Source organism: Bos taurus, chromosome X, assembly GCF_002263795.3.
Source record: "Bos taurus isolate L1 Dominette 01449 registration number 42190680 breed Hereford chromosome X, ARS-UCD2.0, whole genome shotgun sequence".
Taxonomy (NCBI): domain Eukaryota; kingdom Metazoa; phylum Chordata; class Mammalia; order Artiodactyla; family Bovidae; genus Bos; species Bos taurus.
This window is the reverse complement of record NC_037357.1, coordinates 66,852,565-66,971,147: the sequence shown is the minus strand read 5'-3', so window position 1 is coordinate 66,971,147 and position 118,583 is coordinate 66,852,565. Positions and strand designations below refer to the sequence as shown.

The 118,583-nt window shown below is 36.6% G+C and overlaps 1 protein-coding gene across 2 annotated transcripts; it reads right to left on the bottom strand.

Annotated features, from left to right (window-relative positions):
- Positions 1-2,473: 2,473 nt before the first annotated feature.
- On the bottom strand, positions 2,474-102,879 carry POF1B (POF1B actin binding protein). 2 transcript variants are annotated; one of them, XM_059883700.1, is made up of 18 exons: positions 102,772-102,879; positions 102,325-102,648; positions 72,349-72,423; positions 70,513-70,536; positions 69,892-69,972; positions 56,495-56,596; positions 51,163-51,345; positions 35,227-35,357; positions 27,621-27,648; positions 26,107-26,181; positions 18,754-18,846; positions 17,805-17,918; positions 16,813-16,965; positions 16,133-16,252; positions 14,645-14,773; positions 13,753-13,835; positions 6,053-6,167; positions 2,474-4,334 (listed from the first exon to the last, which is right to left on the bottom strand). In XM_059883700.1, exons 2-18 carry the CDS (start codon positions 102,607-102,609, stop codon positions 4,329-4,331), a joined length of 1,797 nt encoding a protein of 598 aa, XP_059739683.1. In that variant the 5' UTR covers positions 102,610-102,648; positions 102,772-102,879; the 3' UTR covers positions 2,474-4,328. The 2 variants fall into 2 exon arrangements, with proteins under 2 accessions (XP_059739683.1, XP_024844316.1); XM_024988548.2 differs by lacking the exon at positions 70,513-70,536.
- Positions 102,880-118,583: the final 15,704 nt, after the last annotated feature.

Genomic DNA, 118,583 nt, shown 5'->3' with positions numbered 1-118,583 from the left:
TACAAACAAAAGATTGCCTTTAAAAATGCAGATTTTACCCGGACATGCCTATTTTATATGACCAAAAAAAAAAAAAGTCAAGTACCTTCACAAGAAGGAGGAATCATTTTGGAATTACTAAAAGAATAGGCACTTTTCTAGAACAGTTCAGGGTCATTACATGGAAATGGATTTGTCTGATTGTCACTTCCAAGTAGCCTATACCATGATAGAGAGGAAAATATTAAGAATTATTCAGGTAGCTCACGCAAAGAGTTGACTCATTGGAAAAAGACTCTAATGCTGGGAGGGATTGGGGGCAGGAGGCGAAGGGGACGACAGAGGATGAGATGGCTGGATGGCATCACTGACTCGATGGACGTGAGTCTGAGTAAACTCAGGGGGTTGGTGATAGACAGGGAGGCCTGGCGTGCTGCGATTCATGGGGTCACAAAGAGTCAGACACAACTGAGCTACTAATCTGATCTGATTCAGGTAGAGCTCTCAAATTCAATTAATGTCTCATACAGGAAAACCAGCAGTTTGAACCGTGACCTTCCCTTTAAGATATCTATGACATAACTTTTATTGCAGAAAACTTTCGACCATATACAATATAATGAACCCCTTTATAGCCATAGGCATTACCCAACTTAAGCAATCATTACTTACATGGTCAATTTTGATTGATTTTTTACTTTTCCTTACTCCTGCTTTAACTCACCTATACCTCATTGGTTTATTTTTATTCCCTATTGTTTTACTGGCTTATTTTGAAGTAAATCCCAGGCATAGTTTTAAGAATTTTTGAAGGAAGATATCACACAGTTCTTAAATACGCTTACTTCCAGAAAAAGAAGACATCTCACATGAAGGCAGGGGAACTAAACAATCTTCTTGGCCAGCTCTTTCTAGTTACCTTTATTGTGAGAACTGGCTAGAACTGGAATTCTGTCAAATAAAACTTTTAGGACTCATAAGATTTCATTTAGAGAAAATGCAGAACTAGATTAGAACCCTAGAATATCACAAGATAATTCCACCCTGTCTTACCAAAAGAATTAGCTTGTAAATTTGATACTGGTTAACAAAGTTCTCTTAGAACCTTGGAACCTCTTAGATAGGAACTGCCTATTGTTATTAGCGATCTAGAGGCCCTATAGAAGAACTTCTAGATTTTGTAGGGTCAAGGCTCTAGGACTAGGTATCTCAAAAATGTTTTCACCTGATTTGTTCCAGTTGCTAGGCCTCTCTCTTTGAGCATTACCCAAGTAACTATTCCAAAGGGAAACCTCCATTTTAAAATTTGGACCAGTTGGCAGTATTGGAACTATTTAACCCATAATGTAACTCCCAGCCACCCAGTCTAGATCCCAGCCTACCCATCATAACATAGCTGGCACATCAGACCCCTTTAGGAAACTACTTCAAAAAATTTATATATTGTCCCATTTTAAGAAATTGGTCTGATTTATTATATTTTGGCACACTTAGGGAAGGAGTATTCAATACTGATTCTGTTAGCAAACCAGCTATTAAAGTAATATGTTATAAAGTCTATCCCTTGACATAAAGAATGTCTGGAACATAAACTTTAATAACAAAAAAATGGGAAGGAAGCCAAACATAAAGACCCGGGACTTAATATTTCATATACAAGAGACTGATCCAAGACTACCAAGACTGCCTGGCTATCATGTAGTTATGTCATATTACTATTCCAGTGTTGTTCTGTAGGCTTAAAAGTGGTATGTCTTGTTTTGTCACTAAAGATTAATGGTTTTATAATACAGATGTGGTGGTTTATTTTGTTATTTATTTTTTAAATATATTTTATTTATCCTAAGATGGATAAAAAAGTACTTTTGCATTTTTTTACTGGACAAAAAAGTACTGTGGAAATCCAGTAAATTTAGTAATGGTGTCTGGTGGGGGAGAGACCTTGCAGGGAAGTCTTTTCACAGCTTATTATTTACTTTCATGGGTACTATGCCTGCACAATGTTATCTTTGTGGATTATAGTAATGAGAAAGAAGTGAGAATGACTTTGTTAAAGTGATCTAACTTGAGTGGTAGCATGCAATTTTTTGAGCTTTTATTTTGTCCCTTTTGTACTGTTTCTGTAGACAAAGTATTACAGTTAAAGTTAGCACCATTACAAAAATAGGAAGAATGTTTTATGGCATCTAGTTATGAACTTACTGAATTATGAAATTTAGAGGACTAGGTTCGTAAGCGAAGAAATTTCTCATTTTAAACAGAAAACTGCATCATTGAGAGGTCCAACTATGTTAAAGTGTTGTCTCTAGTAATCTACATCAGAGTTTTCTATTGTGGTGCTTGTTAGCCTAACATAAACATTCATGTGAATAGTAACTTTCTGACCAAAATGTACAGGTAAGCTAAACATCCATACTGCATGTTTCCTACTAGGACTTCCACAAAAACCATATAGATACATATTTTATTTATACATTTAAATTAACTTTGCATGTCATTGCACAGTCTCCCATTTTATTCAACATCTAAAGTAAAATATGCTGGAACAAAATTTAGATAAACAAGCATTCCTCACCTGACAATATCTGCAGTTTTCAGAGATAAGCTGTGTGAAACTTAGGAAAACAATCACATGTTTCTATTGAACTTAATCAAAAATTAGAAAAGAAATACATACATATAACTGTGTTAAGTATAATAATCACCTTGTTATAACCCCCCATTCTCTCGCTATGCATGGATCAAGTGAGCCCAAATTTGGGGCACTGTTATTTTTATATGAGTAGTTTAGGAAAATCACATTTATTCTAATTTTAAAAGTTATTGTAGCACTTTTCTATCAGGCTACTAAAAACTTACATAATGTATAATGGGGAGATAACAAGGCATAATTTTGTTACAGTTACATATATGAGTAGTTAGCAGAGGAGAAATTTCTGTTGTTCCTATACTAAGGGAATAAAGATAAGGACTATATAGCTCATTCTGTTACAAAACACTAATAAGATTAGAATTGTACCAACCCACATTACAGAGCTTAACATTTTAGTCAGAATATTAGGAAAATAAGGCTTTTTGCTTCGTATCAAGACTAACTTGAATATTTATATAAATATTAAAAACATTTTTCTCTTCATTTGTGGTTTGATTCAGTATAGTTCCTCATATGTTCCTATCTTAACAGTTTCTTAGTATAATGGATAATTATTAGAATATAATTATAAAGAATGACAGAATTATATATAGATATTTGCAAAGACATTTCAGTGCAAAACCTCATTCACATATAAATCCAAATTTATTTGTTACCTGAATCTATACTTTGTCAAATACAAACATTTTAATTTTTGCTAATTCTTAACTTTAACCAAAGGGGTTGAAATTTTAAAAGTTCATTCATATCTACTAATATATTTAGAAAATACTTTAGTTCACTTTATAAGATCATTAGAACCCAGTTAATCAACCAACTTCAAAGTACATTAAATATTTTATGATAAGATTTCTTTCTCCCAAGTAGAATACAGATATCAAGTGTTTCACTTTTACACAGTATTTCAATGTTGTTTTGTCTGCCACTATTTTTAAAAAAAGACCACCTTCCTTCCACTCTCTACTGCAATATAGTGTTATTTGTTTTTAAGAAAGTGGGTGTGCTCATTTGGGGCTGATATGCTTCAAAAGACAGATTTGCCAAGCCACTGACAAGTACTTAGACCCATAATACCATAATGTACAATCTAGTAGACTTATGTATTTTTTAAAATATTATCCCACTCCCCTAATAAATGAAATTAACCACCACCTTTGATTTAGTTTTATCTCAAAGAAGTATAAATGTAACTCCTTTGTACATGTAATAAATTATCTATTTTAATCACAAGGTTTAATATGAGAAAAACAAATATATTCTGTATATACCATGCACTAAACTGTTTCTTTTAATTCAATAATATTGCTTTTTGTTGTTGTCATTAAAAAATAGTATTTGCTCCTTCAGCTAAACTGCATTCTAATATCATAGGAAAACTTCTAGTGAGATAACTTGTAAAATCTCTACCCCAAAAAAATTAACTCTGTCTAGGAAGCACCCTATTGAAAAAGAGTGGATTAAGTCCTGCAGTTTGTAATTGAGTTTTAAAAATTAGTATGTTGCTATATTGAATACAAAAATGTGATAGAAAGGATTCAGGCCTTATAAATGGCTGGAGAAACTGTCATCTGTATAACTAATTAATTCCATTAGACTTGCAGGGTTATAGCATGGCTTAAATATTGATTGGCTTTTGTTATGAAAAAGTAAAATACTAATGAAGACACAAAAAAATTCCTTTGAGCTGGAGATTCATTCATGGCTAGAAAAGAAAAAAAATAATTTAGAACTGGCTTATAATTAAGACATTATAATTATATGAACAAAGTTATAAAAACTATGTACATTGATATGAATAATACCAAAGGAAATACATGGCACTGTTTGGCACTTTTTTATATGTATAGTCAATGACACAATGATTTATCTGACTTTAGTCAAGGTATAGTTTTCAAATGACTTTAAGCACAGAGGAGGAAGATTTAAGTAGATTTACTCCTTGGTGTCATATTTAGAGGTTAAATATATCCAAAAGTCTCTGTTGATAAATACACATCTATCATCTGTAAACTTAAATATATTTTGAACTTGCTAATAGTATCTAGTACCTTCAAATATCAAATTTGATGTTCATTGCCATATGCTATTAATGAAGGGAAATGTAACTACTATTATTCTGTAGACCTTTATTTGGCAGGTCCTCACATCCCAGGGACGGGGGAGCCTGGTGGGCTGCTGTCTGTGGGGTCCGCACAGAGTCAGACACGACTGATGCGACTTAGCAGCAGCAGCATATCTATGCCACCTCTGGGGAATAATAGTAATAAGTAATTCTCAATAATTAATGACCTAAGAAATACATTATATTAAAATATATTTCAAAGTTCAAATTATTTTTATTTTAGGGTTACTGAATGTTGGTTGCTTCCACTGATGATATATAATCATATATACATGATTAATGATTTGACCATAGTTAGAGAAGGGCTTCAGAGTTAACAGCTTTTTGAATTTTTTTTAGTTTATTCAAATATTTGAGCTTGTTCAACCAAAAGATAATTGTTCAAAGTGAGTTAACAGGTGTTTAATTTTATTAATTATATCTGCAGTAATTTATTAATTATACACCTCCAGTATTTTATTAACTATAAATCTACATTTAAAATTTTCCTCAAAAGGTTCTACAGAATAGTTGATTGACATATATTTATCTGTTGCTAATCATGATATACTTAGGCATTTTAAGACTTTTATTGAAATACAATAAACTTAGAAGTAGTACACATATAGGTGTACAACTAAATGAATTTTCCTAAACTCAACACATATATGCAACCATTAGTCAGATCAAGAAAGAGCATATTATTATTACCCCAGTAGTCCTCCTTATTGGAGAAGGCAGTGGCCGCCCACTCCAGTACTCTTGCCTGGAAAATCCCATGGACAGAGGAGCCTGGTGGGCTGCAGTCCATGGGGTCGCAAAGAGTTGGACACGACTGAGCGACTTTACTTTCACTTTTCCCTTTCATGCATTGGAGAAGGAAATGGCAACCCACTCCAGTGTTCTTGCCTGGAGAATCCCAGGGATGGCGGAGCCTGGTGGGCTGCCGTCTGTGGGGTCGCACAGAGTCGGACACGACTGAAGTGACTTAGCAGCAGCAGTCCTCCTTATGTTTCCTTCCAATTGGGTGCCAACCCTCAAAGAAAACCAACCACTTCCTGACTTTTAAAACCATAGATTAGTCTTACCTGCTTTCAGTACTTAAGATTTTAACATAAGAAAAAGGCTGTCGTAGTGTTAAAAATCAGATTCTATATAGTTTTACAATGTCCTACAATGTGCAGGGCAGTCACCCACATCAAATTATCCAGCCCCAAATATTAATAGTGCTGAGGCTGAGAAACTCTGCTAACCAAATGCAATGGCCTTAGGATTTTTTCTCAGTAATTATATACTCTAGAAATGTCCCATGAACTTACACAAGTCCATTTGTCTTCTGTTTTCTCAATCACAATAGTTTTTGTATCACTACCTGGCGGTATATATTCATAGTCATCATACAAGAGGCCTAGGATTGGATACTGTGTCCTATACCTATATAGAAAAACAAAAGTTAGTTTATAGGCTGGACAAGAAAATAATTTCATTACTTTTTAGTCATTCCTACTTTGTCTTTCCTTATTTAATTTGGCTCTGAATGACTTTTAACTTTTTCTAAAAAGAAAATCTCCTCTTAGTGTACACAGATTTACTACTATTATTTTCAAGAGAATAAGAGGGAAGTATTTCTGCTTCTGGCAATGATGGACCACTGGCAGCACAAGACAATGATCCCAAAGAAGGGAAACAAATGGCATAAGCCCTACAAGAGCCTACCACACTGCCTGGAGTGAGAATTTGTAGAACAGAATACCAGACAGGAGAGAGCTATACAGTTGGAGAGAGGTGAAGGGATCTGTAGAGCATTCCCCTACAAGTCTTTGGGTGAGTACTGATCAGTATAGGCATGTGAAAAAGCTACTGAGGCTGGGGTAAGAACCACTGAAAAGGAACAGTCTTAAAATATTTGGCAAAACTAATACAATTATGTAAAGTTTAAAAATAAAATTAGAAAAAAAAAAAAAAATCCTGGAGTTCACCTGGTGAAGGGAACTCCAGTCTGTGTTCCAGTAACCAGAGTGAAAAGACTTCCTAATACTTGAGGGCATCAGGCAAATACTACAAAAAACTACTACTGCCTTAGTAGTGGGATGACCTGGTCCTAGACTGCAAGTTGTTCTAAGAGTTTAAAAACAAAACTTGAAATTATTACACTGTTTCCAAATAACCTAACCTCATCTCAGAACAAACCTCCTAAATTCTTAGTGTTATAAAAAATATCCAGAACTCAAATATGTAAAATCAAAATATATGGCATTCAATATGAAATCAGTAGGTATGGAATGAAGCAGGAATATATGAATAATGATGAAGAAAAAAGTGAATTAGAAACAAACCAAGAAATGACAAATAAGCAAGGTTTCATCTACTAGAAATATAAAGAAATATATAAAGTGTATAATTAGTAAGTTGGAGGAAAGCATGAACACAGTGAGAAAGATTGAAAATACAATGATCTACATCAGATTTATAAAGATGAAATTAATGTTGTGTGGGATTAACAACAGATTAGGCACAGAAGAAAATCCTACTAAATTTGAAGACATCAGGACAAATTATCCAAAATCAAACACAAGAGAAAAAAAAAAAGACTGAAAAAGATATACAGAGTATGAGTTAGCCATGTAAAATATCAGGTGCCCTCATATATGCATAATTGAAGGATTACAGGATATAGGATTATATATCCTGGATTATAGGATTAGCAGGAGAAAAAAATAGTTGAAGAAATAACGATATAATTCTTTCCAAATTTGATAGAAACTAAACACAGAGATCCAAGAAGCTCAATGAAGAACAAGAAAAATAATGATGAAGAAAAACACATAGAGGCACATCATTATCAAATTGCTGAAAACCAGTGATAAAGTATCTCATAAACAGGAAAAAAAGCATTACTAAGAGAAATAATCATAAAATTAACATCAAACTTCATATTAGACATAATGAAAGTCAGAAGACAGTGGAATGACAGCTTTAAAGTACTGGAAGTACCAGTTACTATTCTACATACAGCAAAAATAACTTTGGATAATAAAGGCAAAATTACAACTGTTTTCAGACATAAAAAGCCAAGAAAAGTCTTCACCAGCAGAACAGTATGGTGAGAAATATTGAAGTATGGAAAATGATTATCAGATGGTAATTTTGAATCTAAGCAAAAGAATGAACAGCACTAGAAATGATACATATGTGAGTAAATTTAAAACATTGTTTTTCATGTTTTAATATTTTAAAAATAATTTTTACTATTTAGAGCAATATAATACTGTATATGAAGGTTTAAAATATATGTAAAAGTAAATATAGATAACAGAAATAGCAAAAAGATCATGGGAAAATGGAAGTATACTACCATAAAATTTCTATGCTACATGTGATGAGATACATTATTGAGGACAAACTGTGATAATATAAAAAAGAATACTTTAAAACTTACAGCAGTCATAAAAAAAGAAATATACCTAATAAACCAATAAAACAGATAAAATACAATAATGAAAATAACTTCAAGAATATCACTAAAATTGATATAGTTCTAACCAGATTGCTTAGCAAACAAAGAAAGCACACAATTTAAAGATATCAAGAAAGATATCACCTCATATCTGTCTTAAAATGGCTATTATCAAAAAGACAAGAAATAGCAGGTGTTGGCAAGGGTGTGGAAAAAAGGGAAACTTTTGCACTGTTGGTGGGAATGCAAACTGGTGCAACATGTGTATACTTGTGGTGGATTCATGTTGATATATAGCAAACCAATACAATATTGTAAAATTAAAAAATAAAAAAAAAAACAGTATTGAGGTTCCTCAAAAAATTAAAAATAGAACTATCATATGATCTAGCAATTTAACTTCTGGGTATTTAAAAGAAGGAAATCAAAACACTAAAAGGTATCTGCACTCTAATGTTCATTGTGACATTATTTACCAATAGTCAAGACATAAAATCAGTGTAAGTGTCCATCAATGTTAGAATGGATAAATAAAGTATTGAAGCAACCTAGATGTCCATCAGCAGATGAATGGATAAGAAAGCTATGGTACAAATACACAATGGAGTATTACTCAGCCATTAAAAAGAATACATTTGAATCAGTTCTAATGAGGTGGATGAAACTGGAGCCTATTATACAGAGTGAAGTAAGTCAGAAAGAAAACCACCAATACAGTATACTAACGCATATATATGGAATCTAGAAAGATGGTAACAATAACCCTGTATACGAGACAGCAAAAGAGACACTGATGTATAGAACAGTCTTTTGGACTCTGTGGGAGAGGGAGAGGGTGGGATGATTTGGGAGAATGGCATTTAAACATGTATAATATCATATATGAAACGAGTCACCAGTCCGGGTTTGATGCACGATACTGGATGCTTGGGGCTGGTGCACTGGGACAACCCAGAAGGATGGTACGGGGAGGGAGGAGGGAGGAGGATTCAGGATGGGGAACACATGTATACCTGTGGTGGATTCATTTTGATATATGGCAAAACCAATACAATATTGTAAAGTTAAAAAATAAAATTAAAAAATTAAAAAAATATGTATTGTATATTCAAGACACACAACATACACACACACTGGAATATCATTCGGCCAAAAAATAAAGGAAATCCTACCATTTACAACAGAATGGATTGACCTAGAGGGCATTATGCAAAATGAAATAAGGCAGACAGAGACAGACAGATACCATATTATCTCACTTGTACGTGGGATCTAAAAAAGAAAAACCTCATAGGTAAAGAGAACATATTGCTGGTTGCCCGAGGTGGAGGAGTGGGGGGTGGGCAAAATGGGTGAAAGTGGTCAAAAGGTACAAACTTCCAGTTACAAAATAAATACATTGGAATGTAATGACAGGTATGGTAACTATAGTTAATAAAACTGTATTGTGTATTTGAAAGTTGCTAAAAGATTAGATCTTTAAAAGTTCTTATCACAAAAAAATTTGTAACTATGGATGGTAATGGGTATTAACTAGACTTATTATGGTGATCACTTAGAAATATATACATAGTGAACCACTGTGTTGTATATCCAAAACTAAAATAATGTTATACGTTTATATCACAATTTTTAAAAATTTAAAGAGAAATCTTTTGTCTTGAAAACATAAAAAGGGGTATGATGACAAAAGAACAGTCACAGAAGACCTCAGATATCCCCAAAAAAGACTTAATAAAAACCCTCTGCATAATTGGGTAGGACTAAAAGAAAAAGAAGAAATCAGGATGAGGCCTGCACCGTTGGGAGGGAGCTGTGAAGGAAGAAAATTTCCCACACCTTGAGAAGTCTCCTCACCAGTGGAAAGATCATACTGGACAGAGGGAGACTTTTGGAGCCTAAGAGGGAGAGAGCAGCAACAGGTTTGTGGAAGGCAAAAGTAACCTATACAGAGGGTCAGCACTGCCAATCTATGTTCTCCAACTTGAGACACTCTTCTGTCAGTGAGAGGGGGGCTTGGGTGCTGAAGTTCAGATTTCAGAGCTCAATCTCAGGGAGAGGACCAGGGTTAGGTGTGGAAACTACACCTAACTAGGTTTAGGTGTACTAGGAAGAAGCCTGAGCCCACCAGAGAAAGAAGGCACCATTACTGGGAGGCACATGAGGAGAGGGGTGGGACCACCATAAGAGCTTCTTTGCCTGTGAGTGCTCCCAGGCACAGTACACTGCCTAGAGGAGGCCTGGGGACTGGCATGGGTCACCATCACCATCTTGGGCTCCAGAGGCAGACACTGGCCACCTCTTCCAGACCTGCAGGCAGATGCTGGAACTGCCCTGCTGTCCCAGGAGAGCATGGATAGCTCTTGCTACTAGGAAATCCATGAGTGAGTTCCAGGAGCTGTCCCATTGTCCTGGGAGCGTATAGGTAAACTTGCTTCTCTAGAAAATCCATCAGTGGGAGTCAGGACCTGCCTATGCTGTCCTAGGAGGACACAGATAGCTCCCCCTACTAGGAAATCTGCCCAAAGGGGCTGAAACCAGGGGATGTGTGACTAAGGAAGAAGTGGTGAAATCTCTCTTAGCAGCTGTGAAAACTTCAGTTACATCTCCACTGATAGCTTCCTAAATTCAGTGCATGTGAAACATCTGAAAGGACAAGTGTTCTTGTAGCTGGGAGGGGTCTAACTTAGCAGCTGTGGGCTTTGTGGGCATGTACATGTGAAGGTTGGGGCAGACCAGAATATGAGCTGTCTCTGTAGTTCCCATGGTGGGTCCAGGTGCATAGCTGATGCAGTCCTAGGACCTGACTTCAGTGGATCTGAGCCAATGGCCTGATGAAAACAATGCCTAAGAGTCACCAGGGCCAGTTGCTTGCATGCCCACAGTTAAGGTGGGACCAAGAACACCACCAACAATATTGTACTTTGTAAGCTCAGGCAAAAGGGGACACAACAGAGCACATTGACAGGTGAACACCTCCAGAGGAGGAATACTCAGTGGCTTCTCTCCCAGTGGGAGTGCTTCAATCCTATCTATCCTATACCACAGATCAGAAACACAGCTAAGAAACAGATCTGGGGGTCTCTACTCTGACAACTAGGGAAGAGACCCCACCCCTGACAGGGCAGTGACAACCAAATAGCAATATCTAGGACACGCAACATGTAGGGCAAGCTCTGATCACCCTATCAAGGGGATAATGGAACAAGCCTCTGGACCAACCTCACCCACAAGGAAGCAGACACCAGAAGCAAGAGGAACCATGATCATGCAGACTGTCGGAAGGAGACCATAAACAGTAAGTGACAAAATGAGATGACAAAGAAATATGTTACAGATGAAGAAGCAAGATAAACTTCTACAAAAACAACTAAATGAAGAGGAGACAAGCAATCTGTCTAAAATAGAATTTGGAGTAATAATGATAGTAAAGATGTCCCAAGATCTCGGAAAAAGAATGGGGGCAGAGATCAAGAAGATGCAAAAAATGTTTACCAAAGACCTAGAAGAACTAAAAAACAAATAAACATAGATGAACAAGACAAGAACTGAAATAAATACACTGGAAGGAAAAAATAGCAGAGTAACTGAGGTGTAAAAACAGATAAGTGACCTGGAAGACAGAATGGTGAAAATCTCTGCCACAAAGCAAAGAAAAAAGAATGAAAAGAAATTAGGACAGTCTCAGAGACATTTGGGACAACATTAAATGCAGTGACATTTGAATTAAAAGAGTTCTGGAAGAAAAAGAGAAAGGGCCTGAGAAAATATTGGAAGAGATTATAGTTGAAAACTTCCCTAACATGGGAAAGGACATAGTCACCCAAGCCCAGGAAGTGCAGAGTCACATATGGGATACACCCAAGGAAGAACACACCGAGACACATATTAATCAAACAAACAGAAATTAAATACAAAGAAAAAATATTCAAATAAACAAGGTGAAAGTAACAAACGACATATAAAGGAATCCCCATAAGGTTATCAGCAGATTTTTCAGCAGAAACTCTGCAGGCCAGAAGAGAGTGGCAGGATATATTTGTAATGAAAGGGGGAAAAAACCTACAACCAAGAATACTCTACCCAGAAAGGGTCTGATTCAGACCCAACAGAGAAATCAAAAGCTTCACAGACAAACAAAAGCTAAAAGAATTCAGCACCACCAAACCAGCTTTGCAACAAATGCTAAAGGAAACTTTCTAGGCAAGAAACACAAGAGAAGAGAACAAAAGAGGAAAGGAAGGGAGAAAAGACCTACAAAACAAACCCAAAACAATTTATAAAATATCAATAGGAACATAAAAGTTGATAATTACCTTAGATGTAAATGGATTAAATGCTCCAACCAAAAGACATAGACTGACTGAATGGATACAAAAACAAGACCCATGTATATACTGTCTACAAGAGACTCACCTCATACCTAGGGACACATACAGACTGAAAGTGAGGGAGTAGAAAAAAATGGTCCATGAAAATGGAAATCAAAAGAAAGCTGGAGTAGCAACATTCATATCAGACAAAATAGACTTTAAAATAAAGACTGTTACAAGAGACAAGGAAGAACACTACAAAATGATCAAGGGATCAATCCAAGAAGACATAACAATTGTATATATTTATGCACCCAATATAGGAGCAACTCAATATATAAGGCAAATGCTAACAGGTATAAAGTGGTGCAGCTGCTTTGGAAAAATTTAGGAGTTCTCCAAAAAGTTAAACAGAGTTACTATGTGCTCAGCAATTCTACTCCTAGGTATATACTTAAAAGAAATGAACACATATTTATACACAAATTTGAACACAGATATTTACAATAGCATTGTTCAAAACTGAAAACAGCCCAAATTTCCATCAATTGATGAATGGATAAATAAAATGGTATATACATCCATAAAATGGAATACTATTTAGTAACAAAAATCAATGAAATACTGACACATGCTAAACCACAGATGAATCTTGAAAACATGCAAAGAGAAAGATTTCGGTTTCCAAAGATTACATTTTGCATTATTCCATTTATATGAAATATCCAAAGTTGATTGTTGCTGAATGTATTCATAAAGAGTCACTTTCTATTTGATTTTGCAATGTAAGTTATGGTCATATTGATTACATAAGAAGAGATGCTGCCTAAGAATAATGATGTCTATGCAGGAAAGAACAGAGCCAAAAGATAAAGACAGATTTCTGAAGACATATTTTGATCACACAAATCCATTTGGACAACAAGCAATCCCAGTTAAGTGGATTAACCAATTCCCAGTTTAAGCTGCGTTTCTGGCATGTACAACTGAAAGAGTCCTGACTAATATGGTTGGTTAAACAATGAATTATTTGCTTTTTACTTTCATTGTATTTAATGCATTATAAATACAGTGAAAGTGTGCTGTTGAATTTTATCGTCTTTTTGTGAACATTCATTCCTCAGTAGAATTACTGGCCAGCAGAAAACATCAAATTCTGTCTAGGGGTGTATATATCAAGTAAACATGCTACAATTTGGATTATAACATAACCAAAATCATATCCAAATTTCATTAAAAATAACATTACTTTTTAGTTGTAATAGTTGTCCTTCCACCACTGGAGGGTTGGTTATGAGATGAATATATTTCTTGTCTTAACTTGGAGAGTTCCTTAGAAATAAAAGACAATATAACCATTTGAAAACAGTACAAACATGAGGTAAGAGGTATTTCTGATCATTTAACAAGGTTCTAAGAATAATTTTTCCCTTCCTTTTTAGCCTTGAGGTAAGAATATTCCAATCCTACTTGTTGAATTCCATATAATCTTGCTTCATGATACCTAATTAAGTTACATTATAAGTCTCTGCAAGAATCCACTAACTGGTATAGGATTTCTGTACTTAAGGGATAACATGAGATAGAATGGGCATGATTCTCAAGGTGAATATGTGAAAATTTCTGTGGCAAAAGATTAAAAAGTATAACTATAGCAGAAAAGCATTGAAACTGCAATATGGGAACAGATATTGTTTCCTAAAAGACAATCTATTACTGAACATTACTACAAGTACCATTTGTTCAATAACAGCAATATGATATTAACCACTATTTTGGATACTTTGTTCCTTCAGTACCTATTTTATAACAGAACTTGGGCTATATACTATACTCATAGAAAGGAATATAACAAAGTCCCTTACTGAAGAAACTCAGTCTTATTGGAAGTTTCATTGCTAATGAAGTAGAAAATCAACATTTTAAAAATATTAAAAGCATAATATTTTTTGCTTCAATTCTATCTTTCCTTTGAATTATTTCTCCTGAAATAGAGCCTTTTACTTCTTCATAGTCATTCACATTCTTCTTTATGAATAAATTAAGTCTTGGAAATATGTCTTTTCTTAGTTTGTGGAAATTATTTATCCCACATGGCTGAGTTGTATGGTTCCTCTCCACCTTGACCCCTTCTCTGTTACCTCTGACTGACGCTTTATAAGGGAATCTTTCTCTTCCAGCAAACTTGTCAGTTCATGAATCTTGAATTGAAAATCATTGCAGCTTCCTTCTCTTCTTGAAACATCTTTTTGGTACTGATTTAATTGAGTCTAAGGATTTAAAAAGAACTTAGAACTATTATAATTCTCATTTAACAAAATGGATAACTGAGTTCCAAAGAGGTTAAGTGGCAGAAAGTCATAAAGCTAGTTATGAAATGAAGAGTAAAATACCAATAGTTATAAACATTTGAAGTTTTATAAATGTTGAATACAAATTGAAATACCAATTAGGAATTTCTCACTTTTTAAAGTTGACTTTACTATTTAGGCTTAGGCATTATGTAAGTAAAAATCCTAGGCAACAGAATTAAAATAAAGCTAAGAAAACAGGTACTTTATATTCCTTCAAATACTAATTAAGGAAAAGTCAGTAACTAATATTATATCATGATTTGCACTTAACAACATATTCCTCCTGCATAACTTCTCTCAGTGCTCATAGCAGCCCTCTGAGATAAGTGTTATTATAAACCTTATTTACAAAACAGGTAAATGAGGTCCAGAGATGTTAAATCATACAAAGGAGCAACAGCTAGTAAGCAACACAGCTGCAACTCCATGACAGGTCTTCTGACTCCAAATCCTGTTCATTTCCTTCTTTACTGTATTATATATGCACAGATGACTGTTATGTTAAAGTGTTATTAGTAACATTCTGATGGAAAAGAAACCAGTGGACGAAATCTGCAAGAAAAGTTGATTTCCTTTTGAACAAATTCTATTTTGTTTCATTTTGATTTTTGGTAAAGACTATACATTATATTTGCAAAAAAAAAAACTATGTGGTCAATTTTTATATTAAAATATTTGAGTTATATAACTACAATTAGTAATTGTAATTACTATTGTAATTGTATCAGTAACTTAAGGGTTAGTCAATTTGACCTAGAATGACAAAATAAGGCAATGTACAATTATTCTCACAAATATCACTTTGATTTTGATGCCAATTACAGGTACATAATTCAACAGTTTTATCCTTGCACTTGACAAAGCTCTTGCTATGTATCACCCCTCAAAGTCAAAGAAAGATTTTTATGAATTCAAATGTGGCTTCACTGGACAATCTTGAAAGTTATTCTTGCCTGCATAGAGCAAACTTCAGGTAGGATCATAAAATGTTCCCTCTCCCCCATCACCAAATAAATTAATCAAAATTAAAAAACCAACAACCCCAACTTAACATTTTTTCTTTCCTAGAAAAGATGAAGCTAAATTAAAAAAAAAAAAAACAATTTAACAGTATTCTTTACACAATGATACGTATTTAACAAAAAGTTCTACAACATACTCCTATCAGTCTACCTTCAGTTGATTTTTGTTTGTAGCTTTAAACTTGAAAATAACATTATCTTATTAGAAAGTCTGTGCTGACCTGTACATTTATGCAGTGTAGGATCTACATACCCTTAGTTTGCAGATCTCTCTGTCTTTCTCCATTCTTAAGTTTTTTACCATTTCCATGTAATGGTTGCCAATCTCATCCATTTTAGCCTGCAGCATTGGGCCTGTGCAAGTCTCAGAAACCTACACAAGGCAAAATAATTTTCTGTAATTAGACTGTTATGAAGGAAATGCATATGATATTACAAAACATTGATAGATAAAAAACACATAATTAAACAAAACATTGAAACAATCAGATGGATTTTTTTGGAAGTTCATTATACAGCTGAAATGGCAGTGAGTTAAGACATAACTGCATGTGAAATCATGAGAAAGCAGTCTATGTGTTTTCTCGCATTGAATTGGATACACACACACACACACACACACACACACACACACACACACACACATATGGGCTTCCCAGGTGGCACTAGTAGTAAAGAACCCGCCTGCCAGTGCAGGCTAAAAGACACAGGTTCAATCCCTGGGTCAGGAGGATCCCTTGGAGGAGGGCATGGCAATCCACTTCAGTATTCTTGTCTGGAGAATCCCATGGACAGAGGAGCCTGGGGGACTATGGTCTATAGAGTCGCAAAGAGTCAGACATGACTGTAGCAACTTAGCACAGCACATAGATGTATATATAACCAATGGTATAATTAAGGCAATAGCACATGCTTAAAACAAAATTTGAATACCTGTATTCTCAGATTTTTATTCTCTTGCTCTAAATTACGCTTACAGTATTCCAACTCTTTTAGTCTATATTCTACGTCTGACAGCGTATGTCGAAGAGAGAGATTGTGTTCTTCCAATGCTTGGCATTTTGAGGTGGAGTCTTGACATCCTTGCTGTAAAGAATACATAATAAATAAGACAAATGGATTTTACTTTTTAGGAGAGAGTGCTTTTAGTTGATTAATTCAATGAAACAAAGCAAATATTTTTCCATGCCCAGTTTGCTTATATATTTATCCTTAAATGGTAAGTTAAGTCAGCTATGAAAGATATTACTCTCACTTACCTTCTTGAGTGAGAAGGAATCGAGATTAGATGAATTTTCAGTGTACCAATTTAGCAAACTCTTGCTACTCCTTGGCAATATGATAACCTACCTTCCAGTAGGTACCAAAATAACCCTATGCCTGATTATGTAACAATTGGAAACTCAATCAAAATGTGGGATTGTCACAGGAGCAAATTTTAGGAGTGGATCAGCCCTAGAGATTTACTATGATTTCCAAAGAATCATCTCTGCTCAGATATCTATAGAAAACTTTTAGAGTTCATTCATTCAATTACTCATTGCACAAACGTGTTAAGATCTACAAAAACCTTTTTAGCAATACACTAGTAGACCAAATGATTGAACTTAGATATTCAATATTTATACAGTTTTTGTCACCTAACAGCATAGAAAATTGTGAATTGTTTATACTTCATATCTAAAATACTTAAGAGAGATATATATTATATATATATATATATTAATATATATATATATATATATATATATTTTTTTTTTTCTGACAGGACTTCAGTAACTGGAAATACCCAAGGCCTCTCAATTCTCATATGAACAAATTATTTCATCATATTTTAATTGGATTATATCTCATAAATCCAGTGTGCTAACTGTGCATATGAAAAACTATCAATCTAATTTATTATCAATGAAAATGTCAATTACCTGCTGTTGGCGATTATCAGCTCTCACTGATGCCAAGAGTTCTTCATACTCTTTTATTTGAGTTTCTTTGAATGCCAAGTCTTTCTCAAGTCTTATCTTATCATTTTCCAGTGACTAGAACCAAAATTATTTGTTATGACTCAGAATTACAGAAACTTGTCAACAGTTACATAATACAAAGATCTGTTTTCATTGAAATGTTTAAATAAGCACTTATTTCATTTGCAGTTGTTTAATAAAATGGAATTCTAAAAGTTAATCAAAATATGGGATACAAAATGACTGAAACTTTAAAACCTGCATTGATAGACATTTTGATGAATTGATGAATCCTAAGTGCAATGAAGCAGAACCTTCTGATTATTTAACATTTTTTTCTTACATCCACAAAGACTCCTTGTTAATCCCAGCAGGTTGTGAATTTTCAAATTAAGAGTCTGAATGTATTCATCAGAACCCAAAAACAAAAAAACCCACTCCAAAGTCCTCAAGGAGTAATTCACTGTATGGAAAGTCTTCTGAATATAACTAGCTGATGTCATGAAAAACACCAATTAAAATAGAAATCAGAAAATGTTAGTTCTTGGAAGTTTTCAAGCATTCAAAAAAACTTCAAAGTATGCTTTATTATTACAGAAAAGGGGAAGTTCCCAATCAATGAGTCAGATTATTCTAATTTTACAAACTACTCCCTGGCTTTAAGCATTAAATTACCTTAGTGGTAAACTAAATAATAAGTGTGCACCCAAGTTTCTTTCATTTTCACACTGGACAGCTCTTTACTTCTCTCCTCCAACCCCAATTAACTGTTGCAAGAAAATAACTATATCTGGGTGAGCACAATATTATTGTATTACATTTTTAAAAGGCAGACTGAATGCTTTGATTTATATGTTAGGAAGCTAAGAACTAGAAAATCTTTGGAAAGAAAAATCAAAATAAATGTTACTGTCAAGTCATTCTGAAGATGTCCAAGCTCTTCCCGTATGTTGCTGAATGTGGACAGCACGAGTCGGAGAGATTTAGCAGACATATCCCTCATCTGGGGGAAGAAAACGATTGATGATTTATTTTTACTAGCATTTAAAACAGGCAATGTAAGTAATAGTAATCTAATTTTTCTGCTCTACAAGCAAACTTATTCACAACTTCATTTTTAATATGGCAATATTAGAATAGTGATGCAGGGCATTTGGTCAATAACATGCATAAGTAATCCAAGGAATATTCCTGAAGAGATCATAGCTATGTTATTTGAAAAGGGTCTCTTTTTTCCATGATGAAGTATCACCTTTTTCATGATAGAAATATATCAGCAAATTCTCAAATTTACTTTTTTTCTCTAAAGATTAAAAAAGATGAGACAGTCAATCTTCAAATAATAAGTTGCATCTCCCTAAGTGTGCTGCCAAATGAATTGATTTTGGCTGAGTTGAGAATAATATAATAAAAATTAAGTTTCAGCTTGAAATATAAAAATATCTCAAATTTTAAAGAGGGAGAAAAATCCTTTCACTAGGTTAAACTCATTTCTTCAGAGAAAAATGATTTTAAAACAGGCAACTTCTGTTTTTGAGTGGATGGAGCACAAATGCTTTTCTCTATTCTTTTTGCTAAGTATAACTGAAAGCCCTGGAATTTATGTATAAAACATACATAAAAAGACTCTGAAAGGTGAAAAAAAGAATGAAGTCTGGTTTAGAACATTGAGCTATGGAAAAATATAGAAGTGATTTCCTAGGCTTTCTTTTTGCTTCATTTATCAGAGCAATGTTGGGGAAATCAGTAACCCAAGAACACCAGAGATATGGACAAAAAAAGTCCCTAGGAAAGCCTGCTCTCTCTAGCCAAAGGACCATAAAAAGGGCAGCCTAGCAAGGCAGATAGCATTTAGATAATAACCACTCTACTTCAGCCAAACATCACAGAAAAAAAATGCAACTATATTCTACTCTACCCAAAGCATTAAAAGCCAAGAAGGGAAATTAGACTATCTCTCCTTCAGTCTCCCTGCTTAGTCACCTAATTGGAATTAGCGAATTCTTGGTGACTCAGACAGTAAAGCGTCTGCTTGCAATGTGGGAGACCTGGGTTCGATTCCTGGGTTGAGAAGATCCCCTGGAGAAGGAAATGGCAATCCACTCCAGCACTCTTGCCTGGAAAATCCCATGGACGGAGGAGCCTGATAGGCTACAGTCCATTGGAGTCGCAAAGAGTTGGACATGACTGAGCGACCTCACTTTCACTTTCAGTGAAGAGTCAAGACTCATCATTGTCCAACAGAAGTGAAGCTACTCACCTTACAGTGTCTGTAGAGGCCAAGAGGGGAACATTACCACAACACTCTTTCCCATCCAAACCAGGGTGTTATCAGTAGGAACCTACAATTCCTTATCCCTGCCCAGGAAGAACAATGAGATACTCCCCCAACCAATGTCAACAGAAGCAGAGTAGGGAACCTGGACTTTCATTCCCACCTGGCAGTAATAAGCAGTCGCCCCACTTCCTCTGTTTCTCAGTATCAGAGGAGGCCTGCTACAAAAGAAGATTTGATCAAAATAAGAAGTCATAACATAATCAAAATCTCCAGGTGTCAATAAAAAAATCACTTATTCTTAAAACAGGAAAATCTCAACTTGATAAAAAAGAGTTAATACATGCCAACATCAAAATACCAAAAATGTTAGAAATATCTGACAAGGATTTTAAAATAGCCATCTTAAAAATGTTTCAATAAGAATTTGCAAAGATTTATAACAAAAAATAGAAAGTCTCAGCAACACAACTGAAAATCTGAGAAAACAAATTAAGAGTAACTAAATGGAAATTTTAGAACCTAAAAGGGCAATAACTTAAATATATTAAAAAAAAAAAAAGCTCAATGGATGGACTAAAAAGCATAATGGAAAAGATACAGCAAAGAATAAGTGAACTTGAAGATAGAACAACAAAAAAATACTTAATTCTGAACATCAGAGAGAGAATAGATTAGAAGATTGAACAGAGCCTCAATGTCCAATGGGAGTATAACATATATCTAACATTTATGTCATCAGAATCCTAGAAGGGGAAAAGAAAGAAGGTGAAGCTGTAAAAGTATATGAAAAAATAATGGCTGAAAATGCCTCCAAATTAGCAAAAAACCAAACATACACATTCAAGAAGTTGAGAAAACCTCAAGCAGGATAAATCCAAAGAAATCCATTCCTGGACTTATCAGCCAAACTGGTTAAAACTGAAGATAAATTTTAAAATCTTAACAGCAGCAAAGAAACCTTAACTATTGGGAATAGCAATTCCAATGACAGTCGATTTCTCATGAGAAACCATAGAAGCCAGAATGTTTTTTAAGTGATGAAACAAGAGAATTGCCAACTAAAAATTCTGTATCCAGTGGAGGAAAAAAAAAAAAAAAAAAAAACCTTTAGGAATGAGGGGGAAATCACAGTTTTAGATGAAAAGAAAAATAATTTTTCACTAGCAGACCTATACTAAAAGAATGGTTGAAGGAAGTTTTCTGAAGAGAAAGGAAAAGATAGAAGGAATTTGGACCCTGGTGGCTCAGATGGCAAAGAATCCACCTGCAATGTGGGAGACCTGGGTTCGATCCCTGGCTTGGAAAGATCCCCTGGAGAAGGGATCAGCTACCTACTCCAGTATTGTGGCCTGGAGAATTCCATGGACTGAGGAACCTGGCAGGCTACACACAGTCCATGGGGTTGCAAAGAGTCAGACACGACTGAGTGACTTTCAATCACTTGGACTATCAAGAGGGAAGAAGTAACACAGTAAGCAAAAATATGGGTAAATACAGTAGGTTTTCCTTCCTTTTTTGCATTTTCAAAATTAAATTTGATGATTCAAGCCATAAAAATTATAATGTTTGACGTGGCTTTCAATGTACTTAGAGAAAATACTTTAAAAGTCATAAATATGGAGGCTAAAAGAAAGATGAAAGAAGAAAAACTTTATGTAGTTAACTGATACCAATAAAATGTTGCAAATTTGGAAAACTCAGCAGTGGCCACAGGACTGGAAAAGGTCAGTTTTCATTCCAATTCCAAAGAAAGACAATGCCAAAGAAAGCTCAAACTACCGCACAATTGCATTCATCTCACACGCTAGTAAAGTAATGCTCAAAATTCTCCAAGCCAGGCTTCAGCAATATGTGAACCGTGAACTTCCAGATGCTCAAGCTGGTTTTAGAAAAGGCAGAGGAACCAGAGATCAAATTGCCAACATCTGCTGGATCATCCAAAAAGCAAGAGAGTTCCAGAAAAACATCTACTTCTGCTTTGTTGACTGCCAAAACCTTTGACTGTGTGGATCACAAAAAACTGTGGAAAATTCTGAAAGAGATGGGAATACCAGACCACCTGATCTGCCTCTTGAGAAATCTGTATGCAGGTCAGGAAGCAACAGTTAGAACTGGACATGGAACGACAGACCGGTTCCAAATAGGAAAAGGAGTACGTCAAGGCTGTATATTGTAACACTGCTTATTTAACTTATATGCAGAGTACATTATGAGAAAAGCTGGGCTGGAAGAAGCACAAGCTGGAAACAAGATTGCCAGGAGAAATATCAATAACCTCAGATATACAGATGACACCACCCTTATTGCAGAAAGTGAAGAGGAACTAAAAAGCCTCTTGATGAAGGTGAAAGAGGAGAGTGAAAAAGTTGGCTTAAAACTCAACATTCAGAAAACGAAGATCATGGCATCTGGTCCCATCACTTCATGGGAAATAGATGGGAAAACAGTGGAAACAGTGGCAGACTTTTTTTTTTTTTGGCCCCAAAATCACTGCAGATGGTGACTGCAGCCATGAAATTAAAAGACGCTTACTCCTTGGAAGAAAAGTTATGACCAACTTGGATAGCATATTGAAAAGCAGAGACATTACTTTGCCAACAGTGGTCCATCTAGTCAAGGCTATGGTTTTTCCTGTGGTCATGTATGGATGTGAGAGTTGGACTGTGAAGAAAGCTGAGCACCGAAGAATTGATGTTTTTGAACTGTGGTGTTGGAGAAGACTCTTGAGAGTCCCTTAGACTGCAAGGAGATCCAACCAGTCCATTCTGAAGGAAATCAGCCCTGGGATTTCTTTGGAAGGAATGATGCTAAAGCTGAAACTCCAGTACTTTGACCACCTCATGCAAAGAGTTGACTCATTAGAAAAGACTCTGATGCTGGGAGGGATTGGGGGCAGGAGGAGAAGGGGACTACAGAGGATGAGATGGCTGGATGGCATCACTGACTTGATGGATGTGAGTCTGAGTGAACTCCGGTAGTTTGTGATGGACAGGGAGGCCTGGCGTGCTGTGATTCATGGGGTCACAAAGAGTCAGATACGACTGAGCAACTGAACTGAACTGAATACATGGGGATAAGTTATGGATATATAATATAGTGACCACTAAAAAAGTCATACAAAATGACACACTCAAAAGCACTAGAGATAAGTCAAAATGGAATTCTAAAATACACTTAAGTAATCTACATGAAAACAAGACAAAGAAAACAAAGAAACAAAAGACAGAATGAACAGAAAACACAATGGCAGGTCTAGCCCTAACATACCAATAATTACAACTTGATCTAAACACACCAGTTAAAAGATAGAGATTGACTTGACAGAGTGATAAAAAAAAAAAAAAAAACATAACCTATGTATTTTCTACAAGAAACTCATTTCAAAGATAATGAAATTTAAAATATATATATATATGATGAAAGTAAAAGATATATCATGCAAGCCTTAAAAGAAAGCAGGAGGAAAAAAAAAAAGAAAAGCAGGAGGGCTATATTGACATTAGATAAAAATGACTTTATAGACACAGATGTATAGAACAGTCTTTTGGACTCTGTGGGAGAAGGAGAGGGTGGGGAGATTTGGGAGAATGGCATTGAAACATGTATAATATCATATATAAAATGAGTTGCCAGTCCAGGTTTGATTCATGATACTGGACGCTTGGGGCTGGTGCACTGGGATGACCCAGAGGGATGGTACAGGGAGGGAGGAGGGAGGGGGGTTCAAGATGGGGAACACATGTATACCTGTGGTGGATTCATATTGACATATGGTAAAACCAATACAATATTGTAAAGTAATTAACCTCCAATTAAAATAAATAAATTTATACTTTAAAAAATAAAATAAAGAAAAGAAAAAAAAATGACTTTAGAGCAAAGAAAATTACCAGGGACACAGAGGGACATTACAGAATAAGAGTCAATCCACCAAGAAGATATAGCTTTCCTAAATGTCTATGCACCAAACAAAAGAGTTGCAAAACATATCAAACAAAAACTAATAGAATGGAAAGGAGAAACAGACAAATCCACAGCTACAACTAAACACTTTTACACTCCTTTCTCAGCAACTGATAGAACTACTTAACAGAAAATGAGCAAGAGAATATAACAATTCAACAATATCATCAACCAAAGGATGTAATCAGCATTTACAGAATACCTTATCCAATGACAGATACATGTTCCTTTCATGTTCCCATGGAACATATACCCAAAATAGACCGTATCCTTGACTATAAAACTAAACTTAACTGTTTCAAGAAAATTCATCTCATATCAAGTATATTTTCTTACCATTGTGGAATCAAACTAGAAATGAATAACGGAATGACAATAGGAAAATCTCTACACACTTGGAAACTAAACAATACACTTCTAAACATTAATAATCCACCATTCAAAACAGATAATAAAAGGAGATAAAAATACATAAAATTGAATGAAAATGAAAATACATATCATAACTTGTGGGGCACACTAAAGCTATGCTGCGAGGATATTTATAGCACTAAATGCTTACATTAGAAAATATAAAAGGTGTGAAATTAATCATTTAAATTCCCATATGAGGAAACTAGACAAAGAAAAGCAAAATAAACAAAAGCAAGCAAAGGAAGGAAATAATATAGATAAGAGGAAAAAATAAAAAAATCAATGGAAATGTAAATGGAAAGAATAGAGATCAATAAAACTAAAATATAGTTTTTTCAAAAAAATCAATGAAATTGATAAACCTCCAACAAAACTAACAACAAAAACAGAAGACACAAATCACTAGTGTCAGAAATTAAATAGGAGAGAAGAAAACAGACCCTGCAGATGTGAAAAGGATAGTCAGGAAATACTATGAATACACATAAAAATTTGACAATTTAGATGAAATGGACTACCTCCTTGAGAAAGATGGGCTATCACAACTCATCCAATATGAAACAGATCATTTGAATAGATCTGTAACTATTAAGGAATTGAATTTAGAATTTTTTAAACTAAAAAAATATACATGCATGCCATCCATGCCCAGATATTCTCACTGAAGGATTATACCAAATGTTTCAAGAATGATTAAAACCACTCCTTATACAGTTTCTTCCGGAAAATAGAAGAGACATTTCCCAATTCATTTCATGAAGCTAAATTATCCTGACACCAGAATCAAAGAGAATAGAAAGAAAACTACAGACTAATGTCTCTCAGGAACTTAGATGCAAACATTCTCAATTTTTCAAGGAAACAGGCCTTCATTACACTTTGGATGGACCTCGTGCCATCAGAAATAATATAAAGGCTATAGCCAAGATTCAGATTCTGCAGAGCATAAGTGTTCCCTATACCACTGTCTGTTTATAATACACACTTATATTTCACTTAAGTTGCACAGATAAGATGCCAGGTGCAATATGTGAATTATCAATAAAAGCTTGAGATCAAATAACAAACTTAGAAATTTGCCTCACTAGACAAAACTAGATTATCTTTAGAATCTCTTCTTGCAAACACATACACTCTTCTTTTTAGCTATATTCTTTAGCACCTATTTTGATCTATCTTGATCTGTCTCTCCCTTTCAGTGTAGGGGAATATATTGCTGCAGTGGTCTCTAACTTTCCACAATTCAGGAAAATCAATGAAATGACCTTTCCATCTGCCAGGGGTAGGGTAGGGAGGTGTAGAAAGTAGAATGGAGAAGAGGAGGGCGAAGTCTGTAAGTTAGAGTCAGTTTGTGCTACAGCAGCGAGGAGAGAATAAGGGCATTCTTTGGGAATAATATTTTGATAACAATTTCCTGAATGTTAGTCATTCAATACTAGTCTTTGATGGTCTGACCAAACTATAATTCAGCCCTTGTTTAATCAAAATGTAATCAACTGTTGTGAAACAGGATTTTTATTTAAACCTTTCTGTTATTAATTAAAGGAAACATCCTAAGCCAGCGCTTTTTTAGTTGTGAATTCACAGGCATTCTTCACTCCATCTCACCTGCAGAATATAGCGAATTTGCTGTTTTGTAAATTCTGACAATCCTTTTGGAATCAATGATTCAATGTCTTCTGACTGTAAGAAAAGAGAGGCTTATCCTTTAACAGATACACATTAGTGTTTTAATCTTAGGATCAGCAATCCACAGACTTTCATAGAGAGGGGCCTATTTTTAGAGACATCAAAAGATTATTTCACTTTTTAGGCAATAGTTCCTACAAACTTTAGTAGCCTTATCAGTTCTTACTTGTAAAAAATTGATGGTACTACAATCACCATGGAAAGAACTCTGCATTCCAGGGATTTTAGAGGAAAGTTTGGGGCAATCAATCAGATGTTCCATTTCTATTTTTTAAAAGAGTAACTTAAAAACAAAAGCGTAGTCACTTAAATCCCATTAACACTTTATTCCAGTGTATCTTTCAACAACTAGAAGTTTTGTTGGGTGGTATAACATTTTAGAGGTGGATTTTTTTAAATAAAAATTTGGGGAAATAAAAACAAAGGTTTATTGAGAATTTGCAAATTGCATGAATTTTGCATAATCTTTTGAAAGGTTATGATGTTGCCATAACAACACTAAGAAGCTTCAACAAATTTTAAGTGAGAAGCTAAATTGAAGTCAGTACTTCATAAAAGCAATTTAGGGCTACTGAATTATTATAACGGATGCAGTTTATCAATACACTGGAAATAAGGATGAAAATTAACACAAAAGAAGCCATTGTGCTTTTCATTACATTGAAATCAGTTCTTTCTCTATTTGATGACTTATTCCATTAAAAGTAATTATTAGCAAGATGTGTGTATATAATAGAATTGATATTTGAAAAAATTTACTTCAAGTCTCTGGCTATTTGGCAAGAGTAGCCAATAGTCAGAGAAAGGGATGGCACCCCACTCCAGTACTCCTGCCTGGAAAATCCCATGGACGGAGGAGCCTGGTAGGCTGCAGTCCCTGGGGTCACAAAGAGTCGGACATGACTGAGCGACTTCACTTTCACTTTTCAGTTTCATGCATTGGAGAATGAAGTGGCAACCCACTCCAGTCTGGTGGGCTGCGTCTATGGGGTCACACAGAGTCAGACATGACTGAAGCGACTTAGCAGCAGCAGCAGCAGCCAGCAACTTAAGTTAATATTTCGTTAAAAAAGTTTAGTTTTTTACTAAAATTAAAATTTAGTTACTGTAGATTTCAATTTTCTAAAACAGAGACTATGTAGTCAATGAATTTTTAAATGTTCTCATAAGGAAAGACAAATTAAATCATAAGGTGACAGCTGGTAAAACATTTTTTGTGTGTGAATGATTATTATTTTTAACAATTATCACTTTTACAGCCATTACAAAGATATAAATGGTATATCATTTCAAATGCAAAAGGATCATTGTATCTTTCACTAACCTATGTGTCGAGTCTAATAAAGATACCAAATTAAAACAATATTTTTAGTGCAAATACCAGAATCTGCTTTGTTATCAACTATATTTGATTTTCAACTCTTAGCACTTACCTCATCTATAGACTCAAAGTCCCGTTTGCTGCAAGAATTAATGAAAAACAGACAATCTTAGGAAAATATATACATTGATCATATATAAATGTTAATGTTCTAAATATTTTACCTTATTTTTTGATGTCATAATATATCCAAATGAGATTTATAATCCAAATGAAAAATTTTAAACTAACTAAAATGGCACTTCACAAAAATAAAGATAACTTTCATGGAATTAACTAATCTATTAAATATAAACAATAACAAACCAATAGAATATGCAGAATTAGTTAGTACCATCCATTAAACAAGTCTATTTGTGACTAGATGTAGAAGTCTTCAGTGTTTGGCAACAAATAACATCTGAGTGAACAATAACAGTAATAGTCAGTCATTCTCTATTTTCAACTCTTTTTCTCCTTGTATTGCTCCCTTTCAATGTTGATTTCAGCTTTTCCCTACAGTGTCTTTAAGCTATTCATACCATTTTAAGCAAAATCAAAACTTGCAAGACTACCTCTTTCAGTCTGTACTAGTGTGTGTGTGTGTGTGTGTGTGTGTGTATACGTGTGTATATATATATATATATATATATATATATACACACATATCAGTGACAAAGCTTAAAGGATATTCAAATGCTTATATAGGGACATAGGCTGGAAGAAGCACAAGCTGGAATCAAGATTGCTGGGAGAAATATGAATAACCTAGATATGCAGATGACACCACCCTTATGGCAGAAGGTGAGGAGGAACTAAAAAGCCTCTTGATGAAACTGAAAGTGGAGAGTGAAAAAGTTGGCTTAAAGCTCAACATTCAGAAAACGAAGATCATGGCATCTGGTCCCATCACTTCATGGGAAATAGATGGGGAAACAGTGGAAACGGTGTCAGACTTTATTTTGGGGGGCTGCAAAATCACTGCAGATGGTGACTGCAGCATGAAATTAAAAGACGCTTACTCCTTGGAAGGAAAGTTACGACCAACCTAGACAGCATATTGAAAAGCAAAGACATTACTTTGCCAACAAAGGTCCGTCTAGGCAAGGCTATGGTTTTTCCAGTGGTCATGTATGGATGTGAAAGTTGGACTGTGAAGAAAGCTGAGTGCCAAAGAATTGATGCTTTTGAACTGTGGTGTTGGAAAAGACTCTTGAGAGTCCTTTGGACTGCAAGGAGATCCAACCAGTCCATTCTGAAGGAGATCAGCCCTGGGATTTCTTTGGAAGGAATGATGCTAAAGCTGAAACTCCAGTACTTTGGCCACCTCATGCGAAGAGTTGACTCATTGGAAAAGACTCTGTTGCTGGGAGGAATTGGGAGCAGGAGGAGAAGGGACGACAGAGGATGAGATGGCTGGATGGCATCACTGACTCGATGGACGTGAGTCTGAGTGAACTCTGGGAGTTGGTGATGGACAGGGAGGCCTGGCGTGCTGCGTTTCATGGGGTCACAAGGAGTCGGACGTGACTGAGTGACTGAACTGAACTGCACTGAGCCTTAAGCAACGTGACCAAAATTTTAGTGAGATAATAGAATTTCCAGTATCAAAATGAGGGTTTGTCTATGAGTATTGGAAGGCTCTTTGTGGAACCATGTGAGGTAGACAAATGCTGCAAGATGATTATAAGTGGTTATACCAGTCTAGCACTGGCTTCTTGGGGAAATGTTGAAAGCTGGGAAAGATATAGTTCTAGCATTGTCAGTGGCAACAGACAAGACCTTATTCTTGCCTACTTGTTCCTTCTGCCCTTAGTGGAAATGTTGGACCCAAAATACATATGGTGAACATACTTCTCAAACAAACAAAAAAACAAGTACACACGTTCTGACAGCAAAACAAAATATTTTAAAGTAAGACAATCTTAGGAAATCATAGATACACAACTGCCATATTGTCAAGTACAATAAAAAAGTAATTTAGAGATATAAGCTAGTAATGTTAGCTCTTTACCTTCTATATAATTGTTTATGAGTATTCCTTACAAAGGTAAGTGGATCACTCACTGTGCAAAGCCTCTTGCATGCATTTATAAAAATACATAAGCTAATGTGGAGAATGAGAACTGAAGACTTCATTTCCCAAGGCATGACTGCCTATGTATGTATTGTACATATACAAAACTGTCTGTGTATATGTATGTGGTATTTCCTAGGTGGCCAAAATAGAAATTGTGGGGAGTCCCTAGTGAAAAAAATGAAATATCTTCTAATTTATTGTTGTTGTTGTGTTTTGTTAATCTCTCAGTCATGTCCGACTCTTTGCTACCCCATAGGCTGTAGCCTGTCCAGCTCCTCTGTCCATGGGATTCTCTAGGCAAGAATACTGGAGTGAGTAGCCATTCCCTTCTCCAAGGGGTATTCCCAAGTCAGGAATCAAACCCAGGTCTCCTGTATTATAGACAGATTCTTTACCATCTGAGCTCTCAGGGAAGCCCTTCTACTTTTTTTGTGTGTTACTAAAGCAGCTGCATGTGTATGGAAGATTAAACAAGTTAAAATATGAGTCATAATGCTAACTGGAATTATCACAGACCTTTTATGTTTAAAATTATAATTCCAATGCCAACTTAGTAAACACATCTCTAGTCACTTCTTACTACAAATAAGGAAACAAAACAAAGAAACAAAACAAGGAACAATCAACAGAAAATAATACTGAAATTTACAAATGTAACCAAAATGGTTTCATAAGATAACCTTTCTTTATCCTGACTCTCCAGCTTAACTCATTGCTGAATTGCAATTTAAAAAGAAGAAAAGTGGAGACCAAAGGGGTGGAAGAGAGAAAGAGAGAGAGTGGAAACAAAGAGAACAGAGCTGGGAAGTGGAAAGGTCAATGTGTATTACATTTCCATTCAGTACAAGATAACAGTGGCTAGAATTACAGTGGGCAGAAAATAAAAAAAAGTGGTGCTCATTGTATGGCATCTCATCTCCTAGGATGGAAGGAATCTAATAAGGAAAAAACAAAGAAAGGAGAGGAAGAGGATGAAAGGAGGGGAAGGAATGAACAGAAAGAAACTGACAACCTTCTGACAAGCAAACACTCTTAAGCCCCCAAATTTTATGAGATCGTCTCCACTCTGGAGTGTTTACTAATGTGGAGACACTAACTTTCTATTTTCTTTTTGATATTTTAGATACTCTAGAAATTAAGTTCAGCATTTTGAAATGTTTAATTACACATTTAGGTCACCCATGTATATTTATCAAAACCTTCAATGAGAGGAAGTTATTTCAAAACCCCAGATTATACTTTTAGCTGGAAGATCATTATAAAATATTTAACTTGCTTGCTTAGTTATTTTGTCTACTTCTAATTAGTATGAGACTAATAAATTTGGAATTTATTTATCTCTCATTCTATAAGCCTTTATTGAGTAGCAACTTTGTCAAGGCCATGACCTCTGAATGGGTTTTGGACAATCTAAACACAAATGTTAACTTGTCCTATCCTTCACAAAAACATAACTGATCTAATGCAAAATTTGAGCAGTGTAAAATTGGTCTAAATCCTGCAACCTTTTCAAATTTGATGACTCAAAAAGTTGATAATTTCTTTAAATTGTCTGCAATATATTTAACAATTTAGAGACACATAGCTAGTATAAAAGTGATTTGCCTAAGGTAAAAAGGTTCTCCCATATGTTCTAGTCCGAGTCACTTTTGTAGCCTTAGGTCAGTGATTCTCAAACCTGAGCATGTATTAGAAGCCTCTGGAGGGCTTGTTACTTGGCCTTACGCCAGAGTTTTTGATTCTGTAGGTCAATTTCCAAGTTGTCACATGATGCTCTTGTTGCTTCTAAGCACATGTCTTATATAAATCATTTATGGCTTATAACAAATCTATGAAATGAGTATCATTATTATTATAATCCCTATTTTATAGATGAAGAAACTGAAGTACAGAGAGGTTAAACAAGTTGCCTGATACTACACATCTAGTATGTAATAAAAGCTGGGACATGAACCCAGGATACGAACCCTAGATGTACAATCAGCGTACTTAAGAATGTCTCTATCTGCTGTTGATTTCACAATGTGATACTTTAAAAAAAATATTCACAGGGCATGATTAATACACAGAAGAGGAACACCTAACAGTGTTCCAAACAGTATCTAGGGAAGGCTTTACAGAAAAGCCTTTTATACTACTATACTAGTAGTATAAAAGCCTTTTATACTTTTATACTAGCTATGTGTCTCTAAATTGTTAAATATATTGCAGACAATTTAAACCAAACAGTATCTACGGAAGGCTTTGCAGAAAAGCCAAGTCATGGCTTATATGTATAAGAGTACTCAAAAATGTTTGAATCCATCTCAAGCACTTAGTAGCTATGTGATTTTAATAACTTATTCTCTTTGGGAATTCAATTTTAAACTTTCTGTGGTTACTGTGCAAACTAGATAATATTTAAAAAGCACTTAGTACAGTGTCTGGCACGACAATGAACACTCAATAGACTATTCAGAACCAGGGGAAAGCTTTTAAGGTAGTGACCTTATGCAAATGAATGAATGTGTGAAATAATTGTTTGGATAAAGGGAGAGGATATTTATTAGCATAAAACCTTGTTGAACCCAGCTAAAGATGGAAACAAATAATGACCCCAATTTAAATAAATAGCTGTGCTTGTCTCTAACTGTGCTCAACTGCATGGATGTAGCATAAAGAAACCATTTATTCATTCAACAAATATTTATTAAGTGCCACGGTAAACCAGTCATCACACTAAGCACCAAAGAAACAAGGGTAAATAAAACACCCCTCATGGGGTAGTGTCTGAATTCTAGGAGTAGTGGGCAATGAGTATTGAATGGAGGAAAAGAGAAAACAATAGATAAGGCAGAGAACTAGACTATCCAGAGTTGGAATTTTGCTAAGTGGGGGGACAATACAATAAAGAGGCAAGGCAGTTGAGGGTGAGGGTTAAGAGAACGGTTGCAATCATAAATACAAAAGCAAGAAAAGTTGGGGAGGAGAAAGCTAATAAAACAATATTGTAAGGTAATTAGCCTCCAATTAAAATAAATAAATTTATATTTTAGAAAGTTCTAATAAGTAGAAAGAAATGAGATAGAGAAGAGATTAAAGATTTCTAAGAAGTAGAAGAATCTAAAGTTGGTGAAGTCTGAACTAGAAAAATATTCTACTGACTTTCTTCTATCCTCCAGGCTTTTTGGAATTTATGAAGCTTTCCTAAGTTTTGCCTGACAGATGACCACGTATATGATGTGATTATGTAGTAAAGGCAACTTTTGGAGTATAGTTCATGAAATTCATTTCATGACAATATGCTCTCATCTACACATGAATAGTTGATAAACTGTTCATGTTTATATACCTAAATATGTATTATTGTATAATACCATGTTATAATATCAATTTATAAATAAATATTTGTATATTTATATAAAATTTTAAAATAATATGTAATATTTATAAGAATATATAATCCTAAATGTATATTAAACTCTTGTCTTCATATGTTGAACACACGTCAATGGAAGATAAACAGTAGTGTGTTAGCAATTGGATTGCATCTTATATCATCAGTGTAATATCTTAAAATGTCATAGTATGCCATGCATTATTTGAGCTCCCTGCCCAAGTGATAGCATTTGACATAAAAGTACATTAGAAAAGAAGGTCCACTTAATTCTCTTTTGACCCTAAAAGAGTTGGTATGATCTCTTCGATGATTTTCATAAAGTCCATTAACTCTTAAAATGAGATATTTTAATTAGATCCCATTTGTTTATTTTTGCTTTTATTTCCAATATTCTGGGAGGTGAGTCATAGAAGATCCTGCTGTGATTTATGTCGGAGAGTGTTTTGCCTATGTTCTCCTCTAATTAAAATTAAAAGCTTCTGCACAACAAAATAAACTATAAGCAAAGTGAAAAGACAGCTTTCAGAATGGGCTGAAAATAATAGTAAATGAAGCAACTGACAAATGACTAATCTCAAAAATATACAAGCAACTCCTGCAGCTCAATTCCAGAAAAATAAATGACCCAATCAAAAAATGGGCCAAAGAACTAAATGGACATTTCTCCAAAGAAGACATACAGATGGCTAACAAACACATGAAAAGATGCTCAACATCACTCATTATCAGAGAAATGCAAATCAAAACCACAATGAGGTACCATTTCACGTGAGTCAAAATGGCTGCTATCCAAAAGTCTGCAAGCTATAAATGCTGGAGAGGATGTGGAGAAAATGGAACCCTCTTACACTGTTGGTAGGAATGCAAACTAGTACAGCCACTGTGGAGAACAGTGTGGAGATTCCTTAAAAAACTGGAAATAGAACTGCCATACGACCCAGCAATCCCACTACTGGGCATACACACCAAGGAAACCAGAATTGAAAGAGACACATGTACCCCAATGTTCATTGCAGCACTGTTTATAATAGCCAGGACATGGAAGCAACCTAGATGTCCATCAGCAGATTAATAGATAAGAAAGCTGTGGTACATATTACTCAGCCATTAAAAAAAATACGTTTGAATCAGTTCTAATGAGGTGGATGAAACTGGAGCCGATTATACAGAGTGAAGTAAGCCAGAAAGGAAAACAGCAATGCAGTATACTAATGCATATATATGGAATATAGAAAGATGGTAATGATAACCTTGTATGCGAGACAGCAAAAGAGACACAGATGTATAGAACAGTCTTTTGGACTCTGTGGGAGAGAGCGAGGGTGGGATGATTTGGGAGAATGGCATTGAAACATGTATAATATCATATATGAAACGAGTCCCCAGTCCAGGTTCGATGCACGATACTGGATGCTTGGGGCTGGTACACTGGGATGACCCAGAGGGATGGTATGGGGAGGGAGGGGGGTTCACGATGGGGAATATGTGGCGGATTCATGTTGATATATGGCAAAACCAATACAATATTGTAAAGTAATTAACCTCCAATTAAAATAAATAAATTTATATTAAAAACAAACTTTTTCCCCACAAATAAAATAAAATAAAATAAAAAGCATATTAAGAATAAAAAAATAAATAAATAAAATGCAGTATTTCCTGATATCTGCTCATATAAAGAAAGCTGAGTGCCAAAGAATTGATGCTTTTGAACTGTGATGGTGGAGAAGCCTCTTGAGAGTCCTTTGGACTGCAAGGAGATCAACCAGTCAATCTTAAAGGACATCAGTCCTGAATGTTCATTGGAAGGACTGATGCTGAAGGTGAAACTCCAATACTTTAGCCACATGATGTAAAGAACTGACTCACTTGAAAAGGCCCTGATGCTGGGAAAGACTGAAAGCAGGAGGAGAAGGGGACGACAGAGGATGAGATGGTTAGATGGCATCACCAACTTGATGGGCATGAGTATGAGCAAGCTCTGGGAGTTGGTGATGGACAGGGAAGCCTGGCATGCTGCAGTTCATGGGGTCACAAAGAGTTGGACACGACTGAATGACTGAACTGCTCATATAATTATCTTGTTACACCATTAAATGTACTCAAGTTTTTCTGTGAACCTAAAGTTGCTTTAAAAAATAAAATCTATTAAAAAAATACCAGGGTACTGTAAAGTTTTTGAAAGCTACAACATAAAGGTAAATGATATCTTTATAGTACCTTCCTCCAATTCTCTGCAAATGTTCTAATAAACAGTGATATAGATCCGTATTTTTGCGGCTTAGATCAGCGAGCAATTCTCCAAAATATTTGGGGTCCAATTTTTCAGGGCTGTCATCCTGAATTATCACCTAAAGAAAACATCAGTTACTATTATAAACAATATTAAGTGTTTCTAAGTTCACAGATATTTTGATGTGAAATGAAAAAAGTGAAATAGCCTATTAATACAAGTAACATCACAAAGTCATCACATAAATGAAGCCACTAAAATTTCTTTGCAGCTGTCATATGCATTTTTCAATATGGGAGGAATTCAAAGAAAAAACAATGTTGTAATGGCATTTTCAGATTTTCAGTCAAGTCTAAGTGATCTAATGAATTCAATATGAGTAATTTACATGAAAATTCTTGAATATAGATGCTTAAATAAAAAGTAAAACAAGTAAATCAAAATCCCTGAATGGCTCATTATTATCACATGGCTTATTCATCTGTCCCCTGTTGGAAAAGAAAATGTGATTTATTTGAATTATACTGACTATAGATGAATTAATCTCATTTGGATTTGAATATGTCAATTAAAATCTATTTGATTACTAGCACAGCTAAAAGAGTAAATAAACTTTCTCAATTCAATGTGTTTTCATTATTTCTTATTGGATTCACTGCGTTTATTATTTGAGCTGAATATCTAGTCAACCTGACATGGGAAAAACTAGCTCACAGCTAAATGTAGAAAATTCACAGACCTCAGAGAGGTTTGAAATCCTAAACACAAATTATTATCAATAGGGTCATAGATAAGATTGTTTGGTTTTCTCAGCAACCTCTCCTACCCAAAGAAATAAACTTAAGAGTAAAGAATGAATCATACTTTCTGGTATATTCCACAGTATCCAGCACATTGCTGATTGAACACCCTATAGTTGTTCAGTAAATATCCTTGAAATGAAATAAGTCATCTACTTGGTTACGAGAGACCCAAATGCCAAATGATTCTCAAAATAATTTTTACAGGTTTCTATCTTAAAGTAGCTAGCTAAGAATGGCTAAAAAGGCCTAAAAGAGTATAAGCAGCATTTCCTCAAGAACATAATGGTGATCCCTTACAACCTGTTCCTAAATTCAGATGTCTAATCGCAGTAATGAAATTGAACTTGTAGTAAGAGTTGGAGACAGACTTTTGAGGTCTACCTAGATTTCCAAATTTTGGCAGTGAGCTCTCCTGTGACAGACCCCTCTAAGAAGTAAGGATCAAAGTTAGCCAAGTTTTTATTCTGAATAATTGTTAACTTTTGATTTCATGTTTTATTCATGCATTTCTCTCCTATGGACCTTATATATTCATCAAACTGGGAGTAGCCTAAAAACACAATTTCAAATATGATTTTAAAGATTTTAAAGTTAACTGGATAAAAGGAAAATTTAGCTGTCGTGTCAATGTCATTCCACTGACCCTCAGGTTATTTCATTGCTATAGCTAGCTAGTGAGATAACACCTTCCTGCCTTACCTTTCTGTGCCCCTCCCAAACCCGTTAACATTCCCAAGTAGAAAAGGGCATTTCTTTAGCCAAGAATATTCAAGTACTGAGCTCCTTGTTAAAATCTGCAAATTAATGTGATACACCTAGTATTTTGCCTATTTTTCTCTCTTAGCAGATTATAATGACCTAACAATGCTGCAAAAGCCTTGGAGCTTTTTTTTCCTTTCCATTTTAACTGATTTTATATTTCAAATTATCTTAAAGTATTTATTTCCTTTTTATTTTTACCCAAATATTCTCTTATCATTGCCTTGTATACTAGTAAACATGTTGGGTATAGAATTCTTTGCCCACATTAGTAATTAGTACCATTACTAAAATTTTTGCTCATATGATTTCAGTATGACACCCAAATAAAGAATCTCAGAGTCCAGGACACAGAATTACTACACAGAATTACCTCTCCAGAAGACCTTTGTGTTTGTGTTTTCAACAACTTGGGAATTACACTGTCCCTAACTGCATTGTTTTGGAGGTTAGTTGGGCTAGGTATTGAAACTGTCAAGAGTTTGATTTTCTTATTGTGAAACTGTGAAAAATATGACTCAAGTTCAGGTAACAAATTTTAATCAGCTTGAGAAAAAGTGAGAGCATTAAAATTGTAGAATGGTTCTTTTGACAAAACAGCTGTCAGGGTAGAAAAGCAGGAATCAAAATTTTACTCCTTTGTGTGTATATTCCTCCTTAGTTTTATACAGTACACAAATCATGATAACTTTTAAGTAATACAGTAAAAACCAAAACCCAGTTGGGTTCAAAAGTATGGAGGAGAAGATAGACAGAAGGCATATTCTCATTTGCTATTAAGCTTTTGATGGAACTATGCTCAATAAAATGAAATTGCCCAACCAAAAATTATGATGTACCAGGTAGCAATATTTTCATTACTAAATCACAGGTTGGTAGATGTTAGTTTTATTGGAACTGCTTGTTTTGCCATTTCCTTTAAAGTTGGCTCATAACCATGTTTTTGTTGACTTGAAAAAGCCAAGACGGAGAGCCTCCCAATGAAACAGGAATGTTTCCAGTCAGAATAATGGTAGCTCTAATGGATGCATGTTTTTTCTCTGGGACAATACTGAGTTGATAAGATACTTGAGATAAAAATATCTCACACCAACTCTTCTGCCTGAAGAATGAGAGCTATCTTGAATGTCGATCTGAGATAATAGCTTTAGATTTTCATATATTAAACAAGGAGGAATACAAACTGTGCTGAAGAATAGTTATTCCCAGATACACAAAATGTGATATTTCACAAAAAATACAAAAATTATTAAAGATTCTTTAGCATGCATCCATCAAATACCTTTAATCAGATCACAATTTGGCCATAATAATGAACAAGCCATCCAACTCCTTGTCTCTGATTGCTAGAAAAGCCTCTGATTAGAATTACTGCCGGCAAACCCAAGGCAAGGCAATAATGTTTAAGTGTGAAACCAGTGACAAATTAGTAGTCATTTTTCAGAAAACTGTAGAAAGGAAGTAGCTTGTAAAGGAAAACCATGGGCTTCATCTCACTACTGCCTTGGAAATTCTTGTCCTATTTCCAATCTGGGGTTTTATCTTTTATTTGTTGTCTATGAGATTCCAGGAGTGGAATTATTTTTCTAGCATTTACATTATATAAACTTTGATATTCAAAGATGATTCTTTTGACCAACCATATTTACAATATTAAGTGGTAGTAATCATAGAGTCCTACAGATAGTAGACACACAATAGTTGCATATTTCACCTGAATTATCTATATTTTCTTTCCTGGCCCCCTTCAAGCTTAGTGGCACACATTTTTGAGAATGCTGTTCAGGACTAGAGAGTATTTGTGATCAACGCACAAATAACACTGTAGTAGTAATATAGTAGCAGAGGGTATTCGCTTAATTAAATTTATCCCCACTAAGTACCTGGCTTAAATGTATGCATTTTTCATCTACTAAGAATGGTTCAGTTCAGTTCAGTCCGGTCCCTCAGTTGTGTCCGACTCTTTGCAACCCCATGGATCGCATGGACCCCATGGACAGGTATGCCAGGCCTCCCTGTCCATCACCAACTCCCGGAGTTTACTCAGACTCATGTCCATTGAGTCGGTGATGCCATCCAACCATCTCAACTTCTGTCGTCCTCTTCTCCTCCTGCCTTCAATCTTTCCCAGCATCAGGGTCTTTTCAAAGGAGTCAGTATTTTGCATCAGGTGGCCAAAGTATTGGAGTTTCAGCTTCAGCATCAGTCCTTTCAATGACTATTCATGACTGGTTTCCTTTAGGATGGACTGGTTGGATCTCCTTGCAGTCCAAGGGACTCTCAAGAGTCTTCTCCAACACCACAGTTCAAAAGCATCAATTCTTTGGTGCTCAGCTTTCTTCACAGTCCAACTCTCACATCCACACATGACTAAAGGAAAAACCATAGCCATGACTAGATGGACCTTTGTTGACAAAGTAATGTCTCTGCTTTTTAATATACTGTCTAGGTTGGTCATAACTTTCCTTCCAAGGAGTAAGCGTCTTTTAATTTCATGGCTGCAATCACCATCTGCAGTGATTTTGGAGCCCCCAAAAATAAAGTCTGTCACTGTTTCCACTGTTTCCCCATCTATTTGCCATGAAGTGATACGACCAGATGCCATGGTCTTAAGTTTTCTTAATGTTGAGTTTTAAGCCAACTTTTTCACTCTCCTCTTTCACTTTCAACAAGAGGCACTGGTCCAGCGCCTACCATCTTGCTGGGGCTTCTCTGCCCTTGGACATGGGGTATCTTCTCACAGTCACTCCCACACTAAGCAGAGGGCAGAACTATACCAGAAGTGGCCCCCATAGAGGGCATCCTCAGGCAGGGAAGGAATGGATATCTTTCCAACCTTGAAGTAGTGTGATGAGAAAAAGTAGACACCTCTCTCTACTAATGGCCCAGACGGGTCAAACTTCAGAGGCAGCATCCTGCACTTTGTTTTTAAGTGCAGGGAAGACAGGAAGAGTTGGTGTTCTGAGCAGAATCCCCGTGATTTGCCATAGAAAATGGTACAGACCAGACAGCACCAGTGCCAGACTTTCCATGCCATGTAGGGCCACCTAAGACAGACAGGTCATAGTGGAGAGTTCTGACAAAACGTGGTCCACTGGAGAAGGGAATGGCAAACCACTTCAGTATTCTTGCCTTGAGAACCCCATGAACAGTATGAAAAGGCAAAAAGATAAGACGCTGAAAGATGAACTCCCCAGGTCAGTAGATGCCCAATATGCTACTGGAGATCAGTGGAGAAATAACTCCAGAAAGAATGAAGAGATGGAACCAAAGCAAAAATGACACCCAGCTGTGGATGTGACTGATGATGGAAGTAAAGTCCAATGCTGTAAAGAGCAATATTGCATAACAACCTGGAATGTTAGGTTCATGAATCAAGGCAAATTGGAAGTGGTCAAACAGGAGATGGCAAGAGTGAACATTGACATTCTAGGAATCAGTGAACTAAAATGGACTGGAATGAATGAATTAACTCAGATGACCATTATATCTACTACTGTGGGCAAGAATCCTTTAGAAGAAATGGAGTAGCCATCATAGTCAACAAAAGAGTCTGAAATGCAGTACTTGGATGCAATCTCAAAAACAATAGAATGATCTCTGTTCATTTCCAAGGCAAACCATTCAATATCACAGTAATCCAAGTCTACGCTCCCACCACTAATGCCGAAGAAGTTTAAGTTGAACGGTCCTATGAATACCTACAAGACCTAGAACTAACACCCCAAAATATGTCAATTGGAATGCAAAAGTAGGAAATCAAGAAATACCTGGAGTAACAGGCAAATTTGGCCTTGGAGTACAGAATGAAGCAGGGAAAAGGCTAATAGAATTTTGCCAATTTTTACTAGTCATAGCAAACATCCTCTTCCAACAACACAAGAGAAGACTTTACACATGGACCAGATGGTCAATACTGAAATCAGATTGATTATATTCTTTGCAGCCAAAGATGGAGAAGCTCTATACAGTCAGCAAAAACAAGACCACGAGCTGACTGTGGCACAGACCATGAACTCTTTATTGCCCAATTCAGACTTAAATTAAAGAAAGTAGGGAAAACCACTAGACCATTCATGTATTTAAAATGGTTGCTTAGCAGATTCAAAAGCCCTTAAAATGCCATATTATATAAAAGGAATTATACATGATTGCCTAACCCTCTGAAAGGTCATTGACATGCTAACAAGGTCTTCTGTGCTTAGACCCTCTTGTGTAGTAACTTTTTGCTATGTGACAACAGAAAACATCACTATTAAGAAAAACTTACAATGTATATATTACTATCCTGCAAACCTTATAATGATATGGTGACACTTGTAGATAATTAAGATTACCACTTCATTAATTTTGCTTTGATTTGAGACATTTAATAGTTTTCAGACTGAAACTGTGAAGTGAAATTCATTTTATGTACCATGCCATATGGCTGACAAGGCAAAAAAGAAAACAGTAATTGTTCTCTTCCTATTTTGTAGCACAAGAAGAAATCCTAGCAGGAAAAAAAGTGTCAGGATTTTAGGTCCTGAAAATCCTTAGTGCTGTTTTAATGTCCACAGATATTTTAGTAAAGAAATGTTGCATTTATAGTACCTGGTACATAGAAGATTTTCAATAAATGTTGTCACTGAATTGAATGTACTATACAACAATCACAACTCTAAAATGAAGTCTTGACTCATAACAACAATCCTGTACTTGAAATAAAGATTTAATTTTCTATGAGTAACCCTAGGCAGCAAAGTGTTGCAATGAAAAAAGAATGGAAATTTGAGCCCAAAGTGGAGCTCCCATTTCCTAGTTGTAGGCTAAGTGTATGTATTGCTTAATGTCTCTGAACCTCAGTATTCTGAACTGTAAAATGTAGATAATTTACTACCTATTTTGTAAAGTTGCTGGAGGTATTGCTTTAGCGGGGATGAGTAAATTATTAAACTCTCATGTAAAAATCATCATAAAGATAATGTCTTTATTTAACCTAATACATATGGACAATTGGCTATTTGAATAATGATTATAAAAAAGGAGCAGGAGATGGTTATAAATTATTTGCATACTCTCAGCTACCAGAGAGTAGAGACTCAGTTTTAATATCTTTATTTAATTCCAGCTCCTACCATAGCAACTGAGCATAGTAGAGGCTCAGTAAACATTTGTTGCATGAGGAGGTTGTCATAAAATATGCCATTGGGGCTAAATATTAATTATAATAGATGGAAAAACACTAGTTGAAAGAGGTGCTTTAACAAAGCAACTAAAATTAACTTTACTGAAAGCCACTCAATGTTGTCCTTGCCCCTCTTTTGGTGTATATGTATAGGTTGGGTATTTTTTTCTTTTTTAATGAAATAAGATGATTCTTCCACTCCTAACCAATTAAAGTAGGTGGTCTGGATTGTCATTTTATAATGAATACCAGTGATTGAATTTGTAACAGCTTAATTATTTTGAATGGAAAATAAAATACATTTTCCTATGATACAAGTGACTACTGAAAATTTATTTAGCTATTTCTTGTGAACAATGAGAATTTTGTCACTAATCATGTTTTTCTTTTTTTCCCTCCCTGTGGTTTCCAGAAATCTCAGAGCCAAGTTTTTAGCCCACTTTTACTAATGGCATGGAACTCTGTGCCTGCATTTCTGTGTGCTCTTTTCTTTCTGGAGTTATTGTTCCTTTATATTTATACTGTTCCTGATATTTCTTTTTCTGATCTATTACAGCTTATTTGTTCTTTTAAGCCACTCTAAATACTTCTTGTATTGGAAGATACATATCCCAAAGAAATTAATTTTAAATGAATATGTATTTTTAATACATAACTTCTTGAAACCATCTTTTTTGCTACTTGTTCTCTTCTCCACCTCTCTTTCATTTCTTTATTCTGCCATTCCTTAGTATGTAATTTATTCAAAGAATGGAACCACTTCTTTATTATGTAAGCAGAGTCAGCGGAAAAACTCACTACACACATGACGTAGCTCTTTCAGTGTAATTTATCTTACATTCTAACTTTTTCCTTAACCCAAAGGCTAAAAGCTATACACACAAGACACAGGAAGTACTTAAAAGGTCTCAGTGGCATGATGCTTTCATTCATTCAGCCCACATTTATTGAGAACTTACTAAGTACTGTTTTAAGGTACACTTTTAAGTGCTACTGAAAAAAAGACATAAGACACTGTCTCCTCTCTCAAGGTCCTTATGGTCTTTTAGAAGAGCTAAGATATATGTCTAAATAACTTTGATATATATAATAGATTGACCAGTTGATAAGAGCTATAAAGCAGATCAAATGGTAAAAGAGTTATACAAAGGAAACACAACTTCAGCTATGTAAGAGTGATTTTATATAAGAAGAATCTTGATAACTGATTAGGTGTGAGGTGGCAAAGGAGAGGGAAAGTAAATTTTAAGTCTTGTAATTAGAGCACTGAAAATATCATTAATAGAGGGAATAAAATGAAAAGCTATATGTGGTTAATTGGAGATGACTGTGGGACAATCAAGTAGAGAGATCAATTAGTAAAAAATAATGGATTAGAGTGACTTCCCTGGTAGTCCAATGGTTAAGAATCTGCCTTGCAATGCAGGGGACACCAGTTTGATCCCTAATCAGAGAAGATCCCACATGCTTCGGGGCAACTAAGCCTGCAAGCCACAACTACTGAGTCCATGTGCCACAACTACTGAAGTTCACATGCTCTAGAGCCCGTGCTCCCCAACAGTAGAAACCACTACAATGAGAAATCTGCACACCACAACTAGAGTAACCCTCTCTTGCCACCACTAGAGAAAGCCCAAGCACAGCAATGAAGATCCAGCACAGCCAAAAACAAATAAATAAATGAATTATGGATTAGAGCTTAGCAGGGAAATGTTGAGAGTTGTCCATGTAAAGGTGATCATGTAAAAGTCATAGAAGTCAAGATTTTATACCATATAGTCAAGGGAGAAGAGATAGAGAAAGGAAAAGAAGGCCAAGGATGGGTTTCTGGGGAAGATCTGATGAAAGAAGAATGAAGTCTGAGAATTAGAAGCAGCAGTATAGTATAATGGAAAGAAAGAATATCAGGAATACAATGGATCAACAGAATCACTTATCATCAAACTGGAGTAAGATGAAAATGAAACCAAAAAAGAAAGTGAAATTTGCAACTTAGAGGTCAATAAAAGCAGTTTCAGGAGAAAGTTGAAACTAAAATCTGGTTTGCAAAGCATTCAGGAATGTGTGAGTAGTGAGGAAATGGTAGGCAGTGATTATGCCTTCCTGCTTCAGAGTGTTTGCAGATGAAGGGAACAAAGAGTGAGATCATAAATCAATAGATTGGTAGGGTTGCTAAGGGAGTCACCTTGAAGATGAAGTTAGATTCTTAATTCTTTATTTTTAGATTCTTAATTCTTAAAGATCCAAAGAATCAAAAGTTTGCTCCAAGTACAGAGAAATTTTTCAATGAAGTAGAGTACTCTTGCCTGGAAAATTCCATGGACGGAGGACCCTGGTAGGCTGCAGTCCACGGGGTCGTGAAGAGTTGGACATGACTGAGCGACTTCACTTTCATTTTTCACTTTCATGCATTGGAGAAGGAAATGGCAACCCACTCCAGTATTCTTGCCTGGAGAATCCTAGGGATGGCGGAGCCTGGTGGGCTGCCTTCTATCGGGTTGCACAAAGTTGGACGCGACTGAAGTGACTTAGCAGCAGCAGCAGCAGAGTGTTGAAGGAGTTCACATAGTAAACTCAAATTGTGGTACCTGGACCAAGTAAACTTTGGATAACCATTGAACTTGGAAATGCAAATTGTCAAGTCTCACCAATCTTTATTTAAACAGGCCTGCCAACTGATTCTGGTGCACAATAAAATCTTACTTCCACTGCCCATTCTCAGTAGAAGGCAAGGCCACCTGCAGAGAATAAGAGAATAGCAGTGGGACCTGGAGTACAAAGAGGGTGGGAAAAGTAAGGATTAGATACTGAGGACCGTGGTGGCAAAATAATTAGAATTAACTAAAAGGAGTTCCTAGCAACAGAAGGAGTCCAGCAAGATAGAGACAATATATATGAGATTAAATTAGCCTAGTTTGTGAACTTTAACACATGAAGCAGTCAAAATCTAGGGGCAAAGAAAGTGGACGGCAGTTTATCCAAAGTAAGGGATCAGTGAAGGTGAGGATTAATCAGAGAAGGCAACAACAATTTTAAGGTTTTCTAGCAAGAGCATTGTTGAATCAGCTGACAAGGGACACCAGCCTGGTTTGGAACTGAGAGTGAGAAAGCTTGCTAAGGGCAAGGTTCAATGGAAATTGGGGAGTAGGAGATGCAAGAAAGTGATGAGACATTCAGAATTCCAGATTAAACAGTTTCAAGTGATGAGGAGGTTTCAAGGAGTGGCCAAAGTCTATGAGAGTTGAAGATGTAGTAGAAATGAAGAAATTAACAGTGATGAAAAACCATGAGGGTAGAGCATAGGAAAGATCATATGGTGGTCTTTCATGGTGGTGAAGTTCTCACAGATGATTCCAGGGCAGGGGTTAGGCAAAAGTGGGAAGAAGCCTATAATCCTGCCAGTGAAACTGTTGAAGGATGGAAAGAGTGACTAGAAGATCAGTAGTAATGATAATATGAGCAATGAGGAGCGGTGTATATGGGTTGCAGGGTTTTAAAGAGAAGAAACGGTCAATCACTTAGTTGTATAAAATTGTACTGAGAAAAGAATCCAATAGATACATAGAAAACCAAACAAATGAAAAAACTTAGGGAATTATTAACACCAGCAAATAATAGTTGTACTAATAAAAATAGCAAAACAGTACACAAATTGGTTCAGCAGTGAATACTTTTTTCATAAGCAATAATAGAATAATATAAACATTGAATAATGATTTAGTCCCCCAAATGGTGATTTAACTATATTGAGATGATGAAAGGGATAGAAACAGGTAAATGGAGGGTTTATAGAACTAAATCCTTATGTATCAGAATTTCCAACAGATAATGTACAATATTTATGAATTAAAAAATAGCAGCATAGGTATATTCATACTACTTAGCTATATGAAGGTAAACACCAGAAGAAAAAAAGTTAAGGGTTGAAAATGGTTCTCTGGGGTCAGGCAGGCATGGAAAGAGTTGGGACAGGAAACTGCTGTTTGTTTTATGCCATTTAATACTATTTGAACTTTTAAGCTCTCTATATGCATTGCTTTGATTAAAAAAAAAAACAGTTTTAAGAGTAAAAAAAAAAAATTTGTTTGTCACAGAACAAGAGTTCAAAAGGGCACAAGAGCAAGAGGTAACAGGAGATAGACAAGGGTGGTGTTGGAGAAAAAAATGAGTCCAAAACAGACACCAGTTAAACTTGGGGACAGGATAGCAGTGAAGAGAATTTTACACAAAAGATGCTCATTTTCAATAATGAGATGAAGAAGGCAATAAAGATGGAGAAGGACTGGAGCCACATGTGACTGAGTGAGGGAACAGGCAGAACTGCTGAGTTTATTGAGCTAAGCAGCCCTAAGTTTCCATCATTAGTGAATGGCTTATGTTAAGTAAATATTGTAACAAGCTTCCTGGACACTTGGCAGAAACGGGAGAGAGAGTGGGATGAATTGAGAAAGTAGCATAAACATATATACACTACCATGTGTAAAACAGATAGCTGGTAAGAAGTTGCTGTTTCACACAGGAAGCCCAGCCAGGCAGTTCTGTGATGACCTAGAGGGGTGGGGTGGGGTGGGGTAGGGGAGGGAGGAGTCTCAAGAGGGAGGGGAATATAAGTATAATTATGGCAGAAACCAACACCACATTGTAAAGTAATTTTCCTCCAATTAAAAAATAAATTAAAAAGAAAGTACCTGACACTAAGATCTGTGCAGTCCTGATGTTGACAAAAATTAAATTTTTAAATGATAGAAGAAAGACATTAGAGGTTGGAGATTTTTTCTTTGGCAATAGCACTAAGTGAGCAGGACTCTTCCATTTACATCTTCCCATGACTCTAAAAATTTCCTTGGAAGTCTCAAGCCAAGTGCAAAAGAGTTGTGTGTACAATATATATAATTATTTGAGCCTTTCTTTAAGCACCACCTGTATGAAAACTTCTAAAACAAGTTCAACTGAGCTTTTTACTGTGGCTAACATATGTGGAATTATCTGTTCCTTGCTAATGGCAGGAAAATGATCACAGCACATTATTCTTAATGTCCTCGAGAAAGGAAATGTGATCAGTGATGTTCTGAATTTGAAACCAAAATGATAATGTTTCTAAGGAGAACCATGGAAAACATACAAAAATTAGTTTTATTTGAAATATTTTGAAGCCAGGTTTTTGGACACCTGATTTTTAAAAATATTTTAATGCTTCTTGGAAGATACTTTAAAGGTGATTTAGTCATGGAAAATAGATGGGGAAACAATGGAAACAGTGACAGACTTTATATTTTTGGGCTCCAAAATCACTGCAGATAGTGACTGCAGTCATGAAATTAAAAGACACTCGCTCCTTGGAAGAAAAGGTATGACCAACCTAGACAGTATATTACAAAGCAGAGACATTACTTTGCCAACAAAGGTCCTTTTAGTTAAAACTATGGCTTTTCCAGTAGTCATGTAAGGATGTGAGGTTTGGACTATAAAGAAAGCTGAGCACCAAAGAATTGATGCTTTTGAACTGCAGTGTTGAAGAAGACTCTTGAGAGTCCCTTGGACAGCCAGCCAGAGATCCAACCAATCCATCCTAAAGGAAATCAGTCCTGAATATTCATTCACTGGAAGGGCTGATGCTGAAGCTGAAACTCCAATACTTTGGCTACCTGATGCAAAAAACTGACTCACTTGAAAAGACCCTCATGCTGGGAAAGACTGAAGGTGGGAGGAGAAGGGGATGACAGAGGATGAGGTGGTTGAATGGCATCACCGACTCAATGGACATGAGTTTGAGTAAACTCTGGGAGTTGGTTATGGACAGGGAGGCCTGGCATGCTGCATTCCATGGGGTTGCAAAGAGTCAGACACAACTGAGAGACTGAACTGAACTGAAAACTATTACAATGGGAATCAATTTCCTATTGATGCTTTGAAGGATTTGGGGCCTCAGTATGAGGAGGGAAAGGTAAAGATTCAAACATTCATTTGAACATCTGCTATGTGCTTGGCACTGAGCTGGATACTTTACATATTTTATCTCATTTAATTCTATTGTAGATATACTGCACGTTAAGTGTGATTTTCCCTGTTTATAGATATGGAAACTGATGTTCAGCCCAGTTAAAGTCAATTACCTAGGATCACGCAGCTCAGCAGAATCAGGTTTTATAAACCCAAATAATTGTATTTAAAGTCTGTGTTCCTTGACCTCTGAATTGCAATTTAACTCTAAACACAAACTAAAAATGGGTCAACATTTAGTATAAGAAAAAAAGCCTAACTGACATCTGCTCTATTACTCTTCAAAGACTCTTCCACTCATGTGAAAGACTAACGTGTAAACACCAAAGACCTTAGGTGAGACAATTCATTTTCTGCCCTGCTTTGCCCATGGGATCTGCACAATCAGGTTACCCCATCCTCACTTTGACCAGAAATGGAGCCAATTCTATATTATCCACATAGGTGAAAATTACTAGCTTTGAGCTTCCTAGGGCTATTCTGTATATCATAGCATTACCATTGCTTTTGGATAAGATGCTTAATCCTATGATATTGTTCCCATCTCTGATAATTGTCCCTCACTTCAATCCTACTGTCATTATCTTAGCTTAAGTTTTACACTTTGTATGGTAAAAGATTATAATATCATAATTATCCTACAATTAAAATAAATAAATTAATTAAAAACAAAACAAAAACAAGTTTTATACTTTGCTGAAATATCTTTTAATAATCTTCTCTCTGCAAATCCTTCTCTGTGGTATTTTTCATGTTGTAGACTTTATAGTTTATGAAGCACATCAAACATATTTTCATTTAGTCTTTACATCAACTCTGTGAGGTAGACATTACTAACAGAATTTTATGGATAAGGATATTTCTGAGAGATTTAATATTTATTAAGAACACACAGCTTGAAAAGGACATAGCTGGGACTTGAACTCAGATCTTCCTACCCTGAAGCTAGTCCACTTTCTGTTATAACACCAAAGCCTCTCCAGTGGCAGACTCTTAATCCATTGGCCTACTCATGTTTACATTATTGACCAAGGACTCTCCACACTGCTGACTCAACTTCCAGAAGGAACTCTCAGTAAGCTCTGGAGTCAGGCTAACTATGTACAAATCCTGGCTCTATCACATGCTAGCTATACAAAGCCTTTGCAAGTAAAAACTTCTGTGAACCTCAGTTTTCTTAACAATAAAGTCAATAATGATATCTTCTTCATTCTGAACACTGTGAAGATAAAACTAATCAATATTTCAATTTATCTTGCACAAAGCTTCTAGAATTAATCTAATCATAGCTATCAATATTTTCCTACTTAATAACCTTCAATCATTCTCCATTGCCTGCCAAATAAAGTTCAAAATTTTAAACTTAACCTTCAGAAATTCTCTGGTTGCCCAGTGATTATGATTCCATGCTTTCACAGCTGAAGGCCCAGGTTCAATCCCTGGTCAAGAAACTAAGATCATGCCACGGCAATGGCCTCATGATCTGGCCTTAATATATCATTTTAATCTTACACTCTAATAGTCTTCATCCCATGTCTCCTTTGTCATACAAACCGAACCACTATTCCTGAAACCCCAAATGTACTTTCCAAAATATATCACTTTTTTCATGTGACTCCCTGTACTTAGGATGTCCATGCCACACACCACCATACCACATATAGAAATTCTATTCACTCTTTAATACCCAGGCCAATCTCTTCTTCCTCAACAAAGCTTTCCTACATCTTCCAGCTGAAATTAATTTCTTCTTTCTTCTATTCCCAAAGCTCATTGCAGGTTCCTTTTATAACAGACATACTTTGCTTTGTATAATATTTTATATGTTTGCCACTTCCCCTTATTATACAATAAGTACCTAAGAGAAATGTGACAATGTCTTACTGATGTTTGTATTTTTCATAGTACCTGGTGTGAAGATTTAATGCTTACAAATAATAATTATTCCTGTAAACTAGTAATTACCATTTGTTAAGTACTTACTGTCAGCACTCAACAATCTTTAAGTGCTTAACATACAAGACATGATTTATTCTTACAATAACCCTGTAAGAAATGGATGATGAATCTTATGATGAGGAAACAGAAGCAAAGTAACATATTGAACTGATGAACTTTGACCTACAAAAATGAAAATTTCAAATAATTTAACCTAAAAAAATGTCTTTCTAATTGTCATTACTAACCCATTTAAGAAATTCAACATCATCTGGACCGTATTAGAGTAATTCTAAAGCCAGTATTTCCATACATGATATGATATTCAGGGAAAAAATAATTTTAGGCTTTATCAGTTGGAAAAAAAATGTGTTTTAAATCTTTCGTGGTTCTTTTTTGTTTGTTTTTACCAATATTGCCAAAGTGCATATCTCAAAGTTTCAGTGTTTAGAAATAACCTCATGCATATTTAATATAAAACAATCATATTCTTATATGGGCAGGGTCCTTTATTTTTTCTTATTATTTTTATTTTGTCTTTCAGTTGCATATGAGTTGCCTATGAGAGAGGTCAGTTGAGCAAGTTATTTTTTACTGGGAAAAAATATTAAAACATACAAATGATGATTTATTTCCCATAGTTCCAGTTATTATTGCTAGTTTTCCCAAGATTCAAGACCATCTTTTTTTCCGTTAACACCTATATAACAGATGTTTACAAGTTTCCAAAGTATTCAGAACATAAATTAGTCACTGATGATTGCATCCCAACAGATTTCTTCTTAGCAACTAAGTTTTAGTTTCTGTCTTGTTAATGAAACACACAATAAAATGTATGCCTATTATAACCTGAGTTAATATACCAAATTTGCAAAGAAAACATAAAAGTTACCAGCTTGTGAAATGTTACCATTACAATCATCTTAGAAATATCAACTCTAATTCATTTAAATATCATATCTCATGAAAATATTTAATGTTGTACAACTGTTGAATCCATTCAGCTAGAAATTAGGTATTCATTTATCAGTTCCTAACTTCCCTCATAGATTTAACGTATTAACATACCTGAGTTATTTTGTGTTCTGAGAAGAGATGGAAAATTTTATTTTAAAAATGCCATAATAAAACACAAATCCCCATGGTATAACCCATCAATATTTTGATGAAAATTTAATGTGGGTATCTATACAGAAGTGTGAAAAGGGTTTAAGAGATTATTTCAATTTTACAAGGAATCATTTCATTAATCTTACCTGCTCATGTGTATGGTTTGAGCCACCATGACACAGTTCAATTCCAGTGTTTGTAGAAACTGAATCACTTCCTGTGATGGTTTGGATTTTCTGACTAGAATGGGATTGTTCACAGTGAGGAGAGTGGATGATCTGGGGCTGTTGAACAATGTGATGATTGCACTGAATCTGAGGATAGCTTTCCTAAAATACATACACAAGCCAAAAATATTTAGAATAAAAATTATTAATAAAAGAAAATCCATTTTAAAAAATTGAATGTGTTCTTTCACAAGATAAATTAAGCCCCAGGATTTATAGTTTTAATAAGTGATATATTAGTTTTCCAGTTATTCCATTGGAAAAAAGTTGTACTGAACTCTATTTTTATTTGATCAGGTGGCTGTGACAATCCAAATACTTACCTAAGTTGGCCATGGAATTGCATGTTTTGATTAAGTTAATATTCCAGTTACACTTAACACTAAAACTATAATGAATATTAATTTTAATTAATATTAATTAATAATTAATTAATTCAATATTCATGATTCAATAGGCACTTCAGGATCTAATTGCATAATACTATAATACTGAAGATATTGATGGATATAAATTAGAAAATAATATATTGTAGTGACTTTCAATGTCAGAAGCATAATAGAATCACAGTGGGGGCAAGTGAAGTTCTTATGCTTATGAAAATCAAGCATAAATTAAGAAAAAAGATTGGAAAACAGTAACTGAACCTTCATATCCAGAAAACATAGATTCTAACTCTGATTCTACCATTAACTCTGTGATCTTGAGAAACTGTACACACATTTTTATAAGCCTCAGTTTCCTCATGTGTAAAGGGGAGATAGTATGTACCTCATTGGGTTGCTGTGAGGAGTAAATTAACTAATGTTTGCAGAGTGCCAAGTATAAAGTAGGTGGGAATTAACATTTATTATTATCATTATCAAATTTTATCATTGTCATCATCATCATCATCAACTTAATCATCAATCACCCCATTAGTTTTGCAGGTAAAAAAAAAAAAAATGACCATGAGGTCCAGAGAGGTAGGATAATTTACTTATGATGATATAATTAGTGGCAAAATTGGGTCTGGAACTTATGACTTCTTGCTCAGAGTTCTTTCAGACCATTAGACTGAATTTGTACTGTCTTCAAAGTATTTTGGAACTTGTTTTAAACTAAATCTTTGTTATCTGTTTGCTTATTTACTGTGATTTTGTTTCTGATAAGTGTTGAGCACAGAATAAGAAAAGATATTTGGTTATTTTAGTTTTGAAGATTTCAGGTATGTTTGAATTTTCTATGTTATTTTGTTCTATTCTATTTTGGAAACAGATACCTGAAAACCAGTTTTCAAAAAACTTTCACCCAAAGAAAAAATGCTCTGTTTGAATCATAATGCTACATTCATGCACATACAATTAACTTTGAAAGTATAAATTCAATGCTCTATTTCCTTTTGACTGTGAAAAGGTGACCTATGTTAATGAAATAAGGCACTTCAAATTTTAAAATTTTTATATGGAACAATTTTCAAACTGTATTAATTGAAGAAACAATATGCATAAGAATGAATATAGTATACTCCTTGTGTATATTTTTAATGTACACACATGTATACTTACAAACATATACAACTGCTTTTAAATACATGCATGAAACAAAAACACATTAAGAATGACTGCTTCTGGGAAGAGGAACTGAGGGAAAAGAGGATCAGGACAGAGAGGATTTTTTGCACTATATATATTTTCTCTTTTTGCACTTTTTTTGTACCTTTTATATTTTTATGCTTTGAAATTTTATCATGTTTACAAATATCTTTTCATGTATATAAAATATTTTGGAAAAAATATGTATTAAGAAACACATTTTACAAGTAGGAACTGCCTTGTTAAACATATAAATACAGGTCACAGAATCAGTTCATAGAATCATTTTCTTCAAGCTGTTTTCAAATAGAATCTTCTTTACAAATATACTAGCACTAAGATCTCTACAGTTTAGAAGTCTGACTGTGTATTATCTAGCTTTTGTACAAATTTTTGGTATGAAAATTTTGTTCTTTTATGTTACAAAATACCTTTATACACTAGATTAGGAAAAGTCAGGGTGATAGTTGGAGAAAAATTTCACCCAGTGAGGAGCTAGTACATTACTGAAATAAAATTCCTCCTGGTGGGGGGAGGGGATGGAAATGTGTCCTTTAACAGATGAGGAAAAACTTTGAAATGACAGTAAAGAAAACAAAACCCATTTCTCAACCATCTTTCCTTATTAATGTATCAGTTGACTCTTGAATGGAATGCTGACAGTCTCTCCATCTGAGATGTCTTGTGGTTTTCCTAAACCTATTTGGCCTGTGAACCACTACCTGGTACCACTGAAGTCTTAGCAGGTTTTCAGTTTTCAGTCCTCATATCTGACTGCTAAAATTATTTTTCCGAAGCAAGATATTCATGTTTCTCATACTTTTGTGACATATCACAAGCTGAGTTTTTAATGTACAAAAGTTCAAACATTTCTGATTTACCATATATCTTACCATATATTTCTCTTCTTTGCTTAAGAAAAAAATACACAGAGTACAATTTATAGACTTCCCTTGTGGCTCTGATGGTAAAGAATCTGCCTGCAATGCAGGAGACCCAGGTTTGATTCATATGAATTGGATAATTATCTTGCCACTGGCATTACTTTACCATCCTATTATAAAGACCTCTTTTTTGGACAGGTTCCATCTTCTAAAAGCTAGTCCTATTTGAATTAGTCTCATGATGACATTGGCTTCCCTGATAGCTCAGTTTGGTAAAGAATCCACCTGCAATACAGAAGACTCCAGTTCAATTCCTGGATTGGGAAGATCCCCTGGAGAAGGGAAAGGCTACCTACTCCAGTATTCTGGCCTGGAGAATTCCATGGACTGTATAGTCCATGGGGTTGCAAAGAGTCCAACATGACTGAGTGACTTTCACTTCATTTCACTTCAAGATGGCATTAAGCAGATTCATCCAGACTCTAGCTTTATCCAGTTCATCCCATTATGTTTCTGTCACTGAGGAAACTAAGCTAGGTCAGAGCAATTGTATTTTCATATGCATGGTTCCTTTTTACCTTAGGCAGTCTCCTATGGCAGTTCCAAAACTCCCAAATCATTTAAGTCATTAATAAGAATAGTGGACATATAAAAGTAAATAGTCAAGTTAATAGTAATTTAGCTATTGATATTATAGTAACTAGCAGCAATGTTCACTGAACACATCTTTAATTGTTCCAGATATGTAGCAATAATAATGTACAGGATATTCAATATTTTTTCTAGGGCCAAGATTTAGAAAAGCTGTATATTCTTTTTGAAACAAGAAGTTGGAAGCAGTGTGAAATGATGTATCTCAGAAATTCCTTACTGTATCTTGCATCGAACCTGGGGAGGGAGGTGGGAGGGGGGTTCAGGATTGGGAACACATGTACACCTGTGGCGGATTCATGTTGATGTATGGCAAAACCAATACAATATTGTAAAGTAATTAGCCTCTAATTAAAATAAATAAATTTAAATTAAAAAAAAAAAAACAAATTCCTTACTATTTAAAATTGTCAAGCTTACTGTTTTGGGAGTTCAGTTAGATAAAGAATAGATGTTATAACCCAGTAGCTTAAAGAAAGTGTCTTTTGAAAAACTGACATTTCATGAAATGTTTCTGTTTTGTCTCATAATATACAGAAACTGGAAAATATGTGTTTAATATATACTATACTAAGTCCTTCAGACTATATCCAATTTTTGAAGCAGACCAGAATCTTAAAGATTTGGATGTTTATGATTCTGAGAGCTTACTCTATTTCATTATTACTGGGTATCAAATGAATAAATAATATATTAGTTCCAATGAACTGGGTAACAACTGCCCCTAAATGATAATAAAAACAAAATATGTTCTCATGCCAAGAAAAATGAAAAAGGAGAATTTAGTATATTGTAATGTTTCATTTGTATATGAGAAAAAAATGATTTTGTCATCAAAATTCATTTGATAATATTTAACTACCTGTTATGGGTTGAATTGTACCTCCCCCCAAAAAATCGTTTAAGTCCTAACTCCCAGTACTCCCAGTACTTCAGAATGTGAACTTACTTGGAAACAGGGTCTTTACAGAAGTAATCAAGTTAAAATGAGGTTATTAGAATAAGTCCTAATCAAGCATGACTGGTGTCCTCATGAAAAGGGGAAATTTGGACACAGAGACAAACATACACAGAGGGAAAACCACATGAAGACACACAGGGAGGATGCTATGTGACAATGGAGAATTAAAATTATGCATTTACAAGCCTGAGGCCAAAGAAATGGCCTCCTCTTAGGAATGGCGACAGAGGTTCCTACAAAGACAGTAAAAGTTGCATTTTGCTTTGCAAGTTAACTTTTTGGAGGAAACTGAACTTAAGCAAATATGCATTCTCCAAGCTTGAAACTAGGAGATAGGAAGGGAAGAGTTCCTTCCATAGAGGTTTTAGAGGAATCATGGCCCTTCCAATGTGGTTATTTCATAGTTTTGGTCTCCAGAACTGTGAGACAATAAATTTCTGTTGTTTCAAGCCACTCAGATTGCAGTACTTTGCTACCAAAGGCCTAAGAAGCTATTGCACTAACCTAGTTCAAGAGATAAATCCCAGGCTTTGTCTGGCCTGAGCATGGTTGTACCCATTGAGCAGGTCAATGTGAAACCTCTACTGGTTTCAGTAACAACTCTGTTTTAAGGATGGAAGGGCACAAGGAGGGAGGAGCTCTAAATGCCATGGAATTACCATCACCCTGTTGTAGTTTTCTACTCTGTACTTGGTCTCAGTTAAGATTAATGGAATTTCAAAAACCTGACTTCAAGCTTTCATTTTCTAGATCTTTTACAGTATACAGTATTTTCCCATCTGTTCATAGTGTTCATTTAGAAATTCATTTCATATTAAGTTAATTAAGAAAAAATTACAATGTTTTAAATTATTATTTTTGTGAGCCTAGTTTAAAAGAAATGTACAAAACACTGAGATATCTATATTAAGTTCAGATTCTACCATTAATTTTTTCCATGACTGGGCATGTCTTCATTTCAGTTTCTCTTTTAGTAAAATGGGGACAATACTTTAAATGAAGAAATGGAAATGAAATTGTTAAGGATGATATGAAGGGCTGTAAATATAAAGAAGTATTATTATGACTAATAGTGGTCTCACCTGGCACTTGAAAATTGAATGTCATTTTAACTCTATTAAAATATTTATAATTCAAAAGTACACACTTATAAAATAAGCCTTAAAACAAATTTCACATACCTGATCCATATTTAGCTTCTCCACTTTTCTTATGGTTTTTTCATAAATAACATTATTTCCTGGAAAGAAATGGCCTCCTCTTAGGAATGGCGACAGAGGTTCCTACAAAGACAGTAAAAGTTGCATTTTGCTTTGTAGGTTAACTTTCGGAAGAAACTGAACTTAAGCAAATATGCATTCTCCAATAAACACCAAGGTAGTGGCAGATGTTAGGAAAAAAGGAAATCACATCCCAATAAGGTTCTGAGAAATATAAGGATGTAGTAATAAAAATAATATATTTTCTCAAACAGAATAATCTGTATTTCCCACTACATTTTACTAGGCCTAACAGTGTTTGGGGGAAGTTGGAAAGGGGTGGGAAAGATTTTTTTTCTGTTTCTAAGCCGAAATATAATGTTTCCTATGGAGGTAGACAGGCATGAGGTCAACCACATCTAAACTGGGTTTACTGGAAAGTTTCTTTTGATGTGAAACTATCTTTGGGGAAATGCAAAATAAACATAATTTAGCACCACTGAGCCTATATTAAAGTTTTTTTTTTTTTTTGAAATTCAATCTGGGTGCCCTTGAAATGAAGTGTAGTGTACAATTCTTTCTTATGATTATAATATGTCAGGCAATGGAACAAAGGCTGGTGACATGTCCAAGACCTGAAAGAAACCAGGGAAGGGCTAATAAGAATCAGACCAGGAGTCCAAAATAATTGTAATGTGTACTATACTCTTCTCTTTTCTTTTGGCTTTCATTACTTTTCACTTATATGGGGGTGGGGGGTGGGGGGTGGGTATGGTTATTTTGTTACAAACGAAAAATTGCATTCTTTTTTTTTTTTTTGCAATACAGAGGAACAGTATAGAAGGGGATTGGCTAAACCCATTACCAGTTAATGTGTTTAGGACCATTTTGAAATCAACAAAATATGACAGCATTTTTGTGGTCAGCTATTTAAAAAAAATTTAGAACAATTGAACTAAAATACTGGTTGTTCTGGTTATTAGAAGGCAAGGCACTCTTGAACCCACAATATATATTTCTTGTATTCAAGTTTGGATAAAGAGTGCTCTATCTAAATGTTCCTGAGATACTTTGGTAAAACAAACGTATAAGTGATTCATTTTGGCTAACTAATAAATTATTAAATCTAAAAATGGATATTATTAAATAAAAAAATGGATATGGTCTGTCACAGCTGGCGCAGGAAGGCCTAGAGGAGCTACTCCACGTTCAAGGTCAGGAGCGGGGACTGTGAGGAGATACCCCTTGTCCAAGGTAAGGACCAGCAGCTGTGCTTTGCTGGAGCAGCTGTGAAGAGATACCCCACTTCCAAGGTAAGAGAAACCCAAGTAAGACAGTAGGTGTTGCGAGAGGCATCAGAGGGCAGACACACAAACCATAATCACAGAAAACTAGTCAATCTAATCACATGGACCACAGCCTTGTCTAACACAATGAAACTAAGCAATGCCATGTGGGGCCACCCAAGACGGGCAGGTCATGGTGGAGAGGTATGACAGAATGTGGTCCACTGGAGAAGGGAATGGCAAACCATTTCAGTATTCTTGCCTTGAGAACCCCATGAACAGTATGAAAAGGCAGTATGATAGGATACTGAAGAGGAACTCCCCAGGTCAGTAGGTGCCCAATATGTTACTGGAGATCAGTGGAGAAATAACTCCAGAAAGAATGAAGGGATGGAGCCAAAGCAAAAACAACACCCTGTTGTGGATGTGACTGGTGATAGAAGCGGGGTCTGATGCTGTAAAGAGCAATATTGCATAGGAACCTGGAATGTTAGATCCATGAATCAAGGCGAACTGGAAGTAGTCAAACAGGAGATGGCAAGAGTGAACATCAACATTATAGGAATCAGCAAACTAAAAGGGACTGGAATGGGTGACTTTAACTCAGATGACCATTGTATCAACTACTGTGGGCAGGAATCCATTAGAAGAAATGGAGTAGGCATCATGGTCAACAAAAGAGTCCAAAATGCGGTACTTGGATGCAATCTCAAAAATGACAGAATGATCTCTGTTCGTTTCCAAGGCAAACCATTCAATATCACAGTAATCCAAGTCTATGCCCCAACCAGTAATGCTGAAGAAGCTGAAGATGAACGGTTCTATAAAGACCTACAAGACTTTTTAGAACTAACACCCAAAAAAGATGTCCTTTTCTTTATAGGGGACTGGAATGCAAAAGCAGGAAGTCAAGAAACACCTGGGGTAACAAGCAAATTTAGCCTTGGAATATAGAATGAAGCAGGGAAATGGCTAATAGAGTTTTGCCAAGAGAATGCACTGGTCATAGCAAAAACCCTCTTCCAACAACACAAGAGAAGACTCAACACATGAACATCACCAGATGGTCAACACCAAAATCAGATTGATTATATTCTTTGCAGCCAAAGATGGAGAAGCTCTATGCAATCAGCAAAAACAAGACCGGGAGCTGACTGTGGCTCAGATCATGAACTCCTTATTGCCAAAGTTAGACTTAAATTGAAGAAAGTAGGGGAAACCACTAGACCATTCAGGTATGACCTAAATCAAATCCCTTATGATTATACAGTGGAAGTGAGAAATAGATTTAAGGGACTAGATCTGATAGATAGAGTGCCTGATGAACTATGGATGGAGGTTCGTGACATTGTACAGGAGACAGGGATCAAGACCATCCCCATGGAAAAGAAATGCAAAAAAGCAAAATGGCTGTCTGGGGAGGCCTTACAAATAGCTGTGGAAAGAAGAGAAGTGAAAAGCAAAGGAGAAAAGGAAAGATATAAGCATCTGAGTGCAGAGTTCCAAAGAATAGCAAGAAGAGATAAGAAAGCCTCAGCGATCAATGCAAGAAATAGAGGAAAACAATAGAATGGGAAATACTAGAGATCTCTTCAAGAAAATTAGAGATACAAAGCGAAAAGTTCATGCAAAGATGGGCTCAATAAAGGACAGAAATGGTATGGACCTAACAGAAGCAGAAAATATTAAGAAGAGGTGGCAAGAATACACAGAAGAACTGTACAAAAAAGATCCTCATGACCAAGATAATCACAATGGTGTGATCACTCACCTAGAGTCAGACATCCTGGAATGTTAAGTCAAGTGGGCCTTAGAAAGCGTCACTACGAACAAAGCTAGTGGAGATGATGGAATCCCAGTTGAGCTATTTCAAATCCTGAAAGATGATGCTGTGAAAGTGCTGCACTCAATATGCCAGGAAATTTGGAAAACTCAGCAGTGGCCACAGGACTGGAAAAGGTCAGTTTTCATTCCAATTCCAAAGAAAGACAATGCCAAAGAATGCTCAAACTACCACACAATTGCACTCATCTCACATGCTAGTAAAGTAATGCTCAAAATTCTCCAAGCCAGGCTTCAGCAATATGTGAACCATGAACTTCCTGATGTTCAAGCTGGTTTTAGAAAAGGCAGAGGAACCAGAGATCAAATTGCCAACATCTGCTGGATCATGGAGAAAGCAAGAGAGTTCCAGGAAAACATCTATTTCTGCTTTATTGACTATGCCAAAGCCTTTGACTGTGTGGACCACAATAAACTGTTGAAAATTCTGAAAGACAGGGGAGTACCAGACTACCTGACCTGCCTCTTGAAAAACCTATATGCAGATCAGGAAGCAACAGTTAGAATTGGACATGGAACAACAGACTGGTTCCAAATAGGAAAAGGAGTATGTCAAGGCTGTATATTGTCACTCTGCTTATTTAACTGATATGCAGAGTACATCATGAGAAACGCTGGGCTGGAGGAAGCACAAGGTAGAATCAAGATTGCTGGGAGAAATATCAGTAACCTCAAATATGCAGATGACACCACTCTTATGGCAGAAAGTGAAGAGGAACTAAAAAGCCTCTTGATGAAAGTGAAAGAGGAGAGTGAAAAAGTTGGCTTATAGCTTAACATTCAGAAAACTAAGATCATGGCATCTGGTCCCATCACTTCATGGCAAATAGATGGGGAAACAGTGGAAACAGTGTCAGACTTTATTTTGGGGGGGTCCAAAATCACTGCAGATAGTGATTGCAGCCATGAAATTAAAAGATGCTTTCTCCTAGGAAGGAAAGTTATGATCAACCTAGATAGCATATTCAAAAGCAGAGACATTACTTTGCCAACAAAGATCTGTCTAGTCAAGGCTTTGGTTTTTCCTGTGGTCATGTATGGATGTGAGATTTGGACTGTAAAGAAAGATGAGCACCAAAGAATTGATGCTTTTGAGCTGTGGTGTTGGAGAAGACTCTTGAGAGTCCCTTGGACTGCAAGGAGATCCAACCAGTCCATCCTAAAGGAGATCAGCCCTGGGATTTCTTTGGAAGGAATGATGCTAAAGCTGAAACTCCAGTACTTTGGCCACCTCATGCGAAGAGTTGACTCATTGGAAAAGACTCTGATGCTGGGAGGGATTGGGGGCAGGAGCAGAAGGGGACGACAGAGTATGAGATGGCTGGATAGCATAACTGACTCAATGGACATGAGTTTGGGTGAACTCCAGGATTTGGTGATGGACAGGGAGGCCAGGCGTGCTGCAATTCATGAGGTCGCAAAGAGTCGGACACAAATTAGTGACTGAACTGAACTGAACTGAACTGAAAAATGGATATATTTTTTTTAAATTACCCTAGGAACTATTTTGTGTTTGTTTTTGTAAAAAAAAAAAATCCTCTTTGGTGATACACATAACACATGTTTACATTCATGTAACACGTTTCAGAGCTTACTATGCGCAACATAGTTTTCTAAGTATTATAAGGAATGAATCAAAGTTAGATTATTATTAGGAGGACTGAATATTGATCAGGGTTCAAACTGTAGGCAGCAGCCTATATTTATAATAGGCTTTCCTGGTGGCTCAGATGGTAAAGAATCTGCCTGTAATGCAGGAGACCCAGATTTGATCTCTGGGTTGGGGATATCCCCGGGAGAAAAGAATGACAACCCACTCCAGCATTCCTGCCTAGTGATTCCCATGGAGCCTGGCGGGCGACAGTCCATGGAGGTGCAAAGAGTCAGACACGACAGAAGCAACTTAGAATGCATGCATGCAAGCTAAAAATGATATTTATATTTTAAACGACTATGAGTAAAAGGAAAGAAGACCAAGACCCTCTGTGGGCAACAAAGCCTGGAATACATACTATATGGCCTTTTATAGGAAAAGTTTGCTAATCCCTGGTCTAGATAATATGTGAACACAAATATTTATAATACAAGGTAAAAAGAGACAAGTGACAATAAAAAGTACAGAGAAATAATATGGGATGGAATTCAGGAGAAGAAAAATCAAGTTGCATCTGGTAACATTCGGGGTGGTTACTTGGATCAGAAAGCATTTGAGAGAAGGTTTAGGTGGGCTTTGAATATAAGGAGATGAAAGAAAATGGTATTTGAAATGGAGACAATAGAATAAGTCAGGACATCAAGGTTGGAAAAGTGTAAATTTAAATGTAGGGGATATACTTGGCAGATGGAGCATGGTTCTGTAGACAGTGAGATACCTTTGCATGCTTTTAAACAGGGCTGTGATTTGAACTGGAGAAGGAAATGGCAATCCACTCCAGTATTCTTGCCTGCAGAATCCCAGGGACAGAGGAGCCTATTGGGCTGCCGTCTATGGGATGGCACAGAGTTGGACATAAGTCCACTTTAGAAACCGTAATCGGTAAATGGAAATAAAACAGATAAAGAGACCAATTAGAAAATTATCCTACATAATTAAGTACAGTACTTTTCAACTATGACTCTGAGATCTTGAACCTGAGGAATCTACTATATGGCCAACAGTCTCAACAACAACAACAACAACAAAACAGTAAAAGTGGAGACACATGGAGTTTTATGTGCTCCAGGTAAGAATCTAGGTCTGATTCACGTTTGTATTCCTCATATGTGCATGCATGCTAAGTCGCTTCAGTCCTGTCCAATTCTCCAGGTAAGAGTACTGGAGTGGGTTGCCATGCATGCCCTCTTCCAGGGGACCTTCCCAACTTAGGGATCAAACCTGTGTTTCCTGCATTGTAGGCAGATTCTTTACTTCTGAGCCACAGGGGAAGCCCAAACACACGTTAACTTACTGCAAATAACTAGTAAAAAGACTTTTTTACACCACACAGTTGAAAACACATGTCTGGAAATGGGTGGGGATTTCATGACTACTGTTCTAGATTTCAGAATCATATGCATAGAAGTTGTAGTTAAAACCATGCAATTGCTGAGAAGGCAAAAGAATATCAGGGACATAACTAGACAAATCTTCAGAAGTATGAGAATCATAAGTGAAAAATGCCATATAGTCAAAAGAAGAGAAATTTTCAGGAAGCAATAAGGTGAGTGAAGGTATAAATGCTTCAGGGAGGTCAACAGGTAAGAATTACAAAGTAGATTGTATTTGAAGTACTACAAATCTATTGGATTTGATTATTAAAATTAGTGAAAATATCCCTGGTAGCTTAGATGGTAAAGAATCTGCCTACAATTCAGGAGACCCAGGTTCAGTCCCTGGGTTGGGAAGGTCCCCTGGAGAAGGGAATGGCAACCCACTCCAGTATTCTTGCCTGGAGAATTCAATGGACAGGGAAGCTTGGCAGGCTCTTTTTGCAAAGAGTTGGATGTGACTAAGTGACTAACACTTTCACACTTTCACTTTCAAAGTGTAATAGAAAAAATTCTGCACTAATAAAACATGTATTCAGTTCTGCCTCTCTTACCTACATTACCTTCTCTGAAGCTCAGTCCCTTTTTCATAGGGATAGTAATGCAGGGTACTACTTTATGCTAAACAAAATAATGTATGCTAAATTACCTTTAATCTGTCATTGCAATGTACAAAAAGCATTGATTTTGATTAATACAGTAATATTTAAAATCAATACTGAATTTTAAAATAATTTATGAAAATCTTGATAGAACTTTTCTAAGATATCAAGTTTAAAAATATACAAAAGTAAGCTTGTTGAGTGTAGGAACTTTATCCATCTTGAATACTCTATAGTGAATGAACAAATGATTAGATGAAAAAGGATGATATGAACTTCTATCTTAAGGATATAAGCATCTTACTCCTTGGAAGGAAAGTTATGACCAACCTAGATAGCATATTCAAAAGCAGAGACATTATTTTGCCTACAAAGGTTCATCTAGTCAAGGCTATGGTTTTTCCTGTGGTCATGTATGGATGTGAGAGTTGGACTGTGAAGAAGGCTGAGTGCTGAAGAATTGATGCTTTTGAACTGTGGTGTTGGAGAAGACTCTTGAGAGTCCCTTGGTCTGCAAGGAGATCCAACCAGTCCATTCTGAAGGAGATCAGCCCTGGGATTTCTTTGACTCCAGTACTTTGGCCACCTCATGCGAAGAGTTGACTCATTGGAAAAGACTCTGATGCTGGGAGGGATTGGGGGAAGGAGGAGAAGGGGATGACAGAGGATGAGATGGCTGGATGGCATCACTGACTCGATGGACGTGAGTCTCAGTGAACTCCGGGAGTTGGTGATGGACAGGGAGGCCTGGCATGCTGCGATTCATAGGGTCGCAAAGAGTCAGACACGACTGAGCGACTGATCTGATCTGATCTGATCTGAAAAGGGGGAAAATTTAGCAAAAGTATAAATTTTCTTCTCTGTGAACTAAAATTTACTCTGAAAGCTGAGCCATTATTATTTTTTAAGAAGAAAAATGACTTGGGTGCTAGCAGTGTTGAGTCTCCCTAAACTGTAAGTTGGACTTATTTTAAATGACCTACTGAAAAAAAAACTTCTAAATTTATGGAAATATATTTTCATCAAATCAATCAGAGTGTGTGCATGCATGCTCAGTCATTTCCGACTCTGTGATCCCATGGACTGTAGCCTGCCAGTCTCCTCTGACCATGGGATTTAACCCGGCAGTGTTACTGGAGTGGTTGCCATTTCCTCCTCCAGGGGATCTTCCTGACCCAGGGATCTAATGTGCATCTCCTTGGCTCCTGCATTGGCAGGTAGATAGATTCTTTACCACTGAGCCACCTGGGAAGTCCCAATCTATTAAAAAAAAAAAAAAACAAATATTAATATTAATAAATCACTTTGCATAAAACAGGTCAGCAAAATTTATCAAAAGTCTTGGATTTCTAACAGATGAGTTGATAGTTTTACTATTTTGGCAGCTTTTTTTTTTTTTTCCTACCTGTATATTTGAATTGGTGCCAAATCCACCTGAAAAATTAACAGGTGTTTTCAAAGGTGTTTAATTGTTACTTTTAGGACCTCTGAGAATAATTCTCACATCTAACAAAGTACATAATCCCCAGCATCTACTTTACTGTTCCCAGGCCATGAAACCTTGCTGGAGAACATTTTAATAAAGATTTGCTGATGTGGCTCAGTACAAAGTTAACGAATTTTAAAAGGCTCTCCAACATTCATGGTCATACTTGTATTCACTAAGTTCTCTGTAACTATGGTTACAAATCATTTTCTTTTCCTCAGTGCCCCATGTTCATGTTCCTTCATTCTCCTTTTACTCGCTGAGAAAACCAAGCCAATCTATCTGTAGGGGAAGCACACTGAAACCTCCCACCCTGTCCAGGCACCATAGTAACCATTTGCACAAGCTGTTTTATGACAGGAGGTCCTCGTAAGGAACACATAACTAATAAGCCACCACCAACTGGAAGAGTTAGAGAAAGGTCAATAGGAGACAACACATGTCCGACCAGTTCCCAGAATCCTTCTCGCTGGCATCCATCTTAGCTGCACCACTAGGAAGGACTCTGAGTTAGAATGATGGGCTAAAGACAACCAGGAAACTAATCCCCCTTCCTGCAGCATATCCAATGAAATTCCTCCATTTTCTGCCCCACTTCAAAAATCTCAGTTTCTGCTCCTTCCACTCATTATATAATAACATATACCTCTTTTATCTGGAAGTCACTTCTCTATCTGTACCTGGAATCCTATCCACTCAACTCTTCCAGAATTGTTTCACCTTTCTTCCCTTTCTCTGTTGCATCTTTACTTTTCCTTCCTATTAGTTATTTCTTTCTGTCTATAAATCTCGGGTCTCCAAGATTCTATTTACTCCTTTAGCTACTATCCTGTCTCTCTTCCTTTGACCAATATCCTTTTTAGGAAAGTAACCTCGCTTATTATCTCCATTTCCTGATTTAGTCATCCACTAACATTTTGCATCTGGACTTTGCCTCCATGTATATACCAAAACTGCTCTCTCAAACATCACCATTACTTTCTTATTGGTCAAACTCTATTTTCAAACCTCACCCTTCTTGGTCCTTTGGTCATTTGAGATGGTCGACCACCCCTTTACTCTATTTGCTTCAATTATTCAGCATTCACATTCTTCTCTGACAGATTCTCTGCCTGTGAAAGTGTCTCCTTCCTTCTGTTCCTTTAGAGTAGACATTTTAGGTTCTGACCTCAACCCTTTCTATTATCCCTCATTGATCTTACTCATTCCCATAGCTATGAAGGTAACTTTAAGAGGAAGAACTCCTATGTCTCTATCACAAATGTGACCTTTCTCAAGTCCATTTTTAACTGCCTTTTGGGAATCAACTCCTGTGTCTCTATCACAAATGTGACCTTTCTCAAGTCACTTTTTAACTGCCTGTTGGACATCTTCCCTGGCATGCACCTCAAATGTTACTGGTCCAAACAGAGCTGACAATCTTCCCCTTTTTGAAACCAGCTTCTCTTCTCCCCTACTTCTTACTTTTTAATTGGGCTACCATGTTCCCAGTGTCTCAAACTGAAAAATTTGTCATATTTGACTTTCTTCTTTTAATCCCAAATCCACTCCAGTGTTCTTGTCTAGAGAATCTCAGGCATGGCGGAGCCTGGTGGGTTGCCATCTATGGGGTCGCACAGAGTTGGACATGACTGAAGTGACTTAGCAGCAGCAGCAGCAGCAGTATCTGTTCTCAAAATTTGTCAAAACTACCTTGAGTATAACTATCAGAAAAGATAGTGATATTTAGTCAAAAGACCTAAGCAAGTCACATTTACTTAAGCTTTTGTTTCCGTACTAGTAAAATGATACTAATAATAATGTTCATTGTAATAATTCCTTAAATACCACAATAAATCCTTCTCTGATTGCCCCCCAAACAAATATTACCTCCAGCCTCTGAACTTCAATAAGACATCATTTGTATTTCTCTCATGGAATCTATCATACACCCCACTGTATACTTTATGGAGTTGTATATGGACATATCTTAGTCCCTTTCTGAGAGGAAATGTAAGCACCTTTGGTTCAGGAACCATGTTTTATTTTCCTTGTATTTTCCAATTTGAAGTCTATATAAACCTTTCCCACAGTAGGAGCTCTGCAAGTGGAAAATTAATGAAATTGATTAACATCAATTGGTTTCTATCTACTGACGGAACAAACGTATTTCCCCATTTCTGAGTCATGATATATACCAGAATGGATAAATTGCTTGACTAAAATGACAAGAAATGGAAAATAAGAAAGATCAGGTACAATCAAAAATAAAAAGGCTGAACAGAATTAAAAGGAAATCATGAGACAAACGATTGATATCAGTTTAATTACAGGGAGAAGAAGTAAAGATTAGACAAACTGGAAGGTGAAAGAGAATGAAGTTACCATTTAAGAGGTTCAGATCATTATAAATATTGTAATTAAGCAAGAATCTTCTCCTGAAGGAATTTAAAAGAACAAACAAAAAAGCATATACTTAGGTAAATAAAATATATCTAGACAGGATTTTCAAGCCGTTCTGCAAAACCAGTTAGATTATTTTTGTACACAAAGTATGGGGATTAAAATTTTTTTTATCTCTAAATAATGGAAAGAGTTAAAAGCTTAAAATGTTAAAGCTAAAATGATCATTTTTCTTTAACCTGCTGCTGGATCTTCTCCCTGAGCAACTATTTACTTCTTTACAGTTGAACACAACCATAATAAGAGGCAGGCTTCGTGTTACAAATATGCACTTGCATACATTCTTCGAATTTCTCTGCTTTTTTGATTACAGTGTAGCTGGGGAGGATGGGGGAGGGAGATGGTACATGTGTGGGTCTCTGAATCTTAATTCACTTAGATCATCAATGGTCTTTAATTTGCAAATATTTCTTTCCTACATCTTCATTGTTAAATTTCAGTTGCAACTCTGCTGTTTTCTAACTAATGGTTTGGGGCCAGTTAAGAACTTGTTTTGTTCACTGCTCTATCTCCAGGGCTTGGGGCCACTGTTTGTACATACTAGGCAATTGATAAAAAGTCACCGAATAACTGTCAACCTCTCTGCTTCTGTTTTCTCACTTTTTTATGACCAAATGGGATAAAATATGTAAATTGCAGAGCATGGAATGTATAGCCAATAAATATTAATTCATTAACTAAAGAACAAGAATGCATTCAGAGTCACATAAGAATCGCTGGCAAAGAGGGTTGGAATTCAAATGATTCAATATTTAAAACCTCTCTGTCTATGTCTTAGGCAAGCACAACAATTCTCACATCATGGGAAAAAAAAAAAAGTGCTATCTAGAACTAATTCTTTTAGAGCCAGGGATATCAAGTGTAATATGCATCCAAGTATGCATATTCCCCAGTTTGTTTGTGAAAAGAAAATAGAGTGAGAGTAAAAAGAGGAAAGCGTAAAGTGATTAGCCAATTTGTAAAAAGAGGCACAGTCTAATCTCCAAGGCCCTCCTGATGTCTCCCTTTCCCCACACATATTTTTCAGATTTGTTGCTTAAACACTTGATTCTTGATGAGAAAGCAGATGCTTTACTGTAATCACATTCTTTCTTGATATTTACATAGATATTTGAAAACTCAAGCAAATATCCAAAACAGTCACCCCCTCCAAAGCCTGTATGCTGGTAGACTCACACAAGCACACATGCACAACTAACAGCCTCTCTAGTTAAAGAGACGTGAGAAGATGATTTTTAAATGAATAAAGAAGAGAGGAGATAGAAACAAGCAGGAGAGTAGTACATCCTCCCCACCCAACTAGACTAGTACCAACTGTATTACCTTGATTTAACACCTTGCTTTCCACAGCTGAAGCAAATAATCAGTTTTATTTTGTGAGAGAATTATTTCCTGCAGTAGTAGGAAAATAAAGAGAAAAGCAAAAAAACTCCTACAGTATTATCTGGGGCACTCTGTGAACCTTATGCGCTTATAACCCTATAGTAGAACTTCCTGTTGCAGCTAAAGTAAGGCTGTGTGTGTGTCTGTGTGTGTGTTGAGCAAGGCTTATTACTGTGGGGAAAATTGTTTTCTTAATTTTCTCCTCAAAACGAGACTGAAAATAATATCCTAGTTTGTATAATATAAAGTTATATATCTTTATAGAAAATATAATAATGTAATTTTTAGAAGACCTCATTGCTAGGCACAAAAGTTCATACACCATAGTAAACAAACACATGGAGATATTTTTGAACTTCTGAATTTGCATTTTCTTCTTCCTAGCAAATATCTCAATGGCAAATCTAATTTGACTAAATACTGCAACCCCCAATGCAACCGGTGATAGTTTTATATGAAGCCTGTGGACCACTTTGTCCCTTTTTACTTTGGTTCAAAGTGCACAAAAACCCTTAGTAGCACAAGAATATAGAATATAGAAGCACAATGGAGTATTATTCAGCCATTAAAAAGATTACATTTGAATCAGTTCTAATGAGGTGGATGACACTGGAGCCTATTATACAGAGTGAAGTAAGCCAGAAAGAAAAACACCATTACAGTATACTAATGTATATATATGGAATTTAGAAAGATGGTAACGACAGCCCTGTATGTGAGACAGCAAAAGAGACACAGATGTATAGAACAGTCTTTTGGACTCTGTGGCGGGGGGTGGGGGGGGGATGATTTGGGAGAATGGCATTAAAACATGTATAATATCATATATGAAACAAATCGCCAGTCCAGGTTCGATGCAGGATACAGGAAGCTTGGGGCTGGTGCACTGGGATGACCCAGAGGGATGGTATGGGGAGGGAGGTGGGAGGGGGATTAAGGATCGGGAACATGTGTACACCCGTGGCGGATGCATGTTGATGTATGGCAAAACCAATACAATATTGTAAAGTAAAAAAAAGAATAATAATAATAAAAAATAAAAAAAAAATAAAAAAAAAAGAATATAGAAGCAGAAAACTTTATAACCCAAGAATTTCCATGCTACTTAGAACTGTTGCATCTCTGAGGCAAATGGCTGTCTGGAACTAATGATGAATTTTTTATAATAATAATTAGAAATTAACTTTATAACTGAAAGAAAGTCCAACAATCTGATTTTAGGAATCTAGTAACTAACTCACCCTTCTTGTTTAAGTTATCAACTTCTGAGGAATTATAGATTGAGATAAGAGTTTGCATGATATAGTTTACCTGTTCAGGACTTTGCACTATATATCGCCTTATAGTGGTTTGAGGATATGTAGTAACTTTCACTGTTGGAGAATGGAGTTCCTGTGAAGAAAAGATAAAAGCCACATATAATCAGAGTTATTTAGTGACCTTGGAGCCATGAATAATAATACAGAGCAATTTTCAAAGTGAAATTTTAAAAATTGCTTACATGAGTGATGACATATGAATTTATATTTTGGTTAATTTTGGTCTCAAAAACATACATGAAAGCAAATGTTTATGTGCTCAGCAACATGCTAGGTATTTCTGCTATACTCATTGCCTAGTAATTCATCACACATTTCAAACTATTAATATGTTTGATGAGACTTTTAAAATATTCTTTTCATTTAAAATGCCCCCACATGATTAGAAGAAAATATAGTTTAGTATTTATTAATCAGATCTTCTGTTTGGAAAGGACATGAAAGGAGACACAAAGAAAAAACTGACTGTGTGTACTCTGAAACATTTAAATCTTCAATGTGGTGACAGGGGAGGGCCACAAATAAAGTTAAAAGGGAGACAAAACACTAGAACAAAGTAATTTGAAAGCTTTTGAAGGAAAAAGAGTTGGTATCAATATAAAGGTTTTTATACCTTGGTGAGAAAAAAATCTTCACACTGTTAGAAAAATGAACAGATGGTATGAAAACAGAAAAGAAAAAAGCAAATGATTAACAAACAACAAAAATAAGCTATATTCCAAGCTATAACAAACAATATTCAAACAAGCTAGGAATCAAATAATCATAACAAAAGAATACCATATTTTAACTGGAAATGTTAAAATAATAATGCTGATGAGAGTGCAGTAGAAGGAGCATTTTCCTACGGAAACAGGAAAGATTAAATGATCATTCTCAAGCTGAAATATGTAGCCATCAAAATAATGGTCTTGATACTACAAATTTACATTAAAAAACTCATGGTATATAAAGTTAAGTGAGAATGAAGATATAAAACTACATATAAGGTATGATCTTAATTTTTTATTTGAACAAAAGAAAACACAGCAAAATACTGAGAGTAGTATCTCTGAGTAGGGGAGGGAATCATAAGTGAATTATATTATTTCTTTATATGCTTTTGTGTTTCCTAATTTTTCTACCATAAACATATTTTTGTTATCAGAAGTAAAACAAACAGCAAACCTAATTCTAAAGTCCTTCATTATGAAAAATAGCAATAAATGGAATTTTATGACTGGGTTTGAGTGTAGTAAACAGCTTTGTGATTTAAGTGGACTTAGTTTTCTGAGCTAATCCTTTCTTGGTGGTCCTGTGGGGCTAAACTTCTAACTCAACTGTGGCCTTTATTCCACTGCTATATGTTTTGTTAGGTGTGTGACCCGTGCTAGTCTGTGAGTTCTTTGAGAATAGTGACTGGTTCTAATTCATCTTTGTGCAATATTTAGTACATATTTGTCACTCAGCAAATGTTCGCTGAATAAATGCATGACTCTAACTGACCTAGGTCTAAGCTAGACTGAATTGGGACATGGTAAGCAAACTTTTCTTCAATAATCTTATGTGTTCTGCATAATATAACCTTTTCCATACTGTATCCCAGACCTAGAGAACAGTTTTTGTCCATTTTTCCCTTCACTATTCAAGTTCACATCGTGATACCTCAAGCTGGGTAGGCATGCTTTCTAGAACAGTATCTTTCTCCTTCCTATCCTCCAGATCCTGAAAGCTTTATACTCCCCTCCTATGTACTAACAAACTTAGGATCTTTTATGGTTTATTTGCTTAGAATTTACTTTTTAATATATGGGACTCACTTGTTAAACACATATTTGCTAATACAGCATTTAATTATTATTACAGATACCTTTTGCAGATATAATATATACATTCAAAAATAATCTTAAAAAGTATTATTATTATGTCATAAAGATTAAGGGAACATGATCTTGCGTGTCTTTCAAATCATGCACCTTGGAGAAGGGCGAGTTCTAATCCTGTAAATTATTCTCTCTAGATGTCAAAGTACAGTAGTATCATTCACAAAGCCACACCCTCAATCAATCCAAGAACTAGGTACTTTATTTCTGCTCAAATCAAGGATCTTTAAAATATGTATAATTAGTGGGATATCGTTGGCTAAAAATAAACTTCACTCAAACCAAAAGCAATCAGATTGAGTAGACAATAAAGTTGAAAAATCTCAATTCACAGACTTTTTTAGCACTTGTTTCACATTCTTTTAAAACAGGTTGAACTGATTTTCATATGTGACTCTCCTTTCCAGTTTATGCTCCTGATTTTTGGTGAATGTGTAAAGCTTTATGGAGGGTGCTGCGATTCATGAGGTCACAGAGTCGGACACGCCTGAGAGACTGAACTGAACTGAACTGAAAGATCAATTAAACATTCAAGCAGGGTTTATGCAAAAAGAAAATAATCTAACATAATACATAATTAATTTTACCTGTTCAGTATTTGGGGTTATATGTAGAGTGCCTGGGACACAAGTAGATATTTTCAGAGTTGGAGAATGAAGTTCCTGTGGAGAGAAACAAAAGAGGGTTCAGAAATCATTACTGAGCAGTGTCATTTAAACGTCTTAGGTTGTTAAAGTATTATTATTATTTCCTTTATTTTTACAATAACCCAGTTTGCCAGAAATAAGAACTTTATTAAGTGCTTACTTAGACACTGTCCATCTTTACAAAAGCACATTACTGAATTCCTTTGTCACTATTCCAAGTAATCTAATGAAATATAATTTCTAGAATGCTTTCATAACAATACACACTTCTTGCACTTTTAGTTTGCATTCTTTTTTTACTTTTTTGAGAACTCTACATAACATCCATCAATGTTATTATATGTCTGCAATTAACAACATTTAAAATTTATCAAAAACATTAAATGTAAAAAAATCCAAAAACCAATATAGGAAATTATCTTTGAAAACTCAACTAAGACTACTGCTGTTAGAGTACTTCAAGCTGATTTTAAATTATGCTTTGTGTGATCTGCTTCTAGTTTAATCTCAAAGAGTAGGTTCTGATGTTAAAAAATGATCCATAAAAGTAAGAGTATGATTTTTAATAATGACTAGATAAAATGATCACTCCATCAATTATGCTGGTATTCATTATATTTTCCCCAAATCAACAAACTGCATAGCTTTATAAGTGTGCAAAAAATTGATAGCATTACTCGATTTCATCTAATTGACACAACTCCAGGATATAGTTCTTAAACGATTAAAAATATTTTGTCTTCAAATCAGATCAGTCGCTCAGTCATGTCCGACTCCTTGCGAACCCATGAAACACAGCACGCCAGGCCTCCCTGTCCATCACCAACTCCCGGAGTTCACTGAGACTCACGTCCATCGAGTCAGTGATGCCATCCAGCCATGTCATCCTCTGTCGTCCCCTTCTCCTCCTGCCCCCAATCCCTCCCAGCATCAGAGTCTTTTCCAATGAGTCAACTCTTCTCATGAAGTGGCCAAAGTACTGGAGTTTCAGCTTTAGCATCATTCCTTCCAAAGAAATCCCAGGGCTGATCTCCTTCAGAATGGACTGGTCGGATCTCCTTGACTCTCAAGGAGAAGACTCTCAAGAGTCTTCTCCAACACCACACTTCAAAAGCATCAATTCTTTGGTGCTCAGCCTTCTTCACAGTCCAGCTCTCACATCCATACACGACCACAGGAAAAACCATAGCCTTGACTAGACGGACCTTTTTTGGCAAAGTAATGTCTCTGCTTTTGAATATGCTATCTAGGTTGGTCATGACTTTCCTTCCAAGGAGTAAGTGTCTTTTAATTTCATGGCAGCAGTCACTATCTGTAGTGATTTTGGAGCCCAGAAAAATAAAGTCTGACACTGCTTCCATTGTTTCCCCATCTATTTCCCTTGAAGTGATGGGATCGATGCCATGATCTTCACTTTCTGAATGTTGAGCTTTAAGCCAACTTTTTCACTCTCCACTTTCACTTTCATCAAGAAGCTTTTTAGTTCCTCTTCACTTTCTGCCATAAGGGTGGTGTGATCTGCATATCTGAGGTTATTGATATTTCTCCTGGCAATCTTGATTCCAGCTTGTGTTTCTTCCAGCCCAGCGTTTCTCATGATGTACTCTGCATATAAGTTAAATAAACAGGGTGACAGTATACAGCCTTGACATACTCCTTTTCCTATTTGGAACCAGTCTGTTTTTACATGTCCAGTTCTAACTGTTGCTTCCTGACCTGCATACAAATTTCTCAAGCGGCAGGTCAGGTGGTCTGGTATTCCCATCTCTTGAAGAATTTTCCACAGTTTATTGTGATCCACACAGTCAAAGGCTTTGGCATAGTCAATAAAGCAGAAATAGATGTTTTTCTGGAACTCTCTTGCTTTCTCCATGATCCAGCAGATGTTGGCAATTTGATCTCTGGTTCCTCTGCCTTTTCTAAAACCAGCTTGAACATCAGGAAGTTCACGGTTCACATATTACTGAAGCCTGGCTTGGAGAATTTTGAGCATTACTTTACTAGCGTGTGAGATGAGTGCAATTGTGCAGTAGTTTGAGCATTCTTTGGCATTGCCTCTCTTTGGGATTGGAGTGAAAACTGACCTTTTCCAGTCCTGTGGCCACTGCTGAGTTTTCCAAATTTGCTGGCATATCAGGAGGTATTAAAACTTAGAATCACAGACTTACAAGGGGAAAACTGACAAACTCATACCAAAGTATAGCTATATTATATATATATATTGGGGCTCCCCTGGTGGCTCAGAGGTTAAAGTTTCTGCCTCCAATGCGGGAGACCCAGGTTCAATCCCTGGGTCGGAAAGATTCCCTGGAGAAGGAAATGGTAACCCACTCCAGTATTCTTGCCTGGAGAATCCCATGGATGGAGAAGCCTGGTAGGCTACAGTCCATGGGATTGCAAAGAGTTGGACATGACTGAGCGACTTCACTCACTATATAATATATATAATGTCTATATAAAATATATATTTTATATATATATATATATATATATATATATATATATATATATATAATGTTTAACATTCTGTTCTTAAAACAATACACACACACACACATTTGCTGTTCTTAAAACAAAACTATGTTATATATACCATGCTGTTCTTAAAACAAAATGATGTATTTACTCAAAGGGCCAAACTTTCCACACACTATGGGTTTTCTTTTGGTTCAACTTGTAACATTTTCATCTCTCCTCCCTCTGTTACATCAACAGCAATACTGCAAGCTTAATACTTCAAGGCAGCCTTTGAACATGTTCCCAGATTTCCTGCTGGTAGCTAAGGATAATTGCTCAAACAAATGCTGAGAATTAAAGATTGTAGACCAAACAGGTACATGGTCTTCACTTTAGGAAAATGGTTACAAATACAACCAAGTACAGGTGGAGGTGGCACACAGATCAAATAGGAGCAGGTTCAGAAAAACAAAAAAAGGTGATTTTTAGTTATACAATAGTACATGAAAACATTCCAACATAAAAATTATACAAATAAAGTCAAAGATCTTCCCTTAACCATCCTCCCTTCATTAAATGATATTTACTGCTTGTATTATTCTGCAATGTAAGCCAAATAATATATAAATATATATGTATAAATGATATTTACTGCTTGTATTATTCTGCAATGTAAGCCAAATAATATATCTTATAGATTAGATGTGTCTTAATTCATTATTACTCAGCCATTAAAAAGAATACATTTGAATCAGCTCTAATGAGGTGGATGAAACTGGAGCCTATTATACAGAGTGAGGTAAGCGAGAAAGAAAAACACCAATACAGTATACTAACGCATATATATGGAATTAGGAAGATGGTAATGATAATCCTGTATGCAAGACAGCAAAAGAGACACAGATGTATAGAACAGTCTTTTGGACTCTGTGGGAGAGGGAGTGGGTGGGACGACTTCGGGGAATGGCACTAAAACATGTATAATATCATATAAGAAATGAGTTTCCAGTCCAGGTTCGATACAGGATGCTTGGGGCTGGTGCACTGGGATGACCCAGAGGGATGGTATGGGGAGGGAGGTGGGAGGGGGGTTCAGGATGGGGAACACGTGTATGCCTGTGGCGGATTCATGTCTATGTGTGGCAGAACCAATACAATATTGTAAAGTAAATAATAATAATAATAAAGAGTTTAAAATATTTAAAAATAAATTAATGAATGAATATATATATATATTTATTATAGTGTTGCATAATGTTCGTTTGATAGTTTGTTTACCTATGCATCTTAAAATTGTTTCCAGGTTTTCACTGTGCTATGGTGAGTATTTCTCTAGAATCCCACAAAGTGGGATTGCTAGGACACAGAGTATGTGCATTATTCATGTTAATATGCACTGTCCAACTGATTTCCCAAAATGCCATACCAATTACACATCCATCAGCAGTGTAGAAATGCTCTCATGTCTGAAAGATGCTTTTATACCAACTTTTAGTGTTTTTAGGCTGGAGCTAATAATACTAGAATCATTTTGAGAATATAGTTAGTGCACACTGTCTTGTTCCTGGTTCTGAATATAGGCTAGTTTTTTCCCCTTCCCTTTACCCTATTCAAGTCTGATGACATCAGCAAATGAAACAGAATGAAGCTTACTAGGTAAATGGATTAGCTTTTAAGATAAAAGCGTGTACTGAGAAGTTTTATAAACTGGCTGAAATTCACCCAAGTAGGAATACACACACACACACACACACACACACACACACACACACACACACATATATCTTATATCTTTAGCATCCTTATTGATAGTAATATAGGTAGTCACTTGATTCAGATGCCCAGATGGTAGATATTCAAAAGGCAAATTGGTGTATTTGCACAAAGACTAGTCTGGTGCTACCATAAAGAAATTATTCAGTCTTATTATATTTGGAAGGCTGGTAAATTAATTTAATAAATTATGCTTTATTTAGTTGTTTTGAGCCTTCATTATTAGAACTGACCTAGGCAAATATGGCTTTCTCATACAACCCTTATGAAAACAAAGGGAAAATGGAATAACTACAAAAAGTAAAATATTAAAGTGGTAGCTTTGTATGGGTCAAAGAGATTACGATATATGGTAGTGATCAGCATGAATTTAAATTGCAGCAGTATTAAATTGTCATAAGGGGGAAAAGCCTATCTGAATATAAGGTTTATTAATTAAAGAAAGACTTGCTAAAGAAAACTCTTTCCCCTTGAAAGTCTACAGAATTAGGTAAGTCGTGTGAGTAAATGTCCAAAATGAACATTGTCTTGATGATGAAAGATATTTTCAGTGACATCTAGCTCTAGGCAGAATTGCAGCAAGTCATTCCACAAGTGAAGTGAAGTGAAGTGAAGTGAAGTGAAGTCGCTCAGTCGTGTCCAAGTCTTTGCGACCCCATGGACTGTAGCCTATCAGGCTCCTCCATCCATGGGATTTTCCAGGCAAGAGTGCTGGAGTGGATAAGGAAGTGATCAAAAATGTTTATAAATTAATGAATGAAGATGTCAATTTTAAAGGCATCTCAGGAATAGAAATCTAAATCTCTCTCTTGATAGCCTACATTAATATTTAATTTTCAATGTCACTTATTTGTATATAGTTAACATAAATCCTTATATCTTTCCTTTTCTCCTTTGCTTTTTGCTTCTCTTCTTTTCACAGCTATTTGTAAGGCCTCCCCAGACAGCCATTTTGCTTTTTTTCATTTCTTTTCCATGGGGATGATCTTGATCCCTGTCTCCTGTACAATGTCACGAACCTCATTCCATAGTTCATCAGGCACTCTATCTATCAGATCTAATCCCTTAAATCTATTTCTCACTTCCACTGTATAATCAAGGGATTTGATTTAGGTCATACCTGAATGGTCTAGTGGTTTTCCCTACTTTCTTCAATTTAAGTCTGACTTTGGCAATAAGGAGTTCATGGTCTGAGTCATAGTCTTCTCCCGGTCTTGTTTTTGCTGACTGTATAGAGCTTCTCCATCTTTGCCTGCAAAGAATATAATCAATCTGATTTTGGTGTTGACCATCTGGTGATGTCCATGTATAGAGTCTTCTCTTGTGTTGTTGGAAGAGGGTGTTTGCTATGACCAGTGCGTTCTCTTGGCAAAACTCTATTAGTCTTTGCCCTGCTTCAATACTCCTGATTAATAACCCTGTTGGCAACATTCTTTACGTAAAGTTTTGTTGGAAATTAATTATGTTTATAATTAAGTAGGTTCAAGCTTAATATGAAAGCCAAGACTGTTTTCCCCACAAAGTTTAAAGTCATTTTCTACTTTGGGAAAGTTGTAGCAGTGCTCTTCCCTTTCCTCCTCCTCCCTACCCTTTTCCTTCTCCTTCTCTTCCTCACTCCTCCCTCTTCCCCTCTTTCTTCTCCTCCTCCTTTTATAAAGTACACATGGCATTACCAATTTTTGATCAGAGTGTATTAAAATCAATCTGCTTTTTTGGAGCTTTCCAGACAAGCAAAAGTTAAAAGAATTCGGCAAGATCAAACCACTTTTACAGCAAATGCTAAAGGAACTTCTCTAAGCAGAAAATAAGGAAAAGCCCTACCTACAGAAAATAAACCCTAAACAATGGAGAAAATCATAATAGGATCATACTTATCAATAATTACCTTAAATATAAATGATTAAATGTGCCAACCAAAAACACAGACCAGCAGAATGGAAGAAAACATGTGCATGTATGCACTTCCACACCACATCACCCTGCTTGACCCCCCAAATTGTATGTAAGTATTTTGTATTGTTAGGTTAATCATGTTTCCGTTATGGCTTGCAATTGTAATTTATCTTTTATTTTTTGTCTTGTTATTGATTGTGAAACTGATAAACATCTTTTACTATTGTGAATATGCAACTGTTACTTAACACTACTGTATCATGATTGGTCAACAGAAAAATTACAGAATTCTATATCTCCAAAACTACCATTTAATAGAAAAATCCATAATAGAAAAAAACTTTTAAAAATTCATATGTATATCAGAATTATCTTGGAATTTTTTGAAAAATACAAATGCCCAGGTATTACTTTTCTTTGGCCAGAACTCCAGATATATTTCCAATGAGCAGCAATGTTTAAAAACAATCAGATTATATGAGCATCTTTTACTTTCATCTAGTTTGTTTCACTTTTTCTATTTCATAGTCAGTGCTCCCATTTCATTTAGTTTATGTTCTCCAATTTCTCCATTTCTTTTTTTTTTTTATGTTCTTTCTCAAACCTTTATCAACCATAGTAGAAAAGTTTTTGTATACAAATATATAAATAATATGTATAATATATATATTTTAGAAAAAGTATGAAATTTTGCCTAACTAAAAAATGTGACATTTGATTCCACTTGTTTGACTTTGTATGAAAATAGTGCTGAATTTCTAATTTTAAAATATATATAGAGGGGGTGGTCCTAAGATGGCAGAGGAATAGGTTGGGGAGACCACCTTCTCCCCCACAAATTCATCAAAAGAACATTTAAACGCTGAGGACATTCCACAAAACAACTTCTGAATGCCGGCAGAGGACATCAGGCACCCAGAAAAGCAGCCCATTGTCTTTGAAAGGAGGTTGGAAAAAATATAAAAGACAAAAAAAGACACAAAAGAGGTAGGGACGGAGCTCCATCCCAGGAAGGGAGTCTTAAAAAGAGAGGTTTCCAAACACCAGGAAGCACTCTCACTGCCGAGTCTGTGGCAAGCCTTGGAACCACAGAGGGCAACATAACTGGGAGGAAAAATAAATAAATAATTAAAACCCACAGATTACGTGCCCAACAGTATCTCCCCCAGTGGAGAAGCAGCACAGACGCTTGCACCCGCCACTAGCAAGCGGGGGCTGAGCAGGGAGGCACGGGCTGCATTGCTTAGAGTAAGGATCGAGCCTGAATGCCCTGAGGGCAATCTGAGGGAACTAACTTGGGCTAGCAAAACCAGACTGTGGGATAGCTACCACGTGAAAAGCCCTAACCTAAGACACCGCCAGGCCTGCTCACAGAACAAAGACCTGAACAGAGCTAGCCCGCTGAAGACCATCCCCCTCTGGTGACAGGCAGCCAGAGCTGGAAGGGGGGAAACTAAGCCCCAGAGAAACATTATCTACCAAACTGCAAGCAGGCTTCTTTGCTAACTAAGACTTCTTGGGGTTCTGGACAGTCAATATCCACCTGAGAAGGTGCGCTGGTTATACACCCAGAAAACCTTGCAGCAGGGACAGGGGAGGCAATAAGTCCCAGCGACAACGCTCACCAAATACCTCATCACCTGAGCTGCTCGGACCTTGGAAGGGCACAAAACTCAGGCCCAACAGAGTCTGCGCCTCTGAGGACTACCTGAGTTTCTGAACCTGAGCGGCTTAGACCTAGGAGGTGCAGGCAGCCCAGGGCCAGCTTCAGACAGTTCCCGGTGGACCAACCTAGAGCCTGAGCAGTATAGGCAGGGAAGGCACATGCGCCGTGAGTGGAAGCAGGTTCAGTGTGGCTGAGACACTATGAGCACGCGCCAGTGTTATTTGTTGGCAGCGTCCCTCCCTCCCCACAGCACGACTGAACAAGTGAGCTTAAAAAAGTGTCCACCACCGCCCTCTTGTATCAGGGTGGAAATCAAACACTGAAGAGACCAGCAAACAGAAGAAGCTAAAAAGAGGGAACTGCCTTGGAAGTGACAGGTGCAATAGATTAAAACTCTGTAGTTAGTACCGACTACATAGGAAGGTACCTATAGATCTTGAGAAATATAAGCTGGACCAAGGAACTATTTGAAAATGAACTGACCCCACACTGCCCACAACACCAAAGAAAGTCTTAGATATATTTTTACTATTTTAATTATCATTCTTTTTTTTAATGTTTTTTTAAATTTTAAGTCCTCTATTACTCTTTTAATTTTCATTTTTATAACCTACTATTACTTTGCAAAAAGAAAAAAGAGACCCTATTTTTTAAAGCAAACTTCATATATATATATATTTTATAATTTTTATGACTTTGTTTTTTGTTTTTTGTTTTTTTTTCTTTTCTTTAATATTGTATTTTTGAAAATCCAACCTCTACTCTAGATTTTTAATCTTTACTTTCTGGTATTTGTTATCAATTTTTTACCTTTAAGAACCAAATCTTCAGTACCCATTTTTACTTGGGAGCGAGATTATTGGCTTGACTGCTCTCTCCCGCTTCGGACTCTCCTTTTACTCCACCAGGTTGCCTCTATCTCCTCCCTCCCCCTTCTCTTCTCTACTCAACTCTGTGAATCTCTTTGTGTGTTCCAGATGGTGGAGAATACTTAGGGAACTGATTACTGGCTAGATCTGTTTCTCTCCTTTTGATTCTCCCCCTTTATCCTCCTGGCCACCTCTGTCTCCATCTTACATTTTCTCGTCTCTGTATAAATCTGTGAACATCTCTGAGCAGCCCAGACTGTGAAGTGCACATAAGGAAGTGATCACTGGCTAGCTTGTTCTCTCCTCTTTTGATTCCACCTCATCTCATTCAGGTCACTTCTAACTCCCTCCTCCCTCTTCTCTTCTCCATGTAACTCTGTGAACCTCTCTGGGTGTCCCTCACTGTGGAGAAACTTTGCATCTTTAACCTAGATATTTTATCAATGGTGTTGTATAGATGGAGAAGTCTTGAGACTACTGTAAAAATACAACTGAAAACCAGAAGCAGGAGGCTTAAGTCCAAATCCTGAGAACACCAGAGAACTCCTGACTCCAGGGGAACATTAATCGACAGGAGCTCATCAAACACCTCCATATGTACACTGAAACGAAGCACCACCCAAGGGCCAACAAGTTCCAGAGCAAGACATACCAAGAAAATTCTGCAGCAACACAAGAACACAGCCCTGAGCTTGAATATACAGGCTGCCCAAAGGTACTCCAAACCCACTGACATCTCATAACTCATTGCTGGACACTTCATTGCATTCCAGAGAGAAGAAATCCAGCTCCACCCACCAGAATACCGACATAAACTTCCTTAACCAGGAAACCTTGACAAGCCACCTGCACAACTCCACCCACAGCAAGGAAACTCCACAATAAAGAGAACTCCACAAACCTCCAAAATACAGAAAGGCCACCCCAAACTCAGCAATATAAACAAGATGAAGACACAGAGGAATACCCAGCAGATACAGGAACAGGATAAATGCCCACCAAACCAAACGAAAGAGGAAGAGATAGGGAATCTACCTGATAAAGAATTCCGAATAATGATAGTGAAACTGATCCAAAATCTTGAAATCAAAATGGAATCACAGATAAATAGCCTGGAGACAAGGATTGAGAAGATGCAAGAAAGGTTTAACAAAGACCTAGAAGAAATAAAAAAGAGTCAATATGTAATGAATAATACAATAAATGAGATCAAAAACACTCTGGAGGCAGCAAATAGTAGTATAACAGAGGCAGAAGATAGGATTAGTGAAGTAGAAGATAGAATGGTAGAAATAAATGATGAGATTTTCCTCTGATGAGAGGAAAAAAGAAAAATGAATTAAAAGAAATGAGGACAATCTCAGAGACCTCCAGGACAATATTAAACGCCCTAACATTCAAATCATAGGAATCCCAGAAGAAGAAAAAAAGAAAGACAATGAAAAAATACTTGAAAACTTCCCCAAAATGGGCAAGGAAACAATCACCCAAGTCCAAGAAACTCAGAGAGTCCCAAACAGGATAAACCCAAGGCTAAACACCCCAAGACACATATTAATCAAATTAACTAAGATCAAACACAAAAAACAAATATGAAAAGCAGCAAGGGAAAAACAACAAATAACACACAAGGAGATTCCCATAAGGATAACAGCTGATCTTTCAATAGAAACTCTTCAGGCCAGGAGGGAATGGCAAGACATACTTAAAGTGATGAAAGAAAATAACCTACAGCCCTGATTACTGTACCCAGCAAGGATCTCATTCAAATATGAAGGAGAAATCAAAAGCTTTACAGACAAGCAAAAGCTGAGACAACTCAGCACCACCAAACCAGCTCTCCAACAAATGCTAAAGGATATTCTCTAGACAAGAAACACAAAAAGGGTGTATAAACTCGAACCCAAAACAATAAAGTAAATAGTAACAGGATCATACTTATCAATAATTACCTTAAACATAAATGGGTTGAGTGCCGCAACCAAAAGACAAAGACTGGCTGAATGGATGCAAAAACAAGACCCCTATATACTTTGGCTACAAGTGACCCACCTCAAAACAGGGGACATATACAGACTGAAAGTGAAGGGCTGGCAAAAGATAATCCATGCAAATAGAAACCAAAAGAAAGCAGAAGTAGCAATACTCATATCAGATAAAATAGACTTTAAAACAAAGTCTGTGAAAAGAGACAAAGAAGGACACTACATGATGAAAAAAGGATCAATCTAAGAAGAAGATATAACGATTATAAATATACACGCACCCAATATAGGAGCACCACAATATGTAAGACAAATGCTAAAAAGTATGAAAGGGGAAATTAACAATAATACAATAATAGTGGGAGACCTTTAATACCCCACTCACACCTATGGACAGATCAACTAAACAGAAAATTAACAAGGAAACACAAATTTTAAATGATACAATGGACCAGTTAGACCTAATTGATATCTGTAGGACATTTCACCCCAAAACAATGAATTTCACCTTTTTCTCAAGCACACATGGAACGTTCTCCAGGATAGATCACATCCTGGGTCATAAATATAGCACTGGTAAATTCAAAAAAACTGAAATCATTCCAAGCATCTTTTCTGACCACAGTGCAGTAAGATTAGATCTCAATTACAGGAGAAAAACTATTAAAAATTCCAACATGTGTAGGCTGAACAACACGCTGCTGAATAACCAACAAATTACAGAAGAAATAAAAAAATAAATCAAAATATGCATAGAAATGAATGAAAATGAAAACACAACAACCCCAAACCTGTGGGACACTGCAAAAGCAGTCCTAAGGGGAAAGTTCATAGCAATACAAGCATACCTCAAGAAACAAGAAAAAAGTCAAATAAATAACCTAACTCTACACCTAAAGCACCTAGAAAAGGAAGAAATTAAGAACCCCAGGGTTAGTAGAATGAAAGAAATCTTAAAAATTAGGGCAGAAATAAATGCAAAAGAAACAAAAGAGACCATAGAAAAAAATCAACAAAGCCAAAAGCTGGTTCCTTGAAAGGATAAATAAAATTGACAAACCATTAGCCAGACTCATCAAGAAACAAAGGGAGAAAAATCAAATCAATAAAATTAGAAATGAAAATAGAGAGATCACAACAGACAAGACAGAAACACAAAGGATCATAAGAGACTGCTATCAGCAATTACATGCCAATAAAATGGACAACTTGGATGAAATGGGCAAATTCTTAGAAAAGGACAGCTTTCCAAAACTGAACCAGGAAGAAATAGAAAATCTTAACAGACCCATCACAAGCACGGAAATTGAAACTGTAATCAGAAATCTTCCAGCAAACAAAAGCCCAGGTCCTGACGGCTTCACAGCTGAATTCTACCAAAAAGTTAGAGATGAGCTAACACCTATCTTACTCAACCTCTTCCAGAAAACTGCAGAGGAACCTCAACTTCCAAACTCATTCTATGAGGCCACCATCACCCTAATACCAAAACCTGACAAAGATGCCACAAAAAAGAAAACTACAGGCCAATATCACTGATGAACATAGATGCAAAACTCCTTAACAAAATTCTAGCAATCAGAATCCAACAACACATTAAAAAGATCATACACCATGACCAGTTGGGCTTTATCCCGGGGATGCGAGGATTCTTCAATATCCGCAAGTCAATCAATGTAATACACCACATTAACACATTGAAAAATAAAAGCCATATGATTATCTCAATAGATGCAGAGAAAGCCTTTAACAAAATTCAACATCCATTTATGATAAAAACTTTGCAGAAAGCAGGAATAGAAGGAACATACCTCAACATAATAAAAGCTGTATATGACAAACCCACAGCAAACATTATCCTCAATGGTGAAAAATTGAAAGCATTTCCCCTAAAGTCAGGAACAGGACAAGGGTACCCACTTTCACTGCTACTATTCAACATAGTTTTGGAAGTTTTGGCCACAGCAATCAGAGCAGAGAAACAAATAAAAGGAATCCAGATTGGAAACGAAGAAGCAAAACTCTCACTGTTTGCAGATGAGATGATCCTACATAGAAAACCCTAAAGACTCCATCAGAAAATTACTAGAGCTAAACAATGAATATAGTAAAGTTGCAGGATATAAAATCGACAAACAGAAATTTCTTGCATTCCTGTACCCTAATAATGAGAAAATAGAGAAATTAAGGAAACAATTCCATTCACCATTGGAATGAAAATAATAAAATACTTAGGAATATATCTAAAGAAACTAAAGACCTATATATAGAAAACTATGAGACACTGGTGAAAGAAATCAAAGAGGACACTAATAGATGGAGAAATATACCATGTTCATGGTTTGGAAGAATCAATATAGTGAAAATGAGTATACAACTGAAAGCAATCTATAGATCCAATGCAATCCCTGTCAAGCCACCAACGGTATTTTTCACAGAGCTAGAACAAATAATTTCACAATTTCTATGGAAATACAAAAAATCTGGCATAGCCAAAGCAATCTTGAGAAAGAAGAATGTAACTGGAGGAATCAACCTGCCTGCCTTCAGGCTCTACTACAAAGCCACAGTCATCAAGACAGTATGGTACTGGCACAAAGACAGAAATATAGATCAATGGAACAAAATAGAAAGCCCAGAGATAAATCCACACACCTATGGACCTCTTATCTTTGGCAAAGGAGGCAAGAATATACAATGGAGAAAAGACAATCTCTTTAACAAGTGGTGCTGGAAAAACTGGTCAACCACTTGTAAAAGAATGAAACTAGAACACTTTCTAACACCATATACCAAAATAAACTCAAAATGGATTAAAGATCTAAACGTAAAACCAGAAACTATAAAACTCCTAGAAGAGAACATAGGCAAAACACTCTCTGACATAAATCACAGCAGGATCCTCTATGACTCACCTACCAGAATACTGGAAATAAAAGCAAAAATAAACAAATGGGACCTAATTAAAATAAAAGGCTTCTGCACATCAAAGGAAACTATAAGCAAGGTGAAAAGACAGCCTTCAGAATGGGAGAAAATAATAGTAAATGAAGCAACTGACAAACAACTAATCTCAAAAATATACAAGCAACTCCTGCAGCTCAATTCCAGAAAAATAAATGACCCAATCAAAAAATGGGCCAAAGAACTAAGCAGACATTTCTTCAAAGAAGGTATACAGATGGTAACAAACACATGAAAAGATGCTCAACATCACTCATTATCAGAGAAATGCAAATCAAAACCACTATGAGGTATCATTTCACGCCAGTCAGAATGGCTGCGATCCAAAAGTCTACAAGCAATAAATGCTGGAGAGGGTGTGGAGAAAAGGGAACCCTCTTACACTGTTGGTGGGAATTCAAACTAGTACAGCCACTATGAAGAACAGTGTGGAGATTCCTTAAAAAACTGGAAATAGAACTGCCTTGTGACCCAGTTATCCCACTACTGGGCATACAAACCGAGGAAACCAGAATTGAAAGAGACACATGTACCCCAATGTTCATCGCAGCACTGTTTATAATAGCCAGGACATGGAAGCAACCTAGATGTCCATCAGCAGATGAATGGATAAGAAAGCTGTGCTACATATACACAATGAAGTATTACTCAGCCATTAAAAAGAATACATTTGAATCAGTTCTAATGAAGTGGATGAAACTGGAGCCGATTATACAGAGTGAAGTAAGCCAGAAAGGAAAACATCAATACAGTATACTAACACATATATATGGAATTTAGAAAGATGGTAATGATAACCCTGTATGCAAGACAACAAAAGAGACACAGATGTATACAACAGTCTTTTGGACTCTGTGGGAGAAGGAAAGGGCGGGATGATTTGGGAGCATAGCATTGAAACATGTATAATATCATATAAGAAATGAATTGCCAGTCCAGGTTCAATGCACGACGCTTGGGGCTGGTGCACTGGGATGACCCAAAGGGATGGTATGCGGAGGGAGGGGGGAGGTGGTTTCAGGATGGGGAACACGTGTACACCCGTGGTGGATTCATACTGATGTATGGAAAAACCAATAAAATATTGTAAAGTAATTAGCCTCCAATTAAATAGATAAATTTAAGTTAAAAAAAAATATATATATATATAAGCAACAAGCCAAAAAAGTTTACTGTATAGCACAGGGAACTATAGTAAATCACCTGTAATAACTTATAATGGAAAATAATTTCAAAAATATTATATGTATATACGTATAACTAAATCACACACACAAAAAGAATTCTGCTTTTTTAAATTTAGTACTGTTTATTTTTTGCTAGTTTTTCTAAACACCCCTCAGTTCAGTTCAGTCTCTCAGTCGTGTCCGACTCTTTGCCACCCCACAAACTGCAGCATGCCAGGCCTCCCTGTCCATCACAAACTCCCAGAGCCTACCCAAACTCATGCCCATTGAGTCAGTGATGCCATTCAATCATCTCATCCTCTGCCATCCCCTTCTCCTCCCACCTTTACTCTTTCCCAGCATCAGGGTCTTTTCAAATGAGTCAGCTCTTTGCATCAGGTGGCCAAAGTATTGGGGTTTCAGCTTCAACATCTGTCCTTCCAATGAATACCCAGGACTGATCTCCTTTAGGGTGGACTGGTTGGATCTCCTTGCTGTCCAAGGGACTCTCAAGCATCTTCTCCAACACCACAGTTCAAAAGCATCAATTCTTCGGTGCTCAGCCTTCTTCACAGTCCAACTCTCACATCCATACATGACCACAGGAAAAACCATAGCCTTGACTAGACGGACCTTTGTTGGCAAAGTAATGTTTCTGCTTTTTAATATGCTATCTAGGTTGGTCATAACTTTCCTTCCAAGGAGTAAGCGTCTTTTATTTCATGGCTGCAATCACCATCTGCAGTGATTTTGGAGCCCCCAAAAATAAAGTCAGCAGCCACTGTTTCCACTGTTTTCCTATCTATTTGCCATGAAGTGATGGGACCAGATGCCATGATCTTGGTTTTCTGAATGTTGAGCTTTAAGCAAACATTTTCACTCTCCTTTTTTAGTTTCATCAAGAGGATCTTTAGTACTTCTTCACTTTCTGCCATAAGGGTGGTGTCATCTGCATATCTGAGGTTACTGATATTTCTCCCAGAAATGTGATTTCAGCTTGTGCTTCTTCCTGCCCAGCGTTTCCATGATGTACTCTGCATATAAGTTAAATAAGCCATATGGACATCTAATAAGAAAGTATGAGATACAAAATTTTAAATGTATTTGTGTAGAATATGATTAATATGTTAAGTATAATATCATTATATTTAAACTATCAGTGACATCATTCAAGATGTTCCTATTCTTATTTTTTCTGCACTTCATAAAATATTCTCGGAGAAACATTAATATGTTGCACTATGATTATATATTTTTCTTTCCCTTATACTTCTTCTGATTTTTGCTCTATGTATCTGTGTTTTTTGTTGTTAAGGTGTCTAATGGTTTATGATGTCTATCTTCTTTGTGAATTGTACCTTTTATCATTAAAAATATTAATCTTTGTTTCATTTAAAATAAATAAATTTTTAAAAATAAAAGACAAGAAAAAAGAGGAGAAATTTTTAAAAAGAAAATTAAATTTTGAATGAGAAAGAAAATATTTAAAAGAATCAGAAATGTAATAAAGTATTCAATACTCTTCAGAGAAGGCGATGGCACACCACTCCAGTACTCTTGCCTGGAAAATCCCATGGACGGCGGGGCCTGGTGGGCTACAGTCCATGGGATCACTAGGAGTTGGACATGAGTGAGTGACTTCACTTTATTTTTTCACTTTCATGCATTGGAGAAGGAAATGGCAACCCACTCCAGTGTTCTTTCCTGGAGAATCCCAGGGACGGGGGAGCCTGGTGGGCTGCTGCCTATGGGGTCGCACAGAGTCGGGACACGACTGAAGCGACTTAGCAGCAGTAGCAGTATTCAATACTCTTAGGTAGCACTCTAAGACAGCAAATTGTTAAAATAAGCTATTGGCATCTGAAAGAAAGATCAGTCTGCTTTGGGGGTATTATTTCTCTACGTCCTTGGATAATTGTTCTCTAAATGAGAGCTGGGAAACTCTAGTCATCTTAGGGAGAATTCGCTAGTCACAAAACATGTATTTTATTTCTGTATGTTAAAATAGCTATTAATTTAGAGTTAAAAAATCACATGAAATGCAAATAGTGCCAATTTCTTACTTACCTCAATGAAATAGCTTCTGAATAGTTCAATGCAGTGGAGATAAAAGGGAAAGCAGAAGCTGGAGAGGTGTTATTTTCCTTTAGGTTAGAAGGGAAACTTTAAAATCTTAAAACATACTCTGTATTCCCCTTCATGGAACACTGTTTTGTCTTGGCAAAGGGGCTTGAGTAACTCAATGAAGCTATGAGGCATGACATGCAGGACCATCCAAGATGGATAGGTCCTAGTCAGGAGTTCTGAAAAAAATGTGGTTCACTGGAAGAGGGAATGGTAAACAACTCCAGTATTCTTGCCATGAGAACACCATGAACAGTATGAAAAGGCAAAAAGATAGGACACCAGAAGATGAGTCCTAAGGTCAGAAGGTGTTCAATATGCTACTGGAGAAGAGTGGAGGGAAATAACAGCTCCAGAAAGAATGAAGCATCTGAGCCAAAGTGCAAACAATGATCAGTTGTGGATGAATGTTAGGTCCATGAATCAAGGTAAATTGGAAGTGGTCAAATAGGAGATGGCAAGAGTGAACATCAGCATCTTAGAAGTGAGTAAACTAAAATGGATGGTGGTGGTGGTTTAGTTGCTAAGTCATGTCTGACTCTTGTGAACTCCCTGGACTGTAGCCTCCTAGGCTCCTCTGTCCATGGGATTCTCCAGGCAATACTGGAGTGGGTTGCCATTTCCTTTTCCAGGGGATTTTCCTGACCCAGGAGTCAAACCCAGGTCTCCTACACTGCAGGCAGATTCTTTACCAACTAAGCTATGAGGGAAGCCCAAAATGGATGGGAATGGGCACATTTAATTCAGATGACCATTATATCTACTACTGTGAACAAAAATCCATTAGAAGAAATGGAGTAGCCCTCAGAGTCAACAAGAATCTGAAATGTAGTACTTGGATGCAATCTCAAAAGTGACAGAATGAGATTGGTTTGTTTCCAAGGCAAACCATTCAACATCACAGTAATCCAAGTCTATGCTCCAACTATCAATGCCAAAGAAGCTGAAGTTACCTGGTTCTATGAAGACCCAAAACATCTTCTAGAACTAATATTAAAAAAAAGATGCCCTTTTCATCATGTGTGTGAAGTTGCTCACTCGTGTCCGACTCTTTGCGACCCCATGGACTGTAGCCCGCCAGGATCCTCTGTCCATGGTATTCTCCAGGCAAGAATACTGGAGTGGGTTGCCATTTCCTTCTCCAGGGGATCTTCCCAACCCAGTGATCTAACCCGGGTCTCCTGCATTGCAGGCAGACACTTTATCCTCTGAGCCACCAGGGTCATAACAAACACCCTCTTCCAACAACCCAAGAGATGACTCTACATATGGACATCACCAGATGGTCAATATTGAAATCGGATTGATTATATTTTTTGCAGCTGAGGATGGAGAAGCTCTACACAGGCAGCAAAAACAAGACCTGAAGCCGACTGTGGTGCAGATCATAATCTTCTTATGGTAAAACTCAGGCTTAAACTGAGAAAGTACGGAAAGCCACTAGGCAATTCAGGTATGACCTAAATAAGATTCCTTATGATTATAGAGTGGAGGTGACAAATAAGGGGTTAGATCTGGTAGACAGAGTGCCTGAAGAACTATGGACAGAGGTTCCTAACATTGTACAGGAGTCACTGACCAAAACCATCCCCAAGAAAAAGAAATGCAAGAAGTCAAAATGATTGTCTGAAGAGGCTTTACAAATAGCTGAGGAAAGAAGAAAAGTGAAAGGCAAGGGAGAAAGGGAAAAATATACTCAACTGAATGCAGGGTTCCATAGTATAGCAAGAAGAGATAAGAAGGCCTTCTTAAATGAACAATGCAAAGAAATAGAAGCAAACAATAGAATGGGAAAGACTAGATATTTCCTTAAGAAAACGGGAGATATCAAAAAAATATATCGTGTAAAAATGGACACAATAAAGGACTGAAACAGTAAAGACATAATAGAAGCAGAAGAGATTAAGAAGAGGTGGCAAGAATACACAGAACTATATTAAAAAGTTCTTAATGACCCAGGTAACCACAATGGTGTGATCACTCACCTAGGGCCAGACATCCTGGAGTGTGAAGTCAAGTGGGCCTTAGCTTCCTAAGCATTACTACAAGCAACGCTAGTGGACATGGTGGAATCCCAGCTGAGCTATTTAAAATCCTAAAAGATGCTGCTGCAAATTAGGAAAACTCAGCAGTGATCACAGGACTGGAAAATGTTAGTTTTCATTTCAATCCCAAAGAAAGGCAGTGCCAAAGAATGTTCAAACTACTGCACAATTGTACTCATTTCACATGCTAGCATAATAGTGCTCAAAATCCTTCAAGCTAGCCTTCAACAGTACATGAACCAATAATTTCCACATGAACAAGCTGGGTCTCCAAGAGGCGAGGAACCAGAGATCAAATTGGCAAAATCTGTTCGATCACAGAGAAAGTAAAGGTATTCCAGACAAACATCTACTTCTGTTTCATCAACTACGTGGAAGCCTTTGAATGTAGCAATCACAACAAACTGTGGAAAATTCTTAAAGAGATGGGAACATCAGACCATCTTACCTGTCTCCTGAGAAATCTGTATGGGGGGCGTGAAGCAACAGTTAAAACTGGACATGGAGCAACGGACTGGTTCCAGATTGGGAAAGGCGTACGACAAGGCTGTATATTGTCACCCTGCTTCTTTAACTTATATGCAGACTACATCATTGGTAAAGACCCTGATGCTGGGAAAGATTGAAGGCAGGAGGAGAAGGGGATGACAGAGGATGAGATGGTTGGATTTCATCACCAACTTGATGGACATGAATTTGAGCAAGCTCCGGGAGTTGGTGATAGACAGGGAAGCCTGGTGTGCTGCAGTCCATGGGGTCACAAAGAGTTGGACACAACTGAATGACTGAACTGACTAACTGACTGACAGACATCATTCAAAATGCTGGGGTGGATGAACCACAAGCTGGAATTTAGATTGCCCAGAGAAATATCAAAAACTTTAGATATGCAGGTGATACCACTCTAATGGCTGAAAGTGAAGAGGAACTAGAGAGCTTCTTGATGAGGGTGAAGGAGGAGAGAGAAAATGCCAGCTTAAAACTCAACATTCAAGAAACTAAGATCATGGCATCCGGTCCCATTACTTCTTGCAAATAGAAAATGAAAAAGTGGAAGCACTTACATGTTTTATTTTCTTGGGCTCCAAAATCACTGTAGACGGTGACTGCAGCCATGAAATTTAAAAAGCCTTATTCCTTGGAAGGAAAGCTATGATAAACCAAGACAGTCTATTAGAAAACAGAGATATCACCTTGCCAACAAAGGTCCACGTAGTGAAAGCTGTGGTTTTTCCAGTAGTCATGCATGGATACGAGAGTTGGACCATAAAGAAGGTTGAGCACTGAAGCACTGATGCTTTTGAACTGTGGTGCTAAAGAAGATTCTTGAGTCTCTTGGACTGCAAGATGATGAAACCAGTCAATCTAAAGGAAGTCAACCCAGAATATTTATTGGAAGAGCTGATGTTGACGCTGAAACCCAATACTTTGGCCACCTGATGAGAAGAACTGACTCATTCCAAAAGACTCTGATGCTGGGAAAGATTGAAGGTAAAAGGAGAAGGGGGTGGCGGAGGATGAGATGGTTGGATGGCATCACCAACTCAATGGACATGAGTTTGAGCAAATTCTGGGACATAGTTAAGAGCAGTGGAGCCTGGCATGCTGCATGCAGCTTGCCATGAGGTGGCAAGTCATTCACGACCTAAAAGCTGAACAACAACATAAGGGAAACCTTAAAAAGTTAAAACATACTCTAAATTCCAGGATTATTTCAGGGCAACACCTTGAAAGTCAGAACAAAATCTACTTTGTCCTTTAATACATTTTTGATACTTTCCCCTCTGATAATAAAACATTAGAATGGAAAAAATACAGTAATGGTAACTGTGAAATGATCTGCTGAAACTAAAAAATATTAACTTGTTTTAACTAAAAATTCTTTAATATCTAGCTAAGGTTAATTAAGGGAGATAGCTGATAAAGAGCTGATATTTAAACTCAGGACATTCATTAACTAGCTTTTCTAACTTGGACAAGTTATTTTGAGCTGTTTACACTTCAATATTTTTATTTGTACAACAAATAATACCCAATGTATGTTGTTCTATTTATTTTTTGGAGTTCTAGTAAGTAATGTATATAAAATTTTTGAAAAATAAAACATAGCATCTATTAATATGAGGCATTATTTTTAATAGATTGGTAACATATGTAACTAAGATATTTGTTCAATACTTGTTATGTAGTGGTAATGAAAGAGACAGAAAAGACAGAATACACTTTCTACCCTCACCAAAGTTACAATCAGTTAGGGGTAAAAACTCGGAGAAGGCAATGGCAACCCACTCCAATACTCTTGCCTGGAGAATCCCATGGACGGAGGAGCCCGGTAGGCTGCAGTCCATGGGGTCGCAGGGAGTCAGACACAACTGAGTGACTTCACTTCCACTTTTCACTTTCATGCATTGGAGAAGGCAATGGCAACCTACTCCAGTACTCTTGCCTGGAGAATCCCAGGGACAGCGGAGCCTGGTGGGCTGCCGTCCATGGAGTTGCACAGAGTCGGACACGACTGAAGCGACTTAGCAGCAGCAGCAGGGGTAAAAACTATTATTGTAAATAACAATAAAGTATAGTACCATAAAAGCTACAAGGAACTTACTCTGGGAGTTTCCAGCGCTAAGAGGTAACTTCAGCCTGGGACAACTAAAGATTTCATCACAAGGTTACACTTCAGGAAAATTTCTTGAAAAATTACTATAATTTCAACATATCTAGATTGGTGAGAATAGAGAATAGGGACATTTCAAATGTAAGAGTATCATGCACAAAGACATAGTTGTGGAAAATGAGGGGCTATATTTAAAGAACAACAGTTTACATTTTGGCTGAAACATAGAACACTAAAAGAGGAGTTCCCGGAAACAAGGTCCCTTGAGAGCCAAATAATTGGAGGGCTTTGAAAGTCAGACTAAGAAATTCATAGACACTGAGTATCACTGAAGTTTTATTGAGCAGTAGAGTGATATGAGGTGTTTATAGATAATTTAAGTAACTAAAATATTCTTAGGTGCAATAGAGTTTGTGAAGATTTTAAAATAATTTTATTCAGAGATATATACATCCAAGCTGAAGTCTATGCTAAGGAGAAATGGGTAAATACTATGCTTGAAGATAAAAATATTTCCTTGGAGAGTTCTAAATGTATTTTCATATGTGGATGAGTACTGAACAGTAGAAGTAGCTTTTATGAAACAATCTCAGGGCACATAACTGATATGCTAAACCAATTACAAGGTCATTGAGTAAGATTCAGTAAATAAAAACATTTCCCTTAAATATACAGGAAAGGTAGAAAGAATATTCCTATAAGCAGTGTAATTAACAGCTCTAAGTTAATTTGGTTAAAGGAAGAATCACAACAATATTCCAGGGAAATTACATGACAAATCAGAATGACAAACCCTTCAACAATATTTGGCATATTAAATAATGATAAATATTTGTCCAAAGGGAAAAAAAAGTTTTAACCAAATATAAACAAGTCAAATCCAGATGCTTAATAAGATCCAAGAACTAAAATAGAAAACTGATTGACTTATTAAATAACTTTCTTATATTTCTGTGTTGTTCATGTTTTTAAAGAGGCAATTTGTGCCATGCTGTGGAGCAATGAGGCTGGTGCACCACAACTACTGAGCCCACACTCTAGATGCCACACACCGCAACTAGAGAAAGCCTGAACACAGCACTGAAGACCCAGCACAGCCAAAAAATGAATAAATAAATAATTTTTTTTAATTTTTCTCTCAAAAAGTAAGGTTCTGGGGAAATTATATAAAAGATAGATAGTCAGCCCTCCGTATCCATGGCTTCTGCATCTGCAAATTCAACCAACAGAGGACTGAAAATATTAGGAAAATAAAAATCTGGAAAGCTTCAAAAAGCAAAACTTGAATTTGATGTGTTCTGACTACTATTTATACAGCATTTATATTGTATTTACAGATCTAAAGACGATTTAAAATACATGGAATGCTATGCATAGGTTATATGTAAATATTAGGCCATTTTATATAAGATATTTGAGCATCTGTGGATTTTGGTATCTGGAGTGGGGATCCAGGTACCAATCCCATTTGGATAACAAAGGGTGACTGTATGTACATATATAAATAAAAATACTTCATTTCACTTTTTAAAGAAGATTCATGAATTTAATTCTTCTACTGAAATAGTCTTTCTAAACATATACTTTGAAAGTTCATGGCTTCATATTCTGTTTCATTCCTATGTGTCCATTAAAGCTGATCAGGTACATTGGCAGCAGTTTGATGGCACACCTGCACCACCATGAATTTCTTTGAATGTGATGACTTTAGATATATTTCTACATTTAAATGAGCAGCTTGAATGTATGTATGTATGTATGTATATATACATATGCATATATATATATATATATATATATATATATATATATATATATATCTGCAGTGTCCAGTAGAACTCTCTGCAGTGGTGGAAATACCTTATATCTTTGCTGTACAGATAGTAGTCATTAGCCACCTGTGGCTGTTGAGCACTTAAACGTGGCTATTGTGACTGAGGAACTGAATAATTAGTTTTAATTTTAATTAACTTAAATGTGAAAAGAAAAGAAAGAAAGTGAATTCACTGTCTTGTCCGACTCTTTATGACCCCCATGGACTGTAGCCTACGAGGCTCCTCAGTCCATGGACATTTTCCAGGCAAGAGTACTGGTTGCCATTTCCTTCTCCATGGTATTTCCTGACCCATGGATCAAACCAGGGTTTCGAGCATTGAAGGCATACGCTTTACCATCTGAGCCACCAGCAAAGCTCATATTCATGATAGACTATTCATATATTATTTAATTTATTATCATATTTTATCTGTGCAGCTAGTGGTTTCTGTTGGCTATATTTTTATAAATCAATAATATGAATGGAAAGAATTATAAAGTGATAACTCTGTGCTGGACACCTTCACATGTTATCTCATTTGATACTCATTACAACTCTGCTTGCTTCCCTGGTGGCTCAGATGGTAAAGCGCCTGTCTGCAATGCAGGAGACCTGGGTTTGATCCCTGAGTTGGGAAGATCCCTGGGTTGGGAAGCTACTTATTTGTAGCTCTCCCTGAGACATTACACATAGATTCACTTGTACAGCCATTTTCTCCACACAATGTTCTCTGTGACTGATCTTTAGGCTCCACAAAATATAAACATCTTTAGTCAATACCTATTGGTTTTCATTTTCCTATTGATAGGTCCTATCAAATAGTTCAAGACTTTGGTGCAATGCATAAAGGAGAGACAGCAAGACTGTTGGGATGAGAATTAAATAATAAAAATTACATACATAGTACAGGACTTTGTTTGCTAAATATTTGGAAACTTGTTGAACACAACTCTTTCATGTTGCCTAATTTGAATTTTAAAACTTTACTTATAATTAATAAGTAATACACTGTTCCAAGAAAAAAAACCATGGGAGCCTTATAGGTGCTTCTGTCAGTTTTTTTTTTTAATTTAATTTTTTTAATATAAATTTATTTATTTTAATTGGAGGTTAATTACTTTACAATATTGTATTGGTTTTGCCATACATCAACATGAATCTGCCACAGGTATACACATGTTCCCCATCCTGAACCCCCACTCCTTCCTCCCTCCCCGTACCATCCCTCTGGGTCGTCTCAGTGCACCAGCCCCAAGCATCCAGTATCATGCATCGAACCTGGACTGGTGATTCGTTTCATATATGACTATGAGAATCACTGACTGTAATAATGGTGACTGAACAGTTTCAAAAGAAGTAGTATCTTTAAAAACCACCTGACATTTATGCTGACAGAATTTCCCAAGGCAAACTGTCATTTGAATAAATTGTCTGAATAGTATGGGAGATGCTTTACCTAGAACCTTTTAAAGCCAGCAACATGGTTAAACACCTGTCTTAGGTTATTGTTGAGATGCTGTTCTGAACTTTGTACAGAAAGAAACAGATTAAGTTGTAATGATCTCTGTTTAGATGAAACAAACACTTCCTCAATTTAGGATAAAATTTGTGATTCTGTTCCCATGTAAAGAAAGCTATAGAATGCAAGGGTAATGGAATTCCTTCCCCTCACAGCTTCCCTCCAAGGAAACTCTGACACTCAAGAGACCCATTCTTGGATTCTTTCTCTTTTACTGAAGGAAATACTAGGAGAGAAAATAAAGTATCCAGTCACTTTGCAGTGCATGTTTTTTTGTTTTTAAGAATTAGAAATGTATATGTTCCATTGGAAGTCAAAAAGGGATGGCTATTAAGATGGCTTCTGTTGTGAAGAAAATGTTGGCTCAAATTTGGATTCTTTCTCTTTTACTGAAGGAAATACTAGGAGAGAAAATAAAGTATCCAGTCACTTTGCAGTGCATGTTTTTTTGTTTTTAAGAATTAGAAATGTATATGTTCCATTGGAAGTCAAAAAGGGATGGCTATTAAGATGGCTTCTGTTGTGAAGAAAATGTTGGCTCAAATATACATGTTTAGAAAGGTTTTCACTTTGAAATAGGCTTTAAGAGCATGGCAAATCTTGCAGTTATTTTACCAAGAATTGTCAAGAAAAAAAAATTTGAATCACAACAGTTAAAAGTCACCTCCCTCCCCATTTCCCCCACCACCTTCACACACACACACACACACACACACACACACAATTATAGCTTGTTAGTGCTATTGACTGAAAACAGGCCCAGCAATTTATCAGACTTCCCTTATACAAAAGACAGTTGGCAAGGGCATTTTCACCTAGCAATTAGTTGTACTCAATTTCTATCAGATCAGATCAGATCAGTCGCTCAGTCGTGTCTGACTCTTTGCGACCCCATGAATCGCAGCACGCCAGGCCTCCCTGTCCATCACCAACTCCCGGAGTTCACTGAGACTCACGTCCATCGAGTCAGTGATGCCATCCAGCCATCTCACCTCTGTCGTCCCCTTCTCCTTTTGCCCCCAATCCCTCCCAGCATCAGAGTCTTTGCCAATGAGTCAACTCTTCGCATGAGGTGGCCAAAGTATTGCACTCAATTTCTATAGCTTCATTTAATTATAAGCACAAAAGGAATGACCAAAGCTGAAAACTCAGGGCTCTTTATCCTATGACCTCATTCCTTTTTCAGGCAACCTACTTCCCTGAACAATCATTCACTTTAGTGACCACGCCTTTGAACAACAATTTATCAAAACAACACACCCATCCCCACAGAAGAGGAACATTTTCTGATAGTGTATAGAAATCCTGGCATAGTAAAGGAGCTATCCACAATCTTTGTTACCAAAGAAAAAGAAAAAAAAAAATCATGTAAACAAAGAAAAGCCCAAGCTGAATAATTCTGAGAGCAGAGATCATTCATAAACTCATATTCTTCCCCAAGTTGCTTTCTGGAGTTAAATTTTGTTGCAAGCTTAAAATTTAAATGAATGGTCATCCATATAAGACAATTTCTAAGAGGTCTTTTCTTGCATCAAAACATTTTATTCAGTAAAATATTGATGGCTAAAGCACAAAATAATATTTTAAAATGAAATATAGACATACAGAACACCTACAGACTAGATCATGTATGCATGCATGGATTCTAAGTTGCTTCTGTCTTGTTCGACTCTTTGTGACCCTATGGATTGTAGCCGGCCAGGCTTCTTTGTCCATGAGATTCTCCAGGCAAGAGTACCGGAGTGGGTTGCCATGCCCTCCTCCAGGGGATCTTCCCAACTCAGGGATCAAACCCACATCTGTTATGTCTCTTGCATTGGCAGCAGGTTCTTTACCACTAGCACCACCTAGGAAGCCCCCAGATCATGTTTTTCTGTCCTCAATAATGACTCTCCCTAAATAAGCAAATGGGTATTTAGATAATCATGGTGCTTCCTACATAACAGGCACTTAATAAATATGTGCTCAATGAATGATGGGTATTAAAACTATTTTATTTTGATCAATTTCTCTGTCATAACAGAACTGTTCTGTATGCATGGAAAATATCTTGAACATCATAAAAAGCTAAAATTAATGAAAGAGAAATATTTATGTCCAACGTGTATTAACATCAATGCTGTTCATTTGAGGCAGTATTTCATTTTGAATTAATGATGGGTGTTTAACATTCAAGCCTTTTAAAAGGTTGAGACAAAAGGTTTTTGTTCTCTTTAGTTTCATGTATTTTCTAGAACTCCATTTATTTATAAGACTACATTCAGTTCTAAAATTCACCTATGACCTTGATTATATCTGCTTCTGATTCTTCCAGTTCATATGAATAAACTTAGTAATTTTAATTCTATCATCAATTTAGATAATTTCACCTGCAACTGGTTTCTATGTTCAATTTTTTCTGAGAAACATTCTATCAGTCAGACAAAATAATACTGAGAGAATCATAAAATATATCTGATCAATTGTAGATAAGAAACAAACATTATATTTGGAGAAATTTAAAATATGTTTATGTCTATAAACACTATTTTAGTTCATAAGAAAGCAATAAAGGAAAAACGTGTGCTAAAAAGCCAGAAATAGAAAATATTAAAGTCTTGCACAAAGCATTTGTTTAAATCTAAAATGTCTACTACACAAACTAAAAAAGAAAAGCAGCACAATATCATTTCAGTTTCTCAAAGGGATCATATTTTACTACTGGCAACGATATATATTTTTAATCTTATGAATTCTTTTAATATCATCCAAACACAAAAATGCTAAAAACAATTAAAGTAAAAGTTTAATTGAATTCATGATAACCAACCCATTTTCCTAGCTGCCATGGTCACAAACTCAAGCATCAGAATAATTGCTATATACCAACTCAAAATGTCTTTGAAACATGGCATATTAAGGAGAGTATTTAAAAAAATAAAGCTAAATGAAAAAGGTATTAAGTAATGTGTACTTCTTTCTTGTGCTAGGCATGGTATATAATAAAGCTGCTACCACATCTTACCCATTTCATTAACATGAAGGTAATTTCAGGTCAATTTTAGATCTTACCTTATACAATGCCATCCTGTCACTAAACAGGAAGAAAGTAAATAAAATAATAGTTTCTTAGTCACATTCTTTGTGACAGGTATCTTAAAGCTTTCTTGCCAAATTATCTTTTAGAAGATTTATGAATGCCCTTTGATATGTAACTCAGCTTGAAATTTTACCTCCCTCTTCCTCACCCAGCCCTTTTCTTTCTTGTCAACTATAAATAACTTCAGACTTCACCCTCTATTCCAATCTCTTTTCTCAGTTTCTGTGGTGATACTTTCTGTCCTTAAGGCTCTTTGTAAATTCCTTTGGGGAACTACATTTCAGGATGGAGCTAGTTCTATGAGGATCACTTAGCAAATATCTGGTAGAAAGAAGGTGATTCTTGTAAAAAGCTCAACCAGCGTGGGCCAGGTTTATTTAAAAGGAAAGTTAAACTATGAAGTATACAATAAAGTGTGACCCTAAAAGCTGTTCTGTGGTCAATGTTTATAACTTGCCAAATTTCAGCTTTAATTTTTTTTCCTATTTATTTTTCTTTTACTAGGAAGTTGATAAGATGTTAATAATAACGTCAGGGTAATTTTAGCATACCCATGATAGTGGCAACTTGCTGTTTCCAACTTTTGCATTGTTTTGAGGCTACTCAGGAATATAGGTGACAGCTACTATGTTGTTCATTAACATCCTAATGCTTAATATTTGAATGCACATTTGCATTATTATTATCACAAAATAATAGTTTTGACTTTTTCTTCCCTTTGACTTCAATGCAGGTGGCATTTTTCTCAAATAGGTAATTATTGCCAGTAAATGCTTGGGTTTTTCTTCTTAATTTCCCCCTCAATTTAAGCTAGGAGTGAAGTAAAACAGTAAAATTGTGGCCCTTATAGTTGTTCATTTACCTATATCTTTAAAAACTTCTTTTTAAAAGAGCTTTATTATATCCCTTATACATGTTCTTTCACATACAACTTAAAATTGTTGTTTTGGGGAAAATAATCCATATTATTTCAAATCAGCATTAAGGATATCATTCTGATGGTTACTTTTTGAGCTGTACTTTTTGATACAGTACTACTTGTACTTTTTGATACAGTACTACTTATATCTTGAAGCATAATTTCAGTTTGGACAGAAGTTTCCAGAAAGCTTTAAGACATGAAACTTTAATGTAAAGACAGTCAAAGATGAAAACAGACATAGAGCTGTTATTTTTATATTGTCTTGCAATGTTCTTTCACATTCATTGGCAAGATTATTAGCACAGATATTAAACTAACCCCTTTTAAAACAAATTTATTTTATTTTAAAGGGTGTCTTAGACTTCCACTATTTTTAGCTTTCATATAACAACTGCTTATATCGTGCCTTCCTCAATTCTATATTCACTTTCAATATTCCTTCTACTAAGACATAAATTATCCACCTTGACTATACAAGAACCAGTGTGTCATTTTCAGAAGACTAAACACATATAACAATTCAAATAGACATTTGTGCCTGTCACTTATCCTGGAGCAGTATACTATTTGCTAAACACAAATAACTGCGTGTCACTCCATACATACCATTTTCCCTGCATCACCATATTTGATTTTTGAAAAAAGCTGTTTACTTTTGATATGAAGTGAAGCAGTGAGAACTCATTTTATAAAAAGTTGAGGATTGCTTTATGGTAGGAGGAAAAGAATACCTCAGATTAGATATTCCAATCTAATTCCACAAAAATGAATCATCCTATATTCTAGTTAGATTGTGAAAATCATTGGAACTGATAAACAAATGGTTACAAGCATTAGTAAACTGATAAACAAATGGCTACAGCACTAGAAAAGGACAGCCAGGAGATGGAATTTGGATGACCTTATATTGAATATAAAAGTGCAATCCAAGAGATAATATTCTGTAGAACAGAGCCAGAGAAGCAGGAAGAGAATAAACGAGTTCAAGATTTCCCCCTCTTTGACATAGCTGCCTTTGTGGTACCTGGGAATGGTCGCTCCAAACCAAGCTTTGGTAGGAGGAGGCAGTTTTGAGAGGGGAGAGCACTTCTCCTGAGCCGACAGGGTCCAAAGTCTGAACCACCTTGTTCATGGGCCCACTGTAAGTCCTCACTCGCTGGTACACTATATTTTTTTCTGGAGGCTGCTGAGCTTGGCTTGACTGACGGTAGCAGTGGTAATGCTGGGGCTGGCATGGCAGCACCTCTGGGGACTGCTGAGTCCCACAGCTGCTGCTGCTCATCTCACTCGAATAGCTTGAGCTCATCATCTTCTCAGTGGTCTGCAAGGTAATCCCCAGATGCTCTCCCTAAGGAATAAACAAAGAAAGATCATGAAAGAAAGTGGCAGGAAAGCAGACAAGAAGGCACATGTTGAAACCTTTTATTAACCACCGCGGCCTATTCTGGTGCCAACAAGAGACTAGAGTTACCTGAGCAGCAGCAGAAGCAGGTCCGGCAGCTGCAGAGGAGGCAGCAGAGTAGTCGAGTGCAAAAGCAAAGTGGAGGCACCCCAGTGAGATTGTTCCAGGAAATAGTACTGCCACGCCCCTGAGGGGCGGAATCACCAGGCAGGTTTACCTGCCGGGAGAGGCCCTGCTTTGCTATGGAGATAGCTACAAGGCGGCTCAGTAGGCTAAGGAAGTCTAGGAAGAGCAGGAATGTGGAATTTCAGGGCTAAAGTCAGAGCTTCCAAATTCCACTGTCTTGGAAATTCACTTGAACTGTAAATAGGTAAAGACATGCCCATGCCAAAATTTACTACAGAAAAAAAGTCACAAAAGTCACATGAAGGTAACTTTCCCATGGTTCTTAACCTTAGGAAAGGTAATTTACAAGCACGAATATTACCATTTCAGAGTCTCAGACCAAAATAAGGGATATTAGCATAGGCACCACACTAGTTTTCCCAGATAAATTTGCATTCTTTGTAAAACCCAGCTGGTAACTGCAGTTAAGGGGAATTGCTGTGGGGTCTCCTTCTAGCAACTCTCTAATTTTGGACCTGTTTAATTTGCCCCAGGCCTCATGTGGCTTTCTAATTTAAATTGAGGAAGATTTGTCTAAATGATGAGATCCATTAAGAAAAATCTAACCAGTCCATAAATGCTTTGCATTTTTGCACTTATATATTGTTTTGCATTTTTACAAAGAACTGTATCCTGATTTAATGCTTTTTAAATATCTAGTTCTTAAGGGAGCTGCAAGTCTTAAGAGGTGCCTTAATTGATATAATGAGATTTAAATATCCTTAGCACTTATATTCGGAGAAGGCAATGGCACCCCACTCCAGTACTCTTGCCTGGAAAATCCCATGGGCAGAGGAGCCTGGTAGGCTGCAGTCCATGGGGTCGCGAAGAGTTGGACACGACTGAGCGACTTCCCTTTCACTTTTCACTTTCATGCATTGGAGAAGGAAATGGCAACCCACTCCAGTGTTCTTGCCTGGAGAATCCCAGGGACGGGGGAGCCTGGTGGGCTGCCATCTATGGGGTCGCACAGAGTCGGACACGACTGAAGCGACTTAGCAGCAGCAGTAGCACTTATATTTATAACTACCTGAAGTCACAATCATATTGCCTACTTATCCACCAGAGTTTGCCTTGCAAAATATTTCAGCACTACAGAATTATAGAATACTCTCACTGAGGGTGTCTTCAGAAAATGGATGTCTTCATAGTGTGTATATATACCATAGAACCCAGGACACCACCACCATTCTGGAGAGGAAGAAAATATCATCAAACTGGCTAGCCAGATTTTTATCTGCTGAGTGTACAAAAGGCAGTGATTTACTGGTCATTCACCCTGACTATGTGAGGAGCTTTACGTGGAATATCTTCATCCTTACAAATGTATGACGGCTTAGAGGGGAGGAACTGAGGCAGAGACACAAAGAGGCTGAAAATCTTCCCAAAGTTAAACTACTAGTAAATAATGAGTCTGTGATTTGAGCAGACAGCTAACTTTAAGCTCTTAGCTACTGTATTATAATGCTAAGTAAAATTTTAAATTATGTTCTGTATCTGGACATCCAATACATCTTCCAAGTGGAAAAATAAAATAGTTTTGAACCATTAGTACATAAGTGATTTTAAAAATAATCTTTGGGTTTTCACGGGAGAAAGGTAAGAAAATGCTGAAAATGGGCCTTAAAATTTTTAAAATAATTAAAATAATTTATTGTATATTTACATTTATATTTATATGCTGTGTGCAGAGCTTTCAAATCTAATCCTTGTTCATTACAATGCTGTTTCTCAAGGCTTAAAATTTAATTAGGAACATGTGATCTGCTAAACAGCCTGGCAAAATGTCATATCACTAACTTGTTAAAATCATTAATAGTATCATTTTGAATCAGCTTTATATGTGAATGGGGAATGGGTATTACGTGGCGTCATCCAGTTAGCTCTGATTGTTGAAATCTGAATTGGAAATACACACAAACACATACACACAGTGTCATTAATGTCTGCATCCAGTGCTACTAATATCTGCATTCTAATAACTACAGTAAGAGATTGAGATGAAAAATAAAAATTCTTTCATCCATACCTGCCCTTCATATTTCTTGGATATATGGCATTTTGAGGCAACCACCTTAATGCAATCAGTAAAAATTAATGTGTGAAACTGACACCTTCTTTTAATTCCTGAGCCTCATCCATCAGTTTTCTACATGCTTGGGTACGAAGAAGAAAGAGTTTGAAGCTCAGGGATAGTATTAATACAAAGAAAGGAAATTAGACACTCTCTGGCAGACAAACCACATCTAAGTATGAAATAGATGTTGACCACCCTTGCTCACCTCAGAGAGGTTTATCAATCATTCTCACCAAAGTTTGTGCTCCTTCTCTGAGACGTCATTATGCCTTCATTGATCTGCTTAGACAATTCTTTTATTTCTCCTTTATGAAGATAATGTTAAAACTCACCTATTTTTGATTAATAAATGCATATAAATATATTTGACCATTTAATTACTGTACTTGTTCTGTTTTATGCTGGAAAACCCAAGGAACTGACACTTAAACAAGCTTCATGATTGTGCTATGCTTCTTATATTAGTGGATGAAATAGTAAGAGTTGATTTCTTATTCTCAGCTGCAGACTTATTCAGAGAACACTTAATTATATTTCTAGCAGTTATTTTGTTTCACTCAGTAATATAGATACTTTATATGTAGTACTGAAAAAACTTAATTTATCATGATGGCTTTGATTTCCCCTTAGAAGCTAATTTGGTTCTAACAGACCTTTAAAAATCTTTAGTGTTTTTTATTATAAAAATAATATATTGATTCTTTAAAAAATAAAATAAAGACATGAAAAAGTAGAAAATGAAACTTCCCATATTGATGGTGAGCAAGGGATAGAGTAAGGATGGGGAATGTCTACCTTATGTATTATTGGTAATAAAGAAAGTGATTTACATCTTGACTAAGCTGTTTTGACAACCATTTGAAAATTTCCTGATTTTACCTTTTGCATAAAATTGTTACTAGATTTAAATACCTGCTAACTGTAATATGCTACCCAGATATAAAGTTTTAAAATATATTATTCAGTCTATGTGGTGTGTTACTTTGCCAACAAAGGTCCGTCTAGTCAAGGCTATGGTTTTTCCAGTGGTCATGTATGGATGTGAGAATTGGACTGTGAAGAAAGCTGAGCACCGAAGAATTGATGCTTTTGAACTGTGGTGTTGGAGAAGACTCTTGAGAGTCCCTTGGACTTCAAGGAGATCCAACCAGTCCATTCTGAAGGAGATCAGCCCTGGGATTTGTTTGGAAGGAATGATGCTAAAGCTGAAATTCCAGTACTTTGGCCACCTCATGCGAAGAGTTGACTCATTGGAAAAGACTCTGATTCTGGGAGGGATTGGGGGAAGGAGGAGAAGGGGACGACAGAGGATGAGTTGGCTTGATGGCATCACTGACTCGATGGATGTGAGTCTGAGTGAACTCTGCGAGTTGATGATGGACAGGCAGGCCTGGCGTGCTGCGATTCATGGGGTCGCAAAGAGTCGGACACGACTGAGCGACTGAACTGAACTGAACTGAGTCATGGAAAAGCAATTATGAATGTCCCAAGAGGTTACAGGTCTGATTTCTGTAAAGCTTAGCTACCTAAAACCATTCAGTTCAGTTCAGTTGCTCAGTCGTGTCTGACTCTTTGTGACACCAAGAATCGCAGCACGCCAGGCCTCCCTGTCCATCACCAACTCCCGGAGTTCAGTCAGACTCACGTCCATTGAGTCAGTGATGCCATCCAGCCATCTCATCCTCTGTCATCCCCTTCTCCTCCTGCCCCCAATCCCTCCCCGCATCAGTCTTTTCCAATGAGTCAACTCTTCGCATGAGGTGGCCAAAATACTGGAGTTTCAGCTTTAGCATCAGTCCTTCCAAAGAAATCCCAGGGCTGATCTCCTTCAGAATGGACTGGTTGGATCTCCTTGCAGTCCAAAAGACTCAAGAGTCTTTTCCAACACCACAGTTCAAAAGCATCAATTCTTCGGCACTCAGCCTTCTTCACAGTCCAACTCTCACATCCATACATGACTACAGGAAAAACCATAGCCTTGACTAGATGGACCTTTGTTGGCAAAGTAATGTCTCTGCTTTTCAATAGGCTATCTAGATTGGTCATAACTTTCCTTCCAAGGAGTAAGTGTCTTTTAATTTCATGGCTGCAGTCACCATCTGCAGTGATTTTGGAGCTCAAAAAAATAAAGTCTGCCACTGTTTCCACTGTTTCCCCATCTATTTCCCATGAAGTGATGGGACTGGATGCCATGATCTTCGTTTTCTGAATGTTGAGCTTTAAGTCAACTTTTTCACTCTCTACTTCACTTTCATCAAGAGGCTTTTTAGTTCCTCTTCACTTTCTGCCATAAGGGTGGTGTCATCTGTATATCTGAGGTTATTGATATTTCTCCCGGCAAACTTAAATTGAAGAAAGCAGGGAAAACCACTAGACCATTCAGGCATGACCTAAATCAAATCCCTTATGATTATACAGTGGAAGTGAGAAATAGATTTAAGGGCCTAGATCTTATAGATAGAGTGCCTGATGAACTATGGACGGAGGTTCGTGACATTGTACAGGAGACAGGGATCAAGACCATCCCCATGGAAAAGGAATGCAAAAAAGCAAAATGGCTGTCTGGGGAGGCCTTACAAATAGCTGTGGAAAGAAGAGAAGCAAAAAGCAAAGGAGAAAAGGAAAGATATAAGCATCTGAATGCAGAGTTCCAAAGAATAGCAAGAAGATATAAGAAAGCCTTCCTCAGCAATCAATGCAAAGAAATAGAGGGAAACAACAGAATGGGAAAAACTAGAGATCTCTTCAAGAAAATTAGAGATACCAAGGGAACATTTTATTCAAAGATGGGCTCAATAAAGGACAGAAATGGTATGGACCTAACAGAAGCAAAAGATATTAAGAAGAGGTGGCAAGAATACACAGAAGAACTGTACAGAGAAAATCTTCATGACCCAGATAATCATGGTTGTGTGGTCACTCATCCAGAGCCAGACATCCTGGAATGTGAAGTTAAATGGGCCTTAGAAATCATTACTATGAACAAAGCTAGTAGAGGTGATGGAATTCCAGTTGAACTATTTCAAATCCTGAAAGATGATGCTGTGAAAGTATTGCACTCAGTATGCCAGCAAATTTGGAAAACTCAGCAGTGGCCACAGGACTGGAAAAGGTCAGTTTTCATTCCAATCTCAAAGAAAGGCAATGCCAAAGAATGCTCAAACTACCGCACAATTGCACTCATCTCACATGCTAGTAAAGTAATGCTAAAAATTCTCCAAGCCAGGCTTCAGCAATACTTGAACCGTGAACTTCCTGATGTTCAAGCTGGTTTTAGAAAAGGCAGAAGAACCAGAGATCAAATTACCAACATCCACTGGATCATGGAAAAAGCAAGAGAGTTCCAGAAAAACATCTCTTTCTGCTTTATTGACTATGCCAAAGCCTTTGACTCTGTGGATCACGATAAACTGTGGAAAATTCTGAGAGATGGGAATACCAGACGACCTGACCTGCCTCTTGAGAAATCTGTATGCAGGTCAGGAAGCAACAGTTAGAACTGGACATGGAACAACAGACTGGTTCCAAATAGGAAAGGGAGTACGTCAAGGCTGTATATTGTCACCCTGCTTATTTAACTTATATGCAGAGTACATCATGAGAAACGCTGGAGTGGAGGAAACACAAGCTGGAATCAAGATTACCTAAAACCATTAAGGTAAAACAACTCAGTAATTTATCAAAATTAATGTACAGAACTATCTTAGAATATTAAATAATAAAGCTAATTATAAATTTAACACCAAATGAGTTTAATCAGCATCAGCAGTGGAGTTTTTATTTGTATAACTAATCCTGAATCTCCTGTTTCATGGGGCTCGTGCTCAAATCTACTTTAAGCACTGGCCCATTGCTTCAGGCTAATGCTGTAATGGCTAAAGGTAGAATTAAAAGCAAAGTTATTTAGGTTTTTACTTTTCCTTACTCTATGTTCAGGGAGAAGTATGTTCATAAAGAAAGGGTCAATGAACAATGGTCAGAGGAAGCTAAAGGCCAAGGTAGTGAGATGATTGTGGGAAAGCACCTATGTTTTACTAAATGGGTCCAAGTCACTTGATTCAGCAGAACTCCTTTCCACCCTCTGACAGAACTTACAGTAGAGCTTGCATAACTGCTATTGGGAAACTTTAGACTAGGCAATGTTTCAGAATATCAAATATGAAAAATCATTTTCTTGGTTTTTAAAAAATGAATGGTGAAGTTTACATACTGAGCAGTTTTGTCTGCTATCAAGTCAAAAGTCTATTTCAAATTATCAAGTGTCTGATGATGTACATACTTAGAATAGAGATAATCAATCCTTGAAAGCCCCTTGATATCTCCTACTATGATATCTGAATCTCTGCCCATAAGTAAATTTTAAGTGTGCATAATTTTTCTCAGAACTCACTAATTCCAATGTTCCAGGAGCCACACTAGAGAAAATCAGACTTGGATCCAAGACAGAGTAAATAACTCCTCTGTATGATTTGAATGCTGCTGAACAGGCACCAAACCTCTATGATTCTGGCAGATCCCCAGAGATACCTGACCTTTCCTGTAAAAAAGATTACTTTAGAGGAGCATTTCTCAAACTGTGTCCTAAATAACACTAGTCTACTGTGCTATATCTGGAAAAGTTATTTATGACCAAGTAAGTCTAAGAAATACTTGATGTAGGGAAAGAGCAAATTAGCCAAGATAGTGTGATCAGGCTCTCTCACCCCACAGCCTCCTGCTCTTGCCCCACATTTTGTAAATAATGTTTATGTAACAGCTAAGATCACTTATAGAACTGTGCATGCACGTTACTAAGTACTCACTTGACCATGAGCTGTTTTGTGTGGTACGCCTGTATGATCTTCACCATGAAAGCACTGGCTACTGCTCCATTGGGGCTACACTGGAACGACATCATGATTATGTTATATAAGGTAATGTTATGGCTCCATTATGGTTATCCTGTGGCTACTGCTACGGTTGCCGGGTCAGCCAAAAGAGAGGCTGTGTAATGTTTGCCCCGCCAACCAGGAGAGAATAAACGTATCTGCAGTTCCTATGGCTCCTCAAATCTCCTTCCAGCCTCTTAGCCCACGCTTTGCCTACCCTGGGTTCAGCAAACAGTGTGAACAGCATGAACAGAGAGACAACCAGTGTCACCAACAGGATGAAGAGCAATGATACACTTGGTTAACTATAATTTGAGAAGTAGCTTTACTGACATGGGCTTCCCTATAGCTCAGCTGGTAAAGAATCTGCCTGCAGTGTGGGAGACCTCGGTTCAATCCCTGGGTTGAGAAGATCCCCTGGAGAAGGGAACTGCTACACACTACAGTATTCTGGCCTGGATAATTCCATGGACTGTATACAGGGGTTTCAAAGAGTCTGACATGACTGAGTGACTTTCACTTTCACTTTACTGACATAATTCTTATAGCCTTTCATAAGCTAATGGACATTGTAATCTTTTTAATGGATCAATGCTACATAGAAATTTTCAAGTTTTGTTGGTGATGAAATACATTTTGTGTGGAATAACTTTAGTGACCAGTGCTCTTCAGACCTTTTTCTTCCATATGTTTCAAGCTAAGCTCATTAAGTGGGAATTCATAACTAGGTTATAATTCTACAATATAATAAAAACATACAAAGACCATTTGATCAGTCATATAACTATATCAGTGATACTTGAACCAGAAGCAGCAGCTTCCTTGGCAGAATTTTTAGAAATGGAAATTCTTTTTTAAGAAATTTATTTATTTTAATTGGAGGCCAATTACTTTACAATATTGTAGTGGTTTTTGCCATACACTGACCCCACCCCACATTAACTGAGTCAAAGATTCTAGGAGTATGGCCCAACAATCTGTTTAACAAGAACTTCTGGTGATTCTGGGCTTCCCTGGTGGCTCAGATGGTAAAAAATCTGCCTACAATTCTGGAGACCCGGGTGTGATCCCTGGGTTGGGAAAATATCTTAGAGAAGGGAATGGCTACCCAATCCAGTATTCCTGCCTGGAGAATTCCATGGACAGAGAAGCCTGGCAGCAGGCTACAGTCCATGGAGTCACAAAGAGTTGGACACTACTGAGTGACTTTCACTTTTTCACTTTTTCTGGTGATTGTGTTCCACAATACAGTTTGAAAATCCCTGAATTATATCAGTGTGTTGGGGACAGGCTTGGACAAAAGAGGAAGGTGGTAGTGCCAGAGAGATGAGACTTCCTATGTATTGGATAAGAAACTGTAAACATCTGAGGAGTGAGTGACATAGAGGTGAACTACAACCCTGGGTAATGGTCACGTTGTTCTATATATAGGAAGAAGGTAGGAGGAGAATGAACTACAGTGTAGTACATTAATTATAGCTAAGATGTCTTGATATTAAGAATATTTTCATTTTAATAAAAAGAGAATATTGAAGGCTAAGTGGTATAGTATCAATGAGCATAGCTTAGCAGTCAGACAGACCTGGATTTAAATTTTTACTCCATCACATTTTAGCTCCATGGCCTGGAAAATTATGTTACTTTTCTTTTTTTTTTTCTTTTGTTTTATTTTATTATTTTTTATTTTAATTTTATTTTTAAACTTTACATAATTGTATTAGTTTTGCCAAATATCAAAATGAATCCGCCACAGGTATACATGTGTTAGCTTTAATGATTCTCAATGAAATGGATAATAGCCCCTAACAACTGGCTTGTAGTGTAGATTAGATAAAATGCATGTAAAGTGTTTAGCATGCTGTCTGGTACCTAGTAGCTACACAATAAATGGGAGTTCTTAACATTATGATCTAGATTTGGCTTGAGATAAAGAAAGGGCTTGCTCTGGCTTTGAAGATATAAATCTGCCTATAGTAGAAAGTATCATATGAAACAGGTCTGACTTGAGAAAAGGGAAAACATCAGAAGTGGGGAAATGTCAGATGACACAGTTACAGAGAAGCCTCAATCAAATTAACAAGAAGGAAAGAGAATGAAGCTTGATTGCAAAGCTTTCGCTTATAATTTTAAAAGCTTGGGTAAGATGGAAGAGCTTAGTTAGAAGGTAAAGTCCCGAGGTGTCTGCTCTAGGTATCTGTGTTGTAATGTAGAGAAGTTTTAAGGAGTAATTTTAATGTAATCAAATTATTTAAAAATAAGTTACAAAAGTATCAAAAGCAAATATAAGACAGGAAATAATAAGTATAAGAACTGAAATTAATGAGATTCAGAACAGAGAAAGAATAGAGAAAATAAATTTAAAAAAAGATGGTTCTTTGAAAAAATCAATAAAAATTGATAATCCTCTAACAAATGAAGGTTAAAAAAAGCACAGATAACCAAAATAATGAATTAAAGAGGAGATATCACTACTGACTCTACAGCCATTAATAGGATAATAAAGTACCTTATGAACATGCACATACATCCTCCAACTTAGATAAAATGGACCAGTTCCTTGAAAACCATAAGCTACCATAATTCACACAAGGTCAATTCTATATCTATAAAAGAACCAGAATTCATAATCCTAAACCTTCCAAAAAGAAAAATACTGAGTTTCAACAAATATTTAGGGGGGAAAAATCAATATATTTTCTATACAATCTCTTCCAGAAAACAGAAGGGGAAGGAACAATGTGTTTTAAGACCAGCATTAAAAGCAAAAAAAAAAAAAAAAAAACTATAAAATATTAACCAACATGAGCATAAACTCAAAAATCCTCAATGAAATATTAACAATTCAAATCCAATAATAATATAAAAACAATAATATATTATCAACAAGTGGAATTTATCTCAGGAATGCAAGACTTTTCAACATTTGAAAATCAATCAATATAATTCACTGTATCCACAAATCAAAAAAGAAAAAAAAAATATGTATAATCATTTCAGTCAATGAGATAAAGCAGTTAACAGAATCCTATATTCATGACTGATGATAAATCTGATGGCGGACATCTGAAAAAAAAAAAAAAAAAAACCTACAGCTAATGGTGAAGGACTGTTTTCCACTACAATCAGAAACTAGGATTTCCCGGGTGGCACTAATGGTAAAGAACCTGCCTACCAATGCAGGAGAGGCTGAAGACAAGGGTTTAATCTCTGGGTTGGAAAGATCCACTAGAGGAGGGCATGGCAACCCACTCCAGTATTCTTGCTTGGAGAATCCCATGGACAGAGAAGTCTGGCATGCTACAGTCCAGAAGGTCACAAAGAGTTAGACATGACTAAGGTGACTTATACACACACACAATCAAAAACTAGCAAACATATCTGCTCTTACCACTTCTTGAAGCCCTTGATGGTGAAAAAGGGAAGAAAACAAAATAAAATGATTTCAAATTTGAAAGGAAAACAATAATGAAACTGCCCCATCTGCAAATGACATGTTTGTCTATGTACACAATCCCAAGTAGTCTACAAAAAGCCTCTGTAACTAATATAAGTGAGTTTGGGATGGCTTCAGGTTATAAGATGGACATGTAGAAATCAATATTTCTACACACCAATATCAATACACACCAATGAACAAATGGAAATTGAAATAGAAATAAACAATATCTTTCACAATATACCCCAGGGAAATATTAAAGTCTATATCAAATAATACATGAGCTATATGATAAAAACTACAAAACATTGATGAAAGTAATCAAATAAGGCAGATTCTTTATTGTTTAAGCCACCAGGGAAGCTCAAATAAGGCCTAAGAAAATAGAAAACACTCCATACTCATGGACTGAAAGTTTCCAAACAGTGATAATGCCAATTCTCTCCAAATTTGTTTGTGAATATAATGCAATACCAATTAAAAATCCCCAAAAGATTCTTTGTATATATAAACAAGTAGTTTCCAATAATTACATTGAAGGATAAGGGTACTAAAATAGCCATAGTCATATTAATTTTGGGGAAAAAAAAGCAAAGTTGAAGGACACACACTACTCAATATGAAGATCTACTGTAAAGCTACAATAATCAAGACTATGTAGCATTGGAGAAAAGATCGATACTTAGATCAGTGAAATCAGAAGAGAGATTCCAGATACAGCCAGATATGGTCACAAATATGGTCAACCAACCTTTGACAAAGATGTAAAGACAATTCAATGGAGAAAGGCAAGTCTTTACAACAAATGGTACTGAAAAAACTGAATATACACGTGCAAAAAAAAAACTGATGAACTTAATCCTAAACATTTCACCATATGCAAAAGAGCCCATAATAGAGCATGGTTGTTGTTCACTCTCCAAGTCATGTCCGACTCTTCACTACCCCGTGGACTGCAGCATGCCAGAGCTCCCTGTCCCTCACCATCTCCTGGAGTTTGCCCAAATTTATGTCCATTGCTTCGGTGATGCCATCCAACCATCTCATAGATCATAGACCTAAATTTAATACTATAAAACCCATAGAAGAACACATAGGCACAAATTTTCATACCCTGGGGTTGAATAAAGACCTCTTAATTATGACATCAAAAGCAAAATTCATAAAATCCTCACTAACTTGTATTTCACCAGAATTAATTACTTTGCTCTGCTATGGAAACCAAAAATACAATTAGAAGACAAGCTACAGTCTGGCAAACAAGGTTTGCAAATTGCTTATCTGATCAAGGGGTTTCCCTGGTGGCTCAGATGGTAAAGCGTCTGCCAGCAGTGTGGGAGGCTCGGATTCGATCTCTGGGTTGGGAAGATACCTTGGATATGGAAATGGCAACCCACTCCAGTACTCTTGCCTGGAAAATCTCAAGGATGGAGGAGCCTGGTAGGCTACAGTCCATGGGGTTGCAAAGAGTCTGACACAACTGAGTGACTTCACTTTCACTTTTATCTGATAAAAGACTTGTAACCAGAATAGACTTTTAAAACTCCCAAACCAAAACAATAAGAAACAAGTTAATTTCTTTTTTTTTAAATCTCAGTTTTATTTATTTATTTTACTTTACAATATTGTATTGGTTTTGCCATACATTGACATGAAGCCACCATGGGTGTACATGTGCTCCCCATCCTGAACCCCCCACCCACCTCCCTCCCCATCCCATCCCTCTGGGTCATCCCAGTGCACCATCCCCGAGCACCCTGTACCATGCCTCGAACCTGGACTGGCGATTCGTTTCACATGTGATAACTTACATGTTTCAATGCCATTCTCCCAAATCATCCTGCTCTCGCCCTCTCCCACAGAGTCCAAAAGACTGTTCTATACATCTGTGTCTCTTTTGCTGTCTCGCATACAGGGTTATTATTACCATATTTCTAAATTCCATATATATGCGTAATACTGTGTTGGTGTTTTTCTTTCTGGCTTCCTTCACTCTGTATAATCGGCTCCAGTCTCATCCACCTCATTAGAACTGATTCAAATGTATTCTTTTTAATGGCTGGGTAATAGTCCATTGTGTATGTGTACCACAGCTTTCTTATCCATTCATCTACTGATGGACATCTAGGTTGCTTCCGTGTCCTGGATATTATAAACAGTGCTGCGATGAACATTGGGGTACATGTGTCTCTTTCAATTCTGGTTTCCTTGGTGTGTATGCTCAGCAGTGGGATTGCTGGGTCATATGGCAGTTCTATTTCCAGTTTTTTAAGGAATCTCCACTCTGTTCTCCATAGTGGCTGTACTAGTTTGCATTCCCACCAACAGTGTAAGAGGGTTCCTTTTTCTCAATACCCTCTCCAGCATTTATTGAACAAGCCAATTTCTAAAAACGGATAAAAGATTTTGACAAACACATCACCAAAGAAGATAAATGGATTACAAGTAAGCATATGAAATGTCTCTGCTTTTCAATAGGCTGTCTAGGTTTGTCATAGCTTTTCTTCCAAGGAGGAAGCGTCTTTTAATTTTGTGACTGCGGTCACCATCTACAGTGATTTTAAAGCCCAAGAAAATAAAGTCTTGAGGGGTGGTCCTAAGATGGTGGAGGAAAATGACAGGGGGACCACTTTTCCCCCCACAAATTCATTGAAAGATCATTTGAACGCTGAGCAAATACCACAAAACAACTTCTGAACAATGGAGGAGGACATCAGGCACTCAGAAAGGCAGCCCATTGTCTTAGAAAGGAGGTAGGACAAAATATAAAAGATAAAAAGAGAGACAAAAGAGTTAGTGATGGAGACCCATCCCGGGGAGGGAGTCTTAAAAGAGAAGTTTCCAAGCACCAGGAGACCCTCTCACTGGCGGGTCTGTGGGGAGTTTTGGAATCTCAGAAGGCAACATAACCGGGAGGAAAAAATAAATAAATGAAACCCACAGATTACGCGCCTAACTGCAACTTCCAGCAGAGAAGCAGCCCAGATGTTCGTGTCTGTCACCAGCAAGTGGGGGCTGAACAGGGAGGTGTGGGCTGCACTGCTTAGGGTAAAAACTGGGCCTGAATGCCCTGAGGGCAATCTTAGGGAGCTAATGTGAGATAGCAACCCAAACTGTGGGATAGCCAGAGAGGAAAAAAAAAAGGAATTAAGAGAGAGAGAACTTTCCTGTGAAAAGCTCTAACCTAAGGCACTGCTGGGCTGCTCACAGAACAAAGGACTGAGTTAATACCAGAGGAGAGCTAGCAGGCTGCAGACTGGCCCATCCCCTGCTGGAGGTAGGGAGGCAGGCGGGCGCCAGCCAGAGCCAGAAGGAAAGAGGTAAACTCTGCCCCAGAGACGGAATCCCCTGCCAAACTGCGAGCAGGTTCTCAGTTGTTAACCAAGTCTTCCTGGGATATTAGATAGTTGACATCCATCAGGAGGGTCGCAGCCAGAGATCAGCTCCCCAGAGGAGACACAAGGCACACCTGAGATGCAGCTGCGCACCAAGGAAAGCAAGCGGCTGGGACCAGGGAGGGGATAAGACGCCCTGCACCTGGTGAGTGTGCTCTCACCAAGCACCTGGTTGCCTGAGCTGCTTGGACCTGGGAAGGGCACAAACCGCGAGCACGAAACACAGGCCCAACTGAATCCGTGCCTTTGTGGAGTACCCAAGAACCTGAAGGGTGTAGATCTGGGAAATGCATGCAACCCAGGGCCCACCCAGAAAGTTCCCCAGCAGAGCAACCTGGAGCCTAAGCAGTGTAGACCAGGAAAGCACAAATGCCGTGAGCGGGGACAAACTCAGTGTGACCCCGACACTGCAAGCACTCCACACACCCGCCAGTGATATTTGTTTGCAGTGTTCCTCACTCCCAGCAGCACAATTGAACAAGTGAGCCTAAATAAATGACCACCTTCGCCCCCTTGTGTCAGAGCATAAGTTAGATGCTGAAGAGACGTGCAAACTGCTGCTGCTGCTGCTAAGTCGCTTCAGTCGTGTCTGACTCTATGCAACCCCATAGATGGCAGCCCACCAGGCTCCCCCGTCCCTGGGATTCTCCAGGCAAGAATACTGGAATGGGGTGCCATTGCATTCTCCCTTGCAAACTGAGGAAGCCAAAATAAACCAAGAAGAGGGAACAGCTCTGGAAGTGACAGGTGCAACAGGTTAAAACCATGTAGTTAGCACTGATTACATTGGAAGGGACCTATAGACTTTGAGAAGAAGTATAATGTGGAGCAAGCAACTATCTGAAACTGAACTGACCACACACTGCCCTCAACAGCTCCAGAAAATTTCCTAGATATATTTTACTATTATCATTTTTTAATTTCTTTTTAATTGTTTTTATTTTTAGGTTTTATTAATCCTTTAATTTTCATTTTTAAAACCTACTATTACCTTGAAAAAAAAAAGACCCTATTTTTAAAGCAAATTTCGTATTTTTTAATATAATTTTTGTGATTTTTGTCTTTTTTTAATATTGTATTTTTGAAAGTCTAACCTCTACTCTAGATTTTTAATCTTTGCTTTTTGGTAATTGTTATCAATTTTGTATCTTTAAGAATCCAATCTTCAGTACTCATTTTTACTTAGGAGTGTGATTACTGGCTTGATTGCTCTCTCCCCTTTTGACTCTACTTTCTCTCCCCCAGGTCACCTCTATCTCCTCCCTCCCCCTTCTCTTCTCTACTTAACTTTGTGAATCTCTTTGGGTGTTCTGGGCTGTGGAGAAAACTTAGCGAATTGATCACAGGCTAGATTGGTCTCTCTCCTTTTGACAGCCCCTCCCCTCCTCCTGGTCACCTCTATCTCCTTCCTCCCTTTTCTCTTCTCTATGGAACTTCATGAACCACTCTGAGTGTTCCAGACTGTGGAGAGCAAATAGGGAATGGATTACTGGTTAGACTGCTCTCTCCCCTTTTAATTCCCCCTCTTCCTGGTCACCTCTATCTCCCTCCTCCCTCTTCTCTTCTTCATGTAACTCTGTGAACCTCTCTGGGTATCCCTCACTGTGGAGAATCTTTTGACCATTAAACTAGATGTGTTGTCATTGGTGCTGTATGGATGGAGAAGTCTTGAGGCTACTACAAGAATAAGACTGAAAGCCAGAGGGAGAGGCCTAAATCCAAAACTTGAGATAACCAGAAATCTTCTGACTCCAGGGACCATTAATCGACAAAAGCTCATCCAAAAGCCTCCATACCTACACTGAAACCAAGCTCCACCAAAGAGCCAACAAGTTTCAGAGCAAGACATACCAAGCTAATTCTCCAACAAAGCTGGAACATGAATCCAAGCACAAAAATGCAGGCGGCCAAAAGTCACACCAAACCCACAGACACCTCAA

Excerpts from the sequence above, each read along its gene's own strand:
- POF1B (XM_059883700.1), bottom strand. The coding sequence starts at position 102,609 with ATGATGAGCTCAAGCTATTCGAGTGAGATGAGCAGCAGCAGCTGTGGG. Across the intron at positions 70,537-72,348 it reads TAACCCCAAATACTGAACAG|TGTGAAGATTTTTTTCTCAC; the intron begins GTAAAATTAATT and ends TTTTTCTAACAG. Across the intron at positions 56,597-69,891 it reads TAGTGCAAAGTCCTGAACAG|GAACCTCTGTCGCCATTCCT; the intron begins GTAAACTATATC and ends CTGTCTTTGTAG.